Source organism: Oncorhynchus nerka, linkage group LG11 (assembly GCF_034236695.1).
Source record: "Oncorhynchus nerka isolate Pitt River linkage group LG11, Oner_Uvic_2.0, whole genome shotgun sequence".
NCBI lineage: Eukaryota > Metazoa > Chordata > Actinopteri > Salmoniformes > Salmonidae > Oncorhynchus > Oncorhynchus nerka.
This window is the reverse complement of record NC_088406.1, coordinates 58928829-59050724: the sequence shown is the minus strand read 5'-3', so window position 1 is coordinate 59050724 and position 121896 is coordinate 58928829. Positions and strand designations below refer to the sequence as shown.

Below are 121896 nucleotides of genomic sequence, written 5' to 3'. Positions count from 1 at the left end.
TGAAATAATATCTGCACACTAGAGGGTTCAGGTAAAATATACTGAACAAAAATAAATGCAACAGGCAATAATTCTGAGTTACAGTTCATTTAAGGAACTGATATAAATTCATTAGGCCCTAATCTATGGATTTCACATGACTGGGTAGGGGTGCAGCGATGTGTGGGCCTGGGAGGGCATAGGCCCACCCAATCAGAATGTGTTTTTCCCCACAAAAGTTTTTTATTACAGACAGAAATACTCTTGTTTCATCAGTTGTCCGGGTGTCTGGTCTCAGACAATCTCGCAGGTAGATGTCCTAAACTGGCGTGGGTACACGTGGTCTGAGGTTGAGGCCAGTTGGACGTACATGCCAATTGCACACTCCCTCAAAACATGAGACATCTGTAGAATTGAGTTGTTTGACAAAACTGCACATTTTAAGAGTGGCCTTTTATTGTTCCCAGCACAAGGTGCACCTGTGTAAGGATCATGCTGTTTAATCAGCTTCTTGATATGCCACACCTGTCAGGTGGATGGATTATCTTGGCAAATAAGAATTGCTCACATATAGGGATGTAAACAAATTTATGCACAAAATTTGAGAGAAATAAGCTTGTTGTACATATGGAACATGTCTGGGATCTTTTATTTCAGTTCAAGAAAGTAACACTTTACATGTTGTGTTTATATATTATATTTTTGCACAGTATAGTAGTAGCAGCACGTCCTACTGGGCGGCAGTAGCCTGGCTGGTAGAAGTGTTGGGCCAGTAACCAAATGGTTGCTGGATCAAATCTCAGAACCGCCAAGGTAAATATCTATCGTTCTGCCCCTGAGCACGGCAGTTAACGCCCAACAACTGCTCCCCAGGCACGTGGACTTCGAATAAAGTCGCCCCCTACACGCCTCTGATTCAGAGGGGTTTGGTTAAATGCGGAAGACAGTTTTCAGAAGAATGCATTCAGTTTTACAACTGACTAGATATCCCCCTTTCCCTATATATAATAATGCTGAATCTGCTGTAATGAGAAAATGGAATTAGGAATACATTGAACATTTTGAAATACATGAAAAACATGCATAAGAAGGGATAAAGCAGTAAATGATCATTCAAACTGTAGATGTATTGTCACTGCAAAGTGAAGAAATGGGTAGGATCTGTGTGGATACTTTTCATTCTGAACGAATGGGTTGACATTTGACCTCTAGTAGTATAACGGCATCTGGAGAGTCAACTCCATGAGCACATAAATTATAACCATTGTTTGTGCAGTTTGATAAAAATCTGTCAAATACAGACAGCAAAAGCACAGAAGTAATTCTGGACCGTTCAAGGCAACAATACCCTTTCTGCACATACCACATTGGAATAAATCGCGGTGTACAGCAGAAAAATGCTGCCCTTTGGTTGAGAGGTTTTCGCCACATTCCAGTTCAGACAGAAAATGAAAGGTGATGCATTCACCCTGTTGCTTGGAAATTCGAGGCATATGAAATCAGTTAAGGTACATGTAGGCCTGTGGAAAACACAACAGTTAAGTAAGATAAAACATAACACTAAGACTTTATTGAAATGTTACCATTCAAATGGATCATCCATTATGTTTTCAACAACAAAACCTGAACACCTCAGTCTAGACTCTGCAGAATCACAAGACCATAAAGCACATTTACAGGGAGTTAATTTATGGGGCTTCTAAATGTTGTGAATTCTAAACATATCCCCACTGTACAGCCAGCCCCTTCAACGATATTTCAGTGGCTCTTCCATTTGTGTTTTGGTGCTCCTTGCGTCACTCTCCACACCACTGCATTGTCAATCACCAAGCACCCTTTGTCCACAACGACCCTCTCCCTCTTGATTTAAACATGAGATAAGGCAAGTTCAGTCAGTCCTGGTGCCACATGCTTCTTTTGTCAAAGTAAATTATGAAAAGAGAGATAAGGGACATGGGGGGGTGGGGGGGAGCAAAAACAACATGAGTGGCTGTATTCATTTACATCTGTTTAAATCAGGTAAGATTAGATTTTTAACATTGCATGGGTGTTTGATGTGCTGTCTCTTTTTCTGTGTGTGTGTGTGGGGGGGGGGGGGGGTTGAAGTGCTGGACACAGCTAATTTCCGTCAACGACTCTGGGCTCTCGATTTTCATGCAAACAGGTGTCCCAAAAGTAGCCCCCCCACCACCACCACCACGACGGAACAGCCCAAAGGTTAGCACAGCGCCTTCTCAGGTTCCACATAAGCAGCATTTGCACCTGCAAGGGCCTTGAGCGAATGCCAAAATTGCAGCTGCTCCGAGTCAACTACGGAAAACATAAGGCTGTTTTTTTGGGGGGCTTGCCTGAGTGGTCTTAGTGTTCTTTCAACATAAAGTAACATGTTTGACTTGCATTGTGTGCAATGGAGGTCACTCATTTAACAAAAACAATGAATTAAAATGACAGATTGTGCAGTCAGTCCATGTAATCAAAATCTTCAGGTATCCCGAAGGCTTTATCGATGCGTCCGTCGTCGAAACCAAACTTCCTCTTGGCCCACGACTTGATGGCAAAGACGTTATCTGCGGACAAAAATACAATGATTAGAAAACTACTTTATTAACAAGTGATATTTCTCACTGATCCCATTCATTCAAAACTGACTGTGAAATGAATTATTTGACAAATAGTGAAATTAGACCAATGGGATCAGCGCATATTGGTGTGTTCTCACTTTGATGCATCGCATTATCATTCATCAAACAGATCAACAACAAATATAACTTAGAATGGTTTAAATTTGACATGACCTCAATGTTGCCAAATGGAGATTTGTTGTGAGTAAATGTTGATCCTATATGAGAAGGTTAGCAGAGCACTTTCCCTCCCTGGGCTCCGCAGGATCAATGGATAGTTCTAATTGCACTTTTAAGTTCACTTGTCGGGCTTAACAATAAACCCAGGCCGGATAACTTTCAAATCGCTAACGTCATGTAATGACACTGTATTTACAGAGTGGGTGGTGGTGTGAACCCTGGGGTGTGTGTGTGCATGCAAGGCTGTGTGTGATAGTGAGAGGGAAAGTGTGTGTGTGGTGTGTATGCATACATACACACATACATATATGTTTGTTCACCCAGTGTGAAAGGGTCGTAGATTAAGGGGAGTTATCCACTGCAACACGATAGCTAGTATGTAAACACTAACCCTGCTCCTCACTACACACCACCTAGCAGGCCCTAACTCCCTGTAGTGCCTCCCCATGATCATAATCACCCTGAGGTCACTGGTTGCGCCAGGTTACCGCCGGGTTCACGTAGTGCACACAATGGGGAGTGCTTAGCGCTGCAGTTAGTTAGTAGGTACTTTGGGTTTTCAGAACCTTCAGGTGTTGTTTTCTGTGATGGCAAACAAGACCTTTGTCATCACAGAATGGGATTCCCAGAGAAACGCCCCTTTAACATTTTTTTCCGAAATGACAAAAAAAAGAAAAGTCTGGGGAAGAAAACTTGTGCGTTTGTCTGGATTTCTTGTGTGTGTTTTGAGTGAAAATGGCCAGTAAAAGTTGAGGCTTTTGCCTCCACCACGTTGACTCATCCCACCCAGTGCAATGTCCATACAGTCTAGCAATCTGTTCATGTTGTGCATGTTAGTCAGGTTAGTCTTTCAGTTGATTTACCTGTCCATCTGGACACTGCCTCTTTAGCTGTGACATTGGACTTTCCTGCAAGACACAAACCTACCATCAACACATAGATACTGTACTTATGCAAAAGTCTGCCATGTTGGACAAAGACCATAAACAAATCAGACATTGAGGGAAGGTATCCCTGACCCAGTGCCTACTTTTGAAAAAAGCCCTTTCTAGACATTTGCCATTGAGCATGCATTTTAGTCCAGGAGTAATCTGGGTTTGGGAAACCAGACGATGCATTTAGTAGAAAACTCTGACATATCACTTGACTAGAGGAAACAAAGGGTACGTTTATACACTACTACACAAACCAGTTTTACTTGAATTGGAGTCGAGCCCTTTGGCTGAACAGTATATTATGCGGGGGAGTGCGTTTCTTTTTCCTATGCTCTGACCAGAGAAATCCCTCCCGCAGTCCGACTCCCCAGCCGTGACGCCGCTTCCAAGCTAATCCATCACCTCGAGCGCACACCAACCACTTTCAATTCCAAAGTGAGAGTTACCCTGTGTGCCCCATCCATTACAGCCCTTTGTGAATAGCCGTGGCTCGGGGGGAGATGGCAGATCAATCTGCTATGTCAGTGTAACATGCTACCCAGCCTAGCCCCGAAGAAAGATTGCAGCACTGGGGATCCAATTTCTTGGCAGAGGGGCACAGGAGCGCCAGCCAAGGGGAGAGCTGGACCACATAAGCTTGGCCAAAGCCGCATTGTTCGCTGGAAGCCAAGAAACACCTCCGTCTCCAGGGAAAAGATGCCCTCGAAGGAGCCGTTCCTGGATCAGATTTGACACAGGTGATGATATGATGAGTGGTTATTAGAAGAGAAAGGAAATCTTGCTTTGGATCAGCAAGTTGAGGCAGGGGGTAACGTGACTTGTACCTATTGCTGTAGAAACGAATGCAACAGCCATCTGAAATAAATCTAAATGTTATTTCTATGGCCTGTTGTTTTGGTTTCTCACGCAAGTCACATGCCTATGTCCCCAAAGAACAAGAACTCAATATGGCTCAATCAGGAAAAAGGACAGAGCTATATCGTTTCACTCTCTTTAACTACAACTAATTAACCAAACCCATTGAGACCAAAGAATACATACAGTAACTATGTCCAAGTCAACGTACTTACACAGGTTTAATCAAAAGGCTGTGTGGGAAATGGTCAAATGAGTAACAATAAGTGAGTCTTCTCATGTAAGAGAGGAAACTAAAACGAAAACGGGTTATGGGGAACAAACTTGACAACATGTCAGAGGCCGCACTTTGAATTGCAAATTTCATTTCCCCTCTTTTGCTTGCTCAACTAGATTTCAATGGCAACTCAAATTTACAAGAAAAGGTTGTATGTGCAAAGAAATAAAAGTGAGCATAAAATGCTCAAGTGTTCAAGTAAGCATAAATGTTTAATGTAAGTAAGCATAAGTCAAGGTTTATGTCCACACAAATTACGAACAGATTTGACGCTGGTCTAGAAAAACAAAAACATCTGACTTAAGCAATCCTATTGAAGCTGAAAGACCAGGGCCAACTTTATCTGAAATCTATTCTTTACAAAGCACCACGCTATCATAGCACAAAGACACCAAGCAAAGCGCTTATGTCAGTCTTAACACTAAACCCTGAACTTATAACAAAGATTAAACGTCCATAGCGGAATTACAGTATATCCATAGCGCCTGTGTGTGTAAATGTTGTTCCTGGCAATAACGGCAAGAGTTGCTGTGCTTTGGAAGGGAGTTCCGTTTAGCGATCCTTGATTTCTCTGATGCTGGTAAAAGGATAGCAAGTTAAGACAAGCAGCGGTGTAGATCAATTAAAAACTGCTGGAGCTAGTCCAGCTTTAAACAACTCTTAATTCAGGTTATAAGTGTATATGAGCGTGTCGACTGATACAGGTTTTTAAAGTAATCTGCTCCGAGTTTCACCTACACTGAACACAAATATTGAATGCAGCCATTTCAAAGATTTGAATGAGTTACAGTTCATATAAGTCAATTGAAATGAATAAATTAGGCTCTAACCTATGGATTTCACATGCCTGGGAATACAGATATGCATCTGTTGGTCAGAGATAAAATAAAAAGTAGGGGTGTGGATCAGAAAACCAGTCAGTATCTGCACGTAGGTGAGCTTCCTGAGACGATTTCTGACCCTTTATGCAGAAATTCTTCGGTTGCGCAAACCCACAGTTTCATCAGCTATCCGGGTGGCTGGTCCCAGACGATCCCCCAGGTGAAGAAGTCGCATGTGAAGGCCCTGGGCTGGCGTGGTTACATGTGGTTTGCGGCTGTGAGGCCAGTTGGACGTACTGCCAAATTCTCTCAAGCAACGTTGGAGGTGGCTTAAGGTAGAGAAATTAACAAAATGATCTGGCAACAGCTCTGGTGGACATTCCTGCAGTCAGCATGCCAATTGCATGCTCCCTCAAAACTTGAGATATCTGTGGCATTGTGTTGTGACAAAGATCCACATTTTAAGAGTAGCCTTTTCTTGTCCCCAGCACAAGGTGTGACCTGTGTAGTGATCCTGCTGTTTAAATCAGCTTCAGGTGGATGGAATATCTTAGTAACAGATAAATGCTTATTAACAGAGATGTAAACAAATTTGCGCATGAAATTTGAAATAAGGTTTTTGTACATATGTAAAATGTCTGGGATTTTTTATTTCAGCTCATGAAACATGGGACCAACACTTCACGTTGCGTGTGTATTTTTGTTCATTATAATAAAAGTAAACTCATACAGTGCTTTTCTGAGTTATGTTACCTTTGACAGCAAAGGTAACAGTTTCTTTTTTAAACCCTATTTGGGTCTATTGAAGAACCACATGTTAGATAGAAGTTTTGGACTCCCAAGTGGTGCAGCGGTCTAAGGCACTGCATCTCAGTGCTCGAGGCATCACTACAGACCCTGGTTTGATCCCAGGCTGTATCACAACCGGCGTGATCGGGAATCCCAAAGGGCGGCGCACAATTGGCTGAGCGTTGTCCGGGTCAGAGGGATTGGCCGGGGTAGGCCGTCATTGTAAAATAAGAATATGTTCTTAACTGACTTGCCGAGTGAAATAAAAAAAATGTAATAAAAGTTAGACGTCTCACTCTGGCAGTTAAACTGTGTACATAATTAGTGTATTTTTTGCCATCCTTTTCAATAATGTGAATGTGCTAGGCCCACTCCTCAACCGCTTTTTAGGCAGAACAATCTGGCCACCTCAACTTCAAATAACTATGCTACAGCCAGTCACATATATAGACTCATCTCTCTTCCTGGTATGACAGGAGGTCCCCAACCGAGTCCCTAGCTAAACAGAACTGTCACATTCACATGGCAGAGACATGTACTAGACAGCAGTAAAGACATTCTGGTTGAATCGGAAGGACATAGGTAGTACATAGATACTCTGAGAGGTCTCAATCTCCATGACAACAAAAGACAGCATTGACGGGGGTGAGGCAGAGGAGAGTAAATATGAATATATACAGAAGCAGCTTGTTAATGTCTACAGACGTGCAGGCGCCCTCAGGGGTCATGATCCCAGCACTGAGACAAAGGGCAACACCCCAGAGAGCCGAGCAGGAGATCAGCACTCCAGACCGTCCAGAGTCGCTGCAGTGTGTCTGGGGCTGTTGTTCTTCTGGCTGAGATCATAGGCCTGAGTGTCCACTATAATAAAGTGATTGTCAGTCTACAAGAAAAGCTCTCTGGGCTAGAGAAACTGGGATTGAGACATTTTAGCTCCAGTTTGTACATTCATCTCTACCGAGACTATATCCTGGGAGGAAAGCAGACCTGGTGATCATAAACATTGGCGGATGACACAACTCTGTCTACAGGGTACTCGTCAAGAGGAGAACCTGAGTTTTCAGGGCAAGGATGAAGACTATGCAGAGTGATGGACCCATTTCTCTACCCGAGAGGAGAATGCAGTGAATTGTACTTCTGGATCTGTGAGATGGTAGCCAGCCCATACACAAAAGTTATAAGTTGGCTTCTCAAAACAGGAAGGCATCCATGCCAGTGGCTAACTCCTAACTCAAAGCAGACTCAAAGCAGAACCAAGCCAGCAATGTATGGCTCAGCTGCATTTCTTAACTGCATTGAGTGCGGTTAATGTTTTCCTAATGGTTTTGTATGGATGTCTTATCAATGTCAATTGAAGTACTTTATTTCCTTTTAATGTTTGAATTGTACCCCTTGACTGAATACTTAACATGTTAAAAATAAACTAAATAAATTCAGTTTAACCCATAGTTGTATCAAGATCTCTTGAAAGCAAATCTAATAGCTGGTGCTGCAGCTACTCAAGCTTTAAGAAGGGAAATGCAGGTAAAAATGGACATAAGCTTGGTGACTGTACAGGCTTTTCAAATACTCGTACTGATGGAGGCCGCCTCAAGTTGACAATAACCGTGTTACAGCCAGTCACATATTTGAGACTTTCTCTTCCTGGTACAACACAGGAAGTCCCTAACCGCACAGTTCCATCACACATTCAGATCAGAGACATGTATTAAAAGAGCAGTAGACATTTTGGTTGAATCAGCCAGACATCGGTAGTACATGGAGATGTCAGAGTATCTATGACAACAAAAGACAGCATTGACAGTGGTGAGGCAGAGGAGCGTAAATAGCTACAGCAACATCTTGTCAATACTTACAGCAGTGCAGGCAGGCCTTGACCCCAGCACTGAGACAGAGGGAAACACCCCAAGGAGACAACCAGTATCTCGTTTCGGAGAACTCAGTGAAAAGAGCTGCTGCAGTGTGTATGGAGTTGCTATGTATACTTCTACTGGCTGGGATCACAGGCATGCATGTCCACTATAATGGAATGATTTTTGGGTGAGTGTTTTTAGAAACCACTGCTCTGCTGAGAAAGACCAGTTAAGGGCTCTGCGCTAGTGCAAAATTCTCAAAGGGAATGGAGATATTTCAGTTTCAGTTTCTACTGCCTCTCATGATAGTCAGGGTAGTGTTTATCCTAAATCCTGGGAGGTGTGCAGACTGAACCGTCTAAGAAGAGGAGCAGACCTTGTGACCATAAACAGCAGAGAGGAATAGGCATTTATCTATTAATTCATCGACAAGGGATTCTGGATTGGTCTAACTGACCGAGATGAAGGAGGGACCTGGCAACGGGTTTACAGCACCCCACTGACCACAGCAAGGGGAGCCTAACAGCTATCAGGGCAAGGAAAAGGACTGTGTGGAGCGAAGGACTTTTATTTCTGCCCCAGAGGAGAGCTGGCATAATACACAATGCAGTGAAATGCGCCCTTGGATCTGAGAAAGTAGCATATCAATAACTGAAACTCCAAACCCCTCATTGCTAAGGGGCCAACTGCTAAGTCAAAGCAGGCTCACATGTACATTTCGGTTTGAAGTACCGCCATTTACTTTCAACACATCCATTGGAGACACTGTATTGCTGAATTTAAAGGATCTGTTCAATGTTTGAGTTTTCAAAGATAAAATGACCTAACACTGCTGGGGTACTTACAGTGCCTTCAGAAAGTATTCATACCCCATGACTTATACCACATTTTGTTGTGTTACAGCCTGAATAAAAATAGATGAAATAGATTTTGTAGAATAATCTTTGAGTCATCTGTAATTACAGCTTTGAGTCATCTTGGGTATGTCTGTCAGCTTGGCACATCTGGATTTGGTGATTTTCTCCCATTCTTCCTTGCAGAATTTCTCAAACTCTGTTAAGTTAGATGGGGAGCGGCAGGGGAACAACAATCAAGTATTTCCACAGATTTTCAATGCGATTCGAGTCTGGGCTTTGGCTTGACCGCTGAAGGACTTTCATATTCTTGTTCTGAAGCCATTCCAGCGTGGCTTTGGCTGTATGCTTGGGGTCATTGTCCAGTTGGAATGGAAATCTTCACCCCCCCCCCAGTGTAAGGTCGTTTGCACTCTGAAGCAGGTTCTCATCAAGGATTTGCCTGCGTTTGGCTCCATTCATTGTTCCCTCTATCCTTACCAGTCTCCCAGTCCCTGCCGCTGAAAAGCATCCCCGTAGCATGATGCTGCCACCACCATGCTTCACGGTAGGGATGGTGTTAGACGGGTGTTGAGCTGTGCCTGGTTTTCTCCAGACATAGCGCTTCGCATTCAAGCCAAGGAGTGACTTTGTCTCATCAGCCCACAATCTTTTGCCTAATGACCGGTCTTTCACATGCCTTTTTGCAAACTCCAGGCATGCCGTCATGTGCCTTTTTCTCAGGAGTGGCTTCCGTTTGGCCACTCCCCCATAAAGTCCAGATTGGTGAAGTGCTTTAGATTGTTGTCCTTCTGGCAGGTTCTCCCTTCTCAGCCAAGGAACTCGGTAGTTCTGTCAAGAGTGGTCACTGTGTTCTTGGTCACCTCCCTGACCAAGGTTCTTCTTGCCCATTTGCTCAGTTTTGCTCAGAGGGCCAGGTGTACTCCAATCAAATTGTAGTGACATCTCAAAGATGATCAAATTAAATTGGATGCACCTGAGCTCAATTTGTAGTGTCATCGCAAAGGGGTGTGAACACTTATGCAAATGAGATGTATTTAATAGATTTTCTAACATTTCTAAAAACTGGAAACTGTTACTTTCCGTAACACTGGTGGTTTCCTCAATCAACGTCAACAGTCAAGTGAGTCAGCTACTCCCAAGTCGTCTCCCCACTTAAGAGATGATAACAAAACTACTGGTCATTAAAATACTAAGGCACATATGGGAGTAAAATGGTCACACTGGAGAGCCCTGAAAGTGAGGTAACTTTCTATTAGGAAGTCACAGGGATATTGGAATATGATTGAACAAAATATGAGCTTTTAAGAATGAGTTTCAGTCATTTTGAACATTTGCTTAAAAATGTGGGGAAATAAAAAATAAAAAATGTTTTGCTATTGTTTTCAAAAAGGTCAAAGCTATTTTTTGCAATAAAATTAGAGAGAGAACCATGCAAGTGCAGATGTTTTTTTGTTGTTGTTGGGGTAACTCAGTGGCATAAGTAGTGGAGATATCCAAGTATCTATGACACCACTGACAGTGGTGAGGCATAGGAAAAGATGATGGATCTCCATGTTAATACAGAGACCCTCAGGGGTCATGGTCCTGGCATCAAGGAGCCAACCAAGAGATCAGATGCAAGATGAGAGAGATGATCTTCAGCTCTATGTGCAAGAGCAATATTCTGGATGGAGCCATTTCAGCTGCAGTGTGTACTACATCTCTACTGAGAATAAATCCAGTGGGCAAAGCCTACAAGACTGTCTAAAGGAGAGGAGCATGCCTAGTGATCGTAAACAGCAGGTATTTATGCATGAATGAATTGACAAGGAATTGGCCTGACGGACAGACACAAAGAAGTGATGTAGAAATAAGTGGACAGCTTCCCACTGACCACAGGGCGCAAGGGGAACCTAACAGTTATCAAAGCAAGGATGAGGACTGTGCAGAGATGGAATTATTTTTGGAGAGTTGGCATGATACACAATGCAGGAAATCTGTGCGAAAGTAGCCTGCACATAACTCAAACAGCAAGCTTCTCCAAATACGAGGATTTAAGTGCTAGGGGCTAATTGTTAACTCAAAGCAAACTCACCTGTAGGAGCCAACACAGCGAAGTTTAGCTCAGCTGCATAATATTTACAGTACAGAATAAATGTTTCATGTTTTTTTACCCTGTGGTTTTATATTATACAAATGTCCACTGAGGTTTGTAGTCTATTTGCTTTTAATGTTTTACTTGTATCCCTTGACTGGAGTCCTTCAATGTAAAAATGGGATTAATGAATTCAGTTCAACTCCGTTGTATCAAGTGTCAAAATCTCTTGATAGCAAGTCTAATAGTAGGTCCTTAAATTAACCCCTATGCCCACAGCCTTCTGCTAGACCAGAACCTGACTCTCTAGGGTTGCCTGGTCTTAACACACTGCAGGCTGAATCCACACCCCATTTGAACCTAGACACAACACGGTGTCCTGTAACCTCACGAGAACCACTAGCAGCTTTGGAAATACAATTAGCGTTTCATTGGGTACACTGAGACAATTATCTGAAAATGTACGCAGGGATAAATGCCCAGCCTTGCGGAGCCCCTCCGGGCAACGAGACAGCTGCGAGGGGGGGGGGAGACAGAGAGACGGTGGTGAAAGAGAGAAGGGTGACGCAGTAGGGGCGGAGGTGGAGTCCTCCTTGGCATCCGCCTGCGCCGGGGATTTCGTTTCGCACCGCCGACAATGGTCACCAGAATCAATCAGTTCCCGAAGGACATGTGGGTAAACCCGCTAGCGGGGGGCACTAGAATAGGGGAGGTCCCGCTTATTCTGTCTCCCTCCCTCCATCAATCAATCTGGGGAATCTAGGAGTGCCGTGCGTCTGTAGGATTTGGATCGCGTTATTCGACTTTCACGCCTCATCATTCAGACTTAAGCAGAACACACACAGGGTGAGGGTTTGACATTTCGCCATGGACTCGTCTTTCAGCGCTCATGGGACGGGCTGTGGGGGCTACGGTGGGGAGGAGCGGTCGGCATCCACTTTCACCAGGGAGCCACATTAGACGGGCCACAATTAGAAACCAATTCCAGTCCCGTTTGGGGGGGGGGGGTTCAGATACCAGTCAAGACAAATAAGTGATGGGGGATACCTTCAGTGGTTGCAATGCACATTTACATTTACATTTACATTTAAGTCATTTAGCAGACGCTCTTATCCAGAGCGACTTACAAATTGGTGCTTTCACCTTATGACATCCAGTGGAACAGCCACTTTACAATAGTGCATCTAGGTCTTTTAAGGGGGAGGGGAGAAGGATTACTTTATCCTATCCTAGGTATTCCTTAAAGAGGTGGGGTTTCAGGTGTCTCCGGAAGGTGGTGATTGACTCCGCTGTCCTGGCGTCGTGAGGGAGTTTGTTCCACCATAGGGAGGCCAGAGCAGCGAACAGTTTTGACTGGGCTGAGCGGGAACTGTACTTCCTCAGTGGTAGGGAGGCGAGCAGGCCAGAGGTGGATGAACGAAGAGCACAAGAACATGCACAAGAACATGCACCTGCTCAGACATACATTCATTCTACACACATACACACACACCTGCTGCTACCAGACTCTTATTATGATTGCAAAATACTGTACAATTAACAGCTGTCCCCCAATCATGTGTAAATATTGGACTATAACTTGTGCCTTCCTGCATTACAGTGCCTACAGAAAGCATTCACACTACTTGACTTTTTCCACATTGTGTTGTATAACAGGTGAATATTTTGGGTTACTGGCCTACACACAATACCCCATAATGTCAAAGTGGAATTATGTTTTTCATAATTAAAAATGTTAAAAGTTCAAATGTCTTTGAGTCAATAAGTATTCCACCCCTTTGTTATAGAGCCCCATAGAGGAGGTGTCATAATACCTATAAAACCTAGCGGTCAAACAGGGAATAGGGGATTTTCGTGTAGGCTTAACCTGGCGTGGCATTTTGATAACCATGTAAATCTATCGGACAAGGTGACTTATCAATATATTCAGCTCTATTTACTCAGATTCTAAAATGATAATTAGCCTCAAAGTAGATGTCATGCAAGACCACAAATCCCTGCAAGCATGTCATGCAAGACCACAAATCCCTACAAGCATTTCGCTACACTCGCATTAACATCTGCTAACCATGTGTATGTGACAAATAAAATTTGATTTGATCTCTTGCCGACACCTTTGCTAACAGGTATCGTTTCAGTGGAGGCTGCTGAGGGGAGGACGGCTCAGGGAAAGCACGTTTGATACATGCCATCCATTATTATGAGCCGTCCTCCCCTCAGCAACATCCACCCTTCACATTAGTCATGTGCAGACCAGCTGGCTGTTGTGTTCTCTGACATTTTCAATCTCTCCCTAGCTCAGTCCTCTATACCCACCTACTTCAAGATGTCCGCCATCAACCCTGTGCCCAAGAAAGGGAAAGTAATTGAACTGAATGACTACCGACCAATAGCACTCACTTCAGTCATCATGAAGTGCTTTGAGAGGCTAGTCAAAGACCATATCACCTCCTCCCTCCCCGACACACTCGACCCTCTCCAATTCGCCTACCACCCTGACAGATCCTACGACGACGCAATCGCTGTTGCACTGCACACTGCCCTTACCCACCTGGACAAAAGGATTATACGTATGTGATGTGTATGTGAGGATGCTGCTCATCGACTACACTTCTGCCTTCAATACCATAGTGCCCTATAAAGCTCACAGCCCTGGGTCTGAACTCCTCCCTATGCAGCTGGGTCCTGGACTTCCTGACGGGCCGACCACAGGTGGTGAAGGTCCCCTCCTGTATCCTCTGTATACCCACAACTGCATGGGTAGTTCCAACTCCATCATCAAGTTTGCTGAAGAAACAACAGTACTAGGCCTGATCATAGACAACGAAGAGACAGACTACAGGGAGGAGGTAGGCACTCCGACAGCGTGGTGCCAGGTAAACAAAGTCTCCCTCAACGTTAGCAAAACAAAGGAGCTGATTGTGGACTTCAGGAGGAACCAGGCAAGACAAGCTCCCATCCTCATGAACGGAGCCGTCGTTGAGGCAGTCAATAACTTCAGATTCCTCGGCGTACACATCTTAGAGAAGCTGAAATGGTCTAACCCCACAGACACCATTGTGAAGAAGGCACTACAGCAACTCTTCAACCTCAGGATGCTGAAGAAATTCGGCCTGTCCCAGAGGGCCCTCACAGAGTTTGACAGGAGCAACATTGAGAGTATACTGTCAGGCTGCATCACAGCCTGGTACAGCAACTCCACCGAGAACCGAAAGGCTCTTCAGAGGGTGATACGCGCAGCCGAATGCACCATTGGGTACACACTGCCTGCTCAACAGTACAGCTACAACACCAGATGTCGCAGGAAGGCCAAGATGATCATCAGGGACCCCAACCACGTCCTTTTCTCCCTGCTTCAAATCACTCAGACACAGGCAGTACAAAAAGCTGAAAGACTGGCCAATAGTTTCTACCCTCAGCTGCTGAATAGCCACCACTAGTCAGCTACCTGGTCCCCCTCCTACTCCCCCTATGGACATTCCCCCCACATTGAATATCTCTTTGAACACGGGGAAGTTATTAATTATACTTTGATGGTGTATCAATACACCCAGTCACTACAAAGACATAGGCGTCCTTCCTAACTCAGTTGCCAGAGAGGAAGAAAACCACTCATGGATTTCACCATGAGGCCAATGGTGACTTTAAAACAATTACAGAGTTTAATGGCTGTGATAGGAGACTGAGGATAGATCAACAACATTGTAGTTAATCCACAATACTAACCTAATTGACAGAGTGAAAAGGAGGAAGAGTTTACAGAATAAAAATATTCCAAAACATGCATCCTGTTTGCAACAAGTAATACTGCAAATAAATATGGCAAAGCAATGAACTTTTCGTCCTGAGTATAAAGTGTTATGTTTGGGGCAAATCCAATAGAACACATTTCAAGAATAGTGGTGGCTACATCTTGTTATGCTTGTAATCGTTAAAGACTAGGGAGTTTTTCAGGATAAAATAAATGGAATTAAGCACAGGCAAAATCTGGTTCAGTCTGCTTTCCACCAGACATTGGAAAATGAATTCACCTTTCAGCAGGACAATAACCTAAAACACAAGGCTAAATCACTGAGGTTGTTTACCAAGAAGACAGTTACTGTTCCCGAGTGGCCGAGTTAGTTTTCACTTAAATCTGCTTGAAAATCCATGGCAAAACCTGAAAATGGATGAATAATTGTTTTAATAAATTAATGGGCATATCGTGCACAATCCAGGTGTGGAAAGCTCTTAAAGACTTACCCAAAAATACTCATAGCTGTAATCGTTGCCAAAAGGTGATTCTAACATGTATTGACTCTGGGGGTTAAATACTTATCTAATAAATATATATTATATGCGTTTTATTTTTCTTATTTCTTTTTACAAAATGTTACAATTTTTCTTTCACTTTGAGTCTTGTGTAGATCGTTGACAAAATTACAACAAAATCCATTTGAATCCCACTTTGTAACAAGATGTGGAAAAAGTCAAGGGGTCAATCAATCAAATGTATTTATAAAGCCCTTTAAACATCAGCAGATGTCAAAGTGCTGCACAGAAACCCAGCCTAAAACCCCAAACAGCAAGCAATGCAGATGTAGAAACATGGTGGCTAGGAAAACTCCCTAGAAAGGCGGGAACCTAGGAAGAAACCTAGAGAGGAACCAGGCTCTGAGGGGGGGGGGGGCAGTCCTCTTCTGGCTGTGCCGGGTAGAGATAAGAGTGCATGGTCATTAAGGCCAGATCGTTAAGGGGTGTGAATACTTTCTGAAGGCACTCATGCTAAAATGTTTATTCTATTCGACTGATTCATTCACCTTGTTCGTATTCGCATCCTTTTGTCATTGATGCATTGTGTAGAAGTAATCGACAAGTTTCGTTGGGCGGTGTATACTGTGTGTATCCCGTACATACGACTAATACAAACTTGAAACCACACACCTGCTAGGGCCTTCATTGGTACGCCTGTGCCTATTATTTTGATGTGCAGAGCAATTTCACAGGCAAAAATGGAGAGGACCCGTTCAACCCATAAAAGAACAGACTAAAAGACTTCCCTGTCGCGGTAGCCACACAGCTGTTGTAGCGGTTTACCCTTGTGAGTACATCATTGAGAAATGGGCTGTTTTACCAAGGGGACTCTGTAATGGACATGGGGCCAGCTGTTTCCCCAAGATTCTGTTCAGAGTCTGTGTGTTAAGTCACTCTGGACAGTAACGGCTTCTTCAGTGACACTAGCGGAGGCGTGGAGTGCAGTGTCGGGGCTATTAAAACGACAGCACTCTTCATGTGCTTGACAGCTCAATAGCGAGGCCTCGTAGCATCGAGGGACAGGAGAGAGGACGACAAGATAAAATCAATCACACATTTAGAGTGTCACGAGTGCAAATATACACACACACACACACACTAAAGCCACAACGATTCCTTTTTAGACTTCAAATAGTCAATCGCTTGTCGTGCCTATACCAGTTGAGAGGTGTGTAAAAATAAACAGTCTATAAACTCAGGACACGGGCAGACCGTTAAAAGCTGTTAATCCCGACCGGTTAAATTTCGTGCAGGCCCAAGAGGTCAGCCATGTTGTGTACGCAATAACAGCCATGGGCTTAGTCGGAGTTTCTACTTTAAGAGATGGGTTAAACTGAGCAAGACTTGAAACCAGAGAAGTCAAGGAGGGGAAGCATAGATTTGGAAAGGGATAGAACGGCGATTCCGATTCAAAGCCATGTTCCGTAGTGGTAGACCGACTGTGTTTGGAATGCTCTTTGCCTTTTTTTTTTTACATGCCTCACACAACTGTAAGGTGCACAAATCTGAGGGCGTCTCCACTCCATCATGAGGGGTGTCCTATTTCCTTGTGCTGGACTGGAGCCATGTTCGATCTATCGATTCTATTTCTACGCACTGGAGCAGATCCAGATTTGAGAATTAAGCATGGACTCGTAGGCTACTGGCATGGGGCTGCTTGATTGCTTTCTCCCTCTTGGACGCTGTCCAGGCCTCTCCTCAGCCTCTGGGCTTTTAATAGGAAGGCCTGATGGACAGCTGTGGATCGGCCATCTGTCCAGATGAGGCACCTGATGTTTCATTGGATTCCCTCCTTTTATTAATTCAATCCAAACTTAATTTGTATGGGGAGGTTTCAACAATGGGGAAAGTTTGAAGATATACAAAATTGGGGCAAGGTTCAAAATACAGGTAAAATGAGCTTGTGGTTAAAGCAGAAGTTATTGTTGATATGACCTATAAAATACTAAATAGCCTCTTTCTCAAGAACCAAAGGAGTACAGATAAAAGTTAACGCCTGACATGTGGAGGGACATTTTTATTTAACTATGCAGTTAAAAACTAATTCTTATTTACAATGACAGCCTACTCTGGCCAAACCCTAACTACGCTGGGCCAATTGTGTGCCGCCCTATGGGACTCCCATCACGGCCGGTTGTGATATAGCCTGGAATCGAACCAGGGTCTGTAGTGACACCTCTAGCACTGAGATGCCGTGTCTTAGACCGTTGTGCCGCTTGGGAGCCTGAGTGAGCACTTCGAGAGCACACTTCAGGGAAAAATGGTCTGATTATTGGGACGCAGCCTCCTTGTTTTAAGAGGCTGGTTACAGGGTACTCACTCATCTCCTCGATCACTTCTGGGTCACACTCCCTGTTCTTCTCCAGCTTTGACTTCAGATGACTCCTCTTCTCCCTCAGAGCCTGCAGCTCATTTAGAAGAGAGGCCCGCTCCTCCTTTATAGGTGGACACACACACGTGAAAATCCAAAGACACACACACATTACGTACACACAAACATATGCACAAGTATACACACACACCAAGTCTGCAAACACATATTCGGGCAGGGAATTGCCAGGTATCTCACGATACGATATTATCACCACACTTAGGTGCAATATGATATGTATTGCCATTCTCACGATTCTATATGTATTGCGATTCAATACTGTGATTTCATTGCAATTCGATGTTCCAAACATATTGCTCGCCATTTTGATCAGTCAGGGAAATGGAAGTGTTGGAAACTAAATTGGCTCCCCATTTAAAAAGAAGATGGAGAACCAGCTATGAAGGAAGGTGTTTTGGTGCAGGCACAGCCAACTGACGCAAATAGAATATTGCAATATTGTCAAAACAATACATTGTCAAAAATAATATCCCAAAATGTAACTATTGACCCCCTCAATCGCTAACACATACAGTGCCTAAGGAAAGTACTCAGACCCGTTGACTTTTTCCACATTTTGTTACATTACAGCCTTATTCTAAAATGGATTAAATAAAAATCCTCAGCAATCTACACACAATACCCCATAATGACAATGTAAAAACAGGTTTATAGAAATAAATATGATTAACAATACATAAGTATTCAGATCCTTTGCTATGAGACTCGAAATTGAGCTCAGGTGCAGCCTGTTTCCATTGATCATCCTTGAGATATTTCTCCAACTTGATTAGAGTCCATTTAATTGATTGGACATGATTTGGAAAGGCACACACCTGTCTATATAAAGGTCACACAGTTGACAAGGCATGTCAGAGCAAAAACCAAGCCTTGAGGGCGAAGGAATTGTCCGTAGAGCTCCAAGACAGCATTGTGTCAAGGCACAGATCTGGGGAAGGGTAACAAAACATTTCTGCAGCATTGAAGGTCCCCAAGAACACAGTGGCCTCCATCATTCTTAAATGGAAGAAGTTTGGAACCACCAAGACTCTTCCTAGAGCTGGCCACCCGGCCAAACTGAGCAATTGGGGGAGAAGGGCCTCGGTTAGGGAGGTGACCAAGAACCCCATGGTCACTGACAGAGCTCCAGAGTTCCTCTGTGGAGATCGGAGAACCTTCCAGAAGGACAACCATCTCTGCAACACCCCACCAGTAAAAACCACATGTCAGCCCGCTTGGAGTTTGCCAAATAGCACCTAAAGGACTCTCAGACCATGAGAAACAAGATTCTCTGGTCTGAAGAAAACAAGATTGAATTCTTTGAACTGAATGCCAAGCGTCACGTCTGGAGGCATGGTAGTGGCAGCATCATGCTTGGGGGGGGGATGTTTTTTTCCAGAGGCAGAGACTGGGAGACTAGTCAGGATCAAGGGAAAGATGAACGGAGCAAAGTACAGACAGATCCTTGAGATCCTGCTTCAGAGCGCTCAGGACCTCAGACTGGGGCGAAGATTCACCTTCCAACAGGACAACGACCCTAAGCACACAGCCAAGACAACGCAGGACTGGCTTCGGGACAAGTCTCTGAATGTCCTTGAGTGGCCCAGCCACAACCCAGACTTGAACATCTCTGGAGAGACCTGAAAATAGCTGTGCAGCAACGCTCCACATCATTTTTTTATTCTTAATTTATTAACAAACATTTCTAAAAACCTCTTTTTGCTTTGTCATTATGGGTTGTTGTGTGTAGATTGATGAAGGGGGGAAAAAAACAATTTAATCCATTATAGAATAAGGCTGTAACGTAAATGTGGAAAAAGTCAAAGGGTCTGAATAATTTTCCAAATGCACTGTATATGCAGCACACACACCTACCCCTCTCACTGGTGTGGATTCTAGTCCTTTAACTTACAATATGAAAACAAATCACTCATCATTAACAAATTCATAAGTCTTAATGTATGACACTCAATTTCAGTGATGAAATGAAGGATAATAAAACAGCCTTCTTTCCCTTTAAGGTTGGCATGTGCGCATAAATGTACTTACTGTATCTTCACGTCCTACTTTTGCTTTGTCGACAGCCTGCTGCAGAGACATCTTCCTTTGTTTCGCCTCGGTATGCTATGGCGAGAAAGGAGATCTTGAATGAACACAATTTAACAACATATTTCATTTTCACATCAATGTTGTGTTTTGTGGGCTTCAACTTGACACATGTAACTACTCATCACGCACATTAATATATAAATATATATATAACTAAATATCATACATGATCTAATTCTTAAATTGTGCATAGGCTAGGGCGATATACCATTTAAAATGAATATCGGAGTACTTCGAAATACCAACGGTATTATTTTCAATACCTGCGGGGGTGCGTGCTACTTATACGTAGAACTATAAGACAGCTAAGATGTGTCAAATAAATGATATCCAAGCTCAGGGCTCCAGCTATGCATTTGGTTTTCTAGCTAAGTAGCGAGATGTCAAGATCAAGCTTCTTGGTTACAGCAGTGACATTCAATGCCCTCCTGGATCAAAATACATATTACCTATATTGTTTTTTGTGTCAAAATAAATAGTGCCCCTTGTGCGCACTTCTGGTAATACCGTAAACACGGGTATGAAAACCTGGCAGCTATAATATTTGCACTGGTTAGTATTGTTACACATTGGCATGGGCTGTGTCTCTACACAGGAAACAGGGTGTCATTTGGGGCACGTTAATTGACATCTCTTTATACATAATAACTCGTATTAAAACGGTTTGTATTCAAAAGTTCAGACGGTGATAAAACAATAGTTAATGTATTAAAATACAATTTTACTAAAACTGTATAGACTACAAAACAAACAGTCCCCTTCCTTGTACTCTATTTATGGAATAAGACACGGGAGGGTTCTCATATAAATAAGTCACTGATAAAGCATCACATATTCACGCCACTGTGTTTAATTTCCAACTCGGCGGCGGCCGCATCAGTGGCACCACTGGCGACCAGAAGCGGTTTATTCACCGCAGAGTACACACCTTCACCACGTCTGGTTTGTGGCGTGGAGCTGGGTCATCACGAGGAGGAAATGCTATCGAGAGGACCACCAAGTGACACTGGCGCCTGTGACAAGCCACACCACCTTCATCGCCGCTACTGATAGCGGGTCCGCCAACCCCCCACAACTCTGCAATGAGACTATTAGGTCTTAGATGTAGGCTACTTTGGTTCTGAACCTAGAGCCTCTTGTGATCATGACCAAATAAGATACTGCGTTGAAAATGTACTCCTTACTTATTCGTTATTTTGTTGGGGATAGAGATAGCGAGAGAAAGACAGGAAAGATGGGAGAGAAGATTGTGCCAGAAGGGTGTGGGCTGGATTTCGAACACACGCCGACATGGTAGGATGTGTGTGTGCTCTGAAGACAGCGGTCTTAACAGCTCCCCTCAAACTCATCTCTAGACCTCGAAGCCAGTCTAGGTACATTTTTAATTTTGTCTTCACAGTCAATATTTTATTATTTGAAGATTTGTAAAGTACATTTTGATTAACTAATTGACATTTTGATCACATAACATGTGATCAGTAAGTCTTATCGCCTGTTTGAGTGTAGTAGTAATTCCTTTACCTCCCACTTACAATAAAAGCAAATGCTTTACTGCAAACAAGTGTGCATGCTTGATGTGCTAGCTACAGAAACCAGAGTACAGTTAACCACAGCTCTGAGAACAGAGAATGCATTTGGGATAGGAAATGCACCGGTCTCTCTGTGCGCTTGAGACTATGCAGACAAGGGCTACATCCCAAATAGCACCCTATTCTCTATGTAGTACACTACTTTTGACCAGGACACATAGGGTTATTTAGTTAAGTATATCCAATAAGGCCCTGGTCAGAAGAAGTGCACTATGTAGAGAATAGGGTACCATTTGGGACACAATCCTGGTACGTGAGGTCTATAGGCCTAAGATGTTCTGTAATAAGAACCATGTGAGTCACAGCGTGAACTCCATAAAAAGTCTAGCAAGCTGTTAAAACTGGAGGGGAGGAGAGGCCAGTAGACCTGCAGCATTAGGTTAAGGTTAGAGGTCAGATGGGGGAGTGACCGTGTACTTTGCCCTGTTGAAAACCAATATACACCCCCCCCCTGCGGTGTCAGTAGGGTTACAAAATTCCAGAAACAAAGACAGATCACACTATTGAGGGGGCAGTCCCACTCACATAGCGTTTATTGGATAGGATAAATAGAGGAAAGAAAGTTGCTGTAGCAGTGAGTTAGATTCTAACCCGTGCTGGCAGTGGCTTAGACCGCCAGACCACAATACACCCCTGTTATAATCACCTGCTTGTCCAGCTCCTCCAACCTGCACTTGCGGGCGTGCAGGGCCTTGCTGGGGAAGGCCCAGTAGTAGTTGGAGGTGCCCACTCTCTCACAGTCCACCATGTTGTCATCCACCAGACTCTGGAGAACCTCCTTCACTGACATGGGTGCTACAGACAGGAGGAGAGAGGCAAGGGCTCTTTCTCAGTTAATCTTTCCTGGGTTTGTCACATCCTCTGTCCTCACCTTCTCAAGACCCATTGGAGAAAAAAGGTCAGAGTGGAGGGACCTTGGACCATCTCCTCCAATACGACTGAAAAGGATGTGAGGAATCACAGAAAGGTGAATTCATGTAGAGCCCAGGAATGTGTTAGTGCCCTAGTTCAATTCACACTCCATAAGAAAACAACTGGATTTGTTTCAAATCGTCATATTACAGAGTAAAGCCCATTATACTAACCAGCCTCATATAGCGTCGATCTTCCAACTCTGTAGTCCAGATGTCCAGAGACCAGAATATATCTGCATCCCAAATGGCATCCTATTCCCTATATAGTGCACTACTTTAAACCAAAGCGCTAATGACCCCTGGTCAAAAGTAGTACACTAATTAAGGAATAGGGTGCCATTTGGGATGCAAACCTAGCCCACTCATCTGACACATAATCTCTTTACATTCATTACAACAATAAGGTCCGGGACTCTTCTGTGTATTCCCTCCCTCTCTTAACTGATCCCAAATCAGCCGAGAGTAATAGAGGGCTTACGAAGTTGCCCCTAGAAGTTGATTTTGTGTCAGTTTAGCATTTTCCCCACAGTGGTTAAGGATATATTGGGGGAGGGGACGCTGTTGGAGGAGGGGACGCTGGTCCTAGATCTGTACCCAGAGGAAACTTTACCTCTGAGCGTAATAGAACGTTCTTACATCTGGAACGAGGGCGGCTGGTGAAATGCGATAGTCCAACATCATGGACTGTTCTGTTCCTCTGCCGTAGCACTAATAAAGTTGATCTGGTGTGATTTGGAGCGAGTTGTGTTAAAGGGAAAGTTCAGTATTTTACAACTTAAAGTTAGATGGCTCCACATCCGGAAAGTAGTCTTATGGCCAGGAGAAACTGTAATCCATTGTTCTGTTTTCTCTAAACAGCCACTACAAACTTTAGCTATACTTAGTATACTGTGTATATGTAAAGCACTGAATTTCTACTTTAAGTACTGGGAGGATGTTGGGCAGCAGGGAGAATCAAACTAATGGGCCCTGTTCAAGCAAACTCTGAAACGAGGATTTCAGGGGCCCCATTTATCAAACATGCTTAAATTTCTCGATAGTCTGGCACATCTGGACTTGCTAGTTTCTCGTCTCTGTCTCGCTCGTTTGCCTCTCTCTCTCCCCCATCGCTCGCTCTGTCTCCTCTGGGGCCGTTTGAAAATATACAATTCCTTCAAATAATCACTGATATAACATAGCTGGATTTGTGAAAGGCAATGTAGATGAATCCTTGGTTTCGTTAATCCAATGAATTGAAATGAGTGATTAGGTCACATCAAGGAAAAGGATGGATGCATTTTCAACGTATTCAAAGAGGGCCCCCTGGTCTCACTCTCTCCCACTAGCTCCCTTTCTCCCCCTCTCATTCTCTCCCTCCTTCCCTCTCTGCTGTGTGTGATAAACTGCTGTGTATATCACACAGTCCCCCTCCTCCCACCCTGCCCCCGTAACTACATCCCGATGCCAGAGCAGGGCCTTTAAAAACATGTGATTCCAATCAGTCGCGAGCAGCCCGATCAAGTTCCCCCAAATTAATGTAACGTCCACTGTAAAAATAAAAAAAAGGAAAATAAAGTCCCTTTTGGGTGCGTACCAAAACAGCACGGCTTTGTTTCTCTATGGGACCAGCACTTAAAACATGTACTTTTCATTGAAGTTCTCTCTCTCTATATACACAGACACACTCACGCAACATGTAAAGGGTTCATTGTGTGTTCAAGCAAATGCAGTTCAGCCCATACCCAAACTTGGCCGTTTCATCTGTATCATTGCTATGAGAAGTTAGTGACTTTTGGCAGTAGTGTTGTCCCACTCCATACTACAGCCTAAATATGGGATGAATCATAGTGGTTAGGGCTAGACTCGGTTGCCAAGACAATGATGTCGGGACCATTTTACCATTATGTTGTTATGGGTGCATGAGGGCACCTTTCTGTGTTGACACAGACCGCACATTCATGGGAAGAAAATGACGCGGAACTACTTCAAGCATCCGCAGAATGCTCGGCCCAAAAACATTAACACTATTAAATTCAAGAGGGGGAAAAAAACGACCTCTGGGAATTTTAGTGGGCCGGTCTTAAAAGACTTGGGATCCATATGCCGTCACTGAGTAGAAAAGGCACCTTGGCATCGCAGGGAAATGTTTTAATTTAATGTTTTATTTATATAGAAAATAAATCACGAGTCCCGGGTTTCACTTGTAAAACGATCCATCTGGTTCGTCTCAATGAATCATTACTCACTTATTCCTTTAGTCTTGGGGGCGATTTTCTCGATGTCCTTCAGCTGAAACACCTCTTTCTGGTGAGAAAGACAAAAAAACAACTCCATACTACTATATAGTACTATATAGTAGTATATATATATATATATTTTATGTATGAGCAAGTTAGAGAGGGTGCCAAGCTGTCCTAAACTAATACTCTAGAAGCTCTACCTTTTCAACTAGGCCATAAGATAAAACACCTACAGGCCATATGCATACATTCAGTGTGTCAACATACATCTTTTCTTGAAAAAACAGTGAAAACAGACATTTATTGGTGTTGCTTCAAATCAAAGAGGGCATGGAAAACGTTATAGGATACCTAAACCGGTATAGGCCTATAACATGATCAAACATGATATGAAGTATGCTTTACACCTAGAAATGAATTCTATTTCTATGGTTTTAAACATTTAAGTGACCAGTAAGAGTGCGACAAAGAGGTTGTTTACTCAGGGAAATCCCTGCAGACTTGTCAAACTGCAGACTTCCAGTTTCTTGCCGTTATTGTTCACTGGTGAAAATGGAGTTGGTCGGTTGGGACATCTTGGTAACCCGGTTCCCGCTATTCAACCCCAGTGTGCGTCGGCGTCGCACATGGCACCCTATTCCCTATGTAGTGCGCTACTTTTGACCAGGGTCTATAGGGTTCTGGTCAAAGGTACTAAATAGGGAAAATGGTGCAATTTGGGGTACATTTTGGGTTTGGCTCAGTTTCAAAAGCCTCCGTAGAACCGATATTTCCCATGGGCAGAATTTCATGTTCAAACTAACTTTACTCTGAATCAGCAATACAGCATGTACCGTCCTGAAAACCTCTTCTACTGGTTAACCCCAGCTTAGACACCAAGTTCCCTGCCCCAACATGTCCAAGGGTGTTTCACACTAGAGGGAGAGCCTGTGTGTGTGTGTGTGTGTGTTTGAGAGATGGAGGCACGCTCAAGGTGCTGTGTTTGTTCTGTTTACTTTAGCTCAGGTGTCATAGCCAACCCTGGCATCCGCGGCAGCTTTCTAACTGCAGTGCGAAACCAGCCCCCGGTTTCACCAACTGACTCAAAACTCCCACAATCACACTACTCTCCATGGATACTCTTGGACCTTAATACACAGCTTGAAGTGAAACGGCATGTGTGTTATGAAATAGACATAAGTGTCAAATTACTAAAGGGATAGTTCAACAAAATGACATTGTTTCCTTACCCTGTAGGCCAGTTTCCCAAACTCGATCCTCGGAAACCCCAAGGGGTGCACGTTTTTTTTTTTTTTTTTTGCTGTAACACAAACAACTGATTCAAATGATCAAAGACTGAATGGTTGATTATTTGAGTTACCTGTGAAGAGCTCGGACAAAAAACTAAACGTGCACAGAGTTTGGGAAACCCTGCTGTAGTGAAGTCTATGGAGAAGATAAGGTATGACAGCAATTCCTGCTTTGGTTTTAGTTTCCCTGGCACCGTTTCCACATGCTAACATTTAATTTATTTGTGGCACAAATCCCATTCACGTTATGGGATCGATTAGCAAGGACACTAATGTTGTTTTGGTGAACTATGCCTTTAACTCACTGTCTCGAAGAAAATCTCCATCATGCGTGTCCTCTTCTCCTCATGACTGAGACCTTTTTTTTTGGACTGCAAGACAAAAATATAGAATACATAGAATAAGTCAGTCGTAAAGTGGCAATCTGTAAATGGTATATACATATTTGGACTTTCAAAATTGATTCTTGAAAGTCATTCACTGATTCTTGAAGAATTGAACATATAAATTCCTCATGAGCAGCTTAGTTCAAATGTCATAGCCCATCAGAACCCAATATAAATTGTAAAACTGTATAGCCTCAACACATGGTTAAAACTTCATCATTTCTATCTCATGGATGGTCAATCATTGCATCCGATTTGGCTATACAGCATTTACTGAGATGCTGCTTCATACTTCTTGCGCTTAGAAGAGCAGCGCTATTGTGAAGGAAGTTGTCAAGGAAGTAAGTTCGTGTTTATACTCGACCTCCCCCCAAACCTACCCGTAACCAATCATGTCAATTCAATGTGGAGGCCAGAGGTGGGGTTGACATTGCACCCCCCCCCTTTAAATGACACATAAACAATGTGCCTCTTGACATATTAGTGTAAATTAGGCTTCGCAGACTTTCGCTGAGGGGCCGTGGCAAGCTCGGAGGAGCATATGAACATAAATAAACGCCAACCCACATATAACATAACATAGTCCTAGCTAGCATATGGACGCAACACGTTTTTTTTAGCAGAGACATGCCAAGCTAGCATACATGCTAGTTCGTTTTAGCTGAGTGTGCTAAACTAGCTATAGTATATACTTCGCTAGCTACTGTAGAGTTCAGCCAAAGCTTCTTCAACTGACTATCTAGCTGAGCCAGTTAGCCCGTGTGCCATTCAAATGGAGCAAGGGTGTTGACTGTAAAAAGGGTATAACTAACTTACCATTATGCAATGTAAATAACCTACACGGACCGCGCTTATCCTTCAGTGCAAGCAATGAGTTTCCCGCGGTAGTTCAAGGGTGGTCGACAAGGGAAGGGAGGGCGGGGTATTACACTCGCCTCTCATACCCTGGCGCCGTCTGTTGGCTGTTTAGGAGAACTACACAGTCCTACACAGTACAGTCTACTAATGGTTATGATCAGAGATGTAGTGATGGGAAAAGAATGTGTCGAGTAAAACTGATTGCAGGTCGAGGTGGTAAATGTAACGTTCCCTATACTTTCAATGCATTTTTTTCTGCAAGAGGTGGGTGAACTGTTAGGCAAAAAAAAGGTGAGTAAACTGCTTTTACCCCTCCACTACCCGGTGTTTCCCATGCTCTGTCCTGCCCCCCTCCCCCGTGAACATTTAGTTTTTTTTTTTTTTTGCCGTTGCGCTACACAGCTGGTTCAAATAACCAACTCATCATCAAGCTTTGATTATTTGAATCAACTAGTGTTGTGCAAGAGCAAAAAATCTAAACGTGCACCAGGACCAAGTTTGGGTCACCCTGCACTTCACCACTTCCAATTATGTATATAAACCCTGGATTGCCATATTGGCACTCCCCAGAAGAAGCAGTCCTCAATTAAATCTTTCAAGGACAACATGTTTCAAATATTTGTATATAATGATGATGCTCATGTCTCCGCCCTAACAATGTGCCATCTCAATGGCTGAAAGGCAGGCGACAAGCTTAGGTCAAAAATGAGCCCATGGAAACGCATTGGATTTATTTGACCAATTTTGGCGAAAGGAAAACCTCTCGCTTCACTTCTTCCTCTGATGTGTTGGAAGTATTTTGTTGTTGTAGTGTGAACAATAACATTAGTATTTTCTAAGAATTAAACTTGAAAGAAAATGTGTGTCTTTTTATGTTGAGCGCTCATAATATCATTGAAAATTATGCATTATGATGTCTGCAATAAAAACATGTTTAGACATTAATAAATACATTTCTATACTTTCCAAAATGTGTTACATTTGTCTGGGAGTGGCAAGATAGAGGAACAGTGGCGTCAAAACAGCACCCCCTGTCGGTCATAATATACATAAATCATTGGTTATGACAGTACCAAAGAGGGTGGCACATCCTCTAATAGCAAAGTGTCTTTGTACCAGGGGTGTGAACGTGGAATATCATAAAGGTTCGGATTCTTCCTAATGGACAATTCCCCAGTGAGAAGATTTTACCAGAGGCTGCAAGAAAGGTCTACAGAAATAGCTTTGGAATTGATGCCTTTTTGACGACAACAACAAGTGTTTCTTAATTGAAGTTTCTCATCTACATGCCATTTATTTCTTATTCATTGAAGTGGATTCACAAAACACTTTTTTTCAGGAATGCAATACTTTATTTCTGTGCTGTACACAAAGAGGAAATAAACATCAAATTATGGAATGGTCAAACTTGAGAAAATGTTTTCACATACTGCAAGCATATTAGGGCTTTGGGAAATCTAACTTTAAATATGAATGTTCTGATACAGTGAAAGGGAATAACACTTCCGTTTTTAACAGGGTGTTATGTAAAGCTGGAATGTATGAGGTGGAAAAAAACATTCTATGTCCGCGTGTCTGACATTAACCATGTGCATGACATTCATAACACTTGGAATCAATCTTCAAAAAGTTTTACATACACATTCAGGGGGTGGAAATGGAACAACACAGTCATTTGCAATGCCACTAAAACTTACTTTCTGTACAAACATGTTTAAGTTGCATATCACACTTGCTGCATTACTGAGAGCTAAACATACAGGATATGGGCACTTCTTCCATTTGGCATCAGGGTATCAACATGGACGAGGACAACAAATTACTTGAGGACAAATACAAAATGGGTGCCTGAAACTATGTACACGAAAGTAATGAATTGATGTGAGTCAAGTGCTTTCGAATCTAAATGAATCAAAATGGACGCATACAAAAAATAAAATAAGGAGAGCATATTTGAAGGCTGAACCTATTATGATGTAGGCTAATTACCTTTTGAAACAGAGTGCAGTCTATTCACACAGATTACATCGACTGTTTAGCCATTTTAAGTTTTTTTTAGATCAACTATTAGACAGTGTCAGCTACAGTATCAGAATACTACACCTGAGTAGTATCAATAGATTTTGTGACAGCAGACAAAATAGGGGACAAAAATTGAGGATGGGAGGTAAGAGATGACAGGTTTGTAATATCAGTTTCAATATTGTTGTTATCGTTTCTAACAGTTCTACAATGACCTACAGTGCAGAGTAGCAAGAATAACACAGATGTATAACTACATTGTTCATTTTCAGGACTCATTGAAAGTGAACTTAACATCCAAGAATGCTTTGAGCCATCATAAGTAGTATCATAAAGAGTTTAATGTGAAGTGTCCCTTATTGTATTTTACAGCACGTGCACGCACGCACACGCACAATATTTTTGCATTGAGCAACAATACCTAGTCTGTTATTATTGAGGAAGAGAAGCAAAGTGTGAAACCACCGGACTAGAGGAGGTAAGATAATATATATCATACATTGAGCAGTATGTGAATTCCTTACTGTTAATATATGTAAATATCAAGTGGTGGTGGTGTAGATTGAAAAAAAGCACTCCCACAAATAGAAATAACTATCTCCTAAGCAGAATGTAACCATTGGGTGATGTCACAAAATATGTCATCGAATACCAAACTTCGATTGCTTCCTGTAGATGGCTGCAATCTTTGACAAAGGTTTTGCAGATGTTTGGGAATGTTTCACAAATGTTTGTGGGAAGGTTTTCGGACAGCGTTGCATGCACTTGTTATATATACCATGCTTAAAAAATACCCTGATATATTTGAGGTTCTATGTATGAAATTGAAGAGGTGAGGTGTGTAGAGATACCTGTAGATAACTTATTTTTACTGAACATTTTTCCTAAAAGCTACTTTAGCCGGAGATTACTTTGCGGTGATCGTTGATGCCAAATTATAATCGGGGGATGCCAAGAAAGGGAAACAATCTAATTCATTGAGACATATTTTTGGAGCTAGTCTGTGATTAAAGTCCAGGCACTTTATTTTTGATTTTTACTTCTTTTCAATCTCACTTCCATACACATTGTTGACCGTCAAACTAATATTAGCAACAACTTCCGTACTTTAATTTCATTGCATGATAAACATTAATTTCCAGTTTTACATCAAGTGTCATGTCACAACAATAAATAACAAAAGGAAGAATTGGTCCAACCTAACCATGATACCCAGTTATCATTTTTCATCATCCCAACAATCCCTTTAAACAAAAAGGAATGTATTGTATATCAGCTCTGGGGTGAAGTTTCCCCTAAGTTCAGATCTAGGATCAGCTTCCACTCCGCCAATCCTAACCTTAACTATTGATGGGGAAAATGCAGAACTGAGCCAAGATCAGCATCTAGGGACAACTTCACCCTACTACTTCTGTATATCACATTAGGGGCAGGGGCAGAAACTAGTCGAATAAATCTCCATCCTCCAATCCATAGAGATCTCAATCATAGTCCCTCCCACCTACATCACATGACCGATTCTCCTTCTTCCTCTTCCCCATGGCCGACAGTAGAAAATACGTTTCTGGGAAAATGCAGGGTTTCTCTTATGAAGTCCAGGGGGTCAGTGGAGGACAAGCTTAAAGGTCAGAGTTCACGAAGGAGGCTACAGAGGCACACGGCAGGGTGAACTGTTAGAGAGAGGTTCTGTATGGAACGGTGATGGATGGTGGGATTGAATTAGTGGTTGAAGTGGATGAGTGCAAATCCACCCATTACTTCGTACTGAGGATGGTGTGTGTGTGTGCAAGTCTTCGTGTGTGTGAATCTGTGAATGTGAGTGTGTATGCATAAGTGTGTGTGTGTGTGTGTGTCTGTGTGTACACTAAGTGTGCGAGGGCTACTGCAGATAACGGTAGACTTTGAAGCAGTGGTTCCCAGAGTCAGCCACCACCACATGGCCATCGGAGGTGAGGGCCAGGCCCTGGGGACCGTAGAGAGGGTCTGCCGATGTGTTGATGTAGGAGAGGAACGAACCGCTGCCATCAAACACCTGAGTGAGGGAGAGAGAGAAAGAGGGGGAGAGAGAGAAAGCAGGGGAGGAGAGAGGGAGAGAAAGAGGGGGAGGAGAGAGAGAGAGAGAGTGCAGAGAGAGATACATTTGAAATACCACTAATCTAACTGACTACTTTAGATGAAAATATAATACATCTAACAAAAAAAATGGATAATAAAATTATATTTTAAAGAGCACGCTAGAGGACAAGAAAAAAAATTTCATTTACATTTTAGTTAACACCAAAACAAGGTCTCCCACTTCCCTGACCTTGGTCTCACTTCCATGCTCTTTGGCCTCACCTGTATTCGGCTATTGCCCCAGTCTGCCACGATGATGTTCCCGTTGACGTCCACTGCCACCCCCGTAGGGGCGTTGAACTGGCCATTCCCCTCCCCGTTGGAACCAAACTTCAGAAGAAACTCCCCCTCAGGGTTGAACACCTGCAGAAAGGTAACAATAACCAAATGTTTATATATTACATCTGGATTAGGTCTATTTGTTTACTGCCCATGAATTCATTGCAAATCAGCTGTCTCATGATAGCTAGCTAGCGATGCTACCATACTAGCTAGCTAACGTTAGTGTAGATTGAATACCCCCACCCTATTTTTCATTGTTATTTCTACGGTCTCATGACTCAATGAGGAGGACTAATTCATGGCGAGCTGGCAGTGACGACGTCATCGCTCGGGAGGTTTCCTCCGAAGTTATGAGCGGCCCGTCATCATAATATCCTGAGTGAATGGAGACTGGAGAGCTCAAAAAGAAACAGCTCTTTCTACGCTACAAGACCTGAGAGTCAACGGCTACGGAGAAATCGCAGTCAGGCGGAGGGCGGGGGGGGACAAGGCGCGAGTGAGATGCCTTCAATGCAGAGTGAACTGTGCGGTCTGCCTGCCAGTCTCCGGAGGACCTGCTCATCTCCCCCCCATTGACCTCATTTCTCTGCTTAAGACATGTGATTCCATCTTGACTGTCGCTCCATCTGTTGGAGGCTTGAAACACTCAAAACGTTCAACACTGTCTGAAAATCATAGTCCAGATCTACTATATCCTACAGCGGTTTTATTTGATTCTTGTTTGTAGCGATGTGTCGTTTGAATGTCATGTTGAACAATGCTGAACACAATTTTTTTCTTTTTTTTGTGTATTTTCCCCTTTTTTTCTACCCGATTTCGTGGTATTCCAATTGGTAGTAGTTACAGTCTTGTCTCGTCGCTGCAACTCCCGTACAGGCAAAGGTCGAGAGCCATACGTCCTCCGAAACACAACCCAACCAAGCCGCACTGCTTCTTGACACAATGCACATCCAACCCGGAAGCCAGCCACACCAATGTGTCGGAGGAAACACCGTAAACCTGGGGACCTGGTCAGCGTGCACTGCGCTCTGTCCGACACAGGAGTCGCTACTGCGCGATGAGACAAGGATATCCCTGCCGGCCAAACCCTCCCCAACCCGGACGACGCTGGGCCAATTGTGCGCTGCCCCATGGGCCTCCCGTTCGCTGGGCCAATTGTGCGCTGCCCCATGGGCCTCCCGTTCGCGGGCGGCTGCGGCAGAGCCTGGGCTCGAACCCAGATTCTCTGGTGGCACCCGGGAGGCCGCTGAACACAATGTCGAATTGACCTTAACCAACTTTAGGTTTTCTCCCCAAAATACTTTCTCTCCAAGACAATGGGTCATACCAATGGCTCGACACCTAGGGGTGATACCATGTGACCTAGCAGGACTATAAAAAGTCTGCTCCTGAAAAAGATCTGAACCTCCAGCGGGCCGACCATAAGTCCTGGACCTTTGCCTTTAATGGCCAGAACCGGTAACTGATAACTTAGGGGGGAAGTATATATTTCGGGAATAATACCTCTAATCCAGTAAATACAGTGGGAAGGAAGTGCCCACGCACTAAACAGGCTCAGGAGAAAACATACAACTTAGAGCTAGTGTAGCCAGAACGGTACCCTTAAGCTGACCGTCTTCAAGGAAAGAAGGATAAGACAATTAGAGCACAGCCTCTGCAACTCAAGCAAGGAGCCAACAGAGAAGAGCAACAAGCATAAGGACACCAACTCGGGACCAAAGGAGCGACCTGATGGAGGTACCTCAATTCAACAGGGAAAGCACACACAGACCCTCTTCTTCCTTTGTTCTCCTCTATGCGGCCTGAACCATCAAGAAGCCACCACAGACTTTGATCCCAGACTGAGGAGAACATATTTTAATGTTCAGGATCTCGAGGTCTTCCAATCTATTTCCTACCTTTTCATGATCATTCTCATTATGTTTGTAAATATTTAGAATAGTGTTATTAAATGTTGATTTGTTCAAAGAAATTTTGTTTGTCTTGTTATTCTGTTAAAGAACTCCAATTGATTCTCAAAATAATTCATACCTTCAGATAAGCCAATAATTAGTATTGTTAAAATGTTAGTCTTATAGAGTTATTGCTAAAATAACTATGAGCCTCATAAGTCTTCCTAGAATACAATTGTTGTTCAATACTGGACTGGTGCTCTGTTAATAATCTCATAGTAATAAGTATACACACAATTTTACAGCTTGTTCAAGTGGTTTAAGATCATTTTTTTGTAATGAAAAGCGCTAGAGAAGCTGAATAAATAATTTATTATTATATCCCTTTTTCATAAAAAGGTGCACATCCTTTTTACGGGAAAATATACATACTTTTTTCCACAAGGGAACAAATCATTTGTAATTGGTGAGATGGTCTTACCTTCACAGAATGATTATGGAAGTCCGTAACAATTATCTCATTGTTATGGTTGACTGCTGCAAAGTGAGGACCTGGATCAAACAGAGAGATAGTACATGCATTTAACCCTGCTCCTATGGCAATGTAAACAACGAAACAGAGGAAAGTGGAGATGGCTTGCGGGTGATGGCAGAGGCTTGAGGATTGTAAAATAGCCCACTCTGGACTACCGATGAGTAGTGATGAGCTGCCGGGGCATCACCCAAGTGGGTGCTACTTGTTTGTATGGAAGAATGGCTACAAAAGTCAAGCGGCTACGCTACGGACGCTGGGGACGCCGAGGTGCGCTGCTAAATGGCCTCCCACCGCTCAAGCCATTGTTTGATACTACCAAGACAAACTGCTTCAGCTCCTATCCTGACATACTGTTTTTGTTTCCTTGTTTAATACATTTTATGTGCTGTGTACATACGTCAGCTGCCATGTACCACGGCCTACGTGTAAATGTAGTAAAACTACTAAAGACACCGCCGACAAAGTTGAACATGTCTTGATTTAAAACAATGTATCATTCGATATGATATGTTTATGAAAGACATGCCAAAACATATGTAGAAACGGATTCCACTGTATGCATTTTACTCTGTTAAACTGTAACCAAATATCATAATAAAACTATGTAATCATTAACACATTTTTAAATGAAAGAAAAGTATTTAACTGAAATGGAAAGCTATAGCGAAGAGTGTGGTAAGTTGAGCCACCCTTGTTTCTAGGAAACCAAATGGAAAAAAAGTGGTCCCAAGGTCCCATTTTTTATTAAATACATTTTTTGACAAAGAAGCTATTGTAATTGTGTGTTTGGGAAATAAAGAGAAATGGTTTTAAAAGGGTAATTGTAATATGTGACCAGTTTCAGGAAACTAGGCAAATGGCGCGGGTCACTACTTTACAGGAGTGTCATTTGAATCGTTTTTTGTGAACTTTCATGTGCCTGAATAACAAACTTGTATGCCATCTGAATAAAATGTTTATATTACGAGCACGCTTCTGTCTATTTGAGCTGCTTAGTATGTGTAGGTAATCCTGTCTTAACGCAGCTTTTCATAGCCTAACCAGCTCTGCTAGGGCAAGTAATAAAGAGATGGGTCATGCTAAAGCTTAAGAGGTTGTGAACGATGGTGAATGGGCAAAGAAGAGCTCTCCAGTTGGTACCAAAACATTCCAAGGCCATTTTCTCAAAAGTGAGGTTACACGCTTATCAACTTAAAGCAGAATTACTTTCCCATTGTTCCTCAAATGCAGTATATGATATACCATTTCGTAGCTCTGTGTCTCTGCTTTTATCCAATGTATAAAACACAATTTCAAATTTTGCTACATGACACTGAATCAAGTCGGTCGGTCTCATTTTTTCTTCAATACACAACATTTGTAGGTGGCTTAACTTACCTTGTCCCGCAGCACAACAAGTTATGCCAAGAGACCACTTTCTTTATTTTTTTTCAAAACTGTAATGTTTACATTAATTGTGATTATTTCCAGGGATACTTAACATCCTGAAATATATGTAGATGTTTTTGTTAGAAAGAAAACTATCTTTCCCTTGATGGAGTGATGATGAATATCAAAAATGTCTCAACTTACCCCACTCTCCCCTACTGGAGAGTCCTGCTGTTCAGATGGTTGTTTTTGACAGGTAATTTGCTAATTATGTGTACGCTCAGGCCTACTGTGATTTTTTGTTTGTTTGTTTTTTACAGTTTTCACATTTGATTCATTAGCTTACTTACATTTACTATGTAAATCATGAATTCTAACTGACTATGATGCAATAAAGAAAGTATTGGATAGATTATATTTGATAGTCCCATTCGGTATTAGAATGTCACGGCTGCCTGTGGGGAAAACAACCTGTGGTTACCTAGGTTACCCCATTGGCTCAAAGCAAAAACTTGACCTTTTTCAAATGCTATTTTCTTGTTGTCTGCTTGTTTTAGTCAATTACAAAACTACATGTAAGAAAAGTACATGTCTAAAGATTACTTTTCAACACTGCTTGCTCCTGAGCGTTCTGTCTACTTAGAAAAGTGTAATATTGCAGGGCTTCCCTCATGATGGTGCTAGCAGCCACGTGAGTGCTAGCTAGCTACCGACCAGAACATTAAGCTAGCCAAGAACAACAACAAACAGACTATACAGCTTCAAGTAGAGAGTGGAGTTTCAAACGGACTGTACTAAATAAGTCATACCTGTGATTAAATGTTTTCCACACACAACTACGTGTAGTCTACTTGGAGACCAGGTCCCCACATTTCCCACTTGCCCATGCCGAATACCCTGAAGGAACAGGGCTCTTCTCGCAGGCTCCATTTCCCTATGTGGGAGCATTGCAAACCTTAGGTTGGGATTTTTATACCCCTTTTTCTCCCCAATTTCGTGATATCCAAATTGGTAGTTACAGTCTTGTCCCATCGCTGCAACTCCCATACGGACTCAGGAGAGGCGAAGGTCAAGGACCATGCATCCTTTAAAATGAGACCCTGCCAAGCCACATTGCTTATTGACACACTGCTGGTTCAACCCGGAAAACACCAATGTGTCAGAAACACCATACAACTGGCGACCGAAGTCAGAATGCATGCGCCCAGCCCGCCACAAGGAGTCGCTAGAGCACGATGGGACAAGGACTTCCCGACCGGCCAAACCCTGCCCTAACCCAGACAACACTGGGCCAATTGTGCGCCGCCTCATGGGTCTCCCAGTCACGACCGGCTGTGACACAGCCTGGGATTGAACTTGGGTCTGTAGTGACACCTCTAGCACTGCGATGCAGTGCCTTAGACTCCTGTGCAACTCGGGTACATTGAATAACATCGCAACTTTTCGGCATGTTTTATTATTTCAGTATAACAAAAGAAAAAGAAAAAAGAAAAGAAATCTACGAAGTTGGCTCTTTTACAATGGGGGTCAATTGAAACGACTTTTCCCCAATTTGTGGGCGTGGTTGAGCGGAATTCCTTATGATGCGAATATCGACTTGAAGTATCAAACATGACTTGTGTTATGACATAAAAAACGAGGGGTTCCGGGGGTTCCAAAACCTGAGATTCTTTCATTGTTATCTTGAGCAACTATCAACAGCCAAAACAAACTTTTCAATATTTTTTTCGCCCCAACTTTACATCAGCAGCAGCAGTATTTGCCAGCAAACCAGCGTGGACAGCACAAGAATGTATGCTTCGTTATACATGGCTCCCAAATGGGCCCAGAAACCCCAGGGCCTCCCCTTTACTTTGGTGATCTTCATCCTGAGGTGACTGACACGGTTTTGTATTACAAGGGACCAAATCACCTGTCGTTCACTGAGAAGCACTTATGTCAACTTTCTTAGCCCAGCTGATACTGAGCGTGCCCTGGACACGAGCAACTTTCTTAGCCCAGCTGATACTGAGCGTGCCCTGGACACGAGCAACTTTCTTAGCCCAGCTGATACTGAGCGTGCCCTGCACACGAGCAACTTTCTTAGCCCAGCTGATACTGAGCGTGCCCTGGACACGAGCAACTTTCTTAGCCCAGCTGATACTGAGCGTGCCCTGGACACGAGCAACTTTCTTAGCCCAGCTGATACTGAGCGTGCCCTGGACACGAGCAACTTTCTTAGCCCAGCTGATACTGAGCGTGCCCTGGACACGAGCAACTTTCTTAGCCCAGCTGATACTGAGCGTGCCCTGGACACGAGCAACTTTCTTAGCCCAGCTGATACTGAGCGTGCCCTGGACACGAGCAACTTTCTTAGCCCAGCTGATACTGAGCGTGCCCTGGACACGAGCAACTTTCTTAGCCCAGCTGATACTGAGCGTGCCCTGGACACGAGCAACTTTCTTAGCCCAGCTGATACGGAGCGTGGCCTGGACACGAGCAACTTTCAAAGCATTCATGTAAAACCTATGCGGATCATGTGGTCTCAGCGTGACCCATCCTTGAGAAAGAGCAGGGTAGGAAATAAGTTTGTTAAGAACCTGGACAAGACCATCAGCCTTCGGAGACATTCTCTCCAGCAAGCTGGTTTGTGACGAGAATGGGCAGTCTAAAGGCTATGCCTTCGTCCAATGAGACTTCTGAAAGAGCCATAACAAAATCATACAGAATGCTGCTAGTGTAGCACAGTGTAGTGCTTACTCCTCAGCCTAAAGTGGCCCCAGTTGCGCCACGGAATAGCTAGCTTTTCGCATGGCACAGACTGGTAAGATGCTTCAGGAGAGCTGTCACGTATGCTAGCAAGACAGAGGTCCTAGGTTCGAGCCTCTGTGTGAGCCGAATCAGGAGGAAGTGGTACTCGCTAAGCAAGTGTAATATCCTTTACAGTGGTGCCTAGTGACTAGAATCTACAGTTGCGCTCAGGTCAATGCTGGGGTCGCTGTTGAGTAAGTTTAAGGGGTGAATGTAGCACATAGGGCTGTGTGAAACTTACTCCTCAGCCTGAAGTGTCCCCACTTGGGCATGGACTGGTAAGATGCTTTAGGAGGATGGTCATGTGTGCTAGCAAGGCAAAGGTCCTTTGTGGCCACCAAGCCACTATATGTGGCCCCAGCACAAGGTGTCGAGTTCCTCACGAACCAAAACAAGGAGAGGACCAACCCTAACCCGGTGATCATCTCCTACCAGCCTGCTGCTCCTGCTGGGTACTTCATGGCTGCCATTCAGGTAAATCTAAATTATTGGATTTCATGTGGACAATATTTAGAAATGTAAACTTTAGTCATGTGAATTAAGAATAACAAGTGATTATAAAGGCCTATTACTCCAGAAGAAGAAGAAAAAACAAAGCAACGTCAATAAAGCATTTCTTTTCAAAATGGAAACACGATGGACTCTGTCACGTTTAGGTAAGGTTAACCCATACCTTTAAAGCAGCAATCAGCAGTTGAAACAATTACAAAGCGTACTCCCCACCACTGTTTCTGTAAAAAGAGGGGGGGATGGGGCAGGAGAAATGTAACTGCTCTCAAATTCAAAGACAGAGCTATGGATGCAAGGATATCCATGAATACAAACGTATAGTTTCAATCATGTTTTGAGGCTGTACAGTATTTGTTTATTTTTACTTTGTTTACAAACATTGTAGTAAAACAAGCTATATTTTGGGTTCTGATGGGGTATGTCAGTTGAAGTAAGCCGATGAGGCACAAGTTATATTCTATAAGAATCAATGGGTACATATTCATTTATAAGGCCAAAAATGGATGTTGCAACCGCTGATTGCCCCTTTAAGATAAGGTTGGGTTAATTGAAAATTTAAATATTGAATGGAAACACACACACACACACACACACACACACACACACACACACACACACACACACACGAGACTGACAAAATAAATGGGCTTTGAGATATTAGGAAGAGCATGCGGGAAGTCCCTCTTGATCAAATAAAATGTTATAGCTCAAAAGGTCATGGTCACATCCTAAAGGTCACTTGCCTGGGGGAGTCCTCATTCCGCATGCAGGTGGTGGGAGCAAAAGACAGGGAGTCGAGAGGGGAGTGCAACACCATTACCATTGAGTGTACCTGCAAACTGCCGGTCGCCGTTTCCGCGGTTACCAAACTTGGTGACCAGCTTGCCGTTGGGCTGGAAGATGAAGACGCAACACGCCTTGTTGTCCACGATGATGACGTGGCCGTTCCTGTCCACCGACACGCCTTTGGGGCCCATCAGCTTGCCCGAGCCAATCTTATTCTGGGGGAGATAGAGGAACAGTCAGGAAGGACAGTGGATAATACCCCAGTATTTCTGTTGGGTATTTTATATAAAGAAATAGCAAACAGGTTCATGTTTCAGGTTAACATTTCAGGCTAACGTCAAAGTCTCAGTGGCATGGGAACCTATTTTTCAGGTGCTGCTGGGTAGAAAAAGACTAATCAAGTCAGAAAGCATACCCACATTGAGTTATCCATTATCAGTAAGCATCAGCCATGCAAAGCATCACTTAGGATAAAGCAATTCTGACAGTAGCTATTAGATGACATGACGGAACAGACCGGAATCCAAACTGAATAGCCCTCCATTTCAATATATTTTCACTTCAATGATTAAGTCTGGACCTGCTCCAATTGAGAGGCATTCGGGACGACAATTGGGGTGGTTAGAAACCAGCACAAACGATTTCAACGAATTCAGGTCCGAATCCAGACTGAGGGTTCCAGATCCAGACTCAATCAGTAAAGTGGAACAGAGCGATATCTAGTGTGGATTCCAGGATAAATGACGGCATTGTATACATTTTGAACTCACTTTGAACTTCCCGTCGCTGGAGAAGATGCTAACCCACTTGTTGTCATAGTCGGCTATGATGATGTCACCGTTGGGGTGGACCGCCACTCCTGTGGGCCGCTGCAGTTGCCCTGGAGACCGTCCACGCACCCCAAAGCGACTCTTGAACAGACCGTCGTTAGAGAAGATCTGCAAAAGAAACACGGGCCTGAATCTGATTGTCAAAATGCTTTGAAATATAAAACTTAAATCAATGGATAGTGAGGGCTCTTTTTTGTTCAGTCCTTTAAGGAAATCATTTGAAAATCCTGTTTGATATGATAAATAAAATGACACTTTTCAATTATTGAACTGGAATTGTTAGAGTTGGTGTGTTTGCCATATTTTCAAATTTGCAAAAGCATCACGATATACAGCAAATCAAAACAAAACATCTGAGCAGTCAGAGCTCCTAACCGAGTCTTGTTTTCATCTAGTCTATTTCAGAAGAATATTCTTCAGACACACCTCAAAGAGCTCTGGTGAGAACTCACAGTCAAAAGATACCACTGTGACTAGGTCAAGGTAGAACGACTTCAGAGAGATGAGCTAGACGCAGGGCTGTTCAATTCCGTTTCTGTACGGGCAAAACACTTCTGTTTTGTCACCCTCTCCTCCATTCATGGACTAATTCAGACCTTTGACAGCAGGTGAGTGCAATTAACTACCAGGTAGAAACAAAAAACTAATGTTTTGGCCCTCCAGGTCCGGAATTGAACAGACCTGAGCTAGATGCTAACTACCACTGTTATGTACAGAACCAGTCAAAAGTTTGGACACACCTACTTCTTTATTTTTACTATTTTCTACATTAGAATAATAGTGAAGACATTAAAACTATGAAATAACACATATTGAATCATGTAGTAACCAAAAATGTGTTGAACAAATCAAAATATATTTTATATTTGAGATTCGTCAAAGTAACCACCCTTTGCCTTAATGACAGCTCTGCACACTCTTGGCATTCTCTCAACCAGCTTCATGAGGGAGTCACCTGGAATGCCTTTCAATTAACAGGTGTGCCTTGTTCTTTCCTTCTTAATGTGTTTGCGCCAATCAGTTGTGTAGTGACAAGGTATGCAGAAGATGGTCTTTTACCAAATAGGGCTAAGTCCATATTATGGCAAGAACAGCTCAAATAAGCAAAGAGAAACGAAAGTCCGTCATTACTTTAAGACATGGAGGTCAGTCAATGCGGACAATTTCAAGAACATTGAAAGTTTCTTCAAGGGCAGTCGCAAAAACCATCAAACGCTATGATAAAACTGGCTTTCATGAGGACCGCCACAGGAAAGGAAGACCCAGAGTTACCTCTGTAGCAGAAGATAAGTTCATTAGAGTTACCAGACTCAAATTGCAGCCCAAATAAATTCTTCACAGAGTTCAAGTAACAGACACATCTCAACATCAACTATTCAGAGGAGACTGTATGAATCAGGCCTTCATTGTCAAAATTCTGCAAAGAAACCCCTACCAAAGGACACCAGAAAGAAGAAGAGGCTTTGGCCAAGAAACACGAGCAATTGACATTAGACCGGTGAAAATCTGTCCTTTGGTCTGATGAGTCCAAATTTGAGATTTTTTATTCCAACCGCCGTGTCTATGTCATACACAGAGTAGGTGAATGGATGACCTCCACATGTGTGGTTCCCACCTTGAAGCATGGAGGAGGTGGTGTGATGGTGCTTTGCTGGTGACACGGTCTGTGATTTATTTAGAATTCAAGACACACTTAACCAGCATGGCTACCACAGCATTCTGCAGCGATACGCCATCCCATCTGATTTGCGCATAGTGGGAGTATCATTTGTTTCTCAACAGGACAATGACCCAACACACCTCCAGGCTGTGAAAGGGCTATTTGACCAAGAAGGAGAGTGATGGAGTGCTGCAGCAGATGACCTGGCCTCCACAATCCCCCGACCTCAACCAAATTGAGATGGTTTGGGATGAGTTGGATCGCAGAGTAAAGGAATAGCAGCCAACAAGTGCTCAGCATATGTGGGAACTCCTTCAAGACATGAAGCTGGTGTGCACAATTTTCATCAAGGAAAATGGTGGCTACTTTGAAGAATGTAAAAATATATAATATATTTTGATTTGTTAAACACTTTTTGGTTACTACATGATTCCATGTGTGTTATTTCATAGTTTTGATGTCTTCACTATTATTCGACAATGTAAAAATAAAGAAAAACCCTTGAATGAGTAGGTGTCCAAACTTTTGACTGGTTCTGTAAATGGGATAAAATATTTGAATGAAAGAGTCTAACTACAGTAGAAACTTATTTTATCATGCCTAATCTTTATTACATAAAACAACAAATGATGTGCTCACTCAAAAATGAATGTGTGCTGTGGTAAATAAATCAATTAAAACACATTTTTTGTCAATTTCCATTATTCATCTGGTATTCAAGCCATGTAAATCCACAGATCAACAACGCAAATTTACAACAACAACCAAACAAAAAAATCACAAAACACAAGTGCTTGTATGTTCATTTGATGGAACACATTCTCAGCCCTTTTCAAATCAAACGCATTAAAGGGAGGACGGAGAGCTGATGGTTGGTCTCCATGGAGATGACAAAGTGCAGGTCTCACCAAGCTAATTATGTTCAATAGCGATGATGAGTCATCCCACAATTCCCCCAGATATCTCCCTCAGGCGAAGAGAAGAAGCATAATGTGCTTGTTGACCCTACCTTGAACAACAGCTAGTTCTCTTTTGAAGCCAAATGTTTTTACATTTGTGCGACTGGTAACCTTGCCTTGAGGCCTTGAGACCTCTGTTAGCTCTAACAGTAATGCCTGAGCATTAGCTCAACAGGCCTTGGTCAAAAATAGTGCACTAAGGAATAGGGTGCTATTTGTGATTCAGTCAAGGTCTGCGTGGCATAAATGACATGGGTTTAATGAGTGATCTATGAAATAGAGCTAGAGATGACATTCTCCAGCCAGTTCCCTTACCTGAACACACTGGTTATTGCTGTCTGCTATCAACACCTTGCCTACTGAGGAGGCAGCCACACCCTGTAGATTGGTGAATTCCCCTTTGTTTCTTCCCTTTGTACCTGGAAGGCATGAAATAAACAAGTGTCAAATTCCCCCGTAATGCTTATTCATCCTATGAATGTAGATTAAGAGTTTCCGAAGTGAAAACATTTTGACATATCATTTTTTTTTTATAAAGTGAACTGTATTATTCTTACATTGGTCAGTTCTCTGAGTACCTTTTTCCCAATTCCACACAAAAACTTTGACTAGTAATTCATAACATATTCGTGTTGTCATGGTACTAGAATTTTGACTTTGATACCAATACCAGGTTTAGTATCGCGATACTCGATACCTTCACAATACTTAACACCAAAATGATACCACAGCAAAAAAGGTATTTTCACCACAGAATGGCACTTGATCCAGACAGAAAAACTGCTCTGTTCAATTGTTTGGCATCTTTGGATTTCTTCTTCTTCTTTTTTTTTACATCAAAATGTTAAATCAATCATAAAATCAATTGGACTTTGTTTTTACTAATCAAACTACATAACATCAACAGTAATAATGTATTTGAATGGTAAATCTCTATTGATAAACTGGGTAAATTTGGTCCCATGTGGCTCAGTTGGTATGGCGCTTGCAATGCCAGGGTTCTGGGTTCGATGTCCCACGTGGGACCAGTATGAAAATGTATGCACTCACTACTACTGTAAGTCGCTCTGGATAAGAGCATCTGCTAAATTACTCAAATGTAAACATAGCCTAAGCCTGTTGACAATACAGGTGAATGCATACTCAACAGGAGACCAATTAAGTGAATTAATACAGTTTTTGGTGACAATCAGCTTTCAAATCAGTACATTTTGCGTTACAGTCTCCATATTAAATCACAAATAAAGTACTACGGTAGTAAATTGATGTTTGCTTCCGCTGTAAACTAGCAAGGAAAGTTAGCCTACAAAGCTTGATGCTACCAAGACTCCTTGCATTGTAAAGTGATCTAGCCTGTATGGACATTGTTTTGCGAACAGTAATTAACAGTTTCAACATTTCGTTTGCGCATTATTCAAGTGTGTTAGCTCCCCACTCTGCACAGAAGTTAACATGATGCAGTCCAGACTCCAAGTGCAGGCTATCAATGAGTAAGTGGAGCAGGCACGGTGTGTGCCTCACAATATAAGCGATAGAGTTGATCCGTGAAACACATTTTTACAGAAGTACTGAAAGTAACCAAAATTCAAGTACCGAACCAATTTTTATGTTCTAGTATCAAAAAAGTACAAATGTTTCGGTATACCCTATACCGTACAACACTACAACATATGTATTAGGTGAACGGTCCCTTTAAATGTGTTAGTTGAACCTTCCCTTTAAATCTGTTAAAACACCAATGATAAGGCAACCATTACCGATCCTGAAAATGAGGTCATCTTCGATGGGGTTCTCTTTCCTCTTCCCCGTGCTGTACATACTGGCTGGCCTCTTGATGGCCTTCTGCTTGACGTGGCTACTCCCCGGTGACTTCAACCTCTTCTTAGCGCTCTCCGTACTGGGCGACACATCGGCCGACTTTGTCGCTTTAATCTTAAAGGGACTCCCCTTAATATGCTGGTCGTACAGACGCAGCGACAGCGTCAAACTACCCTCTTTCGGCGCCGTGTACAGATACTCGTACGTCCCGTTCTTGTTGTCCAGTATCTCGCCGTCGCCCACGCTGCCGTCCGGCGTGGCAATCTCCGCCGTGATGTTAGCTTTCCCCATCTTACACAGCTCACCGTCCTTGTCCTTGGTCGTGATGGTGACAGAGGTGGGCAGGCCCGCAACGCACTGCCTCAGGCCCTCGCCCGTGGCCACCGTCTCAGACGCCACAGCATTCGTTGTAACTATAGTACCCAGATTGTGGATGGACTTCTTGAGGCCCTCCGTCTCCACCAGGAAGTCCAGCTGGTCGTTCTCCCCGGGCTGTAGGGGTAGCTCTCGGCTGGCCAACTCGCTGAGTCGCTCGCTCATCTGCTTCTTGACGAGCAGGACCTCGGCCTCGGTGCCGTGGCTCAGGGCCTGCTCGGTGAAATTGCAGCTGCTGTTGATGCCATCCTGGCCCTGGAATAATGTGTCCAGCTGGGCTTGGAGCACCTAGGAGAAACACAATGTAGAGAGGGGAAAAGAGCGAGGAGGCGGGATAGTAGAGAGGGTGAGGGCGTAGAAGGGTGTCAGGTGGGTGTGAATGGAGATGCACATGTGGGCATGCAAACATCTGTCAGTGTGAGGGGCTGACACACACACACACACACATATATACAATCTGTCAATGTAAATAGACAAACATTGTCCAACGTCTGATCAACAAACACATTCACCTAACAAATGTGTGCACACAGACACATGCAAATATACACTGCAAGCAGGGAACTGGAAAAATGCACACACAACAAATGAAAACACACATCTGCTTTTAGACAGCTGTCCACATACCACATGAATATCAGTTAATTTGCTGTACTGAGAATAAAGCTACATTTTCCATTACCAAGAATAAACATAGAATTGCAGACTAAGCTAAGTGGACTTTTGACACATCCACTGGTATAGGCATATGGAAGAGGGTCGACTAACAATCAAAGTTATCACTTGTTAACATAACACCACAGCACAGAAATGCTACAGGGCTGGGTTGAAACACTGAGCATCGCACACACGCACGCACGCACACACACACACACACAGTCTCACTGTCTCTCACCTGCATCTGGCTATCACACTCATCCTCTTCGACCACACGAGAAGCCATTGAGCTCTCAAAGTCCCCAGCCAAAACTACTTTCCCCACCACTATCTATATCAAACCTTGCTTCATACTGTATAAAACTCACACTCTGCAAGAATAACACAAAGATGTTCTAGATAGAGAAAGAGGACGTACCAAGGGCAGGGAGATACAGTGCACACTCACTTAGCTCAGTGCACTGTGGAAGCATACACCACTGTACCTACCCACTTTATCAACCCTTCTCTGCTTTCAAGACTCACCCTCTCTTTAAACATGAACAGCTCAGCTAGCTTGCTAGCTAGAAAGATACAGCACTTTCAAAGCCTAAATTACCAACTAGATAAACACAATGACAAACCAAAGCCTAGATATAGAAAAGTAGAAAGTGTCCACAGTTCACACCCTATAGGAAAAGGCAGAAAGATTAAAGTCCTCCCTTCCTTTGTGCAGCACTCTGTCTGCTCTAGCCAGCAGGTCCTACTGGTGAATCATTCCCATGTGATGGTGCTCTGCTCCCTAAGGGGAGGGCGTTGGGCGCTAGGCCAGCCTGGTTGATTGGTTCTCTGGGCTGGGTGGGGCATCAGCTTCTTTGCCCTGGCAGTCAGTCTCTCCTCCCTTCTAGCCCACCCCAAACCATGTTTTATTTAATCATTTCTCAGAGAACAGCCTGATCCACAGCTGAGCCACTGGCATGCAAAGTAGAAGCAGTGTAAACAGAGCCTCTGCTGCTGTGTGGGATAGTAGAACGAACAGAGGCCTTTATTTATATTGCTATGTTATTTATCCTTTATATTAATAAAGGTTTCATTTAATATTTTAGGATAGAGATCTGTTTCTAGGAAGGCACGTTGGAATCAGAAAACGTTTCAGTTGTTGTAAAATTACCATCTACTGCTTTCAATAAATACTAGATTTTCAGATTGTGGAAGCATCTACTTTCACTATTTTTCTTGTTTACATTCAGAGTATAATGCTGTTTATTCTTGGTTTAAAAACTATGCCCATGTTTAGAAATCTATTTCCTTTATCTCCTAATCATTCAACTACTTACCTTCATTGACCACCTGCCTCTAATTTCGTATCATATTGACTGTGTGCACTAAACAAATTGCCAAAACAAATCAGAAACCTACAAGAAAAGGTTCTAATAAATGTCCCACTCAACAACCCCCCCCATTTATCAAATGTTGGGGGCCTCACCTTCTGCTTGAGGCCGTAGTTGACCTCAAGCTCCATGAGCAGGACACTCTTGCGGACGTTCAGGGTCTTCTGCAACTCATCGAACGTGGTGTGGATGTCCCCCTCGATGGAGCTCTTCTGATTGGTCAGCTGCTGCAGGATCTCTGACAGCACCTGCAGGGCCGAGTCGATTTCAGGCAGCCTGAAGAAAGGGAGGGAGTCAGAGAGGTGGGTGCGATTAGTCTTACGTCAAAATTAGCTGACTGTGACTACATCACTTTGAAGGATGGAGCGCATTGTCCCTCAAACTATTGGGCCATCGGGGATAATGCTTAAGTTGCCTCTGATACATATACAGTGCCTTTGGAAAGAATTCAGACACTTGACTTTTTCCACATTGTTAGGTTACAGCCTTATTCTAAAATTGTCCCTCATCAATCTACACACAATACCCCCTAATGACAGAGCAAAACTTGTTTATTTAGAAATGTTTTTTAATTAATTTTAAAAAAAAATCACATTTACATAAGCATTCAGACCCTTTACTCAGTACTTAGTTGAAGCACCTTTGGCAGCAATTACAGCCTTGAGTTTCCTGGTATGACACTACAAGCTTGGCACACCACTATTTGGTGAGTTTCTCCCATTCTTCTCTGCAGATCTTCTCAAGCTCTATCAGGTTGGATGGGGAGCGTCACTGCACATTCATTTCCAGGTCTCTCCAGAGATGTTCGATCGGGTTCAAGTCCGGGCTCTGGCTGGACCACTCAAGAACATGTAGAGACTTGTGCCGAAGCCACTCCGCGTTGTCTTGGCTTTGTGCTTAGGGTCGTTGTCCTGTTGGAGGGTGAATCTTCACCCCAGTCTGATGTTCTGAGCGCTCAGCAGCAGGTTTTCATCAAGGATCTCTGTGTACTTTGCTCTGTTCCTCGATCTTAACTAGTTTCCCAATTACTGCTGCTGAAAAACATCCCAACAGCATGATGCTGCCACCACCATGCTGCCACCACCATGCTTCACTGTAGGGATGGTGCCAGGTTTCCTCCAGATGTTTCCTCCAGATGGCATTCAGACCAAAGAGTTAAATCTTGGTTCCAGAATAATGTTCTTTCTCATGGCCTGAGAGTCTTTAGGTGCCTTTTGGCCAAATCCAAGCGGAAATTCATGTGCCTTTTACTGAGGAGTGGCTTCCGTCTGGCCACTCTACCATAAAAGCCTGATTGGTGGAGTGTTGTAGAGATGGTTGTCCTTCTGGAAGTGTCATCCATCTCCACAGAGGAACTCTGGAGCTCTGTCAGAGTGACCATCAGGTTCTTGGTCACCTCCCTGACCAAGTCCCTTCTCCCTCAATAACGCAGTTTGGCCTCGCGGTCAGCTTTAGGAAGCGTCTTGGTGGTTCCAAACTTCTTCCATTTAACAATGATGGAGGTCACTGTGTTCTTGGGGACCTTCAATGCTGCAGAAATGTTTTGGTACCCTTCTCCTGATCTGTGCCTCGACACAATCCTGTCTTGACGCTCTACGGACAATTAATTCGACCTCATAGCTTGCTTTTGCGCTGACATGCACTGTCAACTGTGGGACCTTATATAGACAGGTGTGTGCCTTTCCAAATCATGTCCAATCAATTGAATTTGCCACAGGTGGACTCCAGTCAAGTTCCAGTAAAATCTCAAGGATGATCAATGGAAACAGGATGCATCTGAGCTCAATTTCAAGTCTCATAGCAAAGGGTCTGAATACTTGTAAAAATAAGGTATCTGTTTTTTATTTTTAATACATTTGCAAAAATGTCCCCAAAACAGTTTTTGCTTTGTCATTATGTGTAGATTGCTGAGGAATGTTTTATTTGATCCATTTTAGAATAAGGTTGTAATGTAGCAAAATGTGGAAAAAGTTAAGGGGTCTTAGGCAAAGCCTAAGGTCCAAAATGGGTAGATAAAGGACTTTGAGTCTAATAGGAAAACTCAATACACTAGTGCAAATTGGGGAAGAACAGATGATGAATTCTGTGTACAAATACAACCATATTAACCCACTTTCCCCAGGGGTGTGTGTTGGGCCATTACCTTTTTTTGACTGTGTCCAGTGCAATTGGATGTCATAATTATTATTAAATGGTTATTTTCTGGTTGTAATTTGTTTAAATGGATGTAAATATGTCGTATGACGTCTTGGTGTCCCCCAGGGGTATGTATGGGCCCCTACCGGTTTTTGACGGCGTCAAGCTGTTCCTGCAGTGAGGCCTTGTGCTGCTCGACCACATCTTTGAGGGGTACAGTGGGGTGCTCGGCATGCTCGCCGCTCGTACAGTCCTGGCACATGGCGGTCTCACACGGTGGACAGTAGAACTCCATCACCTAGGAAAGAGCAAAGCAAGAGTTCAAAGGTCAAGGTACGGTATGAGAATCCATTTTCTCCTTACCTTTCCCTTCCCTCTGACATGATTGCAAATGCATACTGTGCAGGTGTGCAAAAGCACTCCCCAAATATTACCAGAATATATGAGGGCACAAAATACTGTAGATATTTACTAACCCTATTATTTATTTCCTCTTAACTATATTCAAAAAAACACCACACAAGTAATCTAAAATCCTTTCTTCCCCAAAACATCACACCCTGTTGTAAAACCTCTGTATCAAGCATTGAAGCAAGTCATTATCCTCACTTAGGAGTTCAGTGCCAGTGTGGTAGTGCCCCCATGCCAGTAGCCCATAAAAATAAACCTGTTGCTATGGTGACGAGAGAGAGAGAGAAGAGAGAGGAGAGAAGAGAAGAGAAGAGAGGAGAGAGAAAGGAGAGAGATGAATGTCACGGAATTTCCTGGTGGGATTCCTTGACCATCACTGTAATTTCAAGGTGACCTATCGGTAGAATAATTTACTAGGATGATAACGTTAGATGGACATAGATGGATGGAAATGATTATCTGTGTGTGTGTGAGAGAGAGTCTGTCTGTTGTTATATCCTACATTTCCTACGTGGTTGGGACAGGAGAGCGGTTGTCCCGTGGCCACAGAGCTGATGGTCTCCAACACGGCGTTCTCCTGGCTGCAGCTGTCGCTGGGGGGCCGCTGCAGCACATCCATCAGGTTGGTGATGAAGAAGTTGCTCTGCAGCGCTGCCACGCCTTTCTCCGGCAGGATGGACGTCTGGCGGCACACGGGGCACGACAGTGTCAGGCTGTGGGCCGGGATGTAGTTCTGGAGGCACCTGGAGAGGAGAGAGGCGGATAGAAGGGCGGAGTTAAATGTCAGATGTGGATATACTTACTAGTGTTTCTAGACTATTTCTATACCACCACAGCCCTGATACCTGTCATGACGGAAAACACAGGCTACACGCCTGCATCCCAAATGGCCCCAGGTCAAAAGTAGTTGCCTAAATAGGGAAGAGGTTGATATTTGGGATGCAACAACAGACATATGTATCATACTGTACATCTATCTTATTGTGACTCTCGTCTAGTATATTCTGCTTGAATCAGGAAACAACATTTTTTTTTACAGGATCAAATCCTAAAATGTTGTAGTAGCAGTCTTCAGGGTTATTTCCACCATACTCCAACAACACTGACTTATATACCAGTGAGTGACTCTAGAGCACATTGTATGAAGGGGTGGGATTCACAGTCACACACTGCCTAGCCCTAGATAGCGTCCTGCAATACATTTAGGTACCTGATTTATGGGAGAAGAACAAAAGCCCAGAAAAAGGTCCCACAAAATATATATATAAAAAACAACTTTAAATGGCCTATTGAATTTCTAGTTTGATTTCATTCTATCTAGTCATATACAATTTTCACAGAGACGCTGATTCACTGTTTAATCACTGATTTATTAAGTTGTTCGATGGTCATCAAAGTCAACACAGAATTAAAAATGGAAGAAGAACCTAACATGTCAATCAAGTTCAAGTTTTCTGCCCCTCAAAAACAAATTGAATTGTTATATCCAGCACACACACACACACACACACACACACACACACACACACACACACACAGAAGTTGCCTGCACCATACTGACTCCAAAATGAACAGAGAGACAGAGAGGGACTAGAGAGGGACAGAGTGGGGAAAAAGAGGATGGGAGAGAAGACAGACAGAAGAAGGGTAGTTGAGAGACAGAAGACAGAGAGAAGTCTCTAGTTCCTCTCTGTCTACAATCAGAGACAAAGACAGAAGGAGAAAGAGACAACGATAGGGAGAGAAAACAAGCAAAAGAGAGAACGAGCAAAAGAGAGCGAGAGCATCTTGGTACAACAGCATCATCAAATCTAATTGAGTAATGTCACGCTCTAGATGCTATACAGAACAATGATACAGGCAGAGACAGGCACTGAGCTCTCCCTTCTTCTCTCAGGGACAAAGGCAGCTAGTCTAGGAGGGTGACATGGACAGACCAAATGTAATCACAGAAAAGACAGCCATTTTGTGAAGCTACAGTATTTAGTTTCTATATTCAGCTAAGTTCCCTATCCATGACAAAAGGAGAGACACTTTATACATATTTGGTTAGGTCATCTTTAATCCAAGGATGTGTGATGAGCAAGCATCACTTTCTATCACCCTTAATTGGCAGAATATTCACACGTTTGCTAACCGATAAATCACACTCTCAAAGACAATCAGGCTCACGCACTCTCCCAAACTGAACAAAAATGAGACAGGCAGCGTGCACACACACACACACACACACCTCACCTCTCACAGAAAGTATGGAGGCAGGGCAGCACTTTGGGGTTGTCGTAGCGATCCAGGCATATGCTGCAGATCAGGAACTGCTTGTCGATCTGTCGCACCACAGGGCTGGGGATGCTACTGGAGCCTTCACTGGCCATCCTAATACTCTGTCATAAAGTTCCCTCTTCCTCTCACCCTGGACCCTAGAGAGAGACAGAGAGAGGAGGGTTAGAGGGGTTCACACACATACGCACGGATGCCCATGTTAAATTCCAACCAGTACGCATATGCACACACACACACACACACACACACACACACACACACACACACACACAAAGGTAAAAGGAGGAGACACACGTCAGCTGCTTGCTTTCTCCCATCCTGCCCCTCACCGAGACAGGAAATGCCAAACACACAAATCACAGTTCTGTCACAGCAAAAGCAAAACATCTCAACATAGTCCACATATCAGTATGTATAAATAAATAATATTTCCCACAATATGGCCTATGGCCTATAAAGCTCAGGACGTAACCATTTTTTAAATTTGACCTTTTATTTAACTAGGCAAGTCAGGTAAGAACAAATTTTCAATGACAGCCTAGGAACAGTGGGTTAACTGCCTGTTCAGGGGCAGAACGACACATTTGTACCTTGTCAGCTCGGGGATTTGAACTTGCAACCTTCCGGTTACTAGTCCACTAGGCTACCCTGCCTCCCTATCACACACAATGGCATTATAATATTGTACTGCTTAGTAGTAGTCATCAACCAGTCTATGAAATAAAATCACCCTCAAAGAACATGGAATAAGACCTAAGAAGTTAACTGCTCACTCAATGACTGCTCACTCAAACAAAAGCATACAGATTGACAACTACGACCATCCAAAAGAAATGAGCCTTTTAGCATTTTGGCTAAATCACTAATTTCAAATGAGACACAGACGCTGTGGCTTTGGTTGCTTGGGGAACAGATCTGAACCCCAGGAACTGGTCCCAGACCCGTTTGTGCCACCTTGCCAACTTTTGGCATTGCCATGCCAAAAGCACCAACAGATTTGGGACCAGGCAAACATGACCCATGGCTGGTAGGGGGGAAAAAGACAGGTAGGAGGTCAATCTCAGGCAATGGCACCAGCTGAATAGCAACAGTAGAGCCAACAACTGGGGACCAAGCAATTCTGGCTACGGATACTAGCCACAGAAGAGAAGAACGTCCCCGAAAAATAAGGAGAGAAAGAAAAAAAAGATCCACTGTGGTTTCGGGGCCTTGGCCCTTGTCAGTACCCCTCAAATGCCATCTGGCATCCCTACCCAGGATCAATAACTCAATTTGGGGCTTGGATGATCTCAAAATAGATTTTTTTGCTATGGCTTCAGTGCTATGCTAGGTGGATGTTTCCAGAAAAAGCACTGAGTTATGAATATTTGATAACAAAGTGAAAGCAAAGCAGCGCATGTACAGTAGAAGCTTAGTGATGCCACTGAGGACAGAGTTGAGTGCTGATTGTACTGAGTACTGTACTGTGCTCTACTCACTGTACAGTGCTATCCAATCTTGTGAAACGTGTCTATGATTGGTTAGAATTTGGCCCAGTCCGGTCCCATCAACATCAAGGCCAGGGTGGTCTCAGTGTGAGCAAAGCATGTGTGTCAACTAGCTAGCTGTCTCAGGTTGTATTTAGGACAGGCAAAGAAACAGGACGCCTCTGCCGCTTGTAGAAAAAGGCCCTGAGGGAGACTCTCCCTCCCTCGCTGATATCTTGTACAGTATGTGCCAGAAAATAGCTTTACAGGAAAAAAGAAAACCGTTGTCATGGCTACCGGGATGGAGAAGAGGTCAGCCCCTTCACTTGGTTTAACCCTTTCCATATAGTTTGCTTAAATCTTAAATGCTGACTACTCAACAGTACACAGCAGAAGTCAAGTCCTTCATAGTGTCTGTCGCTACCTTAGCTAAGCTACAATATTTACATAACTTTGGTTGTGCGGCCCTTGAAGCTTAGTGGGTTTTAGCCAAGCGGTGGATTGAGATTTTTTTTAAAGCTAGATTTATCTGGAAAGCTTTGGAATTACGTCATTACACAGTCCTTTTCACTTCCTTGGTCAGCTATGGGTTAACTCTCCACACGTGGGGACTCGGGACCTTAAAGAGGATGACAATATGGTTCATGGTCTATTGAGATAACCCCGAAGATTTATGACACCATAACACTCAAACAAAGAAAGAGATTCGCCCACTCGTAATCAAATGCTTCCAACAATTGAATGGGGTAAACCTAATAACCAATGTTTCGGCAACGCAGCGCCTCCTTCAGGGTTACATAATGAATGCTTCAACCAGGTTATGTAGGAATATTTTTGGGGTGTGCGTCAGCTTTTTTAATCATAACACTCAATATCTCAAGGGAATCTAAAAAAAAAACACAGTATTGTTGATAAAAAAATGTTACATTGAAAAATCAACCGGTACATGCAAGCACAAACCCAGCACAACGAAAGCCTTCAATCAAATAGATGATTTGATGAACCACAATCCGGCTCCTTCCCTGATTTATCAATTCCATTAAACATCCCTGCATATCTAGGTGGATTTGCAGTGCATGAAAGATGATTATGAAACTGTTCCACAAATTCTTCTTTCAGACACTGACACAGCACAGACACAACAAGACTCAGACACAACACAACAGACACAACGAAGACAGCACCAAACACAGACAGAACACATACAAAACTCCTGTCATCTCACAAAGGGAGGTCTCGCCGTTACATAATCTTTATGTAAGACAACGTGAAATGCAACTAAATAAATCCTGCTTGATTAATCCATCAATATGCTTCTAGCAGAGTGTCATAGGCAACAGATGACTGATGACAGATGACAAAAGGTAGATTTCTGTTAAAGATGTCAAATTATCTTGACCAATCAGAGAATCCGAGTGCAACTTACATGAGAAAACATAGATAGATATCTGTAGAAATCAGCATTAACAATGACCCTATTTCAAAATGCCCAATACTAATCAATCAAATCAATACACAAAACCATAAATCCATTACTCCAGCATATACAGTGCATCGCCCGAAAGTGATGACATTGCTAAGACACTATATAAATCACTCTAAAATCCCTATCCCAAACACTCAGTCACAGCAATCAACAGGCGTCACCACTAAGCCGATATAGTAAGTGACACTGTCACCCACCCAGAGCTACCCGTGCCAACACAAGACCGTGCCATCTACCCACCGCGTTCTGTAGGAGCCCTACCATCGCTGAGTCATCCTTGGCTTAAAACACAGCGCATGCTTGTGCCCTCTAAAGACACTCCTGTCCAGGGAGCAGAGAAATTATGAGCTGCTTAAAGAGCTGCTAAGCTTGAAAAGAGATGACGACACATATCAAGAGCAGAGAGTTAGAGTGAGAGAGGAGGATTAATTGTGAGAGCCAACAGTGTAGACCTATGTCTGGACTCGTAGCCAATCAATCTCTTACATCTCTTCCCCTCTCCCTCCCTCCCTCTCTCACTTTCCTCCCTCCCTCTTACTGTCACTTTTCCTTTTTCCCATCACCCTCTTTCTGTCTCCCTCTCTCTCCCCTCTGTTTTCCACTCACCCTATATATCCCTCCCTCTCCCCATCCCTCCCTTCCTCCCACCCTCCCGCTCTCTCAAGTTAATGCTGGCTCACTGCAGAAGAGCTGGCAAAGGATCCTGGGAAAGGGACGCAGCAGTGTCAGCAAGCAGCAGGGAGCGGATTGGCTGGCCTCTTGAAGAGTGACCAATGAGACAGGGAAAAGCCGGCGTGGGTCAGCTCAGCAACCAATGAGGCAGAAGCTAACAGGATCAAAGGGAGCAGCAGTGTGCATGTGTGTGTATACCCATATTGCTGACTCACTGCACAGGCTGAGAGAGAGAGAGAGACAGGGAGATGGAGATAAAGGTAGGGAAAAAGAAAGGGGGGCGCAGGGATGAATGAACATTGATTAGGGCATGGGGAAGCCAGGGAGATATTAAAGAAGAGAAAAAGATATAGAAGGATAGAGAGAGACTACAGAGAGTGAACAAGACTAGAGCAGTGTTCTCCCAAACTCGGTCCAGGTGCACTTTTTTTTTTTTTGCACCAGACGGCTGATTCAACTAATTATTAAGCTTTGAATCAGCTGTGTAATGCTGGGGCAAAAACCAAAACTTGCACCCCTTGGGGTCCTGAGGACCGATCAAAAAGGCAGCCTCAATAGCACATGCATGCACACACACACACAAATAAATAAACACTCACACAGACAGTGACTCGTAGACACAGCCGGACATACACACACATGCGCAAATGTCAACTCTAAACAACGACAGCGGGGAATTGAGGTAACAGCAACTCGGTAGGTAGTACTAGCATTAGAAATGACAAGACAATTCATCTGATCACAAACTAACTAAGATATGGCAAAGCTGCTGGCTTCTGTCTAGATAACAGCCTATAACATTTGACAGTTTAGAATGACAAAATATTCTGAGGGCATCCAGAAACATGACAGTATGCAAATGTGACAAAAATAACGTAGTCTTCATTCTCAATTCAAGCCTTCTGCGTAGACTTGGGGCTGCATCCCAAATGGCATCCTATTCTCTATTATAGTCCCTAAGGTCCCTGTTCAAAAGGAGTGCACTATATAGAGAATAGGATGCCATTGGGGACACAAGTGGGTCGTGACACCACCCTCTCTGCTCTTGCGTAATGAAACGGCAGGTTTCATCTCACTCGCCTCATTGAGCAGGTCCTTAAGTACTGTGATTCAAAAGGGAAGTGGAATTCCACTAGCCTGGCCCTTGTCATACTAAGGAGTGGCATGATGGAACAAACAGACTGGTACTCAGGCTAGAATTTCCCTCTCATCTGTAGTTCAGATAGCAGGAAACCGATAGGGAGATAAAACGGAGACACAGCAGGAAAGGGGGTAGATCGGGATTGAAGCCTGGTCTCCAGTGAGGAGGCATGTACTAGCCAGGAGTGTTATCCACTTGACCACAGCTCTGGATAGCACTGCATGATTACCAGGATGCTTGGGAGGCTAGTAGACATCTAGAGAAATTAGAATCAGGTCATGTGGGCCTATGTGTGATGGATGGATGGACAGAGACTTGAAAGGCTTTTATAGAAGTGAATTGCGTGAACTGCACCAATAAGGGCACAATTGCACAAGCATATATCCAATTGGGACGGCAGGGTAGCCTAGTGGTTAGAGCATTGGACTAGTAACCAAAAGGTTGTAAATTCGAATCCCCGAGCTGACAAGGTACAAATCTGTTGTTCTGCCCCTGAACACGCAGTTAACCCACTGTTCCTAGGCCATCATTGAAAATAAGAATTTGTTCTTAACTGACTTGCCTAGTAAAATAAAGGTAAAATAAAGGTAAAATAAAAAAAAATCATTCCATGCAAAATTTTAAGTCGAGATGCAGCACAACAAGAAAGTCTCTATTCCAAGGAGTGCAGACAGAAGACTGAACAAGTGTTTTGTCCAATACCATTATGCTGCTACACATTCTTATACCTTAATGCCTCCAAAAAACAGAGCATACGCAAAGCCAAAACAGGGTTGAAAAGAAAACAATCCACTTAACAAGACCGTATTCAACGAAAGGATTCTCCTCTTTTATTGGGTCTGAATCAGAACTCACTCGACCAAACTTGACCCATAGCCACAGGCTCATAGTGTAGCATGCTGATGGCGAGTGTTCCAATCCAGTGCTTTACACACAAAAGCTCAGTCCCAAATGGTAACCTACTCCCTATATAGTGCAGTGCACTACTTTTGACCCGGGCCCATAAGGGTGTCATTTGGGACGCACACATTATCTGGCTTTCAAAGGAGTTCTTGCTGCTAATACTATACAACTCAGAATGAAGAGTCATCAACACATTAGTAACCGCGCCAAAATGCGCATGTGGAATGCCAAGAACGTGCACTGCAAAATAATGATGTTTTTCTGCAAGGATTTTTAGGATAGCTTGATATTGGCAATTCCATGGTAACGGAATTGTGTTGAGTCTCTGGTTTTACATTTTAAGTGAAAAAATCTAACAAAAACATTGATTGCAAAGTTTAACAAACCATACAACTCTATGCACAAGGGCGACTTTTAACAATTTACACTGAACATTTTACAAAAACACATTTACTGGAAGAACTGTGCAGAGGCAAAGTCTGGTAAGAGAATTTTGGTAAAATGTCCTTGAGTCCATGTAAAAAATATCTAAATGTTTTAAATACGTTTAAATATCTGCTCCGAATTAAGATTCTGTGATGTCGGCAGAAAGAATGGTATGTTAGCTATAACATGACACATTGACTTTGAAAAAAATCTCTTTTGGTTATTGAACTACATTAAAAGTGGATTTACACCCTATAATGGAAATGCGCCATGGCCCGCGTTGTCCAGACAATGGACCACTGGGAGAGACAGGGAGTTCTCCCAGCGCCTCCACCAGCACAACCAGGGTCTCCACTACACGCCTTTCCTTCTCCTGGTCTCAGTGGGATTCGTCTCTCCCTTCCCCAGGAATATGATGGGACGGCTGCGAACTGCCAGGGGTCCCTATTACAACTGGACCTATACCTGGCAACCGTCCACCCGGCTCCTTTGGGCCGTGAGAGGGTGTTCGCCCTCGTCTCGTGCCTCACCAGGAAAGCCCTGGAGTGGGCCAATGCCGTGTGGAGAGAGGGAGATGCGACGTTGGACCAGTTTGAGGAGTTCACCCACCGACCACTCGCCCAAGGGTAGAGCGGCAGGTGAGCGCCTCTACCATCTGAGGCAGGGGACGAGGAGTGCCCAGGAGTTCGCCCTGGAGTTTCGGCACCTGGCTTCCGGCGCGGGATGGAACGACAGGGCCCTGATCGACCAGTATTGTTGAAGTCTGCGCGAGGACGCCCGTCGGGCGATTCGACAAGCTGGTGGACCTGTCCATCCGGTTGGATAACCTGCTGGCTACCCGCGGACGTTCAGATCAGGGTCTGTTGGTTCCATCCCCTCGCACCCTCTCTCCAATACCCATGGAGCTGGGAGGAGCGGTGCGCAGGGAGACCGGAGGGGGTTCCAGCTCGTGCACCATCTGTGGCCGCAGAGGTCACACTGCCTGTCAGTGCCGAGGCAGCAGGCAGGGCGCTCTGGCGTCACCCCAGATGAGCCGGCACCATTCTCACCCAGAGCCCTCTGTTGCACATATGTTTGTGTATGTCACTTTCCCTGAGTTTTCCCTGCATTTCCCAGCATAAGGCGCTCGTCGATCAGGTGAGGCTGGGAATTTTATAGATAAATCGTTCGCCCATAGTTTAGGGATCCCCATTGTTCCCGTGGCTGTACCCTTCCCCGTTCATGCCTTAGATAGTCGACCATTAGGGTCAGGGTTGACCAGGGAGGCCACCGCTCCTCTTGGGCATTGTGACGCGGGGGGTCACAAGGAGAGAATTAGTCTCTTCCTTATTGACTCTCCTGCGTTTCCCGTGGTGCTAGGCCTACCCTGGTTAGTATGTCATGACCCCACTGTTTCTTGGCCACAGAGGGCTCTCACGGGCTGGTCGCGAGAGTGCTCGGGGAGGTGTTTAGGGGTTTCCGTTGGTGCTACTACGGTGCAAAGTCCAGACCAGGTCTCCACCGTGCACATTCCCCCTGAATATGCCGATTTGGCTCTCGCCTTCTCTAAAAAGAAGGCGACTCAATTACCACCCCATCGACTGGGTGATTGTGCGATAGATCTCCTGGTAGACGCTGCAATTCCCAGGAGTTACGTGTATCCCCTGTCACAGGCGTAGATGGAGGCTATGGAATCCCTGCGTCAGGGGAACATTCGGTCATCCACTTCACACGCCTCCTCGAGTTTCTTATTTGTGAAAAAGAAGGAAGGAGGTCTGCGCCCGTGTATTGACAATCGGGGTATGAACTGTGAGGTATAGTTACCCATTACCGCTCATAGCCACAGTGATTGAGTCAATGCACGGGGCGCGCTTCATCGCCAAACTAGATCTCAGGTGTGCTTACAACCTGGTGCGTATCCGGGAGGGAGACAAGTGCAAGACGGCTTTCAATACCACCTTAGGGCACTATGAGTACCTTGTCATGCCGTACGGGTTGATGAATGCGCCAACAGTCTTCCAGGCCTTTGTAGACGAGATTTCCATGGACCTGCACAGGCAGGGTGTAGTGGTGTATATTGATGACATTCTGATATACTCCGCTACACGCGCCGAGCATGTGTCTCAGGTGTGCAGGGTGCTTGGTCGCCTGTTGGAGCATGACTGTACGTCAAGACTGAGAAGTGCCTGTTCTTTCAGCAGTCCGTCTCTTTCCTAGGGTACCGCATTTCCACCTCAGGGGTGGAGATGGAGAGTGACCGCATTTCAGCCGTGTATAATTGGCCGATTCCCACCACGGCAAAGGAGGTGCAGCGGTTCTTAGGGTTTGCCAACTACTACCGGAGGTTTATCCGGGTTTTTGGTCAGGTAGCGGCTCCCATTACCTCACTGCTGAAGGGGGGCCCGGTGCGTTTACAGGGATTTTGGTCACCTAAGGGCTCTGTTTACCTCAGCTCCCGTGCTGGCCCATCCGGATCCCTCTTTGGCGTTCATAGTGGAGGTGGACGCGTCCGAGGCTGGGATAGGAGCTGTACTCTCTCAGTGCTCGGGTACGCCACCGAAGCTCCGCCTCTGTGCCTTCTTCGAGAAGAAGCTCAGCGGAGCGAAACTATGATGTGGGGGACCGGGAGCTGTTGGCTGTCGTCAAGGCTTTGAAGGCATGGTGACATTGGCTTGAGGGGGCTAAACACCCTTTTCACATCTGGACTGACCACCGCAATCTGGAGTACATCCAGGGAGCGAGGAGATTGAACACTCGCCAGGCAAGGTGGGCCATGTTTTTCACCCGTTTTGTGTTTACCCTTTCCTACAGACCAGGCTCCCAGAACGTGAAGGCAGACGCATTGTCCCGGCTGTATGACACAGAGGAGCGGCCCATGGATCCCACTCCCATACTCCCCGCCTCCTGCCTGGTGGCGTCGGTAGTATGGGAGCTGGACGTGGACATTGAGCAGGCGTTAAATGCAGACCCCGCTCCCGTCCAGTGTCCCGCTGGGCGTCTGTATGTCCCGTCTGCTGTTCGTGACCGGTTAATCTATTGGGCCCACACGTGACCCTCTGGTCATCCTGGGATCGGTTTGACAGTGCGCTGTTTGAGCGGGAGGTACTGGTGGCCTACCTTGGCTAAGGTTTATGTTTCCTCCTGCTCGGTGTGCGCCCAGTGTAAGGCTCCTAGACACCTGCCCAGAGGGAAGCTACACTCCTTACCCGTTCCACAACAGCCTTGGTCGCATCTGTCGGTGGATTTTCTAACCGATCTCAACCTCTCACAGGGTAACACCGATATCCTGGTCGTTGTGGATCGGTTCTCGAAGTCCTGTTGTCTCCTCCCTCTGCCTGGTTTCCCTACGGCCCTACAGACTGCGGAGGCCTTGTTTACGCACGTCTTCCGGCACTACGGGGTGCCTGAGAATATCGTGTCTGATCGAGGTCCCAGATTCACGTCTAGGGTCTGGAAGGCGTTCATGGAACGTCTGGGGGACTGGATCAGCCTTACTTCAGGGTTTCACCCCGAGAGTAATGGGCAGGTGGAGAGAGTAAACCAGGATGTGGGCAGGTTTCTGCATTCCTATTGCCAGGGGGGAGCGGCCGGGGAAGTGGGCGGCGTTTGTGCCCTGGGCACAGAACTCGCTTCGCCACTACTCCAGGTTTACCTTTACTTGTTACTTCTGTGAACTTTCATTATCCTCCCTCCTCATGAGGGAAAGAAAATATCTTAAAGATATGTGGGTTTTTGGTGACAGAATTGAGGCACAAAGCAATGTTTCTTAAATGTACAGAAGGCTGTATCCAAAACAAAATATAAAAAAGTGTTGATATTAGTTGCCAAGGGTTTTTTTTTACCTCAAAATAGTGTTTTGATGTATTTCTAATACCCTTTAAGACTTTTTCTGGTAGAGATTTTCTAAGACTCCCTTTCCATCTGTTTGACCAGAAGTCAAAAGCCTTTGCTTATTCCTAAAAAAATATATTATAAAAAAATGGTTGAAATATGCCTTAATTTTTTGAAAATATAGGCACCGAACAGCAATATTTAACTTGGGGTCTTTTGTTTAGACATGTAACATTAACGTCAGCTAGCTAAACAATAAACTATAAACCCAATCCATAGAGTACTAGCAATACAAACTGATTGTCATAGCTAGCTAAAGTTAACCAAATAGGTTCAATGTTAGCTAGCAAGCCAGCTATCAAACTTCAGCTAGCTAGCTAACAGCAAGCTTTAACCTCTAATGAAAACAGCTTTCTGACAAAATTAGAAACGTATAATATCTGAAACTGTAGCCATGGCAGACTGCAAACCCTTTCATAAAATAAGACGTCCTGTGTCGTTTCTGTTTAGTTTGCACAGCCTGCTTGGCTCGTTGTGTCAAGTCACTCTGGTTCACACTGACCGTGTGCAATGCCATAAGAATCATCAGATCTTTCTCCCTCTCTGTCACGGATGCCATGGTTGCCCTTAGTTTGAAGATGCAATCCGGAAACAGGTGTTTTATACAACAGCCTTCTGTGTTCTCTTTTCGACTCCTTATGCATTTGCAATCAAATGGCAGAATTCTATTAATCTCCTTATCATATTCTGCTTCTACTAGACATTCCACTGATTTCAAAACTCGGTCAACTTCTTCCGTGACAACACTGCTGATTGCCGTTTCTTCCCCATCACTGTCATCAGAAGACTCTACACTGTCTTCTTCAATGAAAATGTTTTTTTACCTAAATCAGGGATTTCCTCATCGTCTGATTCATTTTCATAGTCAGAGAGAGTCAGCATGGCACGATCGTTCTCCAGAAAGTAATCCATCACAACTTTTCCACACGGACCTTTGAGAGCCTGATACATTCAGGGCAGCAATGTTATTGAGAGCAGTAGCAACATATTTGCAGTTCTCCATTGCTAATGTTATATCTTTTGAAAATAAAACTGCAGTAGAAAGGATTATCTACGCATAACGAGCATCTCATTTTATAGACAAGATGCTACATTGCAGACCAATCTGAAACTCATCTCTCGGCATGTCCAGCCCACTCATCATCTCAGCCATTCATGGCTAGCGGGAAGGTTTCTGAGTTTTTCTTTGGCTAAACCTTTGGCTTGTCATTTAAAAACTGTATTCGTATTTACAGATGGCATAAAAGTTTGTTATTAAGGCACATGAAAGCTCACATATCGAGAAGGCATTTCTGCCCCAAAAAAACGCATTTTGATCAAAACAAATGTTTTACGTTCAAACGGCTCTCCTGTGAAGTCGTGACTTGCGACATTCCTAGTTTCCTGATACCGGTCACAATTTGACATGCTCCTATGAACTTCACATTGGTACAATTTGACATGCTCCTATGAACTTCACATTGGTACAATTTGACATGCTCCTATGAACTTCACATTGGTACAATTTGACATGCTCCTATGAACTTCACATTGGTACAATTTGACATGTGTCACGGTTTTCATATGGTGAAGGAGAGTCGGACCAAACTGCAGCCTGTCGATTGCAATCCATGTTTATTTAAACAAACGTAAACACGACTAAACACGAACACTACAAAACAATAAACGAAACGAAAACCGAAAACAGCCTATACTTGTGTCAACTAACATCAAACAAGGACATCAAGACACTCAGGACAATCACCCACAATACAACCAAATAATATGGCTGCCTAAATATGGTTCCCAATCAGAGACAACGATAAACACCTGCCTCTGATTTAGAACCACTTCAGACAGCCATAGACCTTCCTAGAACACCCCACGAAGCTACAATTCCACTAAGCTACACACCACATACAAAAACCAATGTCACACCCTGGCCTGACCAAATACATGAAGAAAAACACAAAATATTTCGACCAGGGCGTGACAGAACCCCCCCCCCCCTAAGGTGCGGACTCCCGAACGCACCTCAAATCAATAGGGAGGGTCCGGGTGGGCGTCTGTCCATGGTGGCGGCTCCGGCGCGGGACGTGGACCCCACTCAGTAAATGTCTTAGTCCCCTCTCCTTGCGTCCCTAGATAGTCCACCCTCGCCACCAACCATGGCCTAGTATTCCTCACAAAGAACCCCACTAGACTGAGGAGCAGATTGGGACTGAGGTGAAGCTCGGGACTGAGGGGAAGCTCGGGACTGAGGGGAAGCTCGGGAGTGAACGGGAGTGAAAGGAAGCTCGGGAGTGAAAGGAAGCTCGGGAGTGAAAGGAAGCTCAGGAGTGAAAGGAAGCTCAGGAGTGAAAGGAAGCTCAGGAGTGAAAGGAAGCTCAGGCAGGTTGATGGATCCACCAGATCCTGGCTGACTGGCAGATCCTGGCTGACTGGCGGATCCTGGCCGACTGGCAGATCCTGGCCGACTGGCAGTTCTGGCAGATCCCGGCTGACTGGCAGATCTGGAAGTGTCTGGCTGACTGGCAGATCTGGAAGATCCTGGTTGACTGGCAGATCTGGAAGATTCTGGCTGACTGGCAGATCTGGAAGATTCTGGCTGACTGGCAGATCTGGAAGAATCTGGCTGACTGGCAGATCTGGAAGAATCTGTCTGACCCATGCTGACTGGCGGCTCTGACTGCTCCATGCTGACTGGCGGCTCTGGCTGCTCCATGTAGGCTGACAGCTCTGACTGCTCCATGCAGACTTACAGACTGACTGCTCCAGCTCTGGCGGCTCCTAGGCTGACAGTGCTTCTTACAGACTGGCAGCTCCTTGCAGACTGGCAGCTCCTTGCAGACTGGCAGCTCCTTGCAGACTGACAGCTCTGGCTGCTTCATGCAGACTGACAGCTCTGGCTGCTCCATGCAGACTGACATCTCTGGCTGCTCCATGCAGACTGGCAGCTCTGGCTGCTCCATGCAGGCTGGCAGCTCTGGCTGCTCCATGCAGGCTGGCAGCTCCTTGCAGACTGACAGCTCCTTGCAGACTGACAGCTCTGGCTGCTTCATGCAGACTGACAGCTCTGGCTGCTCCATGCAGACTGACATCTCTGGCTGCTCCATGCAGACTGACAGCTCTGACTGCTCCATGCAGGCTGACAGTTCTGACTGCTCCATGCAGGCTGACAGTTCTGACTGCTCCATGCAGGCTGACAGCTCTGACTGCTCCATGCAGGCTGGCAGCTCTGGCTGCACTGAACAGACAAGAGACTCCGGTAGCGCAGGAGAGGAGAAAGGCTCCGACAGCACTGGAGAGGCGGGAGACTCCGACAGCGCAGGAGAGGCGGGAGACTCCGACAGCGCAGGAGAGGCGGGAGACTCCGACAGCGCAGGAGAGGCGAGGCGCACTGTAGGCCTGATGCGTGGTGCTGGCACTGGTGGTACTGGGCCGAGGACACGCACAGGAAGCCTGGTGCGGGGAGCTGCTACCGGAGGGCTGGGGTGTGGAGGTGGTACTGGATAGACCGGACCGTGCAGGCGCACTGGAGCTCTTGAGCACCGCGCCTGCCCAACCTTACCTGGTTGAATACTCTCGGTCGCCCTGCCAGTGCGGCGAGGTGGAATAGCCCGCACTGGACTATGTAGGCGAACCGGAGACACTGAGCGCAAGGCTGGTGCCATGTAAGCCGGCCCAAGGAGACGCACTGGGGACCAGATGCGTAGAGCCGGCTTCATGGCATTTGGCTCGACGCTCAATCTAGCCCGGCCGATAACCGTGCGCACCACTGCATAACACGGTGCCTGCCCGGTCTCTCTAGCCCCCCGGTAAGCACAGGGAGTTTGCGCAGGTCTCCTACCTGGCGTAGCCATACTCCCTGTAAGCCCCCCCCCAAGAAATTTTTGGGGCTGATTCCCGGGCTTCCATCCACGTCGCCGTGCTGCCTCCTCATACCAACGCCTCTCCGCTTTTGCCGCCTCTAGTTCCTCCTTGGGGTGGCGATATTCCCCTGGTTTAGCCCAGGGTCGAGGATTTCCTCCCATGTCCAGAAATCCTTATTGCGCTTCTCCTCTTTGGGCTGCTCCTGCCTGTTGACACGCTGCTTGGTCCTGTGGTGGGTGATTCTGTCACGGTTTTCATATGGTGAAGGAGAGTCGGACCAAACTGCAGCGTGTCGATTGCGATCCATGTTTATTTAAACAAACGTAAACACGACTAAACACGAACACTACAAAACAATAAACGAAACGAAAACCGAAAACAGCCTATACTTGTGTCAACTAACATCAAACAAGGACATCAAGACACTCAGGACAATCACCCACAATACAACCAAATAATATGGCTGCCTAAATATGGTTCCCAATCAGAGACAACGATAAACACCTGCCTCTGATTTAGAACCACTTCAGACAGCCATAGACTTTCCTAGAACACCCCACTAAGCTACAATCCCACTAAGCTACACACCACATACAAAAACCAATGTCACACCCTGGCCTGACCAAATACATGAAGACAAAATACTTTGACCAGGGCGTGACAACATGTCACGTTTCACACGGAAATTACCATATCTAGTTTGAGCCTTGTTTGAGTTCCAAAGAAGATCAAAAGAAAGAAATGTCTCTTCAGTAATTCATTTTAAAATGGTGGATACACCCCAAGGTTGCCTCTCAAAATGGCACGCTATTCTGTATATAGTGCACTACTTTTGACCAGTGCCCATAAGGTGCCATTTGGGATGCAAAACAAAACAATGACCAAACCAACAAAGCTGATGAAACTACAGTTAAACAAATATATTATTGGTGCAATTTAATCACAGGAGGCAAAGCATAACAAGCGTCAACAGCTATATCGTTTATAATAATTGCCATAACTAGTGGGAAATTAATTGTAGTGTGTAATTTCAGGCCACTGATTCAGAATTTCACACTACACGAATCAAATCATAATGACTCTTACCGAGGGGGAAAGAACACAAAGCAGATGAGAAGATTTCAATAATAACTTATTAGCAGCATGAAACTAAATCTAATCAAGAGAATATGGCCAGTTAGTCTATCAGCAAACAACATTTTAGCCAATAGCAGAAGGGCTTATGGATATACGTTTTCATTGTCAGTGCAATCAAATTGTGTCATTGGTCTGTGTGCATCTGCTAGGAGATAGGGCTGCTACGGAATAAACTAGTTCTGTGAAACCACAACAGAGTGAGGAGAACCAGAGACTACAGAGAGATCACAGACTAGATACTAGTCCCTTACTGAGATTTTTTTTTAAACAGATCAGAGGGGTTGTGGAGGAGGTGAGGACGCTGGAAAGGGGATGTAGGAGGATTGGCTTGGATATAACAGGAACATGGACGGTAATTCCCAATCATTACGTTTGTGTACATGTGCATCCATGCTTGTGCACCCACACCACCCAGTCAGTCCATTTCACCATTCCAGCTGTGAGCTCTGTCTGTCTGTGTGTGTGTGTGTGTATGTGTGTGTGTGTGTTTGTGTGTGTGTGTGTGCGCGCATCTTTAAAATGTGTCCACCCTCTCCTCTTCCAGACGCCAGATTGAGGATTACTTCAACCCATTCAGAGGGAGGTCTGCATGACGTTTGGCATCTGTAGACTCCCCCATCCCTTCACCCCACCCCCCTGGACACAAAGACACTGGGCTGGAAAGAACACTCGCTAAAAAAAAATAAAACTGGTGTTTTTGCCTCTCAGAGCAAGGTTATGTGATACAGTAGGCTTATGCCAACTCTCAACCTCTCAAAATTAACACACCCAGTTCAGTTACATTACTTATACTGCAAATATAGGCCAAAACCCTGTTTGAATAGTTTATAAAGTCTACATTTTATCCTTGCTTCAAATAATATCAGATCTGACATGATTGGAACAATGTGAAAGCCGCTTAACTAGAAACTCCAGTTTCAATCTATCCAATCTTGTTTGACCTAATTTTTTTTACAGTCTATGTGTTTGACCCACAATACATAAAGGGAAGAGAAGAAGAAGTATTGGACCACAGCCCAAACTCCAATATCAAATTCATCAATAATATATACCACTCACCAGTCTCAATGGAAAGCAGTGTCGGTGTGCAGCCCTGTCTCGCCTCTCTAAGTTTTGGCCAATAATGTCAATACTCCGCTCAGCTCTGCTACCCTTTCCATCCCACAGCTCTTTCCAGAGCACTGACCTCAGCTGTTTCCCCCTATGCTCCCTATCTCTCTCCATCTCTCTATGGGAACAACACAAACTGCCTTGTCACACCATCACAACGGTGACGCCGGCCAAATTTTCTAAACGTAAACCAGAGCGTGAGAGGGACACAAACACACAGTCACACACACACACACATGACCAAAAGGGACACAACAGGTTAGAGCAGGGGGCCCAACGCTCCATAATGAAATCACTAGTAGCATTAGCAGCATGCTAACACCTCAGCTAACTGTCTGAGACTGTAGACAGACACAGGGCTTGTTTTCAGTGAGTGGAGGGATTCATTTCAGAACTGTATAGAGTGTGTGTTAGGAGAGTTCCAAAGGGGAATCCTAACAGGTTTTTAATTGCTTAGGTTTATTAGCAGTGCCAAATTCTGAACACGCATACAAACACGCATGCACAGAACACGCACATACACTTCACCTGGCTGGGATACATATTATCAATGGCTAGACTGGCCACACAAACAAGGAACATAAATGCTGTGCACTTTGTTACTGAGCAACGACCGGAGTAAAAGGGCTTTGAAATCACCATAATGACAAAGGACATTGTTAATGACTGACATTAAAGTCCTCCCATCATACGGTGTGCATCCCAAATGACACCCTATTCCCTATATAGTGCAATACTTTTAACCAGGGCACATAGGGTCAAAAGTAGTGCAACCATAGGAAATAGGGTGCCATTTGTGACGCAGTTATAGTGTAGGTTGAAATAACTGCAATTTCTGTGAGTATTCATTTTGATTTAAGATGAGTCTTCATTAACTGGGGAATACAAGTATTGTTCAATGGAAGGCAACAAAGCTAAATTATAGCATTGGTCTAAAATGAAATGGAAAATGAAAATGACAACAGTCCATGAAGACTACATCAAACCTGAAACATCAGCACTGTTGTAGATCAACAACTAGCACAAAGCACTTATCATTCAGATGAATTGGACAGTATACACAACTAGAAATGACCTACCATTAACAGGAGACCACTTATCAGAGCAATTAGAGCATACAAATTTAACCAACATATCAGGTATTTTTCATTGAATTATTCTAGCCAGTTAACATTTAGGCAGTTTGTGAGGCAGACATCAAAGTTACAATCTGATTGAGGCATCTACCACTATTATCAGTGACTCCATAGTGCTGAATACCATACAGTTGAAGTCGGAAGTTTACATATACCTTAGCCAAATACATTTAAACTCAGTTTTCACAATTCCTGACATTTAATCCTCGTAAAAATTCTGTTTTAGGTCAGTTAGGATCATAACTTTATTTTAAGAATGTGAAATGTCAGAATAATAGTAGAGATAATTATTTCTTTCAGCTTTTATTTCTTTCATCACATTCCCAGTGGGTCAGAAATGTACATACACTCAATAAGTATTTGGTAACATTGCCTTTAAATTGTTTAACTTGGGTCAAACGTTTCAGGTAGCCTTTGACAAGCTTACCACAATAGGTTGGGTGAATTTTGGCCCATCCCTCCTGACAGAGCTGGTGCAACTGAGTCAGGTTTGTAGGCCTCCTTGCTCACACAAGCTTTTTCAGTTCTGCCCACAAACTTTCTATAGGATTGAGGTCAGGGCTCTGTGATGGCCACTCCAATACCTTGACTTTGTTGTCCTTAAGCCAGTTTGCCACAACTTTGGAAGTATGCCTGGGTCATTGTCCACCTGGAAGACCAATTGCAACCAAGCTTTAACTTCCTGACTGATTTCTTGAGATGTTGCTTCAATATATCCACAAAATGTTCTTCCGTCATGACGACATCTATTTTCTGAAGTGCATCAGTCCCTCCTGCAGCAAAGCACCCCCACCCCCACATGATGCTGCCACCCCAGTGTTCACGATTGGGATGGTGTTCTTCAGCTTGCAATCCTCACCCTTTTTCCTCCAAACATATTGATGGTCATTATGGCCAGAGGACATTTCTCCAAAAAGTACGATCTGTGTCCCCATGTGCAGTTGCAAACCGTAGTCTGGCTTTTTTATGGCGGTTTTGGAGTAGTGGCTTCTTCCTTGCTGAGCGGCCTTTCAGGTTATGTCGATGTAGGACTCGTTGTACTGTGGATATAGATACTTTTGTACCTGTTTCCTCCAGCATCTTCACAAGGTCCTTTGCTGTTGTTCTGGGATTGATTTGCATTTTTCACACCAAAGTACATTCATCTCCAGGAGACAGAACAAGTCTCCTTCCTGAGCGGTATGACGGCTGCGTGGTCCCATGGTGTTTATACTTGCGTACTATTGTTTGTACAGATGAACCTGGTACCTTCAGGCATTTGGAAATTGCTCCCAAGGATGAACCAGACGTGTGGAGGTCTACAATTTCAAAAAGGTCTTGGCTGATTTCTTTTGATTTCCCCATGATGTCAAGCAAAGAGGCACTGAGTATGAAGGTAGACATTGAAATACATCCACAGGTACACCTCCAATTGACTTAAATTATGTCCATTAGCCTGTCAGAAGCCTCTAAAGCCACGACATCATTTTCTGGAATTTTCCAAGCTGTTTAAAGGCCCCAGCGGGGCAGGTTTCGGGTCAAGAGCCAGACCCGGTCCCCTGGTGCGAACACTGGGGCCTCACTGCGGTGACAATCTGCGCTCACCTTCTGGCGCAGCACGGCCCGCTGGAGGTGAACATGGGCGGCATCCCAGGTCTCCTCCGCGCGTCTGAACCAGTCGTCCACCACAGGAGCCTAGGTCTGACCCTGATGCCAAGGCGCCAGAACCGGCTGGTACCCCAGTACGCACGGGAAAGGAGAGAGGTTAGTGGAGGAGTGACGGAGCAAGTTCTGAGCCATCTCGGCCTAGGGCACGAACGCCGCCCACTCCCCAGGGCCGGGCCTGGCAATAAGACCGCAGAAACCTACACACATCCTGGTTCACTCTCTCCACCTGCCCATTACTCTCGGGGTGAAAACCCGAGGTAAGGCTGATCGAGATGCCCAGACGTTCCATGAATGCCCTCCAGCCCCTCGAAGTGAACTGGGGATCCCGATCAGACACTATATCCTCAGGCACCCCGTAGTGCCGGAAGACGTGAATAAACAAGGCCTCCGCAGTCTGTAGGGCCGGAGGGAGACCGGGCAGAGGGAGGAGTTGGCAGGACCACAACTATCAGGATCGTGGTGTTACCCTGTGAGGGAAGAAGATCGGTGAGGAAATCGACCGACAGATGGCCATTGTGGAATGGGTAAGGGGTGTAGCTTACCTCTGGGCAGGAGCCTTACACTGGGCGCACACCGAGCAGGAGGAAACATAAACCCTCACGTCCTTTGCCAAGGTGGGCCACCAGTACTTCCCACTCAGACAGCGCACTGTCCGACCGATGCCTGGATGACCAGAGAAGGGTGACGTGTGCGCACAATAGATCATTGACAGCAGACGGAATGTACAAACGCCCAGCGGGACACTGGAAGGGAGCGGGCTCTGCACATAACGTCCGCTCAATGTCCGCGTCCAACTTCCACACTACCGGCGCCACCAGGCAGGAGGCCGGGAGTATGGGGGTAGGATCCATGGGTGAAAACAAAACGGGTAAAAACACATGGCCCACCTTGCCTGACGAGGATTCAGTCTCCTCGCTGCCCGGATGTACTCCAGGTTGCGGTGGTCAGTCCAGATTAGAAAAGGGTGTTGAGTCCCCTCAAGCCAATGTCTCCACGCCTTCACCACAGCCAACAAGTTCCCGGTCCCATACATCACAGCTGAGCTTCTTTGAGAAGAAGGCACAGGGGCGGAGCTTTGGTGGCGTACCCGAGCGCTGAGAGAGCACGGCTCCTATCCCAGCCTCGGACGCGTCCACCTCCACCGTGAACACCAAAGAGGGATCCGGATGCGCTAGCACGGGAGCCAAGGTAAACAGAGCCCTTAGGTGATCAAAAGCCCTGCCCGCCTCAGCCGACCACTGCAAGCTCACCGCCCCCCCCCTTCAGCAGTGAGGTAATGGGAGCCGCTACCTGACCAAAACCCCGGAATAACCTCTGGTAGCAATTGGCAAACCCTAAAAAAATGCTGCACCTCCTTTACCGTGGCGGGAGTTGGCCAATTACGCACAGCTGAAATGTGGTCACTCTCCATCTCCACCCTTGAGGTGGAAATGCAGTTTTCTATGAAGGAGACGGACTGCTGGAAGAACAGGCATTTCTCAGCCTTGAGGTACAGGTCATGCTCCAACAGTCGACCAAGCACCCTGCGCACCAAGGACACATGCTCGGCGCGTGTAGCGGAATATATCAGAATGTCATCGATATACACCACTACACCCTGCCCGTGCAGGTCCTTGAAAATCTCATCTACAGAGGCTTGGAAGACTGATGGAGCATTCATCAACACGTACGGCATGACGAGGTACTCATAATGCCCTGAGGTGGTATTGAATGCTGTCTTCCGCTCACATCGTGCCCTGTGCATTGACTCAATCGCTGTGGCTATGAGAGGTAGCGGGTAACTGTACTTCACAGTGATCTGGTTAAGGGCTCGATAGTCAATACACGGGCGCAGACCTCCCTCCTTCTTCACAAAAAAGAAACTCGAGGAGAGGCGGGTGAAGTGGTGGACCGAATGTACCCCTGACGCAGGGATTCGGAAACATATGTCTCCATAGCTGCCGTCTCTGCCTGTGACAGGGGATACACGTGACTCCTGGGAAGTGTGGCGTCTACCTGGAGGTTTATCGCACAATCCCCCCCGACGATGGGGTGGTAATTGAGTCACCTTCTTAGAGATCATGGGGTCATGATAGGCTAACCAGGGAAGGCCTAGCACCACGGGAAACGCAGGAGAGTCAATGAGGAAGAGACTGATTCTCTCCCTGTGACCCCCCTGCATCACCATGACCAGAGTGGTAGCCTCCCTGATAAAGCCGGACCCTAATGGTCGACTGTCCAACGCGTGAACTGGAAAGGGCCTAACCACTGGAACAATGGGGATCACTAAACTATGGGCAAATGCTCTGCCGCGCTTGAATCGACGAGCGCCTTATTTTGGGAATGCGGGGAAAATTCATGAAATTTGGCCTGCAAAAACCGGTGGGCAACAGAGGGCTCTGGGTGAGTATGGTGCAAGCTCACCTGGGATGACGCCAGAGTGCTCTGCCTGCTGCCTCGACCCCCAGAGGAACCAACCCGACACCGACCGGCAGTGTGACCTCTGCAGCCACAGTTGGTGCACGTGAAAGCCCCCCCTCCGGCCTCCCTGAGTGCAGCACCCCCCCCCCCCCCCCGGCTCCATAGGCACCGGAGTGGTGGTGCTGGGAGATGGAACCCCTGGCAGCGTGCCGCCGTCCCATCAAACTCCCTGGGAAGGGCGAGACCCATCCCACTGGGACCGGGTGCAGGGGAGGCGAGTAGTGGAGACCCCTGTTGTGCTGGTGGGGGTGCTGGAGGGACTCCCTGTGTAATCTGGACGACACAGTCCATGACAGCGCCGAGATGGTGAGGCATCGTGTTCCTGGACGCGCTCCTCTATCTCCAAAACGGGGGCACCCGCTACTGCTGACTCCATTGATAGGAGTGGAATTCTGTAACGGGGTGTGTGACTGGTTTGCCGGGAAGTCAGGCACAGGAGAGCAGAGATGGGTGATAACAGGAGGACTTTAATATACACCCTGGCCCAAAGGCACAGGCAAGTCAGCACAACGCACAACCACGGTAACATAAACCGGATTAAACAAAACAAACTAACCTAGGGTTTGTAACAAACCTAGCGCAAGCCAGCCTGTAGCGTAACACCCTACACAAAGAACAATTCCACACACAGACATGGGGGAAACAGAGGGTAATGTACATTTAGTCTGATGAGGGAATATGAACCAGGTGTGAGGGAAAACAAGACAACGAATGGAAGATGAAAGGTGGAGCGGCGATGGCTAGAAGACCGATGACGTCGACCGCCGAACTCCGTCCGAACAAGTCGTGACAAGTGTAGACATTGTTAATGTTGTAAATGACTATTGTAGCTGGAAACGGCAGATTTTTTATGGAATATCTACATAGGCGTAGAGAGGCCCATTATCAGCAACCATCACACCTGTGTTCTAATGGCACGTTGTGTTAGCTAATCCAAGTTTATCATTTTAAAAAGGCTAATTGATCATTAGAAAACCCTTTTAGCACACCTGAAAACTGTTGTCCTGGTTAAAGAAGCAATAAAACTGTCCTTCTTTAGACTAGTTGAGTATCTGGAGCATCAGAATTTGTGGGTTCGATTACAGGCTCAAAATGGCTAAAAACAAAGCACTTTCTTCTGAAACTCGTCAGTCTATTCTTGTTCTGAGAAATGAAGGCTATTCCATGCGAGAAATTGCCAAGAAACTGAAGATCTTTTACAACGCTGTGTACTACTCCCTTCACAGGACAGCGCAGACTGTCTCTAACTAGAGTAGAAAGAGAGGTGCACAACTGAGAAAGAGGACAAATACATTTGTGTCTAGTTTGAGAAACCCGCAAAACACCAGTCTCAACGTCAACAGTGAAGAGGCAACTCCGTGATGCTGGCCTTTTAGGCAGAGTTGCAAAGAAAAAGCCATATCTCAGACTGGCCAATACAAATAAAAGATTAAGATGGGAAAAAGAACACAGACACTGGACAGAGGAACTTTGCCTAGAAGGTCAGCATCCTGGAGTCGGCTCTTCACTGTTGACCTTGAGACTGGTATTTTGTGGGTACTATTTAATGAAGCTGCCAATTGAGGACTTGAGGCATCTGTTTAAAGGGACAATCAACTGCTAATTGTCCCTTTAAAATCTATTATGTTGAAATTGTTGCTTAATTGTCAGGATAATCCTCATCTTGGCTATCCATTTTTTTAAATATTTTGTTTCTTTATCTTGAATATCTTTGTTCTGTCTAATCCTCCAGCGGTTAGCTATTTTCAGGTGACAGTTTTCTTATCTAGAGGTTCTATAAGTATTCTTTGTCTTGCTCAGGAGTACTTTCATAGTGGAAGTATGACACAAATACAGTTTACTTGTGTTGCTGAGAATTCTGGTATGTTTTGTTACCCATGAATGTATTTTTCATCTGTAGCACACTACATAACTGAAGTGATTTTATTATTTTCATTGTTTTCATCTCAATCTCTCTTTGTTGAGAGGGATTTGTCGGTTCAATGTGTGTTTGTTGGAAAGGGTGCGTTAAGTCCCCCACCCCCACTCTGTGAGTGGACACACACAAATCTAAAGCATCCACTGGGCCCACGCAGTAGGGATGGGATGATAAGAGATCATGGAGATATCGGGAGGGGAAGGGGGATGGTACAGATCTCTCTCATCCTCCCACCCACAAGTATATTAAGACCATCTCCCACCCACAGCTATAGATAGAGGCTTTGGTCATTGCGGTTTAAACCAAAATGCATCCTGATACTGTTAGATGTTGTTACATAATGCCATGGCAGCCATGTTTGTGCCTGCTGGGCAATATTGACCCCTAGCAGTTCAGGGAATGTTCCGAATGCTCAATATACTGCATCTCTTCTCCCTGGTAGTCAGAGGAATATAGCTATATACCGGTAGGCGTGCTTTACTGAGAAGAATACTCAAACATTGCCTACTGTTCTTTGTACTCAATGTTGAACATTGTTTTTCCCCTTTGCTGGCTGTGTATCTGTGAAGGCCTGTCTTTTTCATAAGTGCTCTGTCCATGACAATAACACTCACTCTACACATCTAGCGACAGCACTGTCTGAGGATAGCAGATATGTCAATGAGAAGAGTCAGTGTGTGTGTGTGTGTGTATATGTGTGTGTTCCAGTCACCTTAAATTACAGAGTACAACTGTGCTAGCGTCAGTGCAACAGAAAACATGGACTTTGCACATCTGTCAACCAGAGTCAGATACACTTCCCATTTCAGCCCTCACTGAGCAGTCAGCCATACCACGAAATAAACTGCATCTGTGAGACTGAGAAGCAGTACTGTTAAAGGATCACTTTACTGACAAAATGTATTTTGGTATTTTGTTAATTAATCCACTGCTAATACAGTGCACACCAGCAGTCAAGTTTTCAAGATAGAGCATGTTGAGTACAGAGCAAAAACTGCAATGAGTTGAGCATGTTTTCTAGTTTTTGACGCAAACTATCCCTTAGCACACTCAACCACAAATGTATTAGCTAAATGCAAATAAAAAGGCTAAATGTTTCAGAGCTAACATGAACACAATATAAACCACTTGACTCAATATCAACCAACAGATTATCAGGTAGATATAAAGAAAACAGTTCATGGAACAATAAGGGAAATAGGCAAAGTAAATATAATTTCATAAGATGAAATACAAAGCAGACCTCACTAAAATAGTTCATTAATTCACAAATATATTCTAAGCAAGATAAACTCCAATGAAAATAGGAAATTATCTTTAAAATAGCATATTTCATTCCAATTATAATATATGGTTGGAATTTTATTGTATCGCATCATAACCCACTTAAGATTTCAGGGCTTGACTCGCTACAGAGCCCCACACCCATTGTAGCCCATATAGCTGCCCAGAACCGTCTGCATGATGAACAATGGACCAGTGCAACCCCCAGATATCAAGTTTCATCACCCCAGCAATTGATACACAGGCCTTGTTCCAAATGGTACCCTCTTCCCAATGTAGTGCACTAGTTTTGACCAGAGCCCCCCTATTTAGTGCACTACTTTTGACCAGGGCCCATATGGCTCTGGGCAAAAGTAGTGCACTATATAGGGACAATGGTGCCATTTGGGATACAAGCCACACTCTCACAGCCCTCCTCCTATCAATGTATCATCAGTGTCTGGTTTCCTCGCATGGGCGTCAGTCTACAGCCTGCCCACGCTGATAAACACACACACACACTGAGAGAACAACTGCAAGTGTCAAACAAAAATACTGTAAACGAATGCGCACACACACACACACACACACACACACACACACACACACACACACACACACACACACACAGTAAGATCTAAGTTCAACATTCAGCCACCAAACCATTGCTCATAGTGTTGTGATAGGATGTTACTATTCAAGAAAATAGTTCCAGTAATATTTCAAGAGATATAAGGTATTTGAGTGAAATGAGGATGTCACCTATGGATCTTTCCCTTGACATTGTATGTGTCTAGTCAACTAATTATCTCTGACTGTTTGTGTTAGAGAGGCAGACCTACAGAGACACACAGTTAGTGACGCACACAGACTTTACACCACACACCCAACTATCCCCCCAAAGGAGACACTATGCAGATAATACAACTTCCTCCCTTCTTCATTTCTCTCTGTCAATGTCCCTCGTGTTTCCCTTCTCTCTCCATCCTCCCTTCTCCAAGCCCAGAAAGCACCACTTACTTGAACTCCATGGCTGTTCTGGTTCTCTCTTCTCTCTTCCCTCTCGGTATGTGAGAACGTCCACACAGATCTCCCTGTCACATAATCCGTCTCATCTCTGACATGGTGTGTGTGTGTGTGTGTGTGTGTGTGTGTGTATGTGAGGGAGCGTATGTGTGTGAGAGGCTGGAGCTGTTACGATAATGCAAACAGACTGACAGAGAAGCCACCAGCTGAGCGCAGCAGGAGGGAGGAGGGGCATCACTGTCAGGGGAGAGGCAATGACCAATCGCAGAGCTCAGTGAGGCTTGGGGGTGGCCACATGTGTGTGTGTGTGTGTTTGGCTTGTAGCCCCACAGGGCCAGAGGCATTACAGGCAGAAAACAACAGACTTCACTAGATAAGGAGGGAGAGTAAGGGATGTGTAACAGGAGGAGAGGAGGGAAACAAACAGAACATGCCGGAAGCCACTCATGATTTGAATGTCATGTTTTAGAAGAGCATGTTCTGCATGGTTAGAAAGGGATGGTAATATTTGTATTTACAATGGTGTTTATGTTTTATACTGACTCACCAGGTGAAATATAGTAAATCTATTTCAGTTCTATTCAATCCAAGGTAAAAGTATTATAATACCGTACATAATAAATGCATTGTCGTAAGATGTGGAACCAGCATGGGAACCCATTTGACATAAATGTATGTATATAGAACAGTACTGAATGAATCAGGCACCTTTTCCAGTGCCTAAAAAAACATTGCAGTACATTGAATTTGTCATTGCTGAGGTAATTAACTGGTTTAAACTTCAGGACTTCTACATAAAGTCCCTGATGAAGAGTGGCGGTAAAAACATCTGCACGCTCCATTAGCCCTCAAAACCAAACAAGCGGTGGTTGAGTTCTCCCCCATTACGGTTCCATGGTCTTCTACACACCTCTGATGATAGGTCTGAGTAAATGGTTGGCCAAAAAAAACGAATATTTTGGCCAACCATTCACTAACCAGAGATTAGTACGTCGTTGTAATAGAAACAATATGGTAGTAATGCATTTCCCAAAAGGTATTTACACAAAGTGGTGTCCAATAACTAACTTCAGCCTTGCGGCAACAGCGCAGTCTTTTAATGGAGAAACAGAAAAAGAGAATCAACCTTTACTGCTCTTTGCATGAATCTTCCATTTGTTAGTTATATGGCAGGCCAGCGGGAGAAGGGCTCAGCAGTGATGCTTTGAATTATACCAGAGAAAATGAACACAAGAACCAAAGTGAGCAAAACAGTACTAAATAGTAGGCAAAGCCCCTGAGGCTGGGGAAAAGTATAGTTCAAGAGGTTGTTAAGTTTGGGGCAATAAAGTAGAAAATCTAGTCCTTTGTGGAATAGGCCTTTATCAGTAGATTATTAAATCGACAGGGAGTGTTTTGTGACGGTTTTGGATTCGGTTCCATTTAAGTCCCTAGCCTTTACCCCATATTCTTACCCATTCAGTGTTCACAGATGTGGACGGACTGGATAAGTGGAAGCAATATGGCAATGGCTTCCCCCCTATCTCACTAGATAGGCTATGCTTAATATGCACTACTGTTTTCACTGATCAAGTAATTTCAGATCTGTGAACAGCAGAGGTGGGGGCTAAGGGAAGGGTCTAGTGGCCAAAATGGAACAGGGCACTAGGTGTCCAGTACCAGGCCCCTCCAGCAGCTTCTTGGGTCGTGTTCATTAGGGCACAAAGTGGCGAAACATTTTGTAACAGAAAACAAAAACAAGCGTTTTTTATCGGAGTTCAAGTCAAATCAAATTTCCCTCCCAGTTTCAGTCCCATTTCTTCAGATTGGTGTCTAATGAACATACACCAAGAACACTACCCAGCGGACATCCCAGCATCCTTTGGAAAAGTACTGAGTCACATTGGTATAGTTGTGTGTGCAGTCTGAACACAGTTATTGATCAGGAAGCAAAGCCACTACAGAGCTAAAAGCTGAAGTGTTGTTTGGCTTCACAAGGCCTGGAGCAAAACACTAGTGGATGATGAATGAATATGCAGACTATTGACTAAAGTTGTGCCAATTAAGAATTATGTTATCACTTCTTGCAAAGTCTTCACTAAAAGACCATACTCATGAAATACATGCTAAAATACAGTAGAGAACAAATTGAGCATCAATTTTTTAAATAATTATTATTTGGCTGTCCCAAATGTTCACTCTCTGCTTGTTTGTCTAAGCCAGGGGTCAAACGCAAATCCTGGAAGGCGGAGTGTCTGCACGTTTTCGCTCACTCCCTTGCCATTGATTGATCATTTAAGGTATTTGAATAGTTAGGAATCCCCCTCCTTGTTGTCTAGATCTTAACTGGACACAAATTGAAAGGAAATAACAAACACCAGCAGAAACACAGCACTCTGGGAAATGAGTTTGACACCCCTTATGTAAGGATAAACATTGTAGGTTATTTATTTGTTCATTTACCAACAGGTTGTCAAAGTAGCCTTGTGGTTTGTGGTCCACAGACCTGAAACGACAGAGTAGGTGTAAGCAATAGCTCCAACTAGTTTTTGCCATGTTGCTTTTACTCAGATGTGCGAAGGGGAGTGAACAAGGGAGAAATCTCCCCAAACAAAGATAGGATGTTAAGGCATGGGGGAGAGATATACTACTTCCTCAAAATGACTTTACCTACAAATCACCAGGATCAAGGGAGCACTGGTCATAATAACATGCCACTCACTGAAGCTCCCTGGGGTCTTGAAAACAACAGCAAGAGTCTGGTGAACAGTGCTGTGTGAGTGTTTATGTCAGACAGCAGAAGGACCACTCTCTGCACAGAGGGCAGTAAGGCTAACTCAGTCTATCCTGTTTGGGTCTGGTGCCACTGATGCCAACAAAGCCTTCCTCTTAAATATCCTTCAATCTTCCTGTCTCTCACAGCACAGCCATTGGAACTGCAGCACCGCACAATGAAAGAATCGCTCATGTTGTCAACACACACAAACAAACATAAAATACATGTATGCAGACAGACATACAGACCGAGAAAAATACAGAGATCCCTAGCCCTATCCCCCCCCCTTCAAAAAAAAAAACACCACACACACATACTCTCTAGCCAATATTTCCCTATGCCACAGACCTGCCCTTGGGGAATTTCCTCTCTCCCTCCTACTGTAATGATATTGGCAGAGCCTAATAATGCCTGCAGCAATCACCAAATGCATTTGTTTCCTCCCTAACCACTTCCACCCTCACTTAAAGGGATTAAGACCCTGAAGACCCTGTACATCGGGACAGAGTGTACTTGGTTGACTCAACAGAGGTTTGCGTACAGCCTAGCTGGCCTCTGTGTTAATAGATGGTAGAAGGGCTTCTCTGATAATGTCCACTGGTCATTCTATATAACAAACATACACTTACTGGGATACAACAGCAAGTGTGAAAAACAGTTGAGTGATCATGCCGAACATGGTGTACAATGTGTAAAACAGCCGAGGTGATAGCGCAATATGACCCTGGAATAAAAAACACAATGTGTTGGATTTACAGGTTTAATCGCTCTGGATTGTCAGTACTGCATGTTTTCTTGGCTGTCGTGCCGTGGCTGTGTCGGAATCGACTGTGAGTATAACTTATTAGTATGCCTTCCTATAAGGGAGTGCCCGGGGTTGGCTTGCGGTCGGCTCTGGCACAGCCATGGCACGATAGAAGAGGATATAATGCGATAAGACTAATTTTTACTTGCAGTCATTAGCGGCCATTATAATTTTTCTTCCTTTTTTTTGTCGGAATACAAAAAGGATATAATGAGGAGTGTCATGAGTCAGGGAGATGGTCTTAGTGACAATATGGGGGGAGGTTTTAGTGGGTGTAATATTAGGACAATTGGAGGTTTACAAAGTTGCAGCTACAGTATGCTTAACAGTGCAAATTATTATGGTACAACTATATGGACACTTAAATCATCATGGTGCTTTTTAAATGGTAAGTTTACAAACATTGGTTGTGGTAAGTATAATTGAAACTTGGGTATCATTATGGTAAGTGGGAAAATAAGTGTAGCAAGTTATAATTGTAATGGCTTAGCAGATCATAAAAAAAAAGAAGATCAATTTTTACATGGCTAAAACAGAAAAAATATAATATCTATTGTTTACAGGAAACTACACATACAAATATAGATGAGGTTGGGTGGGAAAAGTACTGGGAGGGAGAAATATATTTTGGTCATGGGCAAAGACACTCAAAAGGGGTGATTATACTAATTAAAACACATTTTGATCCGATTGTGCAAACAGATCCGCAAGGAAGATGGATTACTTAGAATATGCTATTGGACCAAAAACAGATCTAGCTAATTAATCTATATGGGCCAAATAATGATGATCCACACTTTAAAAAACATATATATAATAATCTATTGAGCTCACAAGCAACAAAATAATCTATTATTATGGTGGGAGAACATAATACGGTTTTAAGTAACTCAATGGATCATAAAGGAAGTCATTCTACAAACCATTACCCTCAGGCACTTAAGGAGATCACAAAGATCATGGATACATTAGAACTAGTGGATATATGGAGGGTGAAAAACCCTGACCTAGTGAGATATACACGGAGGAGGCTTAATCAAGCTAGCCGTCTTCATTACTTCCTAGTCTCGTTCTTGCTGGCATCAAAAGTTTTAAAAAGTATTAATAGGAGACCGAATGCGATCAGACCACCATCTAAATTGGCCTCCAAAAACTCAGAGAATTTCCATGTGGGCGGGGATATTGGAAATGTAATCAAAGCCTATTGGATGACAATTTGTTCTTAGCTATAACAAAATAATTCATAATATATATATTGTTTTGTGCAACATAGGTACAGCAGATCCCCTTATTGTAAGGGACACTTTCAAATGTACTTTTAGAGGCGATTGAATGCAATACTCATCATTAAAACAAAAATAGTTTAGGTCAAAAGAGATTAGACTAATAAAGTAAATAGAGGAGGTAACAGTGCAGGTAGATGGTAATGGAAACTGTATTATAGAGACACAAAATAGGTTAGAGGAAAAACAAAAAGAAATGGAGGTAGTTATTCAAGAACAATCAAGTGTAATGTATTACAAAAATGAGGTGAATTGGATGGAAAAATTGTGAAAAATGCAAACATTTTCAACACAGAAATTCTACCAAAACTAATTTACAGAAACTCGTTACAAATTATGGAGTTTTCCATGATTCACCAAATTATATTTTGAAAGAGGAAGCAAAATATTTTAAGCATATGTTTCTTTTCAGTCTCCATTTCCACTGAATGATGTTAACTGCAAGGATTTATTTCTTAATAATAATAATAATAATATTAATAATGTCAAATTAACACATTTACAGAACGACCAGTGTGAAGGCCAACTTACAGAAGAGGAACTTTGAGGCAATAAAATCTTTTCAGTCTGGAAAAACACCCGGGCTTGACGATATACCAGTAGAGGTATATCAGACCTTTTTTGATGTACTCAAAGAACCATTATTAGCATGTTTTAATTACTCGTATACAAATGGTAGACTTTCAGGTACTCAACAAGGTGGTCTGATTGTCACGTTCTGACCATAGTTCTGTTATTTTATCTTTGTTTTAGTATGGTCAGGGTGTGAGTTGGGTGGGCAGTCTGTTTGTTTTTCTAAGTTGGTTTTTGAGTTCGGCCTAGTATGGTTCTCAATCAGAGGCAGCTGTCAATTGTTGTCCCTGATTGAGAATCATACTTAGGTAGCCTGGGTTTCACTTTTGGGTTGTGGGTGTTTGTCTTCCGTGTTTGTGTTTGTTCATTTCACGTTTATTGTTTTGTATTTCGTAGTTTTCAGTTTATGTATTTTAATAAACATTATGGACACTTACCACGCTACAAATTGGTCCTCCGATCCTTCTCGCTACTCCTCCTCAGAAGAGGAGGACGAGGTTCGTTACACTGATTTCATTACTGCAAACATATAGAATAAAAAGGTTATACCAGATATTGTTCATCCTGATCAGACAGGTTTTTTACATGGACGGTATACTGGAGATAATATACGACAATTACTTGAAACAATTGAACATTATGAAACAATGAAGAAAACATGTGTCTGGTCTTCATAGCAGATTTTGAAAAGGCATTTGAAATAGTACAATTAGAATTTATATATACAGTGGGGAGAACAAGTATTTGATACACTGACGATTTTGCAGGTTTTCCTACTTACAAAGCATGTAGAGGTCTGTATTTTTTTTAGCAATAGGTACACTTCAACTGTGAGAGACGGAATCTAAAACAAAAATCCAGAAAATCACATTGTATGATTTTTAAGTAATTAATTTGCATTTTATTACATGACATAAGTATTTGATGCATCAGAAAAGCAGAAATTAATATTTGGTACAGAAACCTTTGTTTGCAATTACAGAGATCATACGTTTCCTGTAGTTCTTGACCAGGTTTGCACACACTACAGCAGGGATTTTGGCCCACTCCTCCATACAGACCATTGCCAGATCCTTCAGGTTTCGGGGCTGTCGCTGGGCAATATGGACTGTCAGCTACCTCCGAAGATGTTCTATTGGGTTCAGGTCTGGAGACTGGCTAGGCCACTCCAGGACGCTGAGATGCTTCTTAGGGAGCCACTCCTTAGTTGCCCTGGCTGTGTGTTTCGGGTCGTTGTCATGCTGGAAGACCCAGCCACGACCCATCTTCAATGCTCTTACTGAGGGAAGGAGGTTGTTGCCAAGATCTTGCGATACATGGCCCCATCCATCCTCCCCTCAATACGATGCAGTCGTCCTGTCCCCTTTGCAGAAAAGCATCCCCAAAGAATGATGTTTCCAACTACCATGCTTCACGGTTGGGATAGTGTTCTTGGGATGGTACTCATCCTTCTTCTTCCTCCAAACACGGCGAGTGGAGTTTAGACCAAAAAGCTCTATTTCTGTCTCATCAGACCACATGACCTTCTCCCATTCCTCCTCTGGATCATCCAGATGGTCATTGGCAAACTTCAGATGGGCCCAGACATGCGCTGGCTTGAGCAGGGGGACCTTGCGTGTGCTGCAGGATTTTAATCCATGACGGCGTAGTGTGTTACTAATGGTTTTCTTTGAGACTGTGGTCCCAGCTCTCTTCAGGTCATTGACCAGGTCCTGCTGTGTAGTTCTGGGCTGATCCCTCACCTTCCTCATGATCATTGATGCCCCACGAGGTGAGATCTTGCATGGAGCCCCAGACTGAGGGTGATTGACCATCATCTTGAACTTCTTCCATTTTCTAATAATTGCGCCAACAGTTGTTGCCTTCTCACCAAGCTGCTTGCCTATTGTCCTGTAGCCCATCCCAGCCGTGTGCAAGTCTACAATTTTATCCCTGATGTCCTTACACAGCTCTCTGGTCTTGGCCATTGTGGAGCAGTTGGAGTTTGTTTGATTGCGTGTGTGGACAGGTGTATTTTATACAGGTAACGCATTTTCTTAAAGAAAAACTAACAGGTCTGTGAGAGTCGGAATTCTTACTGGTTGGTAGGTGACAAAATACTTATGTCATGCAATAAAATGCAAATCGAATTACTTAAAAATCATACAATGTGATTTTCTGGACTTTTGTTTTAGATTCCGTCTCTCACAGTTGAAGTGTACCTATGATACAAATTACACACCTCTACATGCTTTGTAAGTAGGAAAACATTCAAAATCCACACTGTATCAAATACTTGTTCTCCCCACTGTAAATGCCTGGAATACATTTTGGTGAAACTCTTATATACATCAACCCCAGATGTAAAATAGTAAACAATGGTTACTTCTCAGGAAGTATTGAGCTATAAAGAGGAGTAAAACGAGGCTGTCCTTTGTCTCCGTATTTATTTATTATGGCCCTCGAAGTCCAAGCTATTAAAATAAGATCCAACAAGAACATCAAGGAGTTAGAAATCCAGGGGATAAAAACAAGTGTCGATGTCTGCTGATGATTCTAAGTCACTTTTCTAGTCTCTCTGGATTAAAACCTACCATATTACGTATTGGATCGTTAAATTTTTTTGTGTTTACACTTCCTTGTAGTTTACCAATAAAATGGGCGGATGGTGAAGTAAACATATCTCAAAAAAAAGAAAAAAAAACAAAAGAAAAAGAAATCGCAAAAAATATAAATGAACTTAACACAATTAATTTCAATAGAAAGTTAGCAAAAATAGATATGATTTTGCAACCATGGAGAGGTAAATACTGGTCTATTTATGGAAAAAATACATTGATTTTACAAAACTATCACAGTTTACTTACTTACTAATGGCATTGCCTACTCCAGATGATGTTTTAAATCATAGAAGCAAAAAAAATATTTTATTTGGAATGCTAAGCCAGACAAAATTAAATGTGCCTATTTATATAATGAATATGAGTTTGGGGGGCTGAAATGATTAAATATTAAAGCATTAAACCACTCAATAAAAGCTTCACTCATACATAAATTATACTTAAACCCAAAATGCTTCTCCAGTAGATAATTAAGAAAAGCGCATCCTCTGTTCAAAAAAATTGCTTTTTTTGCCTTCATACAGACTAATTACTTAAAGTATCACCCTTTCTTAAACAAGCCATACAAAACTGGTTACAATTTCGGTTTGATCCTCCAGAAATGATAGAACAAATATTACAACAAATGTTATGTCACATGTGCAGTTATCGAAAATATATGGGAATATCTGCTCAATCCAAATTTACAACCAAATTCAGCAATACCACAAAAAGTAAGGAGGCAAGTGGAAAAGGGAGAAGGTAGGGAATTTGTTTTCCTAACAGATATTAAAGATACAAATTAGCTGAAAGGAAATGGCATAAATAGAAAAATATACCAGTGTCATCTGAGGACAGAAATGTTTACAGCTGCGCCATACAGGTTGCAAAATAAATGGGAGGAGATTTTCGACGTACCAATTCCATGGCACATGGTTTATTAACTGGTACAAAAAACTACACTTTACTCAACACTTAAGAGTTTTTCCAATTTAAATTATAAATAAAATTCTTGCCACCAACAGAATGTAATATATATGGAGGGGCAACAATCTCAGCTCTGTAGATTTGGTTGCTTAGAGACAGAATCAACAGATCCTTTATTCTGATATTGCCCCAAGCTTTCTGGTCACAGGTTCAGGAATGGATAAAAAAAGAAATCACAACATTCACTTAAAATTAAGCTTACAAATAGCAGTGTTGGGTGATCTGGAAAGCCATAGTCAGTCAATAAATAATATAATAATACTCCTAGGAAAGGCATTCATCTTTATCTCAAAATCTGTGGATAATATAAGATCAGAAAGATTTAAAAACGTTGTAAAACATCACAGCACAATTGAAAAATACATGGCACATGGAAACCAAACAAGGGCGGTCTATTGGTGATAGGTGGGATGGGCTGAGAGTGGCTGAGGGTTGGTCTATGGTGATAGGTGGGATGGGGTGAGAGTGGCTGAGGGTTGGTCTATGGTGATAGGTGGGATGGGCTGAGAGTGGCTGAGGGTTGGTCTATGGTGATAGGTGGGATGGGGTGAGAGTGGCTGAGGGTTGGTCTATGGTGATAGGTGGGATGGGCTGAGAGTGGATGAGGGTTGGTCTATGGTGATAGGTGGGATGGGGTGAGAGTGGCTGAGGGTTGGTCTATGGTGATAGGTGGGATGGGCTGAGAGTGGCTGAGGGTTGGGATTAAAGAGTCTGTTTTTTTTATTTTTTATTATTTCACCTTTATTTAACCAGGTAGGCTAGTTGAGAACAAGTTCTCATTTACAACTGCGACCTGGCCAAGATAAAGCGTAGCAATTCGACACATACAACACAGAGTTACACATGGAATAAACAAAACATACAGTCAATAATACAGTAGGACAAAAGAAAACAAAAAGTCTATATACAGTGCAAATTAGGTAAGTTAAGGAAATAAATAGGCCATGGTGGCGAAGTAATTACAATATAGCAATTAAACACTGGAATGGTAGATTGGCAGAAGATGAATGCGCAGGTAGAGATACTGGGGTGCAAAGGAGCAAAATAAATAAATAAATACCACTATGGGGATGAGGTAGGTAGATTGATGGGCTGTTTACAGATGGGCCATGTATAGGTGCAGTGATCTGTAAGCTGCTCTGACAGCTGGTGCTTAAAGCTAGTGAGGGAGATGTGAGTCTCCAGCTTCAGAGATTTTTGCAATTCCTTCCAGTCATGGGTAGCAGAGAACTGGAAGGAAAGACGACCAAAGGAGGAATTGGCTTTGGGGATGACCAGTGAGATATATCTACTGGATTGCGTGCTACGAGAGGGTGCTGCTATGGTGTCCAGTGAGCTGAGATTTAGGCGGGGCTTTACCTAGCAGAGACTTGGAGATAACCTGAAGCCAGTGGATTTGGCAACGAGTATGAAGCGAGGGCCAACCAACGAGAGCGTACAGGTCGCAATAGTGGGTAGTATATGGGGCTTTGGTGACAACCGGATGGCACTGTGATAGACTGCATCCAGTTTGTTGAGTAGAGTGTTGGATGCTATTTTATAGATGACATCACCGAAGTGGAGGATCGGTAGGATGGTCAGTTTTACAAGGGTATGTTCGTCCAGATTGTCTAGCTCGGCTGATTTGTAGGGGTCCAGATTTTGCAGCTCTTTCAGAACATCAGCTATCTGGATTTGGGTAAAGGAGAAATGGTGGGGGTTTTGGCGGGTTGCTGTGGAGGGTGCCGGCAGTTGACCGGGGTATGGGGTAGCCAAGTGGAAAGCATGGCCAGCTGTAGAGAAATACTTATTGAAATTCTCAATTATAGTGGATCTATCGGTGGTGATAGTGTTTCCTAGCCTCAGAGCAGGGGGCAGCTGGAATGAGGTGCTCTTATTCTCCATGGACTTTAAAGTGTCCCAGAACTTTTTTGAGTTAGTACTACAGGTTGCAAATTTCAGTTTGAATAAGCTTGCCTTAGAAAAGCTAACTGCCTGTGTATATTTGTTTCTAACTTCCCTGAAAAGTTGCATATCACGGGGGCTATTCGATGCTAATGCAGAACGCCACAGGATGTTTTGTGCTGGTCAAGGGCAGACAGGTCTGGAATGAACCAAGGACTATATCTATTCCTAGTTCTACATTTTTGGACAGGGGCATGCTTATTTAAGATGGTGGGGAAGGCACTTTTAAAGAATAGCCAGGCATCATCTACTGACGGGATGAGGTCAATGTCATTCCAGGATACCCCGGCCAGGTCGATTAGAAAGGCCTGCTCGCAGAAATGTTTCAGGGAGCGTTTGACAGTGATGAGGGGTGGTCGTTTGGTTGCAGACCCATTACGGATGCCGGCAATGAGGCATTGATCGCTGAGATCTTGAGTGAAAATAGCAGAGGTTATATTTTCGAGGGCGAGTTAGTTAGGATGACATCTATGCGGGTGCCCGTGTTTACTATGAGGGTGCCCTGGTAGGTTCATTTTTTTAAATATTTTTTTTATTTCACCTTTATTTAACCAGGTAGGCTAGTTGAGAACAGGTTCTCATTTGCAAATGCGACCTGGCCAAGATAAAGCATAGCAGAGTGAACAGACAACACAGAGTTACACATGGAGTAAACAATTAACAAGTCAATAACACAGTAGAGAAAAAAAGGGGAGTCTATATACAATGTGTGCAAAAGGCATGAGGAGGTAGGCGAATAATTACAATATTGCAGATTAACACTGGAGTGATAAATGATCAGATGATCATGTACAGGTAGAGATATTTGTGCGCAAAAGAGCAGAAAAGTAAATAAATAAAAACTGTGGGGATGAGGTAGGTGAAAATGGGTGGGCTATTTACCAATAGATTATGTACAGCTGCAGCGATCGGTTAGCTGCTCAGATAGCTGATGTTTGAAGTTGGTGAGGGAGATAAGTCTCCAACTTCAGCGATTTTTGCAGTTCGTTCCAGTCACAGGCAGCAGAGTACTGGAACGAAAGGCGGCCGAATGAGGTGTTGGCTTTGGGGATGCTCAATGAGATACACCTGCTGGAGCGCGTGCTACGGATGGGTGTTGCCATCGTGACCAGTGAGCTGAGATAAGGCGGAGCTTTGCCTAGCATGGCCTTGTAGATGACCTGGAGCCAGTGGGTCTGGCGACGAATATGTAGCGAGGGCTAGCCGACTAGAGCATACAAGTCGCAGTGGTGGGTAGTATAAGGTGCTTTAGTGACAAAACGGATGGCACTGTGATAAACTGCATCCAGTTTGCTGAGAAGAGTGTTGGAAGCCATTTTGTAGATGACATCGCTTGGCAGCGTGAGTGAAGGAGGCTTTGTTGCGGAATAGAAAGCCGACTCTTGATTTGATTTTCGATTGGAGATGTTTGATGTGAGTCTGGAAGGAGAGTTTGCAGTCTAGCCAGACACCTAGGTACTTATAGGTGTCCACATATTCAAGGTCGGAACCATCCAGTGTGGTGATGCTAGTCGGGCAATTTGTGTAAGATTAAGGGCATCAAGCTTAGATTGTAGGATGGCCGGGGTGTTAAGCATGTCCCAGTTTAGGTCACCTAGTAGCACGAGCTCAGAAGATAAATGGGGGGCAATCAATTCACATATGGTATCGAGGGCACAGCTGGGGGCAGAGGGAGGTCTATAGCAAGCGGCAACAGTGAGAGACTTGTTTCTGGAAAGGTGAATTTTTAGAAGTAGAAGCTCAAATTGTTTGGGTACAGACTTAGATAGTAATACAGAACTCTGCAGGCTCTCTCTGCAGTAGATTGCAACACCGCCCCCTTTGGCAGTTCTATCTTGGCGGAAAACGTTATAGTAAGGAATGGAAATTTCAAGGTTTTTGGTGGTTTTCCTAAGCCAGGATTCAGACACGGCTAAGACATCTGGGTTGGCAGAGTGTGCTAAAGCAGTGAGTAAAACAAACTTAGGGAGTAGGCTTCTAATGTTAACATGCATGAAACCAAGGCTTTTACGTTTACAGAAGTCAACAAATGAGAGCACCTGTGGGGTGGGAGTGGAGCTAGGCACTGCAGGACCTGTATTAACCTCCACACCACCAGAGGAACAGAGGAGAAGTAGGATAAGGGTACGGCTAAAGACTATACGAACTGGCCTTCTAGCACGTTCAGAACAGAGAGTAAAAGGAGCAGGTTTCTGGGAACGATAGCATAGATTCAAGGCATAGTGTACAGACAAAGGTAAGGTGTGAGTACATTGGAGGTAAACCTAGGCATTGAGTAATGAAGAGAGAGATATAGTCTCTAGAGACGTTTAAACCAGGTGATGTCATCGCATATGTAGGAGGTCGAACAACATGATTGGTTAAGGCATATTCAGCAGGGCTAGAGGCTCTACAGTGAAATAAGACAGTAATCACTAACCAGGACAGTAATGGACAAGGCATATTGATATTAGAGAGAGGCATGCGTATAGAGTATACTTCGGTGGTAGCACAGGAGCCCTGGCCGGGCTAGCTTCAAGCTAATTTGTGCTTGCTCTGGGATGGAAACGCTAGCCAGGAGTAGTCATCCGGGATTGCGGTTAGCTACTTGTGAAGATCCAGATGAAAATGTTCAGTTTGCGGTAGGAATCCGGGGATAAAAATAACAGGTCCGTTATGCTCTGGTTAGAGTCATGCTGTTCGAACTGACGAGAGCTTTCCGAGCTGAAGGTTAGCTGATGACCGCTGGCAATGGTTTGCTGAATGATAGCCGGTAGTTAGCTGGCTAGCTTCAGTTGAGGGATTCCAGATCCGAAGTAAATATAAATACTTTAGGAGGGAAAAAAAGCAGATCCACGCCACATTGGGTGAGGCGGGTTGCAGGACAGTATTTAGAAAAATATGTATAACGATATATACAAGGGACACGACAGGACAAAGACGTCTGACTGCTACGCCATCTTGGATTGCAATGTATGTATTGTTATATATAAAAGCACCATGTATGTAAAATGTATATGTAAAATGTATGTATATGTAGCAAAGAAGCTGTAAAAAAAAAACTAAGATATTTGTCCTCCGAAGAGGGATAGGGATAATATACACTGCTCAAAAAAATAAAGGGAACACTAAAATAACACATCCTAGATCTGAATGAATGAAATATTCTTATTAAATACTTTTTTCTTTACATAGTTGAATGTGCTGACAACAAAATGACACAAATTATCAATGGAAATCAAATTTATCAACCCATGGAGGTCTGGATTTGGAGTCACACTCAAAATTAAAGTGGATAACCACACTACAGGCTTATCCAACTTTGATGTAATGTCCTTAAAACAAGTCAAAATGAGGCTCAGTAGTGTGTGTGGCCTCCACGTGCCTGTATGACCTCCCTACAATGCCTGGGCATGCTCCTGATGAGGTGGCGGATGGTCTCCTGAGGGATCTCCTCCCAGACCTGGACTAAAGCATCCGCCAACTCCTGGACAGTCTGTGGTGCAACAGATGGATGGAGCGAGACATGATGTCCCAGATGTGCTCAATTGGATTCAGGTCTGGGGAACGGGCGGGCCAGTCCATAGCATCAATGCCTTCCTCTTGCAGGAACTGCGGACACACTCTAGCCACATGAGGTCTAGCATTGTCTTGCATTAGGAGGAACCCAGGGCCAACTGCACCAGCATATGGTCTCACAAGGGGTCTGAGGATCTCATCTTGGTACCTAATGGCAGTCAGGCTACCTCTGGCGAGCACATGGAGGGCTGTGCGGCCCCCCAAAGAAATGCCACCCCACACCATGACTGACCCACCACCAAACCGGTCATGCTGGAGGATGTTGTAGGCAGCAGAACGTTCTCCACGGCGTCTCCAGAATGTCACGTCACATGTGCTCAGTGTGAACCTGCTTTCATCTGTGAAGAGCACAGGGCGCCAGTGGCGAATTTGCCAATCTTGGTGTTCTCTGGCAAATGCCAAACGTCCTGCAGGGTGTTGGGCTGTAAGCACAACCCCCACCTGTGGACGTCAGGCCCTCATACCACCCTCATGGAGTCTGTTTCTGACTGTTTGAGCAGACACATGCACATTTGTGGCCTGCTGGAGGTCATTTTGCAGGGCTCTGGCAGTGCTCCTCCTGCTCCTCCTTGCACAAAGGCAGAGGTAGCGGTCCTGCTGCTGGGTTGTTGCCCTCCTACGGCCTCCTCCACGTCTCCTGATGTACTGGCCTGTCTCCTGGTAGCGCCTCCATGCTCTGGACACTACGCTGACAGTCACAGCAAACCTTCTTGCCACAGCTCACATTGATGTGCCATCCTGGATGAGCTGCACTACCTGAGCCACTTGTGTGGGTTGTAGACTGCGTGTCATGCTACCACAGAAGTGTGATTGACTTGGTTGTTTCTCTTGTGTTAACACAAGATACAGGGCATCCTCTGAACATGTAGCACTCTCAAGAGGACAACCTGGCTACCCCTCCACTTTCAGAGGAAGATGCAGGAAGGAGAGAGAGACAACCAAGTGTGTTGTTTAAGTGTTCCCTTTATTTTTTTGAACAGGGTATATATATATATATATATATATATATATTTTAATTAAAAAATAATACGTTCACCACAGTCAGTGGAGATTAAAACAAAATAGGGAGAGGAAACAACGAGAGGAATCCACATTAGACTATAGAGACAAACTCCTAGAATCACCTTTTCACGTACAAAATAATAATCCCCATAATGTGGATGGAACAATATCTGATCAGGATTCAATGGTTAGGAGCAACTTCAATGAATGAAAGTTCACATATGTTGGCCTCAGCGGAAGATGAGATAAGAGAAGGGAGTTGGTATAAATCTGCTTGGAGAGAGAAACAGAGTCTGCGTCCCAAATTTAGTGCACTACTTTTGGGCAGAGCCCATTTGGGATGCAGACAGAGAGCTGTAAGCAGACTCTGTTAGCATTGAACCCGGAGAGGATGAGATGAGTGGGCAGAGAGCTTACATGCTATTTCATGCTTGGATTGGTTGCAAGATGAGAGCCCTGGAACTACAGTATGCACACACAGACCTAGACATGTACAGACAGACAGACAGACATAAAAACACACATACACACTATTATCCTAGATACAGCATTGAGGTCAGGCATAGCTCATCCATTTACACAACTATCTTCTTCGCTAAGACAACTCATCAGTTCAGTCACTTGTCCTAAATCTACTCTATTGCTTCTCTGACTGTAAACAATTACGAGCCACCTTTTCAGGGTACATTGACCCATTTTACCAGCCACCACATCACACCAATAAATTATGGGTGCCATGGAAACAAGCTATTGTGTTTGTGTGTGTGTGTGTGTGTGTGTGTGTGCGTGCGTGCTTACATACACTAAGTTGACTGTGCCTTTAAACAGCTTGGAAAATTCCAGAAAATGATGTCATGGCTTTAGAAGCTTCTGATAGGCTAATTGACATCATTTGAGTCAATTGGAGTTGTACCTGTGGATGTATTTCAAAGCCTACCTTCAAACTCAGTGCCTCTTTGCTTGACATCATGGGGAAATCAAAAGAAATCAGCCAAGACCTCAGAACAACAATTGTAGAACTCCACAAGTCTGGTTCTTCCTTGGGAGCAATTTCCAAACGCAGGAAGATACAACATTCATCTGTACAAACAATAGTACGCAAGTATAAACACCATGGGACCACGCAGCCGTCATACCGCTCAGGAAGGAGACGCGTTCTGTCTCCTAGAGATGATACTTTGGTACGAAAAGTTCAAATCAATCCCAGAACAACAGCAAATGACCTTGTGAAGATGCTGGAGGAAACGGGTACCAAAGTATCTATATCCACAGTAAAAACGAGTCCTACATCGACATAACCTGAAAAGCTGCTCAGCAAGGAAGAAGCTACTGCTCCAAAACCGCCATGAAAAAGACAGATTACGGTTTGCAACTGCACACATGGACAAAGATCGTACTTTTTGGAGAAATGTCCTCTGGTCTGATGAAACAAAAATCTAACTGTTTGACCATAATGACCATTGTTATGTTTGGAGGAAAAACGGCTTGGAAGCCGAAGAACACCAGCCCAACCGTAAAGTACAGGGGTCGCAGCATCATGTTGTGGGGGTGCTTTGCTGCAGGAGGGCCTTGTGCACTTCACAAAATAGATGGCATCATGAGGGCGGAGAATTATGTGGATATATTTAAGAAACATCTCAAGACATCAGTCAGGAAATTAAAGCTTGGTCGCAAAAGGGTCTTCCAAATGGACAATGACCCCAAGCATACTTCCAAAGTTGTGGCAAAACGGCTTAAGGACAACAAAGTCAAGCTATTGGAGTGGCCATCACAAAGCCCTGGCCTCAATCCCATAGAAAATGTGTGGTCAGAACTGAAAAAGCATGTGTAGGCAAGGATGCCTCGAAACCTGACTCAGTTACACCAGCTCTGTCAGGAGGAATGGGCCAAAATTCACCCAACTTATTGTGATAAGCTTGTGGAAGGCAACCCAAAATGTTTGACCCAAGTTAAACAATTTAAAGGCAATGCTACCAAATAGTAATTGAGTATATGTAAACTGCTAACCCACTGGGAATGTGATGAAATAAATAAAAGCTGAAATAAATAATTCTCTCTACTATTATTCTGACATTTCACATTCTTAAAATAAAGTGGTGGTCCTAACTGACCTAAGACAGGGAATTTTTACGAGGATTAAAAGTCAGGAATTGTGATAAACGGAGTTTAAATGTATTTGGCTGAGGTGTATGTAAACTTCCGACTTCAACTGTATGTATGTTTTTTTAATTTACCTTTATTTAACCAGGTAGGCCAGTTGAGAACAAGTTCTCATTTACAACTGCGACCTGGTCAAGATAAAGCAAAGCAGTGCGACAAAAAACAACACAGAGTTACATGGAATAAACAAAAGTACAGTCAATAATACAATAGAAAAATCTATATCCAGTGTGTGCAAATGGAGTAAGGGAGGTAAGGCAATAAAAGGCCATAGTAGCAAAGTAATTACAATTTAGAAAATTAACACTTGAGTGTTAGACGTGAAAAATTATGATGTGCAAGTAGTAATACTGGGGTGCAAAAGAGCAAAAAAGTTAATAAAAACAATATACGGATGAGGTAGGTTGGATGGGCTATTTACAGATAGCTGTGTAGAGCTGCAGCGATCGGTGAGCTGCTCAGATAGCCGATGCTTAAAGTTAGTGAGGGAGATATGTCTCCAACTTTAGCGAATTTTGCAAATTGTTCTAGTCATTGGCAGCAGAGAACTGGAAGGAAAGGCGGCCAAACGAGGTGTTGGCTTTGGGGATGACCTGTGAGAAATACCTGCTGGAGCCCAGTGTTGTTAGGGTGACCAGTGAGCTCAGATAAGGCGGGGCTTTACCTAGCAAAGACTTATAGATGACCTGGAGCCAGTGGGTCTGGCGACGAATATGTAGCGAGGGCCAGCCAACGAGAGCATATATGGGGCTTTGGTGACAAAACGGGTGGCACTGTGATAGACTGCATCCAGTTTGCTAAGTAGAGTGTTGGAGGCTATTTTGTAAATGACATCGCCGAAGTCGAGGATCGGTAGGATAGTCTGTATGCATGTAATACAGTACAGAGGGTAGTAGGCCACCCGTGAATGATATGCTGCTATGTCTCCAGCACCACTATATCAAAATGTACTTTAACCTCTCCAATGTGTGTGTGTGTGTCACTCATAATAAACAGCATCACAAACAGCAAGAGAACACTCCAGTGTTACACCTCCAGCATCTCCATCTTATTCTGGGGTGAAGTTTCACCTAGCTACAGTACAGATCTAGGATCAGCTTCCCCACCCCCAATCCTTACATTAACCATTACTGTGGGAAAAAAAACTGACCCTAGATAACCATCTAATTTGTTGTTGTGAAGGTGTGTGTGGGAGACTTTCGGTACAATGGTGTATTTCATGCATTGACTCATGAGCTCATGCTCCTTTTGTGAGCCATTGACATCTCCTACTGGTATGACTGGGAAATACACTTGTTGTGAGTGGGTATTTGTGTGTGTGGGTGTGTGTCTGATTTGTGAGCGTGTGTGTTGCAACCAATTACCTCCATTTAGTCACCCTGCACATTGACAACCACCAGCCAGAACCAGCCTGGCTTCCAGCAGCAACCATTGCCATCGACCCACATCCTCACACGGGTCACCAAATGTCAAAGGACACCAGTGTTGTGAGCCTTTTGGGCCAACAGGCTGTGTCCAAACTGGATAAATCAATAAGTGGTCAACTGTCCAGTAGCCTAGCCACTACAAACAATCAATACGGCCATGATTGGGAGGCAAGGCTATATTGCCACACTGAAGCATGGTTTGAGCAACATGCAGTGTTTTCCATACATGCATTAGAGAGATTAACCTAGACACTAAGTCTTATTGATGTCTCCTTTAAGATCTAATGAGTGAATAATGTGAATAAGCAATATGTCAGAAACTCCATTTAACTGACCAGAAGTCTATGCAGCACTATTGCAACATTCTTATACCCATCCGATCCTTAAAATCTACAAGGGCCCGTATAAAGGAGTGAACTGCATAGTGACTGGTACCTTCCTCCTTCCTAAATATATGTAGCAGTGTTTCTCAATACATTCTTGGAGGGAACCGCCAGGTTGCAAAAGTTTTTTTTCTAGCCCAGTACTATCTCACTTCACATCTGATTCAACTCATCAACTAATCACCAAACTCTTGATGAAGCTAATCAGGTGTGTTAATACTAGGAAATAACAAAAACCTGCACCCCTGGGTATTACCAACCCTAATCCTAACCTTGTGTTAAATGTTAAACTGACCAAAGATCCGTGTCTAGGGGCAACTTCTCCCTACTCCTGAAATGAGAAACGCTGCATATACAATCCCCCAAAATACAATATATGTAGGCCATGAGAAGAGCAAAACAATCCCTCAGGTCCAGCTCTGGGGCTGCACTGCACTGGTGCAGTAGAGGAGGAACCCGCATCCTGCCAACATACTGCAGCACCCGTCCCACGCTACTTCCTGTTTCTGAGAAATAGTTACTGCATTCATGAGCCAGTGATGTGACAAGGAGGACTTTGCCAGTGTGGTGGGCAGCCATCCAAGAAAAGAGATTGGGAGGAGAGGGGAGTGAGAAACAGTGAGAAAGAGAGAGAGCGAGAGAGAGAGAGAGCACGAGAGAGACGATACCCGCTAATTGTTAGAATCCAGAAAAGAGACATTAAATTCTACAACCAGCTGAAAGGAAGCGATACCCAAACCTTCCATAACAAAGCCCTCACCTACAGAGAGATGGACCTAGAGAAAAGTCCCCTCAGCAAACTGGTCCTGGGGCTCTGTTCACAAACAAACAGAGCCCACAGAGCCACAGGACAGCAACAGAATTAAACCCAGCCAAATCATGAGAAAACCCTAAGATAATTACTTGACACATTGGAAAGAACTAACCAAATAACAAAGCAAACATGAATGCTATTTGGCCCTAAACAGAGAGTACACAGTGGCAGAATACCTGACTACTGTGACTGACCCAAAATTAAGGAAAGTTTCGACTATGTACAGACTCAGTGAGCATAGCTTTGCTATTGAGAGAAGCCGCCGTAGGCAGACCTGGCTCTCGAGCGAAGACAGGCTTATGTGCCCACTGCCCACAAAATGTGGTGGAAACTGAGCTGCACTTCCTAACCTCCTGCCAAATGTGTGACCATATTGGAGACACATATTTCCCTCAGATTACACAGAACTACAAAGAATTTGAAAACAAATCTAATTTTGATAAACTCCCATATCTACAGTATTAGGTGAAATACCACAGTGTGCCATCACAGCAATAATATTTATGACCTGTTGCCACAAGAAAATGGCAACCAGTGGAGCACAAACACCATTGTAAATACAACCTATATTTATCTGTCTATTTATTTTCCCTTTCGTACTTCAACTATTTCCACATTGTTACAACACTGTACAAAGCAAATAATATAACATTTGAAATGTCTATTCTTTTGAAACGTAATGTTTACTGTTCATTTCAGACGGTTTATTTCACTTTTGTTTGTTATCTATTCCACTTACTTTGGCAATGTGAACGTGTTTCCCATGCCAATAAAGCCCTTTGAATTGAGAGAGAGGCAGAGAAAGAGAGATGAAGAGAGAGAGAGAGAGAGATGAAAAGAGAGAGAGAGATGAAAAGAGAAAGAGAGAGAGAGTTTATGTAATAAGACTTCACTGACACAAACTCCTTAGAGGAACAGGGGGTCTGAGGAAAACGAATGTAAATTGAATGAAGCCGTGTGAAGCCGTGACTGAAGCAATGTGGTTCATTCATGTGAAGTCCACTGGAGCATACCAAACTACTGTGTGAATGGAAGAATGCCTGGATTTCTCACAAACTTCATGAATGAGTCTAAATGAAAGAGAACAACAAATGAGACAGTAGTACGTGCAACCATAGACATCACATCTTATCCAGCAACCTACAATGACAGTAGTGAAATAAGTGAGCAGACGCAATCACATATTGTGACCATTGCAAGTAAAAAATGGTGCAACAAAAACAAGGAGGACAAAAAACGAATAACCTAAAATGCTAACATAGCATCAATAGTTTTAACCCAGCGCAGGCCTACATACTCTAGTCCTGTCCTGGATGGATCAAGTGTTGATTTATGGTCAGTTTAGCCTTTTAGATCACCATGAATAACATTACATGGACAGAGGGGACCTGATCCTAGGTCAGCACTCCTACTCTGAGACCCTTGATACATATGGCCTCAGGAGCATTTCATCCATGCATCCCTCACCTATAATGCCATGTTACCCAATCAGACAGATGATGGCCCTTCAAAACCCTCCAATGACAAAATCACCTCTGACAAGGCTAAATGACACCCTACTGTTAAGGTCAGGATACAGCAGTGCATGACAACTGTTCGCAGGCCAGTTTATACTCAGAAGAAAATAGAGGCTCCAGAGGTTACTCCTGATCACTGTTCTGGGATCAGCTTATACCTGGATCCTAAACTTTACCATTATAATAAAGCTGAACTTGGATCAGTGCATGGAGGTTGTGTCTGTCTGTATAAGGAAGATAGGGCTATCTCCTGTAAATGGTAGTTAGCAGCATCACTCACGAGGCATGAGTCTGCATACAGGAGCCAAGCAAGACTAGGCAATTCAGCTCTTCTCCATTATCTTATGTCAATGCATACTCTACCGTAGGTACAGTACAGTATATTAAGAAAAGAAAGGCTCACAGACCCTGGGAAAAAAGTGAAATGCAAGGATTCGCTTTGATCTAAGTCATGTACTTATGAATTGAGAAGGCATCATTCCAGAACAAAAACAATGGTCATGAAATAACAAGATACCCAGTAGGCTACAGAAGGATATCTGTTATCTTCATGTCAACACTACAGCAAGCAGACCAAGCACTCAATTCAAAACGAATGGTTTATTTAGATTGTTCAAGGAACCCAGGGGGAAAAAAGGACAAGGACCAAGCCATTCAAGGGGTGAAGTAGTGTGAATAACATTGACCTTGCAAACATATGACAACAATGCATGAGAATAGCCTACAACAAGTCAAACCATACAAATATATTGAATCAAACAAGGCTGCATATGACACGCATTGCTTTCTTGCGCTGATAAAGCAAGTGGTGAGAGTAACTGAAACAATGAAACAACTTTCAACGTTGAAATAGGCTACTGAAACAATCTTCGAAAAATAATGCATGTGTCCCATGAATGTGCTCTAGACTACATCGTTTGATAAAACTAATTGCAATAATTTACAATGACGCAACAAACGACGAACACATTGAACAGATATCGGAGTATCCCTCCAAGAATAAACTGAAAAATACTCACGTTTTGTTAGAGAATGTATGTATTGTCGGTCAGTATCCCCAGGGCAATATTTAGGAGAGAGGAGCAAAAACTGTGCGCCCCCTGCCTTCTCTGTCAATTTCAGGAGAAATGAAGCAGTGGGTTGGTTCTATGCTGCAGGTTTAAAGGCATATCTGATCTGCCAAAAAAGCGATGCAATGAGGCAATCCCAGCGGAATACAAACATGCATCAACCCAATACGCTTTAAAACGCCATCAATATTACATTCACTGGATATGCGAAGCAGATGTACAAAAATAAACTATATTTCATACATTATTCAAGTGCATGCTGCTTTTGTCATTTTTTTTGTGTGACAGGGTAGATAATTGACTGTTTTTTTTCTATTTTATTACAGTCTATGCATTAACATACAAATATTTAGATGATAAATATTACATATTATATATAGATTTTTTTGATTTTTTTTATAATTTTGTAATTGCTCCTTTCCACAGTAATTATTTCACAAACTCAAGAATGTTTGCAAACTCTGCCTCTAAAATCACAATCTTTTGACACTTTTCTGCAACTGTGAAAAGTTTTGTTCCCTTCAATGTCCAACTTCAAAACTATTATTATCATGTCCAACCTGAAACATACAGTAACTCTTTCTCTCATTTCTATTCTGCGTGCTGGGGAATCCCGCGCGCGCTCAATTCGCAGCGTGGCCTTGGTTACTAAGGGGATCACTCTGCAGCCCCTCCCTCCCAGGAGGGAGGCTGTTGCTATGACAACCGACATTATGCAGCAGTCCATGAAAGCCCCTTTCAGATATTTAAAAAAGAAAAGAAAAGAAGGAAGAATTTATTTTCATTCCTGTTTGATTACAGAATTCCTTGATAGTTTGATAGTGACAGAAAGAGAAGAAGCAAGCTGGCTCAGAGTGGGGTGTGTCTGTGAAGGGGTAGGCCTGTCTCCCCTATCTACCCCTATGCAGAACTGTTTATAACTTAACAATGTATTGTGCACTGTGCTGGGAGAATACTAAAGTAATAAGCATGTGGTGCACAGAACACACTGGTGCGTAGCAGGACACTGCGCCCAAGTCAGACTGTTCTCTCTGCTACCACATGGCAAGCAGTACTGATGCACCAAGTCAGGACCCTGAACAGCTTCTACCCTAAGCCATAAGACTGCTAAATAGTTTGTTAAATAGTTAACCAACCCAGACTATCTGCATCTGACCCTTTCTGCACTAACTCGTTTGACTCATCAAAGTATTTAGACCCCTTCCCTTTATCCAATTTTTTTTAACGTTACAGCCTTATTCTTAAATGGACTAAATGTATTTTTTCCTCATCACTCTACACACAATACCCCATAATGACAAAGTAAACTTTTTTTTTTTTTAATGTTTGAAATATCTTATTACATAAGTATTCAGACCCTTTGCTATGAGACTAGAAATTGAGCTCAGGTGCATCATGCTTCCACTGATCATCCTTGAGATGTTTCTACGACTTGATTGGAGTCCACCTGTGGTAAATCAATTGATTGGACATGATTTGGAAATACACACACGTCTACATGAGGTCCCACAGTTGACAGTGCATGTCAGAGCAAAAACCAAGCCATGAGTTCGAAGGAATTGTCTATAGAGCTCCGAGACAGGATTGTGTCGAGGCACAGATCTGGGGAAAGGTACCAAAACATTTCTGCAGTATTGAAGGTCTCCAAGAACAGAGTGGTCTCCACTGCGTAGAGCTGGCCGCCTGGCCAAACTGAGCAATCGGGGGAGAAGGGCCTTGGTCAGGGAGGTGACCAAGAACCCAATGGTCACTCTGACAGAGCTCCAGAGTTCCTCTGTGGAGAAGGGAGAACCTTCCAGAAGGACAACCATCTCCGCAGCCCTCCACCAATCAGGCCTTTATGGTAGAGTGGCCAGATGGAAGCCACTCCCCAGTAAAAGGTACATGAAAGCCCACTTGGAGTTTGCCAAAAGGTACCTAAACACTCTCAGTTCATGTGAAACAAGATTCCCTGGTCTGATGAAAACAAAATTGAACTCTTTGGCCTGAATGCCAAGCGTCACGTCTGGAGCAAACCTGACTGACAATGCTGAAGTGGCTTTGGGACAAGTCTCTGAATGTCCTTGAGTGGCCCAGGCAGAGCCCAGACATGAATCTGATTGAACATCTCGGTAGAGACCTGAAAATAGCTGTGCAGCTACACTCCCCATCCAACCTGACAGAGCTTTCGAGGAACTGCAGAGAAGAATGGGAGAAACTCCCCAAATACAGGTGTGCCAAGCTTGTATCGTCATACCGAAGAAGACTTGAGGCTGTAATTGCTGCCAAAGTTGCTTCAACAAAGTCCTAAGTCCTAAGGGTCTCAATACTTATATAAATATGATATTTCAGTTTTTTCAGTTTTTGCTTTGTCATTATGGGGTATTGTGTGTAGATTGATTTAGGGGAAAAACAATTGAATACATTTTAGAATAAGGCTGTAATATAAGAACATGTGGAAAAGGTCAAGGTGTCTGAATACTTTCCGAATGCACTGTATATGTACATATCTACCTTAATTACCGCATACCCATGCACATCGACTCGGTCCAGGTACCCCATGCCAACTTTTAATTAAAGGTAAAGTTTTCCTGAGGTACAGATCTAGGATCTCTCCTCCAATCCTAACCATTTACCTACATATTTTTTATTTTAGCAGACACTCTTATCCAAAGCAATTTACAGTTAGTGCATTCATCTTAAAATAGCTAGGTGGGACAACCACAGATCACATTCATAGTAAGTACATTTCTCCTCAATAAAATAGCTATCAGCAAAGTCCGAGCTAGTACGGGGGGAGGGGGGTCAAGTGCAAGTGTTAGATCACCTTAACCATTAGTGGGGGAAATAACTTCACGCTACACCAGGGCATGACGGGATTAGAATAGTTTCAGATTGGCCTGGGAATAATTGATAATCTATTTGTTGTATTCATAGTGTTTTGATTGAGCTTTGGTCAGAGGCTGACAAAAGCAGAATTAAAGCGCAGAAGCCTGCTGTTCAGAGGGTAGGGAGTGCTGGGGTTGGTTTGTGGTGGCTGAATTTTTCACTCTCCTTTTCTCACTCACTCATCCACTTACTCGTATACACAAAAATGAGTCCTTGGTCTAGCGGTAACACAAAAATGAGTCCTTGGTCTAGCGGTGACACAAAAATGAGTCCTTGGTCTAGCGGTAACACAAAAATGAGTCCTTGGTCAATCGATGACACAAAAATGAGTCCTTGGTCTAGCGGTAACACAAAAATGAGTCCTTGGTCTAGCGGTAACACAAAAATGAGTCCTTGGTCTAGCGGTAACACTAAAATGTATCCTTGGTCTAGCAGTAACATACACTGCGCCCTTGCAAATGTATTTTATAAAAAATGTAAACATCAGCAGTTGTCACGAAGTGCTTTACAGATACCCAGGCTTAAATCTTGAAGAGGAAGCATTCCAAACTGTTTATAAAAAGTGTCAAATGTACAATATATATTTAATCTTCAACTCCATCTTAAGCCTTTGGTCCCAAAATGGAACTGCTTCTCTATAGTTCTCTGGGGGGGGGGGGGGGTAACCAGTATCAGGGGCTTTTTCCATTGCAGGCAAAAAGGGAGAGAAAGAAATGATAGCATGAATTTTAAAAGCCCCAGACCCTTTGCTGTGTCTCTGTTGGGGGTTTAATCAGAAAGGATGGTGCTGCGTTTGAACAGATCAAAGTAGACCTACATTCACTGAGCATTTCCATATAGACTAAGTCATTTTCAAGGAGGGCAATTAGATACAGTGTCTCGGTTGATATAGAATAATGAACCCAGTACATTTGCTCAAATGAGCAGGCTAAGCTTGATGTCATGAAATAAGTGAATTGTGTAAACATGTGTAAGGATATTTATTTCTTTCAGAATTTTTTTCAAGGAAACCAGACACTTTGATAGAAAATCTGCCCCAAATTTGAATTTGTCAACGCCACTGTTTTTGCAAAAAATAAATAAAATAAATAAATAACATTAATCTGAATTTGTCTGACATTATCGTGCCTCAAAAGTAGTCTAATGTTGAACTGAGTCCATATTCCACTTTCATTTTTTTCTCCACAAGCATAAAAGCATAAAAAACATAATGGAAAAGATTGGCACCATGTAAATTATTATAATACCTGTGAACTATCCATTTAGCATACAGTATATTCATATTTTACAGTATGCTAATGATACTATGTTTGTTGAGGTCTGGCTCCATACCCCATGGCTCTTTTCTTCTTGTCTCTTCTCTCTCTTTCTTTCTGATGTAGTTTGGTGCGTAGGGCTATAATATGACAGTCACCCTTAGATCACATCATGAAAGGACCTGCAGCAGGAAGAGGCAACCATTAGTGTCATACACCCACATTGACACAATAACTGAATATGGTCACAAGCTTAAATGAGGGTTCCCTTTTCAAAGGCATTCTCTTTGAGAGGGTGAGACAAGATGGCAGCTTGTCACTTATCTGAATTCAGACGGTTTACCTTTCAAGGGGGCATTTCGTTTACTATGCATACTATCTACCTGACCATTTTTACTACCACTTGTGTGTTTCCCCACCAATATTCACATTGCTGTTTTTATAGGTGTCCGTGATATTTCGTGTCACTGAATCCAAGGAGGCCAGGTACAGGCATCAAAACATCAATGCAGTGTGATTAATGTGTAAGAAGTGTTTCAGCACACCAAACCTTATTTTCTACACTTGCTAAGACCACCAATGATCATTTAGTCATTAGTTTGTCAAAGACTTTAATAAGAGTGTGACTGAATGATAATGTGGCACCGTATTGTAAGGGTTGACATCCTCATGGTGAGATAAAAACACCAACTGAAACACTAGATCACTTCAGGGCTCTGTTGTATACAGTGTGTGTTGTGTCACTAATTGTAGCTACTGTCAATGCATTAGCCCTGTAGACTAAGGCATTACAATCTAAGACAAGACTGAACATCTCATTGTTTGCAGGGTTGGGGAATAACAGTCCATTACATGTAATGGATTACAATAAAACTGTAATTGTTATTTGTTATATTACCAGCAAAAATATTGTAATCAGACTACAGATACTTTTGAAAAACTAGGATTGCGGAAAAAGATTTGACAACTTTCTGTTTTCTCAATTACATTTAAATCAGCAAAGAAAAAAGGTGCAAGTTTAAAGTTTGTTCCGCCTGAGCGAGTCTGACCACAGGTGTGTTTAATGGATCATGGGAAAAGAACAGGAATAGGCTTTTGTATACTACAGTCCAAGCTGTCTTCCAATGGTGCGACTTCTGTCGGCATCCAAAGACTATCCAGCTTGAAAAAAATGCTTGGAGGTAAGGACGACAGCAGTGGTGCAGGCTTGCAGCCTATGGGCGATATGGATAGCCTATTATTATTATTATTATTATAACCTAACTTATTATTGATATATAGGCTACAAAGCGCATTGATGTGAATCCAACAGTTTTCTCATTTAGCTATTTGTGCCTGGATTGTGTTGTTGTGGATGACTTTACAAATGTAGGCCTATACAGTATCTGTATTCTAACTCAATAATGGATGAATTTAAGAAGTTTAAGCTGACTATCAATCATTGTTTTTGTGACCAGTGTTGTATTCATTACGGAAACCGTTTACCGTTTAGCCTAACCAGGCAGAAGCAAACAGCGAAAAATGTGAGTTTCTGTTGGACAAATTCAGGTTGGCTAGGTCCCTCCCAGTTTTGTTCCATTTGCTTCCGTTGAACAACTTTCTGCAACACAATCGGTATAATGAATATGCCTATGCCCCAGTGAACAGCCATCCAAAAACATTTTGTACAGGTAACTGTCCCCCGTGGGAATCAAACCAACAACCCTGGCGTTACAATTGCCATGCTTTATCAACTAAGCCACACGGGACCTGACTTGATTCCAACGTCCACAGATATTGATTTTTGGTTCAGATTTGGACCGGACCGGCCTTGATTTGGCCCAAACATAGATGTCTAATTTTGGTTCAGAATCTGAACCTATAATATACATCTATGCTTCACAAGTTTGAACAGCACAGTACAGCACACACAGTACAGCACATTAAAGTACATTACTGTCACGCCCTGATCTGTTTCACCTGTCCTTGTGCTTGTCTCCACCCCCCTCCAGGTGTCGCCCATCTTCCCCATTATCCCATGGGTAGTTATACCTGTGTTCTCTGTTTGTTTGTTCAAGTCAACCAGCATTTTGTCTCAGCTCCTTCTTTTCCCCAGGCTCTCTTTTTCTTGCCCTCCTGGTTTGACCCTTGCCAGTCCTGACTCTGAGCCCGCCTGCCTGACCACTCTGCCTGACCCTAAGCCTGCCTACCGTCCTGAACCTTTGCCCCTACACTGGATTACCGGCCTCTGCCTGACCTGACCCTGAGTCTGCCTGCCATTCTGTACCTTTGCCCCACTACTCTAGATTATCGACCCCTGTACAGTCAGTAAAGACAAGTACAGTACAGTATAGTATAGTTCAGTACAGCACAGCACAGTAGAGTATAGTATAATGTACTGTATTACACCTTAATTTACTCTAATGTACTCTACTTTAGTGAACCAAACTGTACTGTACTGTACTCTACTGTGCTCTATTGTACTGAACTGTCGTACAGTTCCGTTCAAACTTGTGAAACACAGCCTAGATGTCTACGATTGGTTCAGATTTGGTCTGGTCCGGACCAAACAAAAATTGGATCACACTTTATTTGAATAGTCTGGATAGTCAAACTATCAACAAACTATCTGTTGATAAGTAACTGCTTGCTAAGGTCATGGTTAGGGTTAGGTTTGGAATAAGGGCTAGGGTAAGGGTTACGTTTAGGGGTAGGGTTAGGGTTAGTAGATAGTTAGTTGAAATGTTACATGTGGATTATCCAAATAAAGTATTACCCAAATGTGTACTTGTTTGGAGGCGGAGCTCATTAGAATAATACCCAGAATATGTTGCAAGTGTTTGTTTTTACAATTACATTTTGGTCATTCATCAGATGCTCTTATCTAGAGTGACTTACAGTCAGGGATAACATAAGTGCATATGAAAGATGGGAGCAATATTAAATATTATATGTTGCAATCTTCAATAATACAAATGAATATTGTGACATAATGCTTACTTCATTGAGAATGTATGTGCAGTTCAAATTTGGCCATAGAATCAATGACCAAAAAATATATATTTTTAACATCTGTAAATTACATTGTTTCAACTTTTATTCAGAATGGAAAATGAACCTGATTTCAATGTCCGGAAAATCAGTATTTTGAACATCTGGAAAATACGTATTTTAAATGTCCGGAAAATTGTCTTTTCACCTTTCATTCAGAACCTAAAATGAACCTAACTTCAACATCTAGAAAATACTCATTTGAGACGCCATTTTACTTACTAAGACACACATATGAAAGCACACACACATTCACAATCTGTCACACAAATCTGTCACACACACTTTACACACGTTCAGTCATGCATGCGTGTCACTTTTTGTGTTTATGTTTCGCCGAGCAGCCCAAATCCCAAGTGACATGACATAAACATAGAGATTTACTCACAGGGAACTCTCTAATCCACCGGCTGCTAGAATAGGTCTCTATGGGCGTCACGCCCATGTGGAAAAGGCTCAAGGAAACAGATAAGGATTATTATATGGGAATTGTGAATCATACACGTTTTGCTGTGTTTTCTTATAGAAAGTAGGCCATAATCATAATATGATTGACTTTAAAACAAGTGTATACATTTTTTAGATATGGATGGTGGCCATTGCGCGTGCTCCCCTGCAAGATCTCACCCAGGAAGTGAAGGTCACTGTGATCGGCCATGACAGGAGTTCCCTTTAATTTGGCATGTGAGAAAGGTCACCTGTGTTGTACCAGAGAGGATTAAAATCTTTGAATTATTGTTGAAAGGGTACCTGTTTTTTTGTGGAGCTGAACAGTGAACACTGGTTTGAATTCACTTTCATCCTGTGGCATTTTTAACATCAATGTTAATTTATGGTTTAGCATTGCTCCATGACAATGACATTTTTAAAGGGGTAGCACCAAAATAAAAGTTTCACAAAGTGGTCTACTGTTGAGATCAATCCACATCCCATGCAATTTGTTAAATAGATACAGCTTTATGATAGGGAAAGACAGGGAGCACCTAATTGTGGAATGTAATGAAGACAGAGACTGATTGATATGTACACTACATTGTAAAAAGTATGTGGACACCCCTTCAAATGAGTGGATTTGGCTATTTCAGCCAGACCTGTTGCTGACAAGTGTATAAAATCGAGAACACAGCCTTGCACTCTCCATAAAGAAACATTGGCAGTAGAATGGCCCACACTAAAGATTTCAGTGAGTTTTAATGTGACACCGCCAAAGGATGCAACCTTTCCAACAAGTCAGTTCGTTAAATTTCTGCCCTGCTAGAAATTTGTGTGCATATATATATATATAGAAATGGTTTGTCGAGATCTGTGTGGAAGAACTTGACTGGCCTGCACAGAGCCCTGACCTCACCCCCATTGAATACCTTTGGGATTAATTGGAATGAGGACTGCGATCCAGGCCTAATCGCCCAACGTCAATGCCCGAACTCACTAATGCTCTTGTGGCTGAATGGAAGCAAGTCCCCGCAGCAATGTTCCAACATCTAGTGGAAAGCCTTTCCAGAAGAGTGAAGGCTGTTATAGCAGTAAAGGGGGGACCAACTCCATATTAATGCCCATGATGTTGGAATGAGATGTTCGACGAGCAGGTGTCCCCATAGGTTTGACCATTTAGTGAATGTCTAAACGTAACCGGTAAATGTAGTTTTTGTACTAGATGCTGCATTTATGTTTTGTTATTGTCTATTATGTTCTGTCTTTATGTCTAAAAATTGTAGCAAGGCAACTGTAAACATGCCATCCCCCACGAATGATTCGGCCAATCACTGGAATTTTTTTAATATATATTTTTTTATTTGATTAATTAACATTTTTTATTTTATTGAATATCCAAAATATACAATATACTTGCAGTGAAGCCGCTCAACAACTACGTCATACCAGTCATCCAACAGACTCTCATTCAGAGCGACACACAGAAGCATCCAGGGTCAATGCCCTGCTCACTGGCACGTTGACAGATCTCCCACCAGGACAAAAAACGTAAACCCGAACCCTCCAAGATCCCCCCACAGTTCCCCAATAGCTGTCCCTCAACCATTCGAGACCCCTCCCACAGTCCCCTCCACAAGAAAAAATACAATGAATTCCATTCCCCACCCCCAAGAACCCCCCAATGCACCGACAACCAAGAGAATGAACTAAAGAGAAAAAAGAAAAAGACAGAAGACAACAGCAAACAACAATGAACAAAAAAAAAAAAAGACATCAAGGACAACTAAAATCATAACAGCAATGCCAACTGTATATGTTTGTGTGCATGTCTGGCACTATTACATGGACGTGTGTGTTCTTGTATGCGTTTATTTGAATGAGAGTGCGTGTATATGCATGTGTACAAACACCTGCACGGCATCAGCCTCCGGCATACTGGCATTAGTTGTAAAAACACTGCCCCTCAGTGTCATTCAAACATACTTTTTATGATGTTTTATTTTGACTTTATTTTAAGACTTTTATCTTTGAACATCATTCTATCTCCCGCACAGCAACTCCACTCCCACTTGTCTCCAATTCCACATCCCAACCCTCAGCTTCCTTCAGCCCATCCCACCTACAGTGGGGCAAAAAAGTATTTAGTCAGCCACCAATTGTGCAAGTTCTCCCACTTAAAAAGATGAGAGAGGCCTGTAATTTTCATCATAGATACACTTCAACTATGACAGACAAAATGAGAAAAGAAATCCTGAAGATCACATTGTAGGATTTTTAATGAATTTTTTTGCAAATTATGGTGGAAAATAAGTATTTGGTCACCTACAAACAAGCAAGATTTCTGGCTCTCACAGACCTGTAACTTCTTCTTTAAGAGGCTCCTCTGTCCTCCACTCGTTACCTGTATTAATGGCACCTGTTTGAACTTGTTATCAGTATAAAAGACACCTGTCCACAACCTCAAACAGTCACACTCCAAACTCCACTATGGCCAAGACCAAAGAGCTGTCAAAGGACACCAGAAACAAAATTGTAGACCTGCACCGTGCTGGGAAGACTGAATCTGCAATAGGTAAGCAGCTTGGTTTGAAGAAATCAACTGTGGGAGCAATTATTAGGAAATGGAAGACATACAAGACCACTGATAATCTCCCTCGATCTGGGGCCCCACGCAAGATCTCACCCCGTGATGTCAAAATGATCACAAGAACGTTGGGCAAAAATCCCAGAACCACACGGGGGGACCTAGTGAATGACCTGCAGAAAGCTGGGACCAAAGTAACAAAGCCTACCATCAGTAACACACTACGCCGCCAGGGACTCAAATCCTGCAGTGCCAGACGTGTACCCCTGCTTAAGCCAGTACATGTCCAGTCCCGTCTGAAGTTTACTAGAGAGCATTTGGATGATCCAGAAAGACGATTGGGAGAATGTCATATGGTCAGATGAAACCAAAATATAACTTTTTGGTAAAAACTCGTCGTGTTTGGAGGACAAAGAATGCTGAGTTGCATCCAAAGAACACCATACCTACTGTGAAGCATGGGGGTGGAAACATCATGCTTTGGGGCTGATCTTCTGCAAAGGGACCAGGACGACTGATCCGTGTAAAGGAAAGAATGAATGGGGCCATGTATCGTGAGATTTTGAGTGAAAACCTCCTTCCATCAGCAAGGGCATTGAAGATGAAACGTGGCTGGGTTTTTCAGCATGACAATGATCCCAAACACACCGCCCTGGCAACGAAGGAGTCGCTTCGTGAGAAGCATTTCAAGGTCCTGGAGTGGCCTAGCCAGTCTCCAGATCTCAACCCCATAGAAAATCCGTGTTGCCCAGCAACAGTCCCAAAACATCACTGCTCTAGAGGAGATCTGCATGGAGGAATGGGCCAAAATACCAGCAACAGGTTGTGAAAACCTTCTGAAGACTTACAGAAAACGTTTGACCTCTGTCATTGCCAACAAAGGGTATATAACAAAGTATTGAGATAAACTTTTGTTATTGACCAAATACTTGTTTTCCACCATCATTTGCAAATAAATTCATAAAAAATCCTACAATGTGATTTTCTGGATTTTTTTCCCTCATTTTGTCTGTCATAGATGAGGTGTACCTATGATGACAATTACAGGCCTCTCTCATCTTTTTAAGTGGGAGAACTTGCACAATTGGTGGCTGACTAAATACTTTTTTGCCCCACTGTATCTCTGATGGCCACCCTCTTCGGATTTCTACACAACATATATCTTTCAACTATGCTGTGATGTTTAACGTACAATTTCAATCTATCTAATCGAATAGAATTCACAGATTGCGAGTTGAAGACAAATACTTTTACTAAGAGTATTAGTATATTAGTAATTGACTGACCCGGTCTCTCCAGATCTCCTAACAGTATTATTTCTAAGGTCAATTTTAGATCAATGCTATGCATTTTCAGCCATTCCTGAACCCGAGACCAGAAACAGGCTACCTGAGGGCAATATCAAAATAAATGGTAGATTATAAATGGTAGATTGATTCTGTATCTTCATTACAAAAGTTTTGATGATTTTATGCCCCAAATATTCAACATTTTGTTGGTAGCAAGAATTCTATATAATACTTTTAGCTGAAAAGCACAAAGTCTTGAATCTTGCGTTGTTTTATATATCAACTCATACACCCTGTACCATGGAATCGGTACATCAAAAATCTCTTCCCAACTATTTTGTCATCTGTATGACACAGATGTCAACATCCTGGTCCTCAAATGAAACTGGTATACTTTCCTATTTATGCTATTTTTATTCCTACACCAGTTTTGATCCTTTATATTGGGCAGACAGATCAGTTCCCTACCTCCTCCCACTGCCACCTGCCTGCTCCATTTTTGGGGTGATTCTGTAATCAATTGGTTGAACTCTTGGATTGAGCAGACCTTCCCGTACAATTCTGATAACTCCATGAAGGACACATCTCTACCATTCCAATTTACAATATCATTTAAGAACAAAATACCCTTTTCAAAAATCTTTCCCATAATTACAGGTATTTTATCAACCAGCACATTTGAGTTCAGCCATAATATTTGTAATATCTTTTCAGGGGGATGAAATTGAAATTGTAGTCAATTAATTGAAAATAAGACATGGCAATCTGCACAAAGGCAAAAGGCCATTTTTAAACAATGGATGAGCTTTTCTTAGTAATCTACTTGAGAACCATTTAGGGTTCAAGTCAAACTTTTGAATAAGTGAAGCTTTTAGAGAGGTTTAGTGCTTTTATATTTAATCATCTCAACCCGCCCAATTCATATTCATTATAGGCTCATTTTATTTTGTCTGGTTTAGCGTCCCAGATAAAGCGAAATATTTTTTGCTCATATTTTTTGAAAAACGAATCATCAGAAGTAAGTGAGTAAACTAAGAATTGACTAAGGAGTTAATCAGGGCAATTTTTCCATTAAAAACACAGGTATTTACCTCTCCATGGTTGCAGGATCTTGTCTAAGTTTTCTATTGAAATTCATTGTGGAGAACTTATTTATATATTTTGTGATATGAATACCGAGTATGTCTACTTCACCATCAGTCCATTTTATAAGTAAACTGCAGGGTAATGTAGAAGTTGTATTTTTTAAAGCTCCAATATGTAATATTGTACATTTATCATAATTATGTTTTAGTTCAGAGAGTACAGAAAAGTTATCTAGATCTTCAATGAGACATTGCAGGGATCTAGCTTGCGTACATAATATAAAACTTGAGTCATTGGCATACATGCATTTCTAATCCTCTAATGTTGTTATTGGATCTGATTTTAATAGCAAGCATATCGATGGCCATAACAAATAGATATGGTGACAGTGGACACCCTGTTTAACTCCTCTTGACAATTCAAAACTCTGAGAAGTAGCTGTTTTTTTACTATTTTACTCCTTGTACCCATTTCATAAGAGAATCCCCGAAATTAAAAGAATCCAGGCATTTATAAATTAAATCCTTACTTTATCAAATGCCTTTTCAAAATCCGTTATAAATACCAGGTCTGGCTTCTTAGATGTTTGATGATGTTCTGCTATTTCTAGTAGTTGTCGTATATTATCTCCAATGTATCGTCCATATAAAAAACCTGTCTGATCCGGATGAACAATACCTGGTAAAAACCCTTTTAATTATGAGTGCTATGCATTTCGCTAGTATTTTTGCATCACAACATTGAAGTGTAAGGGGCCTCCAGTTTTTAGATAGACCGGGTCTTTATTTATGCCATCTGGGTCTTGTTTTAATAATCGAGAAATCAGACCTTCCTGCCTAGTACCTGACAGACTACCATTTCTATAGGAGATAGGAGTAGTTAAAACAATCTAGCAATGGAGCATTTAGTATATAAAAAAAGGCTTGATATACCTCTACCAGTGTGCCATTAAGCCCTGGGGTTTTTCCAGAATGAAAGGATTTAATAGCCTCAAAAAGTTCTTCCTCTATAATTTAGCCTTTGCACTTATTTTTTCTGTGCATTTGTTAATTTTCCATGTTTTATATTATTTGGAAAGAATTCCTTACCGTAATCTTCATTCAGTGGGAGAGGATGAGATGGAAAAGAGAACATCTGCCTAAAATATTTAGCTTCCTCTTTTAAAATATAATTTGAAGAATCATAGATGACTCCGTCTTCAGTAACAAGTTTCTGCAAATTATATTTGTTAGTGTTCCTGTATTGGAGATTCAGGAAGAATTTTGTGCATTTTCCATCCAGTTTGCATTATTTTTGTAATAAATTACATTAGATCGTTCTTGAATAAGTTCTCAAGTTCTTTTTGTTTTTCCTCTAACTTATTTTGTATCTCTGTAGTATCGTTTTTATTGCTTTCTACCTCTACTATTAGTTCATGGATTTCCCTTGTCTCTTTAGCCAAAAACGTTTTTTTTCTTCATTTTAATTATTGATGAATATTGAATTGAATGACTTCTGAAGGTACATTTAAAGGTATCCCAAACAATAAGGGGATTTGCTGAACCTATATTATACTGGAAAAATTCAGTTATAAATTCTTTAGTCTCATGTAAAAAATAAGTTGTCCTCCAGTAAACGTTGATTCAATTTCCAACATCTCCGTCCACGTGGAAAATCAGAGTTATTTGAATGCCAATTAGATGACGATCTGATCGCGTTCTGTTTCCTATTAAAACCTTTTAAATCTTTGATGCAAGAGAGAAAGAGACAAGAAAGTAGTCAAGACGACTAGCTTGATTAAGTCTCCTCCATGTATATCTCACTAGGTCAGGTTTTTTTTAGTCTCCAAATATCCACTATTTCTAATGTGTCCATAATATTTGTGATTTCGTTAAGGGCACAGTGATGATAGTTTGTAGATTGATGACCTTTACGGTCCATTGAGGTACTTAACACTGTGTTATAGTCTCCTACCATAATGATTTGATCATTTGTTGCCTGTAAATTCAATAAATTGGTATAAATGTTTTCGAAGAAGTATGGATCATCCTGATTTGAACCATATAGATTTTAATGAGCCAAATCTCTTTTGCGTCCACTTTCATATTCAAAAAGATCCAACTTCCTTGCGAATCATTCCTGACTATTTGCACATTCAGATCAAAATTTGTGTTAATTAATATCATCACATCTTTTGAGTTCCTTTGTCCATGACAGAAAAGGATTTCACCACCCCATTCCTTTTTGCACGCAACTTCATCTAAGGATGTAGAGTGAGTTTCATGTAAACAGTGTGTTATATTCCTTTTCTTTTAGCCACATAAAGACTGATCTTCTTTTTATATAATCTGCTAAACCGTTACAATTATAACTGGCGATACTTATTTCATCCCTTACCATAACTAGATACTATTCTCCAGCTAAATTGACCATAATTAGTGCTTGTAAAGCTACTGCTGTCAGAGTTAGTATGATGGTCAAAATTAGAGCTTTCAAATGTCTGATATTTAGAATTAGGTTCCAGCAATATTTGTTTTATTCCCTTGCCTGTTTGGCTGTGAGCCAATGCCACAGATGTTAGAAAATTTCCATGATCTCGCCATCACGGTTGACAACTCCATTGTGTCCTCCTCCCAGAGCGCTAAGAACCTTGGCGTGATCCTGGACAACACCCTGTCGTTCTCAACTAACATCAAGGCGGTGGCCCGTTCTTGTAGGTTCATGCTCTACAACATCCGCAGAGTACGACCCTGCCTCACACAGGAAGCAGCGCAGGTCCTAATCCAGGCACTTGTCATCTCCCGTCTGGATTACTGCAACTCGCTGTTGGCTGGGCTCCCTGCCTGTGCCATTAAACCCCTACAACTCATCCAGAACGCCGCAGCCCGTCTGGTGTTCAACCTTCCCAAGTTCTCTCACGTCACCCCGCTCCTCCGCTCTCTCCACTGGCTTCCAGTTGAAGCTCGCATCCGCTACAAGACCATGGTGCATGCCTACGGAGCTGTGAGGGGAACGGCACCTCAGTACCTCCAGGCTCTGATCAGGCCCTACACCCAAACAAGGGCACTGCGTTCATCCACCTCTGGCCTGCTCGCCTCCCTACCACTGAGGAAGTACAGTTCCCGCGCAGCCCAGTCAAAACTGTTCGCTGCTCTGGCCCCACAATGGTGGAACAAACTCCCTCACGACGCCAGGACAGCGGAGTCAATCACCACCTTCCGGAGACACCTGAAACCCCACCTCTTTCAGGAATACCTAGGATAGGATAAAGTAATCCTTCTCACCCCCCTTAAAAGATTTAGATGCACTATTGTAAAGTGGCTGTTCCACTGGATGTCTTAAGGTGAACGCACCAATTTGTAAGTCGCTCTGGATAAGAGCGTCTGCTAAATGACTTAAATGTAAATGTAAATGTAAAATTGAGTCAATATATTATGTGTGGGGTAAATCTGAGTAGGTTGATGTGTATGATATTGGATGTGATTTAGTGAGAGTGTGTACGGTGTCTGTATAAGATTAAGACTATAATGTGTGCTGTCCAAATTAATAATAACAATTTGCATGGTTGAGTGTCTATGTGTGTAACATGTAGTGCGTATACCCTTAATATTCATGATGATAATTGTAATCCATATCATATCACCGTCATAGTTGCATCATAATTACCTTTAACATCATTGAAAAACACATCCCAGCATTATCATAGCGATTGATGTTTCTCATGATCATGAAAGAGATCTCCAGTCGACTTCACTACAGTACAAATCTATTCCGTACAATATGTTATTATTCCCCAATGCCCATATTCTGATATCTTCCCCTTGCTTGTTGTAAACATACAGTATATAAACTTGTAGACAAATACATAAAAAAGATAGACAAACAAGAAACATATTAAATGATAAAATAGTTCTCGACAATAGAGTGAGAGAAGAGAAAAAAGAGAAAGAGAGAGTGAGAGAAGAGAGAAAGATCAGGAGTGTGTGTGTGTGTATGTATAAGTCCGTATGTGTAAGCGTTCATATCCACTTGATAGTGTTCAGATATTTTTACTGTTCCCATACTTCATTTTTTTCGTAACCTCAAGTCCCTGTAGTATTTAGTACAGGCATGTTGTTATGGAGCTGTCTCGGAATAGCTGTCCATCTATAAAGAGTTTGTCCACAATGAGAAAGGCACGCTTACCCTTCTCCCTCTTTTGCCTCTGTACCGGATATAGTCTCTTACAACATTCATTTACCTCCCTTGGAAATTGGTCATTGAGACTGAATTTGGTCCCTTTAAGCTCCATTACCCTGCTTTTGATCTGCTCCTTTCATTGGTAGTGTTCACATTTTGCGATGATTGGTCGGGGACCCTTGGTCTTCTCGCTCCAAGTCTGTGTACTCGGTGGAAAGCCACTTTGTTTACAGTCTCTATAGGAAGTTTCAAGGCGGATTGCATGAATTCTCTGAACGCGCCCTCTGGATAATTGGATGCATCCTCAGGAATCGCAGAAAAAAATAGATTTCCACGCATGCAATGAGTTTGTATGTCTAGTAGTGACTCCTTCATCACCCTGTTTTCCTTGAGTAGACAATCCATGTTGGTGTTGTGGATTTTTACTTTGGCTGGGAGTGCCTTGTTCTCTTGGAGTGTGAGAATTTTACTCTGGCTGAATTCCAAACTGCCCCTCAGCCCTGCTATCTCCTCACACAGCTTTTCCAGTGTTGCATGGATTCCAGCCAGAGCACTAGCCTCTACTTCAACGGTAAGTAAATCGTCCGTGTCTGTAGATTAATCTGCTTTTCTTTTTTTGTCCGGTTAAAGTTCTTTTGCGAGGTAGTTGGATCTTTCCGTGATGGAGTATGTCATTCCTCCATGGTGCAAAGCTGTTGGTACTCATTGATTTCCCTCAGGATCTCTTTGGTATCCAGGTTGGCTCTTTACTGCAACCAGTTGATTCATGAAAAGATAACAATGAGTCTTTCCCACGACGACGACAGGTGTCTGTAGTACAGCCAGCTAGCACTCGCGGAATCCACGTTAAAAGGATCCCAAACTTTAGTTCTGATTAAAATCGATTTAATAAAAAATATTGAATATAAACAACAAACCATGTGTAGACAGTACAATGTTCTGTTGCGCGCTCTGATGACGTATGTTGCATGATGACATCACCTCGTGTTTCTTTGCCCAAGCCTTACTTGTGATTGTGTCTTAATTCAGAGTCAGGTTTTTGAGTCTAAGAACAATCACTGTTATTTCGTAAATGATGGATCTCTATGGCAAGACTTATCATTCACTCAAGTTTCATCAAAATCGGTCCAGTGGTGTCTGAGATATTGCGTGTTTTGGCTAAATTCAAATCCCTGAGCATGTGTGCCAAATTTCAGTGAAACAGATCAAGAGATATAAACATGTGCCTGTTATAGCGCCACCATGAGGTTGCTATGTTCTTGCATATGTTAAGTCTTGAAAGTATTTGCAACATGTGTACCAAATATTGTTACAATATATCCTCGACTGATTTATATGCATTTATGTTCCAGACCACACCCAAGTGAATGTTTATTGGTCAATAGCAGCCATGTAGTTTAGGTCCTATTCTGAAAAATATTGTGTTGAGACTACTTTGTCCATAGATGCCACATATCCAGTTTCATGCAGATTTGTCTTTCGGTACTGAAGACTAGCGTTTTAAGACTAGCGTAAAATTCCAAGTGGCAGACAATCCATCATGACGGACCTTATGGGTTCCTGAGGCAAATGTGTTGATTTTGAGGAGCGGGACCTGTATACTTAATGCCATGACTTTTAGGTTAAACGGGAAAATGGGCATGACTTTTCAAAGTTTGTATTTTCAATGGCTTGTTATATTTTGTAAATGTCATTACGTGTGACTAACGGACGGAGACAGATCCACAGACACCTCCCCGATTTCATCATGAGGGACAATAATAATAATGATGACAGAGGCAATACATAGGTTTTTGTCTGTTTCATCACAGGATTTCTTGGAATTACGCAATCTCACTTTGAGAGCTAATCACTAATTCATATCACAGTGCATCCTCACAGTGTCTTAAATGTCACTGCCATGATAATGAAGACAATAACCTACCTAATATGACCAGACATCAGAGAGTAGCGGGCACCCCACCAAGTAGGCTACACAGCTGCTGAGACACCCATTCTGAGAGGCCTTGACAGGATACCCAATGGAACTCACCTGCAGTTCGGCATTAGAGTTGGGTAAGTGCTCCATCTGATAGGCATCCAGCTTTGCCACCACCGTTGTGTTATGGCGTCATCTCTCTTTCGGACTTGGTCAAGAAACAACATGCTATTTATAGCCCACTCACCATTGAAACAGTCTGACTCTTAGTCCAACTGTTCCTTCATTGTCTCATTTCAAAAGAACTCACAGGAGAGAATTGGAAAGAATGAATAATTTCATGAACTATTCTTGGTATTCTTGGTATTTACAACCGCGTCCCCACTTCATTTGTGAGGAGGTAGTCCTCAAGTAAAGACGTCACTCCGCAGGTGTGAGCCGGGGGATAAAGAGGGATTGGGACGGACTGGGAGGGAGGTAATCCTAAACGCATGGGTTGATCTACAGATAAACATGCCATGTCAAAGGCCACGGGTGTCTGTCAAACTGGGGGCCCATCACTAAGACAGTTGGTCTGTAACTGACTGGGATCGAATCTGGGCCTCTGAGCGCTGCAAGACTGCGTTAGCCTGCTGAGCTAAAGCCTTGGCATTAGCCGGTGGAGCTAATGTAACTCTTCAGATAATGTTACTGCCTTACATGTCACCTCTCCCGCCAGTGCCTCAGATTTAAGACCGGAGGAAACATGGAGAAAACTTGAGGATCACAGGGTGTTTAAGTCACTTTGCAGGTTAAAAACACATTTAGTGGGCCTCATAGGTAGTATAGATTGAGCTAAACTGGATGTTTTTCTAGTTATGTATCACTGACAGTTGGTTTGAGTGCTGGGGTAGCCTTATTCAGTTAAGTTCAATCAGTAAGGCTGATCTGAATGCATCTCCTCACATTAAACTTTGATTCAGTATCCTCTATCATGGGCACAGCTGGAATTTCTATCTGTGGGCTATACAAATGTTCTCAAGAGCACAGTGTCATGTCACTACTATCAATTAGCCATGTGCAGAATGTCAGTCACCTATTATCCTCTAGCTAATGAGCACAGCAGAATAATGTAACTTCACCATGCTTTCTAAATAACCTACGGACATACCGATAATCCCCTTGCTCTCTTCTCACTAATAGGGGCATATATCTTGTGATGTATTTCAATGATTGCCTACCCCTTGTCACTTGCTGGCTTGCAGGGGTTGAAGTGTATTAGGTCCAAATGACTGGTCCAGACAATCTGGACCTAATGGCACAGGAGGCTGAGCACTTGCCCTGAAACCCTAGAGTTGCTGGTTCAAGCACTGCTCCAGCTATTCCCTCCTCAATTGCTACAACAACATTTAACCCAGGCATAATTCATACACTCTTTATTTGTACTGCTTACAGATTAGCTCAAATCAAATAATCAAATCAAATCAAATTTTATTTGTCACATACACATGGTTAGCAGATGTTAATGCGAGTGTAGCGAAATGCTTGTGCTTCTAGTTCCGACAATGCAGCGATAACCAACAAGTAATCTAACTAACAATTCCAAAACCACTGTCTTATACACAGTGTAAGGGGATAAAGAATATGTACATAAGGATATATGAATGAGTGACGGTACAGAGCAGCATACAGTAGATGGTATCGAGTACAGCATATACATATGAGATGAGCATGTAGACAAAGTAAACAAAGTGGCATAGTTAAAGTGGCTAGTGATACATGTATTACATAAGGATGCAGTCGATGATGTAGAGTACAGTATATACGTATGCATATGAGATGAATAATGTAGGGTAAGTAACATTATATAAGGTAGCATTGTTTAAAGTGGCTAGTGATATATTTACATCATTTTCCATCAATTCCCATTATTAAAGTGGCTGGAGTTGGGTCAGTGTCAATGACAGTGTGTTGGCAGCAGCCACTCAATGTTAGTGGTGGCTGTTTAACAGTCTGATGGCCTTGAGATAGAAGCTGTTTTTCAGTCTCTCGGTCCCAGCTTTGATGCACCTGTACTGACCTCGCCTTCTGGATGATAGCGGGGTGAACAGGCAGTGGTTCGGGTGGTTGATGTCCTTGATGATCTTTATGGCCTTCCTGTAACATCGGGTGGTGTAGGTGTCCTGGAGGGCAGGTAGTTTGCCCCCGGTGATGCGTTGTGCAGACCTCACTACCCTTTGGAGAGCCTTACGGTTGAGGGCGGAGCAGTTGCCGTACCAGGCGGTGATACAGCCCGCCAGGATGCTCTCGATTGTGCATCTGTAGAAGTTTGTGAGTGCTCATATACCTTATGAATGACATGGAGTCAAAGTCACAAGAAGGAAAAGCAGCTGACATTCAGCATTAAAACCCCATTGCCATCTGTTCTCAATAATGCACTCACTTCACAGTAGGATAAGAGAGAGTGAGTGAAGACCCCTAACAGGATATTCCAGGTTGAAGGACTTGAGGTCCACCTTACAGACAATGTATTAGCCTTGTGTTAGTTATCCCGCTGTATGCATTAGGAGAAATCTGCAGGCATTCATCTCCAACGAGAACCTCAAAGGATATATAGAAGGCCACAGTGCAAAGAAGCAATGGGCTTTTTTTTCTCATCCTCAATAATTGTACAAGTATACTGCTATTGTTTGTTACACGTAACCAGAGTTTTTTCAACGAGGACCCAGAGTTGTCACATGCGTCACATGATGAGGGGAAAAACTCAGGGCCTAAAACAGATGGGACAGCCTATAGTGAGGAGGTCAGAGACCTGGCTGTGTGGTGCCAGAATAGCACCCTCTCCCTCAACGTGATCA

The 121896-nt window shown here is 43.3% G+C and overlaps 2 protein-coding genes across 6 annotated transcripts; both read right to left on the bottom strand.

Moving 5' to 3' along the window:
- Positions 1 to 1522: 1522 nt before the first annotated feature.
- On the bottom strand, positions 1523 to 27581 carry mnd1 (meiotic nuclear divisions 1 homolog (S. cerevisiae)). 2 transcript variants are annotated; one of them, XM_029673448.2, is made up of 8 exons: positions 27228 to 27580; positions 26331 to 26396; positions 24743 to 24800; positions 22250 to 22398; positions 19955 to 20029; positions 17855 to 17969; positions 3644 to 3688; positions 1523 to 2546 (listed from the first exon to the last, which is right to left on the bottom strand). In XM_029673448.2, exons 1-8 carry the CDS (start codon positions 27228 to 27230, stop codon positions 2440 to 2442), a joined length of 618 nt encoding a protein of 205 aa, XP_029529308.1. In that variant the 5' UTR covers positions 27231 to 27580; the 3' UTR covers positions 1523 to 2439. The 2 variants fall into 2 exon arrangements, with proteins under 2 accessions (XP_029529308.1, XP_029529309.1); XM_029673449.2 differs by lacking the exon at positions 3644 to 3688 and having other exon boundaries at positions 27228 to 27581.
- A 2717-nt stretch (positions 27582 to 30298) lies between these two features.
- On the bottom strand, positions 30299 to 100500 carry trim2a (tripartite motif containing 2a). 4 transcript variants are annotated; one of them, XM_029673446.2, is made up of 12 exons: positions 100388 to 100500; positions 52024 to 52205; positions 50288 to 50528; positions 49521 to 49672; positions 47334 to 47514; positions 44776 to 45499; positions 43334 to 43437; positions 40340 to 40507; positions 39604 to 39784; positions 34062 to 34132; positions 31629 to 31769; positions 30299 to 31323 (listed from the first exon to the last, which is right to left on the bottom strand). In XM_029673446.2, exons 2-12 carry the CDS (start codon positions 52158 to 52160, stop codon positions 31171 to 31173), a joined length of 2253 nt encoding a protein of 750 aa, XP_029529306.1. In that variant the 5' UTR covers positions 52161 to 52205; positions 100388 to 100500; the 3' UTR covers positions 30299 to 31170. The 4 variants fall into 4 exon arrangements, with proteins under 4 accessions (XP_029529306.1, XP_029529305.1, XP_064880765.1 ...); XM_029673445.2 differs by lacking the exon at positions 100388 to 100500 and adding an exon at positions 77576 to 77739; XM_065024693.1 differs by lacking the exon at positions 100388 to 100500 and adding an exon at positions 77576 to 77739 and having other exon boundaries at positions 39616 to 39784.
- Between the last annotated feature and the right edge of the window lie 21396 nt (positions 100501 to 121896).

Excerpts from the sequence above, each read along its gene's own strand:
- mnd1 (XM_029673448.2), bottom strand. Across the intron at positions 3,689-17,854 it reads AGAAGTGATCGAGGAGATGA|GAAAGTCCAATGTCACAGCT; the intron begins GTGAGTACCCTG and ends TGTGTCTTGCAG. Across the intron at positions 2,547-3,643 it reads GGCAGTGTCCAGATGGACAG|ATAACGTCTTTGCCATCAAG; the intron begins GTAAATCAACTG and ends TTTTGTCCGCAG.
- trim2a (XM_029673446.2), bottom strand. The coding sequence starts at position 52,160 with ATGGCCAGTGAAGGCTCCAGTAGCATCCCCAGCCCTGTGGTGCGACAG. Across the intron at positions 43,438-44,775 it reads TGACCTCATTTTCAGGATCG|GTACAAAGGGAAGAAACAAA; the intron begins GTAATGGTTGCC and ends CATGCCTTCCAG. Across the intron at positions 34,133-39,603 it reads GTTTGCAGGTACACTCAATG|GTCCTCACTTTGCAGCAGTC; the intron begins GTAATGGTGTTG and ends TGTTTGATCCAG.